This window comes from Aotus nancymaae, unplaced genomic scaffold (genome assembly GCF_030222135.1).
Source record: "Aotus nancymaae isolate 86718 unplaced genomic scaffold, 86718_ANA_hifiasm-v0.15.2.pri h1tg000021l, whole genome shotgun sequence".
Classification (NCBI taxonomy): domain Eukaryota; kingdom Metazoa; phylum Chordata; class Mammalia; order Primates; family Aotidae; genus Aotus; species Aotus nancymaae.
This window is the reverse complement of record NW_026988433.1, coordinates 664,173-785,604: the sequence shown is the minus strand read 5'-3', so window position 1 is coordinate 785,604 and position 121,432 is coordinate 664,173. Positions and strand designations below refer to the sequence as shown.

At 61.7% G+C, this 121,432-nt stretch overlaps 1 protein-coding gene across 1 annotated transcript; it reads right to left on the bottom strand.

Moving 5' to 3' along the window:
- Nucleotides 1–603: 603 nt before the first annotated feature.
- On the bottom strand, nucleotides 604–86,256 carry FBRSL1 (fibrosin like 1). Its single transcript, XM_064379531.1, is given in 20 exon segments — nucleotides 604–648; nucleotides 650–1,367; nucleotides 1,989–2,193; nucleotides 2,399–2,482; nucleotides 2,657–2,734; nucleotides 8,047–8,179; nucleotides 9,955–10,026; nucleotides 10,164–10,193; nucleotides 10,334–10,402; nucleotides 12,194–12,289; nucleotides 12,480–12,536; nucleotides 13,274–13,491; nucleotides 14,188–14,405; nucleotides 14,568–14,901; nucleotides 16,962–17,007; nucleotides 33,147–33,176; nucleotides 53,445–53,480; nucleotides 55,564–55,668; nucleotides 67,721–67,918; nucleotides 85,966–86,256. Coding segments are annotated over 20 exon segments (3,063 nt in total).
- Between the last annotated feature and the right edge of the window lie 35,176 nt (nucleotides 86,257–121,432).

Here is a 121,432-nt window from a genome sequence, read left to right as displayed (position 1 = left end):
GTGACCATGTTCGTTAGATAAACAACCAGAGGGGTTTCTGGAAACCGTTTTTATAAAGTCTATCTGGGTCAAGAATTTAATAACGTCATATATTTGTATCAACAGACTATTTACACGTTTCGTTTGTTTTTTAAAAAACAAACCAAAAAGTTCTTACACTTCTGCATAACAGAATAAGGCAAAAACCACAGTTTTGTACATTATCATTATTATTTTAATATAGATCTGTAACTTCGGTTCCAAGTACCAAGGGGGCCAGGGCTGGCCTGAGTGGGGCCTCACAGTGCGCTGGACGAAGTGACCGGTTTTTCTCCGTAAATAAGACAAAGAAACCCTGGGGATCTGGAGAAGGATCTGAGGCCGTCAAACTGCAAATCCCAACCGAAAACGAAGAAGCCAAAGTTTCTTTTTTGGTTCTTTTAAATGTCTAAAGAGCATAAAATTAAGAAAAATACAAATCCATTAAAAACACTTCTCATCTGTGGGGGGAAAGGTACAAACACGATTTTTTCTGCCAAGAGCCGAATCCCAAACTCGGAAACCGAAGCCTCGCCCCGGGAAGGCCGCGGAGCTGTGCCTGAGGTCCGGGCGGGCGCCCCGGGACTACCGCGCCTCCACCTCCGGGGGGTTGCGGGACGGCGAGTAGTCCGCGCGGCTCGCCCGGCCCGAGGCCCCCCAGCGGCGTAGTCCGGCTCCGCGGCGGCCCGGGGGGCGTGGGGGGCCCGGCCGCGGTCACCAGCGGGGGCGGCGCGCCGAGCGCGGCGGCGGCGGGCGGGGTCCGCGCCAGGAGCCCGTTGTGCAGCGCGGCGGGCGCGAGGCGCGGGAAGTGCAGGGCGCCCAGCGGGGGCAGCAGCGCGGCGTCCAGGGCGGGGTTGGCGGGCGGCGCGCGCAGGCGGTCGGGGCTGAAGTCGTGCGGCTCGCGGTCGCGGTAGGGGCGCTCCGGGGGCTCGAACACGGCGCCGGGGCCCGGGGCGGCGGCGGGGAAGGCGCGGCGGGGCAGCTCCGGGCCGCGGAAGGGCTCGCGCAGCGGGTCCCACGCGAAGCCCGCGCCCAGGCGCTCGCGGCCCAGGCCCAGCTGCAGGGGCGCGGGGTGCGGGGCGCCCCCCGGGGGCTCGGGCGCCTCCTCCTCCCCGCGCTCCTCCTTGACCTTCACGTCGCCGCGGGGCGAGGCGCGCGCGGCCGTCTTGGCGCCGTCCTCCTTGGCGGGCGAGCGGCTCTCCTTGACCCGAGGCTCGGCCTCGCGCTCCGCGGGGACCCCGGCCCGGCACAGCTCGCCCTGGCCGCGGAGCAGGAGGCCGCTGACGGGGTGGCCGGCGGGGGTCGCGGGCGAGGCCCGGCTCAGCAGGCGCGTCTTCTCCAGCAGGTCCCTGGGGCGGCGAGGCGGGACCGAGTCACCCCCGAGACCCGCCACGTGGCGGCGGCCCCTCGGCACCCAGGGCTCCCCAGACCCCCGCGCTGGGGAGACAGAAGCGGGATGAGCCGCCCCGGCCCCTCCCCTGTTCCCCTGGAAGGACGAGGAGCTCCTCCCTCACACTCCGTGCGTGGGACCGCAGCCACCTGGAGGTCCCCTGACGGCAGGTGTGGGCCGCCTGTGGGGGGTCTCTCACCCTCCTCACCCTTCCCCAGGGAGCAGAGCTTTGGCCCTGTCTACCGGGCTCAGCACACAGCTGGACAGGGGGTGGGTGGGGACAGAGCAGGACGAGGTGGGGGAGCGGGAACTGGGGAGGGAACAGGGGATGGGGAGAGGGAACCAGGGAGGGAGAGGGGAGGGGGAGAGGGGATGGGGGGAGAGGGAACTGGGGAGGGGAGGGGGAACTGGGGAGGGGAGGGAATGGGGCAGTGAAGGGTAACTGGGGGGAGAAGGAACTGGGGAGGGAGGGTAACGGGGGGGAGGGAACGGGGCAGGGGAGGGTAATGGGGGAGGGAACTGGGGAGGGAGGGTAACGGGGGGAGGGAACGGGGCAGGGGAGGGTAACGGGGGCACTCACCGTTCCTGCCCCTCCTTGCTGTTGTCCAGCTCTCGGTCATGGTTGGTCAGGGCTGACACCCGCTCGGCATCCACAGACTTGGGCCACGGGGGTGGTGCAGGGAAAGAAGGCGGTGCCCGGTGCAGCCGGTTCCAGGCGTCATGGGGGCTGGGCAGGCCATGCACGGAGGAGCCCTCCTTAGGGGCAAAGATGCTGCCGCCAGGAGCTGGGAACAGAGGCCAGGGAGCATGACGTGAGGTCTATCCCCTCCCCAGAAGAATCCAGTAGGGGTTTCAGGTGGGCTGACACTGAGGAGGGGGTACCCGAAGCAGGCCCAGCCCAGAGAGGAGGGAGGTCAGCCAGGCTCTGGGGTTCCTGCAGAGCACACAGGTGTGGGGGAGGGGGAGGGGGGCACGGGCCAGGTCACTCACCCAGTGCGTGGCTGCCCAGGCCCCCAAAGGCGTGGCTGCTCAGGCTCCCAAGGCCCCCGAAGGTACTTGGTCTGCTGAAAGGGTCTGTGGGGGCAACCGCGGACTCAGGTCTGCAAAGCCTGGGCTGTGGCTTCCGCCTGGCTGGGTGGGGCTGCTGCCCACATGACCTACAGGGTTCCCCAGGGCTCGGGGCCACCTTTCCCCCCACCCCCAGGGCACTGAGGAAGCAGCCAGGCTGCGCTGGCATGAGGCACCCACCTGTCAGGGGGCCAGTGGGCAGGAAGCTGCTGGGATGGGCTGAGGGTCCAAATGGGTTGGAGACAGGATGGGCGGCACCTAGGGGTGGCAGGCAGGTTTGACAGAGGCCAGGAGAGAGCACCAGGGCCTCCCGTCGACAGCTCTGCTCACAGGAGAACCCCAATTTCCTCTGTGAACCTCCACCCCCGCCCCCGTTGTCTCGCATGCCCTGAGGGCTGAAACGTGTCCAGTCAGAGTTAAGAGGTGGAATCTACCCCTACCCCATGACCCGGAGGTTTGACTTGGGGCTGCAGCGGCAGCCATCCTGGGACCTCAAGGGGGTAAGGGAGGGAGGTGCTGAGTGCAGTGCAGCCCTCGGAGCAAAGGAGCCCCAACTTGGGCAGAGACAAAGTCCACAAGTAAGATGCACCTGGATCAGACCACTCCTGAAGCTCTTATCCCAGAGTTTTCACCTGGGAGCTGATAAAGCGTCCTCACTTCTTATTGTGGTGCTGGGCCTCAGGCCCGGATGGACATGACTCCGTCTTGGGTGCTGCACCTGGCAGCCCCTCGTGGCATTCCTGGGCACAGGCCCTGCCCACAGTGCCATGACAACATTGGCCCTGGCCCCCCAACAACCCTCTGAGACCCATGGAACCCAGTGGAGGGCAACCATGTGGGGCCCTGGCCCCGGGAGGAGACAGTGCTGTCGGATCAGGGGCTGCCCTGAACCTGGGGGTGGGCTTCCCACGCTGCAGAGGGCAGGTTTCCGGTAAAGACCACGAGGGCGTCATCTCTAGGTCACTGCAGCTCCCTCCCAGCCCTGATCCTGGGGACCCCACAGCGGGTGTTCACACCTCCCACGTGGGATGCTGCGGGTACGCCCACGGTGCTCACAGTTCCCACGTGGGATGCTGTGGGTACGTCCACGGTGCTCACAGTTCCCACGTGGGATGCTGCGGGTACGCCCACGGTGCTCACAGTTCCCACGTGGGATGCTGCGGGTACGCCCACGGTGCTCACAGCTCCACGTGGGATGCTGCGGGTACATCCACGGTGCTCACAGCTCCACGTGGGATGCTGCGGGTACGTCCACGGTGCTCACAGCTCCACGTGGGATGCTGCGGGTACGTCCACAGCTTTTGGTCACCACTGAGCTCTGGCCTGAAAGCTAATGGCACTCTTCTAAACTAACAGAAGACAACAGCCCGCCACACGCTATGAAAACACAGCTGTGGAAGCGAGTGCAGCAGGCGGTGGAGGAAGTGAATTGTCTCAAATGCCTGCGCTGTGCAAGGCTCAAGAATTAATATTCTCAACCTCCAGATCAAGCTAGAAAAGGCCAGGAAAGTGAGCAGCACACAGGAAAACACACAGAGAGAGGACAAGGCCAAAGCTGCTCCTTTAAAATCCTGGTCAGACTGGCCGGGCGCGGTGGCTCACGCCTGTAACCCCAGCGCTTCGGGAGGCTGAGGTGGATCACAAGGTCAGGAGTTTGAGACCAGCCTGGCCAACATAGTGAAACCCCGTCTCTACTAAAAATACAAAACTTAGCCAGGCATGGTGGCACATGCCTGTTAATCCCAGCTACTCGGGAGGCTGAGGCAGGAGAATGGCTGGAACCCAGGAGGCGGAGGTTGCAGTGAGCTGAGATCACACCACTGCACCTCAGCCTGGGTGACAGAGTGATACTCTATCTCACAAATAAATAAAATGAAATAAAATAACGGTGAAACAGACAAACTGCTGGTGAGATTAGCGACGGGAAAAGAGAGATGGCACAGCCAAGCAATATGAAGAATTACTAGGGCCTGCAGAGTTCGGGCGTGACAGACGGACGCCGACGGCTACGGGGCCGGCCCAGAATCCACTTACTGGCGACACTCGGGTTCCTAACGGACTCAAGAAGCAGCAGAAAGCGTGAGCACCACACCCAGGGGGAAAAGTCAGTACTTTGGACTTGAAATGTGAGCCTGCCAAGCCTTCAAAGCAGTGAGGACAGCATCTCACAAGAGCTCCTCCAGAGAACAGAAGAGGGGAAACTCCCTCACTCAGTGGAGGCTAACACGGCCTCGTGGCAAAACCAGGCACGTGCATCCAGGAAAGGAAACTCATCTGAGCAAAGCGCTAGGGGGCGGCTGCAGCCACGCCCAGGTCTATACAGGGAGCAAATCCACTCCGACACGTGGCTTTCCAACAGAAAGCGTAAAGGAACCGACACATTTCTTTGCATTGGTAAGAATTTAGCAAGACTGCCAGCTACAAAACCAAGCGATGGCACACAAGTGTGCGAAGCAGATACGCCCGTCTATTTTCTAGCAACGGCTTGAGCGACGTGACTTAGAAATTCCAGTCGCAGTATTAGTAAAATATGAAGCATCTGTGAATAACTTACCAAGACCTAAATAAATGAGATGTGGCATGCTCAGGACTAGGAAAATGATACCAGAGAGATACAAACCCTCTCAGGTTCATGTGTATACCTTTAACCCAATTCCAGCAAAAGCTGGAACCTAACAGGCAGACTTAAAGTTTATACAGAAGAGAAAGAAAGCAACCAGGAAGTATCCTGCCGCCCGCCAGCCAGACATCAAGGCCTGCCATGCACACGGAGACAGGTGTAGCACTGGTCTGGAGGCCAGAGGAGGCCCCATCTCGGAGGACGAATGGCAGGACACTGAGGGACAGCCAACAGGGGTCCAGAGGAGGGAAGGGAGGCAGGGAAGGAGCAGGGTCGATGGGGTGGGCAGTGTTGAGGGTCCAAAACTGGGCCCCACACTGAGCAGGTGTCCTCGGGGCTTGAGCCAGACTGCGGACAGCCAGAAACTGCAGCCGGGACCTCTGCTTTCTGAGAAACCCAGACTAGTGGGATGCCACTACTGTCTACACTACTGTGTACACATGGGTGCTGGGGAAGGTTCTGGAAGCAGGACAGGCAGCGCAGAGCCCACGTGCACCTGCGTGTGTGTACGTGTGCGCTGGGGAAGGTTCTGGAAGCAGGACAGGCAGCGCAGAGCCCACGTGCACCTGCGTGTGTGTACGTGTGCGCCGGGGAAGGTTCTGGAAGCAGGACAGGCAGCACAGAGCCCACGTGCACCTGCGTGTGTGTACGTGTGCGCTGGGGAAGGTTCTGGAAGCAGGACAGGCAGCACAGAGCCCACGTGCACCTGCGTGTGTGTATGTGGGTGCATGCAGCTGACCCTTGAACAACACGGGTTTGAACTGTGCGGGTCCCACTCGGACACAGATTTTCCCCCATCCCTGCTGCCCGAGACGGCAAGACCAGCCCTTCCTCCCCCTCAGCCCCCTCAGCCCACTGAGCGTGAGGATGAAGGTCTTTATTGCCTTCCATGCAATGAGTGGCACATCTATTTTCTCTTCCCTGTGATTTTTTTGGTTTTTGAGACAGGGTCTTGCTCTGTTGCCTAGGCTGGAGTGCAGTGGTGCCCTCATGGCCCACTGCAACCTTGGCCTCCTGGGCTCCAGTGACCCTCCCGCCTCACCTCCCGAGTAGCTGGGACCTGGGTGAGCACCACTGCACCTGCTCATGCTGTTCCATGAGGTTCTCTTTTCTGTACTTTGTTGTAAGAATACAGTCCGTTGTACGTGAAGCACACAATCGGTGTTCATCAGCTGCTTATGCCATTGGTAAGGCTTCCCGCCAACAGTAGCCCGAGTTAAGGTGTTGGGGAGTCAGTTATACCTGGATTTTCAGCTGCGTGGTAGGGAGTGCCCCAGCCTCTGTGTGGTTCAAGGTTCAACTGTATATGGATGGGCATGCTTCACATGTGCACACGCATGCACATGTGTGTAACCATGCCTGCATGTGGGTGTATCATGTGTGTGCATATGTATGTAACATGTCTGCGTGTGGATGTGGATGCTTTGTGTGCACACGTGTATGTAGCCACGTCTGCGCGTGGATGTGTATGTGTCGTGTGCACACGTGTATGTAGACATGTCTGCACGTGGATGTGGATGCGTCGTGTGCACATGTGTGTATGTAGCCACGTCTGCACGTGGATGTGGATGCGTCGTGTGCACATGTGTGTATGTAGCCACGTCTGCACGTGGATGTGGATGCGTCGTGTGCACATGTGTGTGTGTAGCCACGTCTGCACGTGGATGTGGATGCGTCGTGTGTATGTAGACACGTCTGCGCGTGGATGTGGATGCCTCGTGTGCACGTGTATGTAGACATGTCTGCGCGTGGATGTGGATGCCTCGTGTGCACAAGTGTGTATGTAGACACGTCTGCACGTGGATGTGGATGTTTCGTGAGCACACGTGTGTATGTAGACATGTCTGCACGTGGATGTGGATGCCTCGTGTGCACACGTGTGTATGTAGACACGTCTGCACGTGGATGTGGATGCCTCGTGTGCACACGTGTGTATGTAGCCACGTCTGCACGTGGATGTGGATGCCTCGTGTGCACACGTGTGTATGTAGCCACGTCTGCACGTGGATGTGGATGCCTCGTGTGCACACGTGTGTATGTAGACATGTCTGCGCGTGGATGTGGATGCCTCGTGTGCACACGTGTGTATGTAGACATGTCTGCGTGTGGATGTGATGCCTCATGTGCACACGTGTGTATGTAGCCATGTCTGTATGTGGATGGGGATACTTCATGTGTGTGCACACGCAGGTGTATATGTAACTGCATCTGTATGTGGATGCTTCATGTGTGCGCACACACGTGTTATGTATGCAGCTGTCAGACGACACTCACGTGTGGTCACGTGTGCTGCTGGGGGGCTGGGGGACTCCGAAGGGCAGGGAAGCCCTCACTGCTCCCCACAGACCCCACCCCGGCCGTGCCACAGAGGACAGCACACGCCAAGTCCTGGGACTCTTCCCAGGAAATCATCGCAGCCGGACCAGTCCTGGGACCCCCGGAGCAGCCGTGCACGTGAGAAAGGCATGCTGGGGGGTGGTCCCGGCCATGGGAGCAGCTTCCTCCTATTCAGCGAGAGGCCAGACTTCTCCTGGGAAAGCTAGGCTGGGAGACGGAAAGGGGCAGCCTGGCGTGGGCCTGGCCCTGCCACCCACTCCTTTGCCTCTGGTGCAGCCAGGGGGTCAGAACAGGGAGCCGCAGAGAGGAGGGGCACCCAGGACCAGCCACCTCAGAGCCATGTGGGGTGGGCTGAAGGCCCACTGGGACACACTGGGCGGGACGTGGTGGGGAGGAGCACCAGCCCCAGGTCCCCGTCCGCTCTGGGGAGGCTGGTGGGGAGGAGAGGTGGGCTAGTTGTCAGGCTCTGACCTGGGATCAGTGGTGAACATCAAAGGCTGGTGCTGAGGTCCAGAGAGCGCCGTCACTCTGGCACAGGAAGGCGGGCTTGGCCGGGCGGCAAAGGGAAGTTTCTGTCCACCCTCCCCTACATGGCTCCCGACTCCAGTCTCACCTGTGCTGGGGAAGAGGGGCCGAGCCAGGTCCTGTGGGTAGTGGAACCCGGCAAACATGCCCGGGGCGGGGGGTCTGCCGAACAGGTCCAGCTTCGCACCCACCTCCAGCTTGTGGGGGTCTAGCTGCATCTGCTGGGAGGAGAGAGTGTGTCAGGGCCGCCTGCCTGGGACCAGCCCTGACCACAGGGCCCAGGCCTGGGTGTGAGCCACAGTCCAGAGGGGAACCAGGTGGGATTCATGTCAAGGGTGTGTTTTGTAACTCAGGCTGACCGAAATGTTACACCTGATCAGCAGAAAGGGTTAATCTCACGCCCTCGCAGTAAGTCTCTGAACACATCTCAACTGGGATGCCGCACTGTCACGGAAAATAACTTCCTTTTTCTCGCCGGGAGTGGTGGCTCACATCTGTAATCCCAGCACTTTGGGAGGCTGAGGCAGGTAGATCACGAGATCAGAGGTTTGAGAACAGCCTGGCCAAGATGGTGAAACTCTGTCTTTACTAAAAATACAAAAATTGGCTGTACTTGGGAGGCTAAGGCAGGAGAATTGCTTGAACCTGGAAGGTGGAGGCTGCAGTGAGCAGAGATAATGCCATTGTGTACTCCAGCCTGGGAGACAGAGTCATCGAAAGAAAAAAAGCTGCAGAAGCGTACTCACATACCCAAGTTGTCCAAATACGCTTAAGAGTTCCTCAGTGACAGAATTTGGTTTCAGTTTTCAAAGTTAAATTTGTTAAAATTACATAAAACTAAAATGTGTGCCCCTCACTTGCACTGGCCACACCTCAGGGGCCCTGTGGCTACCAGGCCATGGCCACTGCACTGGCCAGGGCAGCTCCGTCAGCTGTGAGAGGCAGGGCCAGGCTTGGGGGCAGACCGGGGACACCTGTGCCCTCCTCTGGGAGCAGAGGGGCCCAGAGCCAGGAGGGGCGTGGCCAAGCGAGACCCCGTTGTGTCCTGGTGCCTCTGACCTGCACTCAGGCCGGCCAGGCCCGGCCCCTCCTGGTCCCTGTGGCATACTCCAGCACTGCAGTGCTTCTGCTGGCCGTGATGATGTTGGGGTGCTCTGGCCCTAGGTTGGGGCAGGACGGAGGGCGGGGCCAGCCGTGTGTGTCCTCTCCCTGGACCTCTCACGGGATCTGACCTCCGCTGAGGAACAACCACGCCCCAAGTTCCCGAGGACACAGCAGATGTGATAAGGTCTCCCAGAAGTGCTCTGGGCAGCCCCCCGGGAGCACCTCAGAGTCCTCCGCTTCGTCCTCCAGAGGGCCCACCCAGACACGCAGTTATAAAGATTCAAGATTCCACTCTGACGTCTCCTGCTCAGGTCTCTCCCAAAAGGCCCTGGGGATGTAACGGTTCTTGAGTTGCGTGCAGAGGTAACGTGAGTCATCAGAACAGTGCAGGGCCCCACGCGGCTGAGGCCACAGTCCCGCTGTCCTGGCCTCCCAAGACCCTCTCCCGCCCTGAAGCTCCCAGGCTGGTGGGGCCTTCACCAAGCTGCCCATGGGGCCACCTCCTTCCTCAGCCTTCCCAGGAGCACAGCAGGCACTCAGTCAGTGTAGGGAGTAGAGGAGGGGGCAGGGCAGAGGACCCCGGTGCACCCCCGTGACGTGGGGAGCTGGTGCGGCATCCCCGTGCCCCTGCTCTGCTCCCCGCAGCCCGGCTGGCACCCCTCGCTAAGGGAAAGGCCTGCGGACCTGGGCACCCACACTGCCCCGTGGCCTCGCTGACTCGTGTAGAGCAGAGTCCAGTGCCCAGAGGAAGGGCCAGGCATCTGGTCACACCCACACACCCGTGTGAACACACACAGCCTCACACCTGGCCTAGGCACCAGCCAGGCTGGCGAGGGGTCCACACACGTCCGCACACGCGACGCACCAGCCAGGAGGTGCCCTCGGGCCTCACCTTCATCTTCTGCTGGTGGCGGTAGATCTGCCAGGCGATCTGCACGTGCGCCGCGCACCACCTCCCGGGCTTCTGCAACAGGACGGCGCGCTCAGAGGGCACGTGCCAGCCCCACCCGCATCTTCCCAGACTCCTGTCCTCACGGGGCCCCGAGGCCATCCCGGAGCACCGGGGTCCTCCCTGCCACAGGCCTTCCCGACCGCACTCACCCTGACCACCGCCCGGTACGGGTCAGACACCTGTGGAGACGGGAGAGGAGTGTTAGGTGCAGACCCCTCGGGAGGCCAAGTCCTGGGGTTGCTGTGGCCACCAGTCCACACAGGGCTGGGCCGGGGCATGACATCACCTGGGGCGGGGGACAGGCGCCACGGACACCTACCCCGGGCGCTTTCTGCAGGAGCGTGTGAACCGCACCAGCCCGGCCGGCCACCTCAATGGGGCTTGAAGTCTGAGGGGAGAGAGAGAGCTTGTGTGCGTGTCAGGCTGCCCGGGCAGGGTGCCTCGGGGACTGCTGGTTCTGGCAGGGCCTGGCCCTGCTTTGCCTTGCTGTGGGGCACCCATGCTGTCACCCAGGACTACCACACCCTCAGGCCGCCAGTTTCCACCACGGTGAGAAGGTGCTCCTGCCAGGGAGAATGGGCAACCTTCCCTGGGAAGCCACTTGCTGCCAGGGGTCGAGTGGGGTCAACCCCATCTCCAGCCCAGGAGGAGCTGCTGTGAGCCTGGACAGGCTAAGGGGACATGAGCCACGTTTCCCACCAGGGACTCCGGGGAAAGGGAGGTCCCACAGCAAAGACTGGCCGCCACACCTCACACCTCTCCTGCTCAGACTGGCTCAGCCGCCCCTTCCCTCCAGGCACCACCTTCCCCAGGAGCAGCTGTGCTGGGGCGCGGCCGGGATGCCCCCCTCCCACACTCAGGGCCTCAGCGTCCCGGCTGCCCGGACTCAGGGTAGTGCCCCTGAGAGCCCCAGTTTGGGGACCCCTGCTTGACACCAGCAGGTGAACCACATGCGTCCCTTCTCCATCCTCTCAATTCCTCAACCACGGTGGCCTGGGGGACCCAGGGGTGCCTGGTCCTCGGAAGCCCTATCTGCCCATCCATGACGTGTGCGTTCCAGGCGAGCCCAGGTGTACGTGCTGGGCTCTTCAGGGCAGCTATGGGCAGTGACTGGGAGGCTGCAGGGTCCTGTGAGGTCAAGGGCTTGGCAGGCACTGGGCAGGCACTGGGGATGGCCCAGGCCCTGTCTTCAGAACCCAAGGCCCACAGGTGAGGAGGCTTCAGGGCTGAGGGCTGTGCACCCCTCCATTGGGGGGGGTTACAACACAAGGCCAGGGACAGTGATGAGGGCCACGTGGTTCCCTCTCTCCTGGTGGAGGTGGTACATGACCTCCTGCTGCTCGGGTTCCCTGCGGTGTGGACGGCCCTGCAACATCCGGGTTGCCTGCAGTGTGGATGGCCCTGTAGGGCCTGGGTCCCCTGCGGTGTGGACGGCCCTGTAAGCCCCGGGTTTCCTGCGGTGTGGACAGCCCTGGGTCTCCTGTACGTGCGAAGCATAAAAGACCCAGGACCGGCTGGGCGCGGGGCGCACGCCTGTAAGCCCAGCACTTTGGGAGACTGATGCGGTCGGATCACGAGGGTCAGGAGATTGAGACCATCCTGGCCAACATGGTGAAACCCTGTCTCTACTAAAAATACAAAAAATTAGCCAGGCTTGGTAGCTCGAGCCTGTGGTCCCAACTACTTGGGAGGCTGAGACGGGAGAATCGTTGGAACCCAGGAGGCAGAGGTTACAGTGAGCTGAGATCACGCCACTGCACTCCAGCCTGGCAACAGAGCAACACTCTGTCTCAAAGGAAAAAAAAAAGAAGATCCAGGACCTTTGCAGTCTGGATGGCCCTGTAAGAACCAGGTCCCTTGCAGTGTGGACGGCTGCTGAGGCTTCTGTCCACGCTGGGGCCTCCTGCCGAGGACTGGTGTCTTCTGCATGGAGGCTGAAGCCCCTCGTGGGCGACTACCACCTCCTGGAGCTGCTTCCAGTCTGGACCCCCTGCCTCTCCCATGGTGGCCACATAGAGAGCAGAGCCCCTCACCCCAGCAGGGGCTACTCACGCCAGCGCTCAGATTACAACGGGCACAGGGAGGGTGGTTGTGGGCAGAGTTTGCTGAGGTGGTCGTGCACTCCCCCAAAATCCCACCCACCTGCTGTGCCCGCCCCACCTGCCAAGGGCAGCGGTACCTTGGGTTGAAAAGCGCCCTGCAGGGACCCGAAGGGGCCGGGGTGTGGGAGCAGGGTGGGCAGTCCCGGGATGGCGGGAGGGAAGGACGGGAAGAACTGGAAGAGAAGGAGAGCAGATGGAGGGGCTGGCCCCATCGCCAGGGTGGCGGCCGGATCCCCGGATCACCCTCTGCCTGTAACCAGGAGGTAGCACCCACGAGGCAGGGACCAGGCCAGGCGAGGAGCAGCCCCACCCTCTGTGGCCAGGGCCTGTGTGCACAGGGACGGACCTCCCCGGGACACTCACACTCACGCTGGAATGTCGGAAGTAGGGGCTGTCCAGCTTGGGTGTGTACTTGTCAAACTGGAAGGGAAGGAGGGGAGGGTGAGGCCCCACACACACGACACCCTCGCTGGGCCCCGGTTCCCGCCCACCTGGCCGGGCTGGGCAGTGACCAGGATGGCATTGTGCTTCCCGAGGCGGCAGCCAGCTGTCCCAAGCTGCTCTAGAGCGCCAGTCCCACAGCTCTGAGCTCGGTCTCAGACCAGGGTCCTCCCCCATTGTAAGGGTCCCCTTGCAGGGGATGGGAGCTTGGCCCACCTGCGTGGGCTGTGCGTGCCCGGCTGAGGCCGGAGGCATGAAGCCTGGGCTGCTGGGTCAGGCTGGGGACACAACGGGTTACTGACAAACCGGCCAGTTTCCAAACAAAACCCAAGAGTGGAGGAGACCTGAACCCACAGCAGCTCCCTCCTGAGACCAGCCTCCAGGGCGGGGGACATGGGAGGCACTCTGACTCCTGGTCCCTGTGCCCCTCAGGCCTGTCTGGGCCGCCAGCGCTGGCACTGGGGACCGAGTACAGGTGTAAGGGTGTCCCACGCATGTGGGCACGGGGTGCCAGGACCACAACCCAGGGTGGGACCTCATGGCACGGCTTGGGGTGGGGACGCCAGAGGGTGTGCTGGGGATCGGACGGACAGAGAGGTGCTGCCGGCCCCTGCCTTCTCCGGGGCTGGTGTGCGTGCGAGCGTGTCTGCGTGTGCCTGCTGCGTGTGCCCGCCCCACACCCACCCCGCCCCCTGCCAGCACGCGGGCCTACGCACCGGCGGGGGTGCGGCGGGCGGCGTCGGGGGCAGCCCCGCGGGGAACGGGGCGAATGTGTGTTGGTGCTGGTGTGTGTGTTGGTGCGTGTGCTGGTGTGTGTGCTGGTGCTGATGGAACTCCGCCCGCAGCAGAGCCCCCGGGCCCAGGGAGGCGCCAGGCCGCTCGGCGCTCTGCACCAGAAACCGCGTGTTCAGCTCTTGCCTGAGCAGCTCGTGATCTACAAGAGAAAAAGAGAGAGAGACAGAGAGGCACGTCGGCCGCGGGCTCCCGGTGGGGCGAGGCGGATAGTCACCTGGCACTCCCGGGGTCGGCAGGCCAAGCCGGGGTGGCCGCTCGCCACGTGCGGGCCCAGGGGTGCAGGTAAGAGAGGAGCCTGTGACCAAGTACCAATCAGAATCCCCGAATGAGGCTGGCAATACATGATTGGCTGGCTGAATGAGACCGACAGGCTGGCATCTAGAGGCAAGAGAGAACACGGTGAGCCCCTCCCCGGGAGCCAGGGTCCAGCCACCCCCAGGCCAGCGTCCTGGTCCCATCCCAGGACACGGGGCTGTCCCCAGCCTGAGGAAGCGCCTGGGGCCGAGGAGGAAGCCTTGGCGGTAGGGGTTCCACTGAGATGGCGCCTGCTTGCCGTGCGCCCCCTCCTCCCCCTCCAGAGGCCACCTGGGCGCGCGTCTCATCGCGAACTCGCGTCTGTCCGTGTGTGCGCACCTGTGTCCTGCCTGACCCTGCCCTCGTACGGTCCGTGGACCAGCGGGGACCCCTGGGGAAAGGCCCACTGGTGGGGCCAGAGAGGCGCCCAGGGTTCGCCGAGCCCGTAGCAGGTGGAGGGCCAAGCTGTGCGCCCCTCCCCAGTGGCCGCGTCCCCGCATCCCCATCTCTGCCCCGGCGAGATCGCGGCCGAGACACCTACCGGCCGGGTGTCCTGGGAGGACCAGGCTGCTGGCCGGCAGCGCCGGGGGCGGGGGCAGTGTCGGGGGCGCGGCGAACATGGCCGCGTGGTGCTGGTGCTGCGCCTGGGACCGGAGCGCCAGGTGTGAGGTAGACAGGTGGGAGCCCGGCCCGTGTGGTGACAGCGACACGTGCTTCCCCAGGCCCAGATGGGCGTTGCTGCCCACGCTGCTGCTCCTGCTGCGGGACACGGGGCTCAGTGCCTGCCGGCCCGACCCTGCAGAGCCCCCCAACCTAAGGCTGCGCGGGCCCCTTCCGCGTAGGCCCCGCCCCCACGAGGACCCCACCCGGGGCTGCGCAGGCCCCTCCCCCGTGGGCCCCGCCTCCCGCGGGGACCCCCACCTGAAGCTGTGCAGGCCGCTGGCAGCCGCCTGGCCGAGGCCGTGGCCGTGGCCCGCGAAGGCGCCCAGGGACGCAGGCACGTGTGTCGGGAGCGGACCTCGGGGCTGCGGGGGCGCGGGCAGCGGCTGCGGGGTGTGGCGGGGCGGGGCGGGGGGCTCCTTCTTCACCAGGGGGCTGGCGCGGGCGCCGGGAGGGGGCCCTGGGCAAGGCGCGGGAGGGGGCGCGGGGCTGGCCGCGGGCAGGAAGCAATCGGCGCTGAGCTCACGGCTGCGCTCCAGGCCCGACACCTTGGGCACCGCCCCGGCCTTGGTCTCCGACTTCTCAAGCGCTGGGGCTGCGGAGAGAGGGCGGCTGCGTTCAGGTCCGCAGGGCCTCGTCCCTGCCCCTCCTGCGGTCCAAAGAGCTCCGGAAGGTGCCCAGGCGATGTCTGGGTTCCTGCTGTGCCCCGACTTACGATGCGGAGGCAGGCACGGAGGCCACACAGCCAGCGGAACCTCACTCGAGGCTCCGGGCCCGCCCAGCAGAAGGAGCTGGCTTGGGAGTCTGGGGAACCGGCAGCCCACCTGCCCGAAGGCACGTCACTTGCAGGGACAGGGACAGGCCCTGCAGGAATCAGTCCCAGGGTAGGCGCTATGACCTCATTTTACAGACAAAACTAAGGTGCATCAAGGACTTGGCATGAGAGAGGAGACAGATTTGAACGCAGGAACCAGAGCCCGTGTGCCTACGCCTCACGTTCATGGCCCCGGATGTGCCCCTGCCCAGGGCGTGTCCGCCCCGCCCAGCAGCAGCGCTCACAGCTGGTGCCCACCTTTTCTTAATGGAACCCCCGATGCAAGGCTTGACCACTTCCTAGAAACCTGGGCAGGGGCTGGGTGGGAGGCTGCCCCCACTGTGACCGCCTGTCACCCACAGCCCTCACCCCTGCTCCCTGGCCACCCTTCTGCCTACCTAGGCACGTCCCCCCAACAGGTCCTGTGGGCCCTTCTGAGCCCCTGGGGCCTGGCTCCCCCAATGTGCGCCCCCAACTCTCCTTTTGAGACCCCTGCAGGCAGGTCTCAGATCGAGTCCTCAGGAGCAAGGAGCAGGCAGTGTCCATGCCAAGGGGCCCTTGTTGCCTGGGGGGCGGGAACTGCCATGGCTAGGGGTCCCAGTTTTCAGGAGGAGCAAAACCAGGTTCCAAGCGCCACACCTCCCGTTCACGTCCCCGGCAGACCCTGCTTCCTTCCTGGGGCCTCAGGATGGCGGCGCCGAGGCCGCAGGGACAGCTGCTGCCGTGCCTGCCCATGTGACCATGGGGCCTGGTCTGCTGGGGCCTCAGGGAGCTCCTCCCAGGCAAAAACGGGCAGCAGGAAGCAGCCCCAGCTTCATGCTTCATCTGGGGCCAGGCCTTCCACAGCAGCCACCACCCAGCGACCGCAGAGGGGCTGCACGGAGGACACAGGAGAGGGAGCAACGGGCATTGTCCCCCCAGCTTTCCCAGCTCCCCGGCTTAGCCCACCAGGACCTCCCTCTCCCCCATCTCCAAGCCAGTCCTGAACACAGTCACAGCAGCGATCAGCATGCAGAGGGGCTCGGGCCACGCAGACCTAGACCAGACCCCACGTGCGGGGCCTCCTGTGCCTTCGAGCACCTGCAGCCCTCACCGGGACCGCGTCTGTGCAGACGCAACAGCAGTGAGCCGAGTATTCAACAGCCCTGAGACACCAGCTGCCACTCCTGCTGGGGCCGTCGCACACGCCCCTTCTGACACCACCCCAGCTGTACCTGCTTTGCTGAGATGCTGATATGAGCAGGCTTCCATCTCGAAGGTAACGGCCACGCCTGCTACAGGGCAGCAGGGCCCATCCCTGCCAGCCTACATGCCAGCAAGGCCTGTCCTGTTCAACCACATTTGTCGGAAGCCACCCCAGCAAAAGGGCAGTTCCAGCTAGAAACCCAGGGAGGCGGGGAGCTGAGGCCCCATGGCTCCTGGCTTGGGAATGCCAGGATCCCAGAGCCAGGAGGCCCTAAGAAGACGCTGGGCTCCCCGATCTGGAGAGGATTGCTGGCCTGTGGACACCCCGCCCCACAGCTCAGACACGGGTCAGGAGCCACAGTGGCGGGCGGCCCTTCAGTGCCAGCTGCTCCTGAGGATGGGACCCCACGAGCCTGGGGAGGGGCCTGAGAACATGCATTCCTAATGGTTCCACTTTGGGAGCCACTGCTTGAGGCGAGCCGAGGCCAGGACTATGGCTCAGCAGTTCCTCTCCTCTTCCCTGCTCCCAGCAGTCACAGCACCCTAGTCCCACCCAGCTCTGCACCCGACTTCAGAGGTACATTCCTGCCACCAAGACCCGAGGCACACCACGTCCTTACAGAGGCCCAGGAATTGAGCTGAGGAGACGCACTTACCTCTATCAGTTTCTGGGGCAAAGAGCTTCTCGGAGCCCACCGATGCCTGGAGAGAGAGAAGGGGGTCAGGGTGGTTCTCGTCCTCATGGCCCCTGCACCTGATGCCCACACACAAGTCTGGGTGTTTCCAGCAGGGCCAGGCGGCATGTGCCCTTCTGGACGCCCCCGTGCACGAGGTGAACACGCTTGGCCCTGAGCTCCGTGCGTGTCTGCACGTGTGCTCACACTGGCGGCACACAGCCCCTCTCTGCTCAGAGCAGCAGGCTTCATAGAGGGATCTGAGTGAAGATGCGGTTTGGGGGATACCGGGAACGAAGGCTGCTGCTGGTATGGCCTAGGGGAGCACCAGCATGTGGCACATCTGCGCTCTTCCAGGCGGGACCAGAACCAGGAGCTGTGGCCCCTGCTGGGCCCCCACCCATCAGGCCAGAGGCAGATGACGGAGAGCCCCAGGACACACCACCTGCTTCTAACCAGGGCCCAGCAGAGGCGCCCTGGCAAAGGGGAGAACCAGGATACCAACTGGGCTGGAGATGTGGCTCCGCAAGGCCACAGGACACCGCACGACGTGCCTAGGGCGGGCCGAGCTCCCAGCGCCCGCAGGACACCGCGCTACATGCCTGGGGCAGGCCGAGCTCCCAGCACCCGCGGGACACCACGCGACGTGCCTGGGGCCAGTCAAGCTCTAGGCCTGGTGTCCAGTGCCCATGGGACACCGTTCCAGGTGCCTGGTGCCCAGTGCTGCTGAGGCAGCTGAGGGTCCCAGGCAGCGTGGGGCATCCTTGGAGGAACTGAGTGTCCAGGCAGCGTGGGGCGCCCTCGGAAGGGCCGAGTGTCCGGGCAGCGTGGGGCGCCCTCGGGGGGACGGGGGGCTGGGCAGCGTGGGGCGCCCTCGGGGGGCCGAGTGTCCGGGCAGCGTGGGGCGCCCTCGGGGGGGCCGAGTGTCCGGGCAGCGTGGGGCGACCTCAGGGGGGCCGAGTGTCCGGGCAGGGTGGGGCGCCCTCGGGGGGCCGAGTGTCCGGGCAGTGTGGGGCGCCCTCGGGGGGCCGAGTGTCCGGGCAGGGTGGGGCGCCCTCGGGGGGCCGAGTGTTCTGGCAGTGTGGGGCGCCCTCGGGGGGCCGAGTGTCCGGGCAGCGTGGGGCGCCCTCGGGGGGCTGATCACAGCAGCTGCACAGCCCCACTCCTGTCTCTTCCAGAGAAACTCACTCAGCGCTCGCGGGGGTGTGAATGGGCAGTGGCCACATGCAGGTGCCCCGGCTGAGAACGTGGCCTGTGGCCACTGATGGGGAGGGGCGGATGGAGGGGCCCATGCTCTGAAGGATTTCACAGCAGTTTACGGCAATGAGCTTGGTAAGAACGACCTTAAATAGGTATTTTCCTCCCAGTTCCTTTTTTGTTTTTGTTAGACAGCTTCATTGAGTTGCGGACTGAACGTTCCTGTCTGCCTGGAATCCACGTTGAAGTCCTTACCCTCAGGTGATGGCATCAGGAGGTGAAGGGTGATGACATCATGAGCAGATGAGCAGGACCAGTGCCTTATAAAGGCCCCAGAGAGCCGCCTCGCCCCTTCCACCATGTGAACCAGGAAGTCCTCACCAGAGAATGTGCCATGCCCTGACCTTGGACCTGTGGCCTCCAGCACCGCGAGCTGTGAATGTCTGCAGTGGACGAGGCACTGTCCGGAGTGGGTACTGGGCCACAGCAACTGCCACGGACTCAGACTTGTAATATAATTCACGTACCACACAACTCACCCACTTAACACAGCTCACGGGTGTTTAGTACATTCGCAGTGATGCATCTACCACCACGATCAATTAGAGAACATTTTCATCACCCCCAACCCTGGGAAACCACAAATCCCTTTGTCTACAGAGCTGTCCCTTCTGAACTTCCCACGAACTGTCGGGCAGCAGGGACCTTCTGTGACTGGCTGCTCTCACGGCACGACTTTTGAGCTTCACCCACACTGCAGTGTGTACCCTGGGGAGACGGAGGCGCCGCGTGGGGGAAGTAACTGCAAGCAGGTATCGTGTGCCTGTGTTTGGGGGCGCACCCTCAGGTACGGGCACTGGGGCACGGGTCCGTGGGTGTGCGCACTCTCAGGTATGTGTATGTGGGCACACGCACTCGGTGTGTGCTTCTGTAGGTGCGCATGTGCCAGCGTCTATGTTGGTTAAAACTTTGGAAAGGTTGGAGGTCACGTGTCCACCAGGAGACGGCAGTCCCCTCAGGGCGGTGAGGCTGGGGACACAGAAGACTTGGCTTAAACTGATATTTTAAGTTCTTAACAAAGGAGACCGAATTCTGGTACTACTTATGTAACTGAAATATAACAATGACAAAAGTAATACAATAAACAGCTTTGCTGTGACCAGGGAGGGATGGGCCAGGCTTGCCTCCAGGAAGCATGGTTGCGACTGGCCAGGGTGTGGGAACACCTGACTCAGAGGCTGGGTGTCTGGGAGACAGGGGCCCTGTGCTTGTGTGTCCCCCTGGTCTGTGACTCTTAGGGTTAAAACAATAAAAAGAGACTTAGGAAGTTGGCTGCTGATAAGCACGCAAGACTCACAGCTCTCTAACCTGCTAAAACCTGGGAGCGGGAGGGCAGAGGCCCTCCAGGGCATGAGCCAGCCTGGAGGGGCACTTGGTGCTGGGAAGAGGCCTGCTGTCCCTGTGCCACAGCAAAGGTTTCCTATCACCTCAGTCAAAATCCCAAGCAGGTGTCTGAACACACACCTTCCTAGGTCCTCCACAGCCCAGACAAGGGGCTGCGTGCTGTCCAGGGCGGGGAGGCGGTGGCTCAGGGTCCACGGGGACCTGGTGTGGGGCTGGGGTCAAGCCAGATCCAGCTGCCCAGAGAGCGGGGATACCTGTGCCAGCAACTGGCAGACGGATCAATGGTGAGCGTGTGACCAGGCAGTGCCCGCCTCGGCCCCACACACAGGAGAAGCTGGCGGCACGCGCTCCTCGAGGCTCGCAAACATCACAGCACAAAGAGCACGCACCCAAGTCACCACGAGCGCGGCTCCAGCCACAGCAGCGGAGGACGGGAGCACGGGGGTTTAGGGGCAGTCATCGTCACGTGTCAGAAAGCAGAATGCACACTTAAAATAGGTGCATTTTACCACGAGTAAATGACAGCACTGGGGAGCGATGAAAAGATGTGACATGACGCGGGACGGAGGGAGACCCAAAGAGTGAAAGGAGGGGCCCAAAGCCCCCACCGTGCCGGGGCGGACGGAGATCCACAGAGCGGAGTAAGGAGCCCCAGACGGTGCAGGCTGTGGGGGCCTGGCGTGGGTAGGCCCTTCAGAGCAAGCTCCTGTTTCACTTCCTGTCTCAAAATAATTCCAGACAGATCGCAGACAGAAAAGCGAAAAACCATCAACGTATCACAGAAGACGGTGTGGATTCCACCACCTTACTGGAACCAGAAGCCCTTCCTAGTCAAGTGGCAGGAACGTGAACCACGAGAAGACCAGTGGCTCTACGCCTGCAAGATGGCAAGAGCTCAGGAGGCCCTGCCACACGCACACGTGACCAAAAGTGCCTGCGAGGGAGGAAGCTGGGCCTTGGGAGGGGTGGCGGTTTGGCCTGCATGTTCTGCCGCTGAAGGGCTGCGGTGCAGCTGGTCCGAGGGGATGCTGAGCTCCCGGCACTGACGCTACACCGGCTGCTCACCCCGTGCGGTTCCTGGGGTGAGTGAGGGGTCCGTCCTCCTGCTGAAGGCTGGTGGGGTATGGGGTCCTGCAGCCCATCCTCCTGCAGGATGAAACATCAACTCTGTCCAGTTCCCAGCCACTAGCCTCCAGGCAGTGAGGCAGGACCTGCTTCTGAGAGGAGGGGCTTCTGCTCAGACCCAGCTAAGCCATGCAGGGGCCGGGTCGCATGGAAGCTGGGAGACTACGGCACCCCAGCACCCCATGCAGGGACCCTCCCAGCCCAGGGCCCCCAGGACCCTCTCCCTCCCCCAGCCTTGCAGCTGCCACCTCTGGAATCCTGGCTTGTTACAAAGAAAGGAGAACAGGAACCCCTCACCCCTGGGAAGCCAGGAGTCTGGGAGGTTGGGGCGTGTGGCTTTCTCCCCTCTGCTCGCCTCAATATCATCCCCCAGAAGTGTCAGCCCGGAGTCAGCCTGAAGTCAGCCTCCACCTCCCTGCCCCGTTCTGCTGTTGCTGGTCACCCAGGCCTCGCAGCGACCGTCCCAGCGTCAGAAACGGGAAGGGTGAAGGGGCCCACTCGGGTGGGCAGGGAGGAGTCCAGCCCAGCCTTTGGGTTTGCTGGGGGCACTGCGGCTCCCCAGAAAAGCCTCAGCACCTCTTTGGCCATGCCTACCTCCTGGCAGTGCCAGCACCAAGCGCTCCCTGGAGCCAGGCCCCCAAATCTAGGCCCCTCACACAGTGAGGACGGTAATGACGCACGGTATGAACCAGGTACTGAGGGGCCCAGTCTGGCACAACTCCCAAAGCAACTGCCACCCTCCATCCTGTCTGCCAGCGCCCACCCAGAACCCCCAGGCCTTCAGGACCTCGTTACCATCACCCTGCCTGGGGCTACGGAAGGCTGGACCTGGGGTCCGGGCTGTGTCCCAGTGCCTTTTCCTGTGTCCCCGTGACTGGGGCTGGCTTGAGCGCTCACAAACAATTGTGCAGATTGGCGGGAGCGTCTCTGACACCAAGGCACACAAGCCACCCCAGCATGCCATCACACCGGCCTCAGCCCCGAGGTCCCCGCTTCCATCCAGGGCTCCTCAGCCCACCATCCCCTCACCTGGGGCCGCGCCATCCTCCTGGGAGGCCTTCCGGACCCTCGTCTAAGGGGCTGCCCCAGCTATGGCACCCACGCGGGCCTTCTTCTCGGTTGGCATCCCGGATGTGAGTGGTCTCTTCACCGGGTAGCCCACCTGTTAGCTGCCCCCTCTGCGGTTCGGGGAGCAGGCCCCACCATGCTGCCAGGACCCTCCAGGGGCCAGGAAGCAGGCAGGTGCTGAGGCTTCCCAGATGGGCAGAGAGAGGAGAACCAGCCTGGCCCATAATTTGACAGCCAACCCAAAAGGCAGACCCCAAACCACAGTCCCCAAAGCTGGCCCACGCCTCTGGAGTAACCACAGGCTGGAGGGCTCTTTCCAGGAAGGGTAACCTGGGCTGCGCCCTGCCCTGTCTGGTACCCGGCTGCCCTCACCTCTAGAGCGCTGGGTTCCGCTCCACTGCCTGGGCTCGAGCACAGGCTCCCAGGGCCACAAGGGGGCGCCCCAGATACCAGCAAAGCCAAAGGGGCTGCAGGGACGTCCTGCTCACAGGTGGGCGGGCGCGCTGCTGCCATGCAGTGCCCATTCTGGTCACGGCACAGCGGCTCCTACCCTTAGCAGACAAGTTTGCTCAGGGACGTTGCAGATGGATGACCGAGGGGCCCTCGGCCCTAGCAGATGCCCCAGAGCGGCGGCTGGCCTCCACCTCACAGTGAGAATCTGGACACCTGGCCAGGTGCGGCTATGCCCATGCGGGAGGACTCGGGGGGAACAGACCAGGGGGTCTCCCCGGGCCTGGCCCAGGCTCCAGCCCCTTCCTAGACCAGACACAGGAGCTGCGCCTTCTGGGGCTCGTTCCCCCACGCGGTCCGCAGCTCTCGCCCTTCTAGGACAGGGCTTCTGGGCGGTCCGGCTGACCTGAACGGGGCGGCAGCCCCAGGGGCACCAGACCCGCGTTAACTTCCCAGCTACGGTCTCCAGGGGCATGACCCCAGCGCGAGCAGCCGCATCCGCCTCCTATCCCGGCGCTGAGCCCGCGTGGGTGGGAGGACCCGGGCCGCAGGCCCCGCGAGAACAATCCCGGCCGCGGGCGGAGGTCAGGGAGCGCTTTGTCTGCGAGGTCCCGACCCGCGTGCAGCCCCGGCCAGTCACGCGGCGCAGCCTGGGCCAACCGCGCCCCGCCCCAGACAAAGAACTCCAACTCCGGGCAGGTGAGCGCGGCGCCGGGAGCCTGGGGGGCCGATTCTGCACCCGGGCGCAGACAAAGGCGCGCGCCCCCCACGACGCTCGGGCCCCAGACCCTCGGCCGCGCCGCGCCCCGCCCTCCGCCACGTGCGCCCCCGGGAGGACGCTACCTCCGCGCTCGGCTCCGAGAGAGACGGGGTGGCCAGAAGGCCCCGGGCCTCTGAGGCGTCCCGCGCTTCTGGGGGGCGGTTTCTCGCCTGCCCCGTATCCCCAACAGTCCCGATTCCCTTTCCGGAGCCCGCAGTGCACACTCACCTCGCCGGCGCCCCAGGTCCCGCGCGCCCCGCAGGCGATCGCCCCCCGTCCTGGGGCCGGAGCCGGGCTGCATGAACGCAGGCGTGGAGCGCGGGCCCCGGCCGGTCCCGGAGACCCCTCTTCCCCCGCGCCCTGCTCAGCCGGAGCTCAGGCTGAGGACGCGCGTGCCCGCCGCGCCGGCTCTGCGCGCTCTGGGTGCGTTTGGGCCCCGGGTGCCGTCCGGCTCGGCGTGAGCCCCGAAGCGGCGGCGGTGGGCGCGGAGCTGGGCGCGCGGGCGGCGGGCGGGGGCGGGGGCGAGGGCGGGGCGCGGGCAGGCCCGACTAATCCAGCCCCGAGGCGCGGATCCGCCCGCCCCGCCGCCGGTCCGGGGTCCGAGCGCGCGGTCTCCGATCGCGGCCACCCTGGCAGGGCCCGCAGCGCCGGCGGCTCTGAGCGCTTTGTGGGCGCCGCTCCTCGGAGCCTCACAGCCACAAGTGACGGACAGCTGCCGCCCCACTCCCAGAAGGGGAAACTGAGTCAGGGCGACCGCGGGGCGATCACTTGAGCCCAGGAGTTCCAGACCAGCCTGGCCAACATAGGGAGACCCCGTCTCTACAAAGTAGAAAAAATTAGCCGCAGGTAGAGCTGCCGCCTGTGGCCCCAGCTACTCGGGAGGCTGAGGTGGGAGGATCAATTGAGCCTGGAAGGTGGAGACTGCAGTGAGCCGAGATGGCGCCACCGCACTCTAGTCTGGCTGACAGAGCAAGACCCCGTCTCCAAAAAAGAGTGACCTCATTGCTACTGTGAACAGCAGGACTTGAAGGGAGGAGGCGTCCCCCCACCCCCAGCTCCTGCCCAGCCGCTGCAAACCCGGCCCTCCCTGGGCCTCGGTTTCTCCCTCTGTGAAACGGGTGCAAAGTCGCAGTCAGCTCTGACTCTGCTGTAGCTGCAAACAGTTGTGTAGTGTGACTCCCAAGACCACCACCCAGAAGCTACCATGATTTTACACGCAGGGGGCAGGGAGGTGCAGCAAGCGCCTGGCTCTCCCTTAGGGTGGGGCGCTTGAATTCGGATCCAGGCCCAAACACAGCCTCACACAAAGCCTGCTTATGGTGCCTCGCCGACCCAGTCACCCAGGTGGGACCTTCCCTCCCAGCCCACTCAGACAGAAAACCAGGACACCAGCGCAGAACTCAGATCTCGACGGTACCGGGAAGAAAACGCCATGAAGAGGGAGGGAGGGCGCAGCTCCAGATCTGGCAGGAGGTATTTAAGGACGGGTCCGTCTAAGCTGCTGCGTGGCTGGGGACACATGGGGAGGCCGGGGCAAGACAAGTCCAGCGCGTTTCGGGACTGAGGCGGGGGCTAGGGCCACGTTTCTGTTTCTGGACTTGAAAGGCCTGGCTGGGCAGGGCCCACCCGGGCAGGTGGCCAGGTCTACTCAGTGTGGAGCCTGCGGCCATTCAAACCCCGGGAGCGGCTCCAAGACCGGGCAGGGTAGAGCCCCCTGCAAGCTGGACCAGCACCTTCTGCTCCCAAAGGTGCTGGCGGGCACAGGACGTCTCCAACGGTACAGAAGCAATCGCCAAGGTCAGCCTCAGCCAGGGAGTCCAAGGTCCTCGGTTCGATTTGAACGATTCACCAAATACACGTACTCCCTTTAGCAACAAGTCACCTGCAAAGTGCTGCTACTTCCTGCCACGAAAACACACCCACCGTCTCCACACAGGCACCTCCAGGCTCACCGCGTGCCGCGGCCACGGCACCGAGGCCTGTGCTCTGAGGGCTTGGACACGCCACCACTCATCTCACTGACGAGGAAACAGACATACTGTTGGTGTGGCTGGTCTGCGGCTGACTGGACTGAACCAGCAGGCTGGCTGTGGGGCCCTTAGCTCAGCAGGAACTCCTCCTCCAGGAGAGTGGCGGGCTGCTCCTGAGATGGGGACGGGGCCACTCCGTTTGATGTGTGGAACCGTCAGGGAGATGTCAGGGTCAGGGTCAGGCCTGCGGTGCTGGTCTGGCAAAGCCAGCCAGGAGGGGCCCCACGCCGAGATCATTTCTGTCCACTGGGGGTTCAGATGGCAAGGCCCACAGAGAGGGAATGGGCAGGGGGCAGGGAGGAGAGAAGACAGACTCAGGCACAACCCGAGCTCAGCCCTTCCTGCTTGCCTGGCCCTGAGCAGCCCCACTCCCTCCCCAGGACCTGCTCTGGGGCCCCTGCACAAGCTGGGCCCATGCATCTTCAGCCCCCTGAGAAGCTGTGCTATCATCCCCGCCTTCTCCGGGTAAGAGTGCAGGGGAGGCAGGCGCAGGAAGCAGGCACCCAAGCAGGCCAGGGTCCTGCCAAGCTGTGCCCACCCTCCCCGCTTACTGGAGACCCCAGGGGGCTGGGAAGTGGGGAGCAGGAAGAAGGAACTGAGAGGCAGCAAGTGGCCAGCTGTGACGGCCACGGCCACAGTCCACACGGCCAGCTCCTCTCTCGGGACCTCACCACTAGAACCACAGGAGAAGCCATCTTCCTCCCACAAACGAGGCTCCAACCTCACTTCCGAGGCCACCTTCAGCACTGACCATACGCCAGCAGGCTGAGATCCTGGCCTGGATTAATGGGGCCCAAGAGCCAGCCCTGAGCCCCGCCCCACAGCCCCGCATCTTGGTTTGGGGTGAAATTAGACTTTGAGAACCTGGGGCAGGTCCAGGCTGAACTGAGTTTAGAATGGAAACTAGCGCTGATGTGAAGGATGTAATGAGGTTAGAAGGCCAGAAGGAAGCGGACTGGGGACAGGCTGTCCGGAGAAAGAGGCGTGTTCCCTGGAGAGCACACTGGTATTAAATGTCAGGCTTCCACTTAGAGGCTTGATGGAGGCGTTCGGAGGCACCTTCATCCAAAGCTGTGGTACAGCAGCCAACGTTATAACCGTGCCTGTCATCATTCCGAAGTGGGGGTGTGGGGAGTGTGTCATCACAGGAAGGTGCTAGAGGCCCCAACCATTAGCAGGGAGGGCAGGGCACACGGGGTCCTCTCAGCCTCGCTGCCCCAACCACCCTGGGACAGCAGACCAGCCTGGGAAGCGCCCTGGGGGGCACCTAACCTCCATTCGCCCATGGTTGGCCAAGTGCCGGGACGGGAGGCGGCGAGCCCAGTTCCCTCAAGGCTGCCACTGTGCGGGCAGTGTGGCCCAGTGACTGCGTGGCTGCAGGTCCGAGGACAGGGAGGGCAGCATGCAGGGCCTGAGAGGAGCTCCCACAGGACAAACACTCAGACGTGCCCAGCACACGCAGGCCTCGTGTCAGGGCATGGGGGTTGGCAGGGCCTGCCCTGCTGCTGCCCGGCCTGTGCAGGCCACGCCATGTGGAGAGTATGGCTTTGCCATGACATCACTCTGAGGTCCTGTGTGTCCCCATCCAGAATGTGGGGAGCACAGCAAAAGCCAGAACCACCTAGAAATGCTCAAAGCGGCTCAGCATCCCTGGAGGCTGCCGGCCTGGAAATACAAATTCAGTGTGAATTTCAGCTCCAAGGGGAAAGTGAAGAAGGCGCTGGAACTTTGAGAAACAGAGAAACCCAGGGAAAGTCTCTGAGGAGAGAGGACCCCAGGGGCTGGGGGAAGAGCCGAGGGACGTGGTGCCGGAGGCCCTGGATGGCAGCGCCTCCCCGAACGCTGAGCCACCACCCCTCTTGCAGCTCGAACGCATGAGTGCCCATGGGGAGAAAGGAGGGGCCGATGCAGACCCCAAGCGCACACCCATCCTGACCCCCAGATGGGCCTCCCAGCCTATCCAGGCAGACCCCAAATCCCAGGAGTGGCGTCATTTTGAGGAGAGGAGACACAAAGATGCACACAGAGGAGGGGCCCCGTGAGGACCGGACGGAGGCAGAGACAGGAGCGATTCAGCCAGCAGCCAGGGATGCTGGGGTCACCAGGAGCGGCAAGAGGCAGGAAGGGTGTTCCTCTGAGGCCTCCAGAGGGAGCGGGAACCCGACACTGTCACACCAGCCTTGTGGGTGCAGCCTCCACGCTCATGCTGGGTGGGGATCCCACACCCCGTGCTGCCCGCTGGAAAAAGCTGTGACCCCTCCAGAGATACACCATGGCTGCACTCCCGCCCCTGGGGAAGAGCTGTGCACGGTGGGGGTTTAACATTCGTTAAATATTAAATCACAGGAAGCGCATACCTCCCCAACGCATTTCACTCAGCCATCCACTGAGCTGCCCAGGCAGGCGCTGGTATACTCTGTTTCACAGGCAAGGAAACGAGGACCCAGAGGTCGTCTGCGGGGAGATCGTCCCCAGCGGGGCAGGATGGGGCTACAGGCCGCACAAGCTTGTCTTCAGAATGTTTGGATTCCAATTTGAAGATATACTTCCAATTGCACGTGTTCCTTTGTTTTTTGGAGACAGAGCCTCCCTTTGTTGCCCGGGCTGGAGTGCTGTGGCGCAATCTCCACTCACTGCAGCCTCCACCTTTCCGGTTGAGGTGATCCTCCCTCCTCAGCCTCCTGAGTGGCTGGGATTACAGGTGTGTGCCACCACACCTGGCTAATTTTGTACTTTTTGTAGAGATGGGGTTTCGTCACATTGGCCAGGCTGGTCTCCTCCTGAGCTCAAGCCATCTGCCCGCCTCAGCCTCCCAAAGTGCTGGGACTACAGGCATGAGCCACCGCACCGGCCCAATTACACGTTTTAGAAAAGTATTAGGATGCATGTTTAACATCAATTAAGTTACACTTATGTGACCATACTCATCAAGAGTTTCTGACACCCTGGTCTGTTCAAAATCCACTCGGGGCCGCAGTGAGGGTCTGAACGGGGGACCCGTGTCGCTGCTCCCTGCCACCACCCAGGGTCCTCTGCTAACTGCTAACCCCTCCCAAGGCTCCAAGGCCCTTCCCGACACTCCAAGGGTCTGACGTCTGCGGCAGTGTGCATGGGACCCCCAGGTGCCCCGTGACGGCCGACGGCTCTGAGCCCCTTCTCTGGACTTCTGGGCTTCCAGTGCATCCTAAATCCTCCTCTGCTGTGACAGGGACACCATGGGGCCCTCAGGATGATCCAGGCTCTGTTCTCGGAGGCCTGTAAGCAAGGACAGGCTGCGGGGTGGAGCAGCTGCCCAGGAACAGCCAAGTGGGGCCTCTCGAGCTGGGAAAGGCAGGAAACAGATTCCCCTGAGGTCAGCACCTTGACTTCAGCCCAGTGAGACCCATCCTGGACCTCCGGCTCCACGACTTCCACCAGCCCCGTGAGACCCATCCTGGACCTCCGGCTCCACGACTTCCACCAGCCCCGTGAGACCCATCCTGGACCTCCTGCTCCGTGACTTCCACCAGCCCGGTGAGACGCATCCTGGACCTCCGGCTCCACGACTTCCACCAGCCCCGTGAGATGCATCCTGGACCTCCAGCTCCGTAACTTCCACCAGCCCGGTGAGACGCATCCTGGACCTCCTGCTCCACAACTTCCACCAGCCCCGTGAGACCCATCCTGGACCTCCTGCTCCGTGACTTCCACCAGCCCGGTGAGACGCATCCTGGACCTCCTGCTCCACAACTTCCACCAGCCCCGTGAGACCCATCCTGGACTTCCTGCTCCGTGACTTCCACCAGCCCGGTGAGACGCATCCTGGACCTCCGGCTCCGTAACTTCCACCAGCCCAGTGAGACGCATCCTGGACCTCCTGCTCCACAACTTCCACCAGCCCCGTGAGACGCATCCTGGACCTCCTGCTCCACGACTTCCACCAGCCCAGTGAGACGCATCCTGGACCTCCGGCTCCACGATTTCCACCAGCCCCGAGAGACGCATCCTGGACCTCCTGCTCCACGACTTCCACCAGCCCCGTGAGACGCATCCTGGACCTCCTGCTCCACGACTTCCACCAGCCCGGTGAGACGCATCCTGGACCTCCTGCTCCACGACTTCCACCAGCCCCGTGAGACGCATCCTGGACCTCCGGCTCCACGACTTCCACCAGCCCGGTGAGACGCATCCTGGACCTCCTGCTCCACGACTTCCACCAGCCCCGTGAGACGCATCCTGGACCTCCGGCTCCACGACTTCCACCAGCCCGGTGAGACGCATCCTGGACCTCTGGCTCCACGACTTCCACCAGCCTGATGAGGACTGTGCTCTGGGTGGTGGGCAGCTCTCCCCTCTGCCCAGGCCCCACTGTGGCACCACTGTGCAGACAGAACACGGAGACCGTGGATGGTGGGCTGCTGGTGAGGTCTGCCCCACATCATAGCTGACCCCATGCCGCCGTCCCTGAGCGCTACCCCTTCCAGGCTGGTGCTCTTGGCCAAGGCTCGGCACCGTGGGTGCTTCCTGGTGGGCTCCTGCAGACAGGCCAGCCAGCTGTCCTGGAGGCAGCCGCAGTGGCCACTGGCGGCAGGAGGAGCGAGGCCGCCACCACCTGGCGGGACCCAACAGGCTGCTTAGGGAGCCCCAGGCCATTCTTCACCCCGAGCTTTTCCAATAAAAAAGCAGTTGGACACAAACCAGAGACTTGCAAAGGGACCGTGTGGCCGCTGCTCCTGAGCCTCCCGCCAGCTGCCAAGGGCCAGGAGGGGCTTTGCGGGGCGGGCAGCCTCTGGGGAGGGGCAGCACTGAGCTACACTGTGAGGGAGGTGGTGGGGAGGTGTCGGCCTGTCCATGTGGAGGAGGGCGGTCCCGGTGTCTGCACCTTGAGCGGCAGCAGAGCCCAGGGTGAGTCCCCAAGGGGCGGCTGGCCTGGTGGGGGCTGGCACCCCAGACGGAGCTCAAACCCAAGACGGGCCCTGCACCCTCCCCACGCCGTGTCCAGGAGGCCCTCCTCCCGTGCCATCCCCACTGTCCATCCCAGAGGCCGTCATCGTGCACCTCCTGTCCCAGACGCCTTTCTCGGGGTTTACTGCCACCTGCCCAGGCATTGCTTCCGTGGGGAGGGCTATGGCCGTTCCTGCACGTCTGCTGGGTCAGCACCCACAGACCCCACCCGGGACGCTGTCTGTGGCTTCTCCATCTCCCGCCCACCAGGAGCGGCCAGGCCACGTGAGCCATCAGCTTCCCAGTTCTAAGTGAGGGTCTCCAAAGATCCCTGTGAACATGGGCACTCGGGGGCCTTCTTTCTGCATCCAGTTCACAGATGGGTTCCGCACAAGTCTGGGGCTGCTGAGGGGCTCAGGGCACTGCTAGCAGCGAAGCGCCCCACGTTCCTGTCTCAGATGCAGGAATCCCTCCTGCCTCCCCAGCTGCTCCCTGGCAGGGGTGCCTGGCTCACACAGCGGTGCCCAGGGACGGAGGTCTGGGTGCCTCTGCTCTCGGTGGGTAGGGCAGAGGGCTGGGGACAAGCAGTGGGCACCAGCCGAGTCCCCACACCTGCTTAAGCCTCTGCGTGCATCTGGATGGGCACCGCGCAGCCTCTACTCACCATCTGAACCCAACACCGATCGCCGCAGACCAGGAGGGACCTGAGGCCTCCTGCCCTCCTGACTCTCCCAAACTCAGGAAGCAAACTTCCGAGCCCAGGGTGTGAGCGCCACAGAGAAGCAGTGAGGCCTAGACGAAGGCGTCCTGCGGGGCACCGTCACATGTGCCCAGACGGAAATGGAAACTCCTGCCTTGGCCCTGGGCTCCTCCCTCTCACTGCCACCTGGGATGTGCTGCCGGCTCCCAGAACACACCGGGGTTGTCCCCACCTCTGGCTTCCATCTCAGTCAGCCTGGGACACACAGCCCAGAGCCCACCCCAGGGTCACACAGTGGACAGGCTGATGGGCCAAGAGGAGAGGCCCTCTTGGTTTTCCTGGCCCACCCCACCCCAGGGGGCTTTTTAAAGCATGGCTCCTCTGCCCAGCCCGGGAGCTTCCCCCAACAGCAGCAGATGGGGCAGCAGGCGGGGCCTGCTCACTCTGCCAGCAGCTGCCCTCGTGCGCCGGCCCTCAGACTTTGCCACGGCCAGAAGGAGCCACCGGGTCTGGAGGAGCTGCCTTCCCCACCCCACCCGACTAGGCCCCTCTGCTCTCCCGAATGACCGTGGCCTGAAATGCTGCCCGGGACATAGGCTAGCAGCCCCTCTCCCCTGCCCCTGCCGTCCTCCTCAGGCCCCATGGCCACCACGGCCCGGAGAAGCCCCAGCACCACTGGCACTGCATGCTGGCCTTGTCCTGCCAGGACCTTCGCGTGCACAGCCCTGGTCTGGACCCCGGCCTCCCGGACTCAGAGCTGGTCCTCTCCCCTCAGATGCTGGGTGTCTGAGACAAACGCCCCAGTGTGCAGATGCCACCGGACCCCACCCTAGAACCATCTTTCAGCCCACGCTCTCCCATGGACCCCTCGTCCTCCAGCCGAGGCAGGGGTCCAATTACCGGCACAGCCCGCAGGCACCGGTGGGGGCCCGGAGACTGGCGTTGCCCTCGGCTGCTGGACGTGGGGGTGTGCGGCTATGGGGGCAGCTGTCAGCTTCTCCACCAGCAGCACCTCCTCCACCTGGACCTGCCCTCATCTCTGTAAAGCTGGTGGGGAGAGTAGAGGGAGCCCCCAGCAGCCCGCAGGCTCCGGAATCCCCTTCCTGCCCCTTGCGGGGCAGCCCTTGGCTGAGGAGAGCGTCTTCCCCGAAAACTGCTTTTAAATGGAAGAGGTGGGGGGTGGGGTGAGTGCTCAGCTGTTTCCCAGGTGCCCGCCACGTCATTTCTTTGCTGAGATCAGGATGAATGTCACTCCTGTGAAATGCTGGGCCTGTCAGAGTTGGGCGCAGGAGCTGTGGGCTGGGGCTGAGGATAAATCAAGGCCACGCGAGGTCCAGGTGAGGCCACTCCTGTGGGCTTAGTGACCCTCCCCGGACAGGCGAGAGGCACGTCGAGCAGGGACACTGTGGCTGGAAGCAGCCCAGGAAGCCAGATCCCAGACACGGCTGAGCCCAGCACTGCGGCCCACACGGTGCCTTCGCCAGGCCCCAGACCGTGGCCACGCCTTACCTTGACTTCCTGGAGCATCACAACCAAACAGCCCAGCTCCTCCTCCCCTGGCCACTGCCACACTGGCTCCAACATCTGGACCCCCACCAGGCCCTCAGCTGTGAGACCCCACAGCCCAGACAGCTCCTGCCAGGACATGGGCCACCAGGGTGCCCCCAACCCCTGCGCAGACCCCCTGTGGAGCCGTTCCATTCATTAAAAGCTGCCTGGAAGACTGGGGCAGCGTCGCCCGGCCCCAGGGCAGAGAATCATTGCACACACGTGGTCCGACGTGGATCTCTGCAGGGCCGTCCCCGAGGCTGGGCTGTCCATTCCCTGGCACACCTGGCAGGGCCCTCGCCCCCATCCAGGTGCCCCCGGGGGACCCTTGGCAGTCACAAGAGACACTGAGGTGAGTGGTCACGGGCCAGGGCCTTGTGCCGTCTGCCCGGCCTCCTCACCCTCCCCAGCCTGGGCTCCTTGGCCATAGCAGGTGACAGCTGTGGGACAAGTGGGAGGGCCTGGACCCGGAGCTGCCTGGGACAGGAGAGCCCCATGAAGGCTGCCTCTAGGCTCTGAGAGGACACGGCCTGGGGCTGCTCCAGGCTTCCTTCCCTGCTCCTGAATGCTGAGGGGGACCGTGGCATGGTAATGGGCCGGGCATCCACCTCATGGTTCTGGAGGCTACCGGGTTCAGGGTGGTGGCTAGGCTCTGCCCACGTTCCCTCACGGCGGATGGGGCCAGTCTCGGGGCACAGGCCCAGCTGCCCTCTGCTCCCCAGGAGCTGGAGTGCCCGATCCCACAGCGGCCCTGCCCAGGGCACCTCCCAGCTGGGGCAGCACTGACGACCTGGGCCTGCGTCCCGCCAGCCATGGTACCGGCCCCAGCCCTGGGCAGGCTCTTCCACAGCCGGGAGAGGCCCCTGCACCCCACCGGGTGGGAGAATCCCGCCAGTGCCTGGTCTCCAGGGCCCACCTAGCAGAGCCAAAGTCAGCAGTGGAGGGCAGGATGCTGGGCTTACCTTATCATCCGGGCCGCTCTCGCTGTCGCACTGCAAGGACAGAGAGAGAGAAGTGAGTCAGGGCCCCACACCCACCAGTGTCACCTGCCCAGGGCACGGTGTCAGCCAGGCTGCAGGGGCATGGGAGGGGCAGCCCTGGCTGCTGTGGGAGAGGGAGGTGCCAGCAGGTCCAGGTGGCCAGGGCAGTTAGGAGGAAACTGGGCCTGGGCCCGGGGCTGCACCAGGTGGCGGGGGATGGACAAAGGGGCACTGGCAGGCCAACTCCCCAGCGGCAGGAGCGAGACCGGCCCTGTAGCCAAAGAGGAGGCCTCACCGGCCAGACCCTCAGAGCAGACATGGGGTCCCAGGGCGACCACGAAGACCCCCACCGCAGGCCAGCCAGATCCTTCCCTGCACCAGGAAGGAGGCCAGTCTCCTACCCAGGACAGCCCCGCTGTCCTGTGACCCTTAGGGGATCGATGGCACCACATGGGCTGAGAGACCCGGGACCCCCAGTGCCTCATGGTGGGTGGAGCATGGGAGCCCCTGGGGTCAGAACAGCCTGGGGGCCGGCAGCACAGGGAGGGCCGTAGCCGCTCGGGGTTAGACACGTGAGGCCAGCACCCTTGGTCAGCTCAGCTGGTTAGGGTGGGGGTGTGATAATCCCAAAACAAATTCCTGTTTTCCACGTTCAGTAAGCAGAGCTTTACTGAGGACACAAGGCTATAGGAACCACCGCAATCTCCCCTAAGAAAATAAAAAAGGGAAAAAATCCCTTCCTGGCAACTGCAATTACGATGCATTCACGTCGAATGAATGGCACGGCGGGAAATACCCGCCCAGTGCAGAGGAGGGCTGAGCTCCAGTCGGACACGCGTGTGGCGCCGTCCTGCGTGCATCCACTCCAACGCACGGCCACCCACCATGCCCGGCGCAGCTGCAGTTTTTCAGTGACAGCGTTCTGGCACGGCGTGAAACGCTTTAGCTGCAGACACCCCCCAGGAGTGGAGAGTCATGCTCCAGGTCCTGGCCTGGGACCCCTGGGGGAGCCGGACAGCTGGGGTGGGCCCCTGGTGTGGGGTCCTGAGGCTGACAGGCTCCCCCAGGCTGTCTGTCCCAGCTGTGTGCTGCTCTGCTGGGCCAGGCTGAGACTCCAGGGTGGGCATCCTTTCCCACACAGGAGGAAGGCGGGAGCCTCTTCTGGCTGCACAGCCATGGCTAAGCCCTTTCTGAGGGTCCCTCCAGTCTGGCCTTTAGGGTGACAGGCAGAGGAGAAGAGCCTCAGCCCCGCCCACACCCACCCAGCCAAGCCCACCACACAGGCACTGAGGACTCTGAGTCAGAAGTCAGCCCGGCCCACCCCGCCCCGGAGGCCAGAGGTGTGGAGCTCACCAAGGGCTGGGCCACAAGACCCCAACATGCAGACCAGGCTTACTGGCAGCCCTGGGCCCCTGGAGGCCTCCATCTCCCTGCTGTGATATGGGAGGGCCTGGGGGTTTAGAGAGGAAGTATGGAACGGAACTGCCTAGGCTCAGCCAGGAGCGAAGGAAGCAAAGACCAGGATGTGGGGCAGGGGAGGGCCCAGACTAAGCATGCAGGTGCCTGCAGGGAACGCAGAGGAGGGGAGGAACATGCCAGAACAGGCTGGAACACACTGCAACACGCCAGGACTGAGAGGAACACCAGGGCTGGAAGAGGGCAAGGCAGGAGCTGTGACTGAGCTGAGGGTACCCTCCGCGCACGGGGAGCCTGGCAGGGCAGAGCGGGGGCGCACCCTGGAGGCAGGAGAGGAGGCGGCCTTGCCAGCACCCGGAGGCCTGCAGGGACGTCAGGTGCCAGTCTGACCTCATCGTGGGACTTCTGGGGACCCCCAGTAAAGCCTCTTCCTGCTTAATTTGCACTGCAGAGCCGTCAGGTTGGAAACTGCAATCCCACCAGACTATCAGGGTATCGGCCAATCAGGCCTCGAGAGTGGCTTGTCACATGGGGCCACCTGGGTGCACTGGTGACCTGGGGGCACCTGACCAGCTCAGCGTCTGCTGCTGTCCCTGCACCCAGATCCCTGCTTGAGCCTAGGTTAGCCGCAAGACCCATGGGCCACGGCCAGCAGCTCCCACAAGCCTGGACCTGGTTACAAATCTCCCCACAGCTTTCAAGTCTTTGGCTGGACCCAGCCAGGCAGGTTGCACAGGCGAAGGTTTAATGTATCCAACAGCAAGGAGGCAATGAGGGCTGCTGTCCAGCAAGAGGATGCTGCATGGATCCTCTAATTAACCAAACAGCACGGCACCGTCAGCCAGGCGCAGGCAGGGGCGTGAATGAATTCACGTTATTAAGTCCTACTGAACTGTTTAACTGCAGTGGAGTCGGCATTGAATGAGGTAATTAATCAGGGTGAGGAGGAAAAGGAGGGACACGTCTGCCCCTCGGGAGCTGCCTGAGTGAGGCAACCTTCCCGGGGCCGGGGCTGGGCTCGGTGGCCAGGGAATGCCACCCTGGTGTGGGTATGGGATAGGCAGGGATGCCTGGGAGCAAGGACAGACCCCAGGCCCCAAAGGGACACGCTGGGCACGGCCGGGAGGAAGACCCAGGCTCCAAAGAAGATGCCCGTCCCGTGCTGCACCGCACCTACACCGCGCAAGTCCCTTGACCTCTGCGTCTCAGTTTACGCTTCTGTAAACAGGAATAACTCCCAGGGTTGCCCCTGAGAGCTCATGGGATTCTTGTGTGGCTTAAATGAGTGAGTGTGTGCAGAGCACTAGAGCAATGCTCGATGCAGGTATTACACACACACGACGGTGCCACCCCCCCCAGCGCCCTCATCGCCATCCTCGTCACCCTCCTCAACGGCGCTATCATCACAGCCATCTTCATCATCATCATGATCAACATCAGTCCATCACCGTATCATCCTCACCGTCACCATCACGTCACCTTCATCTTCACCACCATCATCATCACCATCATGAATGTCTGCCCACAAAGCCCAGAATGAGGAGACACCATCTAGCCTGGAGCAGGTGGCCCCCTCGCCCGGGAGTTTTAGAGGTGTGTCCGTGGAGCAGGTGGCCCCCTCGTCTGGGAGTTTTAGAGGTGTGTCCGTGGAGCAGGTGGCCCCCTCGCCCGGGAGTTTTAGAGGTGTCTCCGTGGAGCAGGTGGCCCCCTCGCCTGGGAGCTTTAGAGGTGTGTCCGTGGAGCAGGTGGCCCCCTCGCCTGGGAGCTTTAGAGGTGTGTCCGTGGAGCAGGTGGCCCCCTCGCCCGGGAGTTTTAGAGGTGTGTCCGTGGAGCAGGTGGCCCCCTCGCCCGGGAGTTTTAGAGGTGTCTCCGTGGAGCAGGTGGCCCCCTCGCCCGGGTGTTTTAGAGGTGTCTCCGTGGAGCAGGTGGCCCCCTCGTCTGGGAGCTTTAGAGGTGTCTCCGTGGAGTAGGTGACTCCCTCGCCTGGGAGTTTTAGAGGTGTGTCCGTGGAGCAGGTGGCCCCCTCGCCCGGGAGTTTTAGAGGTGTGTCCGTGGAGCAGGTGGCCCCCTCGTCTGGGAGCTTTAGAGGTGTCTCCGTGGAGCAGGTGGCCCCCTTGTCTGGGAGCTTTAGAGGTGTCTCCGTGGAGTAGGTGACTCCCTCGCCTGGGAGTTTTAGAGGTGTGTCCGTGGAGCAGGTGGCCCCCTCGCCCGGGAGTTTTAGAGGTGTGTCCGTGGAGCAGGTGGCCCCCTCGTCTGGGAGCTTTAGAGGTGTCTCCGTGGAGCAGGTGACTCCCTCGCCTGGGAGTTTTAGAGGTGTGTCCGTGGAGCAGGTGGCCCCCTCGTCTGGGAGTTTTAGAGGTGTGTCCGTGGAGCAGGTGGCCCCCTCGTCTGGGAGTTTTAGAGGTGTCTCCGTGGAGCAGGTGGCCCCCTCGCCCGGGAGTTTTAGAGGTGTCTCCGTGGAGCAGGTGGCCCCCTCGCCCGGGAGTTTTAGAGGTGTGTCCGTGGAGCAGGTGGCCCCCTCGCCCGGGAGTTTTAGAGGTGTCTCCGTGGAGCAGGTGGCCCCCTCGCCCGGGAGTTTTAGAGGTGTCTCCGTGGAGCAGGTGGCCCCCTCGCCTGGGAGTTTTAGAGGTGTGTCCGTGGAGCAGGTGGCCCCCTCGTCTGGGAGTTTTAGAGGTGTCTCCGTGGAGCAGGTGGCCCCCTCGCCCGGGAGTTTTAGAGGTGTCTCCGTGGAGCAGGTGGCCCCCTCGCCCGGGAGTTTTAGAGGTGTCTCCGTGGAGCAGGTGGCCCCCTCGTCTGGGAGTTTTAGAGGTGTCTCCGTGGAGCAGGTGGCCCCCTCGCCTGGGAGTTTTAGAGGTGTGTCCGTGGAGCAGGTGGCCCCCTCGTCTGGGAGTTTTAGAGGTGTCTCCATGGAGCAGGTGGCCCCCTCGCCCGGGAGTTTTAGAGGTGTCTCCATGGAGCAGGTGGCCCCCTCGCCCGGGAGTTTTAGAGGTGTCTCCGTGGAGCAGGTGGCCCCCTCGTCTGGGAGCTTTAGAGGTGTCTCCGTGGAGCAGGTGGCCCCCTCGTCTGGGAGTTTTAGAGGTGTCTCCGTGGAGCAGGTGGCCCCCTCGCCCGGGAGTTTTAGAGGTATCTCTTAGCCCTCGAAGTGCCCACTCTTGTCTATGACCCTGACAGCCAAGGCTAGAAAGGCGAGCCCTCCTGCAGCCCCAGTGAGACCCTGACATCGTCTTCCCTCTGCCTGTCCTGAACTCCAGTGGCAGCCAGGAGGCAGCACCCCCTGTACTGTGCTCTGCTGGCCTAGGGCCACTCTGTCTGGCCCAGAGCCCAATACTGGCCCGAGACCCCCCGTCTCAGCGCCCGTTCTCCCCACCCATGCCCTCAGTCAGTCCAGGTCACAACGGGTGGGGTTTAGGCCGCATGGAGGCTCAGGACCCCTAGCCCACTTAACCTGAATGCCTGGGGTGGGGAGTGGCAGCCAGATGACTCTGACGGCTGGCCATGGGACGAGGTCCTGCCCGCAAACCACTGGGCTCGGTTCCTCCCTCCTGCCCAGGACCCCAGCCCTCACTTCTAAGGTGTGGGGTAGCTAGATGCAGGAACCTGCCAGGAGTTCCAGACCACTGAGCAGCCAGAGTCAGAGGCCAGACGTGAGCCAGGGCTCCCCACCGCAAGCTCCACAGCTCAGCTCCCCCAGGCCCTGGGCAGCTCTGTCTCATGCTGCCACACCTCCATCCCGGGCCAAGTGTGAACGCCATGGTGGGGCTTGGGAGCACACGCTCTGTCTCTGTGCACCTTAGCTTCTTCCTCCGTGACAGTGGGTTCCCTGACCACCCCAGGGTCACTGTGTGCCGCTGTGTTCACAGATGTGGCTGTGCAGTGGGGACACTGCCCACCTCCAGGCTCCATCAGCGGCCTTCCCGGACCCTCATCCGTGGGCGAACGATGGCCTCAAGACTCAGCTTTTAAAGCCACAAGCTGGGCGGGGAGCGCTTGGGCTTGGTTTGGCCTAATTTATTTATTTTGAGACAGAGTCTTGCCGTCACCAGGCTGGAGTGCAGTGGAACAATCTCATCTCACTGCAGCCTCCACCTCCCAGGTTCAAATGATTCTCCTGCCTCAGCCTCCCAAGTAGCTGGGATTATAGGCACGTGCCACCAAGCCCAGCTAATTTTTTGTATTTTTAGTAGAGACGGGGTTTCACCATGTTGGCCAGGCTGGTCTTGAACTCCTGACCTCAGGTGATCCTCCCACCTCCACCTCCCAAAGTGCTGAGATTACAGGTGTGAGCCACTGCACCCGGCCCTAATTTATTTTTTAAAAATTGGCCACCAACATTTAAACACCTGAGACGTCTCAGGAGCACCCATGGCGGCCTCCTGCTGAGAACAGGAAACTCAACCCCACGTGGCAGCTGCCTTCTGGCTCAGGCCATTTGCCCCAGTTCTGGGCCCTGGCCCTGAGGCCTGTCACATGCTGGGCACAGCCCAGAGCTAACGTGCACCCTGGAGCCCGGTCTGGGCTGACCCTGGCTCCACTGCTTCCAGGGACACCGTGCGCAGCGGTCACTTCACTTCTCTGAGCCTCAGTTTCCTCATCTGCAGAGAGAGCAGTGCCTTCATGTGGCTTCTGAGTTGGAGGGGGCCATGTGCGTGGCGTGAGCGAGACGGCAGCTGCCGCCGGCCAGGCTCCCTATGTGGGAGCTGCCACCAGTGTCATCTTCACTGTCAGCACCACTACCACCTGCCCCTGCTGCCCCCATCCCTGCCAGCTGGCAGTGCACTCTTCCTCCCTGAGGTGCCCAGGGGAGCTTGGTCCCCATCACCCAGGACTCCCTGTACCTGTTCCAGATCTTGGGTTGCTTCGGGCTGGGGTGGGGGCAGCCTGTCAGTCCCACACACGGTGTGGGGGGAGAGACACTAATCAGCACAGCTATTAAGCAGCAAAGAACATACACCTTCCCTTCTGCGAGCATTAATTACAGCTTTGCCGCATTCAGGGGCCGCCTGCTCCCACTGCTCAAACAAAGGCATGAAAAATTCATGAGCAGGGACCCTGCATTGAGGTCACCGCTCTCATCTGCTCCCTCAGGGTCTGGGCCCCGACCAGGCAGGGTCGGGGGGCAGGAGACAGAGGGGCCAAGGGGCTGTCCTGGGGAGGGTGTGGGCTCAACACTGGAGGAAGGTGCTGGAAACACTACCGGCCTCTGCTTCCACCTCCCCAGCTTCCCACTCAGGTGAGCTGCCTGGATCCAGCAGGTGGGAGAGTGGAGAGGGCTGAGGCAGGGCCAGTGAGGGCTGGGTTCCCCCACAAGTAGCCAATGAGCTGCAGAGCTGCCCAGGAAGGTTCCCGAGCAAAACTACCTGGGGTCAGGGCTGCCTCCTCGACAGGAGAAAAAACGCCCCGACAACATGGGTGCTGAAGCAGCTCGAACGGTGGCAGGGTGTGGGCCGGACGGAGTGGAAAGGCCCGGCCAGAGCATCGGGTGGGCGGAAGCCCCACCCTGGCTGAACGCGTGTGGCCTGAGTAGGTTGTGTCCTGCATGGGCCCTGCTGTGCCTGGTGTGAACCAGGTGGGAGGAGCTCTGGGCAGCATTCCCGAGGCCATGAGTCTGCATGTGCACACTTGCCGTGGCATGTCCCTGGAGTGCCCGTTCCTGGCCCTCCCTGTGCCATCTGGGCCCTCAGTGGCTTCTACCCTCAGGGTCCTGCCACACGGTACCTAAGGACCTGCCATGGAGCCACATGCCGCCGGGGGGAAAAGGGCCACCTGTGCTAAGCCCCTGGCCTCTCTTGGCCCTCGTGGGGCAGACAGCAGCTCAGTTGCTAGACTGCTTCTGTCTGAACCTGCAGCCCAGAACCTCCAGCTCCCCAATGGCTCGGGGCAGTACAGTAAGCAGCTCTGGAAGGGATGGGGCATTGCAGGCCCCGTGCCCCGCCCTGCAGGACCCCATCTTCGCAGACGGCAGTGCCAAGGGGCCCGCCTTCACGTGGGCTGCACGCTCGGCGGGATACAGAATGCATTCCAATCGAGCGATGTGGCTGAAGGCTGAAGGAAGACCAAGGGCTGACGTGGCGCCAAAGACCCCGAAGGCTGAGAGCAGCTGGGGAGGTTTCGAGCTGAGCTTCGCACTGTGGGGAACGTCTCGTGATCGGAAAGGTCACTCGCATCCTGCTAACCCACGCACTCCACGGTGCGGGCTCAGCCCAGGCCCCACCTCCCTTCCCCTCCACGGGCAGAACCGAGCTGCCTGGGGGAGGCAAGGTGGGAGCGTATGTGCACTCACCCCATGCAGCCAGGCACTTGGGCAGGGGAGCAGGGGGTTAGGCGTGTGGGTGCCAGAACCACAGAGCCCATGGGTTTGTACCTGACATGCCCTGGGGGTAGGGGTGTGGTGGGAGGCTGCGCCCCCAGGGTTGCAGCAGTATCAGCCCATCTCACAGGGTAGGAAGTAGAGGTTCAGATGGAAAGGACTTTCTTCCACCACGTGGGCACTCGGCAGGGGTCTGGAGCTGAGCCCGGGACTCAGAGCTGGGGATCTAAGCTTGTGGGGCCAGGAACTCTCCTGACACTGGACAAAGCAGGTGCAGTGGCCAATGGGCTTGCCCTGAGCCTGGTTCCAGGGGCTGAGGTAGTGAGCCCAGAGCAGGCTCCACATACACCACAGAGGCAGCTCGGAAGCCCACCAGACAGCCAATAGGTACAGGGTGTGGTGTGCGGGTCGGGACGTGTGGAGCCCACTGAGAGGGGACGTCTGGCCTCCGTTCTGACAGGGCTGGGTGCGGGAGATGGTGTCAGCTGGGCTCTGCTGCTGCACCAGGCGGGATGGAGGTGTGCCAGGGGCCAGGGTAGGTAGGTGAGTGGGGCCAGCTGGACGCAGTCTTGGGGGACCCAAAGGGAATGGGGCCCGAGGCTGGCGAAGGGGGGGGGGGGGCGGCGGCACCTGGTGGGAGGAGCCTGGGTCAACTGAGGGCTGGGGAACAGGACTGGGTGGGCACATAGGCCTCGGGGGCAGGACTGGGTGGGTGGCAGCTGGGGGCAGGACTGTGTGGGTGAGGAAATAGGGCTGGGGGCAGAACTGTGGGCGGAGGCTGGAGGCAGGACTGGGTCGGCAGGGGCTGGGCTGGGCTGGGCTGGGTGGGCGGGGGCAAGGGCTGGGGCCTAGGCTGGGGGCAGGACTGGATGGGCAGGGGCGGGGGCTGGGGGCAAGACTGGGTGGGTGGGGGGTGGGGACAGGACTGGGTGGGAGGGGGCAGGGCTGAGGGCAGGGCTGGCTGGGTGGGGGCAGGGCTAGGGCAAGACTGGGTGGGCGGGGGCTGGGCTAGGGGCAAGACTGGGTGGGTGGGGGTGGGGGCTGGGGGAAGGACTGGGTGGGTGGGGGCTGGGGGCAGGACTGGGTGGGCAGGGGCTGGGCTGCTGCCTCCTGGCCCACCTGATGCTCAGCTCCTCCCTTCCTGACCTTGGTCCTGGAGGAGATGCTCCCCGCCCACCCCCCAGGCCTTTCTTTTCTGGAGACTAGAAGAGTGGGTGCCCAAGAGGAGCTGCCATGGAGCCTGAGGGGTGGGGGAGTGCGGTGTGTGGGATGCAGCACACGCCGGGGTCACTCACATGCTGCCACAGACCAACCTGCTGCCTGATGGGGAAACTGAGGCTCAAGTGCATGGGAGCCCACCAGGCACAGCCAGAGGGTGGCTGGGTGGGTTCTGAATCCCGAGTCCAGGCTCTGGAAGCTGTGGCTTGCCCTGGAGGCCACGCTTGCCCTCTAGTCAGGGCCCCACTGCACCGAGGCCCAGCCTCGCCCCACGGGGCCTTGCCCACCTTCCTCTCACTGTCCTGGGAGGGGAGGCACCCTTGTGCCTGGTTAACTACTCGAGATCATCGTGGGGGGTCCTGAAAAGTCCATGACTGTTTACTCAGCAAATTCAGTTTTTATAAGCATTTAGACTTCAAAGCGAAACAAAGCACTAATCACCCAATTAATCAGCAATTAACAAGTAATTAGGTCACTGCAACCAACACCAGGGCCTCTAGGAGCTGCAGGTGAGTGAGGCCCTGAGCAGACACCGAGCTGGAGCCGGACTCGCCCTCGCCCTCGCCCCCTCCCACAGTGCCGAGACCCCGCCGCCCCCCCATGGCGCTGAGACCCCGAAAATCCCTCCCATGGCACCGAGACCCCACAACCCTTCCCACGGCACTAAGACCCTGTCGCCCCCTCCCATGGCCCTGAGACCCCACAACCCTTCGCACGGCGCTGAGGCCCCGCCGCCCCTTGAGCCGCATGCCATGCCTGCATGGGTGCTTCCCAGTGGGGGTGCAAGCCCTCAGGAGAGGCCATGTCATACAGCAGCCCTGTGGCCATCACTGCCAGGGAAAGCTCTGAGCTCGGTGGCGCCCGATGGAGGCCCCAACTCTGCAGCCGGCATAGCCGCACTCGCCTTGGGCAGCCCCTAACCTCCAGGCCAGGCCCCTGAAGACAGCTCTGCAGTGGACAGCAGGCTTTCCAGGGCTGGGGATGGGAAAGGGAAGCCCTGTGCGGCTGGAACCACTGCCTCTGGCCCCAGGACCTAATGAGCATTTCTGAACTTTTCCTGAGAGCTGCCGAGAGAGCCCAACTGAGAGGCCTGGAAAGCCCCGTCGGCGAGAATGTGGGGCTGGATCCCTGGTCAGGAGGAGGAGCAGCTGGAGAATGACCCTCCTAGGCCCCTTCATCTCAGGGCTCCCAGACTCACCCCTCCCAGGCCTCTGGGTCACGGGGCCGCAGCCCAGCACCCAAGCTCAGTCTGACCAGTGATCAGGGTGAGGCTGTTGCCCCAACGCTCTTCCCCAGTCCCAGCCAGCCTGTCTCGCCCCCGGCACTCAGGGCTCTGCAGCCCCTCCCTGGAGCTCTCTGTGCAGCGGCGGCCCCTGCGTCTGTGCACGCGTGTGGCCGGCTCCTGCTCAGGGCCCTGGTCCCGCCCGGAGACGATCTCCCGTCGGCCACTTGTTTGCTATCCAGGGTCTCATCTGCTGAGAACACGGATCCTGCTCCCAAGGGCACACAGGGTTTACTTAGCCCGGGACGTGGCAGGCAAACGCGTGGGCGGCCTGGGCTCCCAAGTCCGCACGGCCCGCAGCCCCAGGCTGTGCAAGTTGGAGGGGACAAAACTGTCCTCATGGGGTTCCCAACTGTCACAACAATTGGGGCACTAGGTGCAGGGGGCAGTCCCCAGGGGAGCACTGCCCTGCCCCAGTGCAATTCCAGAACGTTCCCTCGGACATTCGCAGCACTAGAAACCTGCTTAGCACCACCTGCAACTTGAGCCTAAATGCTCTGAAATGCAGGAAATCACCTTTCATCTTCTCGAGTGTCAACTGCCACAAAGAGCAGGAAACGTCGGGAATGGCATTTTCACCGCAATGCCCAGGGACACCGGCCGGGGGAGCACCTGCTTCAGACAATATCACCCTCCTCACCCGCCTCGCCCTCCTCGCCCGCCTCGCCCGCCTCACCCTCCTCGCCCGCCTCGCCCGCCTCTCCCTCCTCGCCCGCGTCGCCCGCCTCGCCCTCACCCTCCTCGCCCGCCTCGCCCCTCACCCTCCTCGCCCGCCTCGCCCTCCTCGCCCGCCTCGCCCTCACTCTCCTCACCTGCCTCGCCCGCCTCACCCTCCTCGCCCGCCTCGCCCGCCTCGCCCGCCTCGTCCCCCTCGCCCCCCACGTCCCCCTCGCCCCCCTTGCCCCCCACTCCCCCCTCGCCCCTCAGGCCCTCCTCAGCCGCTCTGGGCTCAGCCCAACTCACACACCGGACGGGAACCACCTCACTCAGAACAGCTTTCCCTTTTCCGCCCGAGGGCACCTCTTCCAGTCAACTACGCATCCTGGCCACACGCTCCAGTGGCTTCACACCCATAGCAGAGGACACCCGCCACACAACAGACAGCCACGGGCGCATCCCTAACCCTCTGCCCTCACATCCTGTCAAGCGTGGCCACCTGGGGCCCCGAGCTCTCACCCTCCAGCTGTCTCCACAAAGCAAGGAGTTCCTGGTGACAAGAGCCGGCCACCAGCCGCTTCCTCCACACCCCACCCCACGCCAGCCTGCAGATCCCCGAGTGCCCACCAGAGCCCCTGGCCTCACCGGCATCACTGCCACCGTTACCACGGGCACATGCACAACCAGGTCATCTACTCGCACGCAAAGTCCCCGTTACATACACATGTGCACAGCCACATGCATGTTTATGTGCACATGTACACTCAGCCATGTATGCACACGCAGTTGTAGATACGTGCACACGGCAACACACATCACATACACGTGCAGTCATGGACACACATGCACTCACACCACGTACACACACCATCACAGACACACGTGCACTCACAGTCATGGGCACATGTGCACTCATCCACAGCCATGTACACACGTGCACTCACCATCATGTACATACACTCACACCATCACATACACCATCATGGACACACACGGATGGATGCACACAGTCATGAATAGATGTGCACTCACCCACAGCCAGGTACACGTGTGCACTCACCATCATGTACATACACTCACACCATCACATACACACGTGCACTCACCATCACGTACATACATACACACCACGTACACACGTGCACACACCACAGACACGTGCACTCACCATCATGTACACACATACACCATCACATACACACGTGCACACACCATCACGTACACACGTGCACAGTCATGGACACACGTGCACTCACCCACAGCCAGGTACACGTGTGCACTCACCATCATGTACATACACTCACACCATCACATACACACGTGCACACACCATCACATACACACGTGCACACAGTCATGGACACACGTGCACTCACCCACAGCCAGGTACACGTGTGCACTCACCATCGTGGACACACGTGCACACAGTCATGGACACGCACTCACCCAGTCGTACAGATGTGCACTCACCATCATGTACACACATGCACTCACACCATCATGTACACGTGCACACACCATCATGGACACACGTGCACTCACCCAGTCGTACACACGTGCACTCGCCATCATGTACATACACTCACAGCATGACATACACCGTCATGGACACACATGGATAGATGCACACAGTCATGGATAGATGTGCACTCACCCACAGCCAGGTACACACATGCACTCACCATCACTGACACACATGCACTCACACCATCACATACACACGTGCAGTCATAAACACGTGCACTGATCGTCATGTACACACATGCACTCATATCACACACACGTGCACGTGCACAAACACGTGCACTCACCATCATGGACACACGTGCACTTACTGTCACGGACACATGCACTGTCATGTACACACATGCACTCACACTGTCATGGATATGTGCACAGTCAGACACACATGCACTCACCATCGTGGACACACATGCGCAGTCACATACGCACGCACATTATCATGGACACGCACACACAAACACAAGACTCCTAACCCCTGGCCCTTTGAGCCTCCCCTCTGGGTCTCTGCTCAGCTGCTTCTCTGGGGGGTCCTGCACCCTCTGGGCCTAGAGTGCCTGGGGCACCCCCAGCCCAGCCTAACCTCCCTGCGCATTTCCCACTAGCTGATACTGGCTGCATTTCGCTCCTGTTCCTCATCTGTCTGGGAGAGCTGGGGTCTGGCAGCCAGTGCCCATACACCGGTGGGGCAGCTCCGCGGCCTCTTCACACCCGACCCAGCACCTCGGGAACCCCGCACGCCCAGGGCCAGGCTGCAGCCCTGTCCCACCTCAGAGGCCTCTTCAGACCTGTGGATCAGCTCAGCGGCCTCTTCACACCCGACCCAGCACCTCGGGAACCATGCACGCCCAGGGCCAGGCTGCAGCCCCGTTCCGCCTGAGACCCTATGGGGTTTCCTTCCGTCTCTGCCGCTGTCACTGCGTCCGATGGCGTGTGGAGCTCACATCGACTCTCCTTTCTCTCATTAGTGTCCCTCCCAGCACAGCCATGGCTGGGGCCAGAATAATTAATGAGCCTGTGTCAGGGAATGAATAAAGGGTGCCCCCCACCCCGGCCCCAAGCACACGGCTGACCTTTCCCGGAGCCGGTATTAATATATTCTCGTGTTGTCAGGCTCAAAGTGCTAACTGCCTCATGAATTATTTATCGACACAAAAAGTCTTAACCAGAAACAGTGTTAACATTAATTCCTGACCCCAGTGTCACAGTGGCCTGGCCTGTTCCACATAATTGGATTTCAGCTCGACAGGCGGCACGGGCTCCAGCCTCGCCCTCCCCACCAGGGCTGCACGCCAACACCTTCGCCCTGGAGAGCGCCACCCATGCTGCCCTCCTTGGTCAGGCACCTCCCTGCATGTGGGGCTGTCCTGCCTGGTGGCGGCTGCAGCCCCTGGGGTGGAGGGGCCGTCCCTGTCAGCGCTGGAGGGAGCTGTGGGCGGGGTGAGAGGCGGCACAATGACCTCCCCAGGCCAGGGCCCAACCCCTCCCCTGGAACCTTGGCTGGGCTGGGGGGCTTGGACCTACAGAATGTGCTGGCAATGGTGCCTGCCAGCCTGGCTAAGGCTCCGGGAGGGCCAGCCAGTTGCCAGGACCTCAGGCCACCCACGCCCAGCAGCCCAGGCGTGTGAGAGAAGCTACCCTGAACCCTCCACCCAGCCCAGCCGCCAGCCACAGTCCCCGGGAGACCCCAGTGAGCACCGTGCAGCACCGAGGAGCCACCAGGCTGTGTCTTGCTCGATTCTGACCTGCGAAACAGGAGATAACAGAGCGTGTGCCCGCTGCAAGAGTGAGTCCTCTGTGGGCACACGTAAGGCAGGAAGGCGGCGGGGGTGGAAAGGGCGGACAGAGCGGGACCGAATCCGTCGACCCCGTCCGGACCCCACCCTGGCAGAGGATGCGACACGTGCAGCTGACGTCTGGGTCTCAGCTTCCGCACTTGCAGACGGGCCAGGCCTCTTCACTGATGTCACCCGATGGGAACTGCTTCGGCTTCCGCACCCACAGACGGGCCGGGCCTCTTCACTGATGTCGCCCGATGGGAACTGCTTCGGCTTCCGCACCCACAGACGGGCCGGGCCTCTTCACTGATGTCGCCCGATGGGAACTGCTTCGGCTTCCGCACCCGCAGACAGGCCGGGCCTCTTCACTGATGTCACCCGATGGGAACTGCCTCGGCTTCCGCACCCGCAGACGGGCCGGGCCTCTTCACTGATGTCGCCCGATGGGAACAGCCTCGGCTTCCGCACCCGCAGACGGGCCGGGCCTCTTCACTGATGTCACCCAATGGGAACTGCCTCGGCTTCCGCACCCGCAGACGGGCCGGGCCTCTTCACTGATGTCGCTTCTTGGCAATTAAATACCGCAGGTGGAGGAATCGGGTGATTTAAGTGCCATGGAGATGAAGGTGTCCTCACTCAAACACTCCCTTCATGTGAAGCCCGACAGCACACGTGACACGTGACATCCGGCCCCATCCTGCAGCCCACTGATGCCAGGCCGCAAGTGGGGGTGGATGGCAGGACAGCCACCTCCCAGGACCCGAGCCCCTGCTGCCCCTGTGCTGACCTCCCAGGGCTGAGGGGTGCTGCCTGGGCTGCTGGGATGAGCTTGCCCCTCTCAGCACCGAGGCAGGGGGTCCAGCCCGTTTGTCATTTAGCCTGGGGTACACAGCCTCCCGCCTCCAATGGCCGAGCGCCCCCGCGCCCCTCCCTGCTCACCCCTGCACCTCTTCATGGCCCAGCTCCCCCACACCCTCCCTGCTCCCTCACGCAGGGGTGCCCGCCCGCCTCAGGCCCTGAACACACAGGCTTTCCCCTGCTCAGATGCCCTCATCTGGCCCCTTCTGAGATGCTGCCCCAACTCGGGGCCCTGTTTTCCTTCCAACCTGGCAGGTGCTGCTCTCTGCAGTCATGGCCATTTATGGAACATTTCTCTCCCCCCTTGGAACGGCAGCTCCCGGAGGGCAGGGCTCTTGTGTGACATGCCTGGCATAGAGCCCAGCCCAGAGTCAATCAAGCTGAGGCCACTGCCCTCGGGTGCATGATCACTATGGTATGGATGGACGGATGGGCGGGTGGACCATGGGGACAGGCGGTGGGTAAGTGCATGGACATGGGTGGGTGGATGGGCACAGGCCGTGGCCACCACAGGCGAGGACACAACCCAGCCCCCACCCCCGCTGTCCCCACACGGCAGCTGTGCCCCCAGTAGCGAGGCTTAAAGACTCTCCTATGCTCAGTGATTGGGAGGAGACCGCCGCTCTTTGATTCCAGGGAGAGGCTGATGGGTTTTTATTGCTTTTGTACCAATAATGGCTGCCAAGAAGAGGCCCAAGGAGCCGCATAATCAATGTCATAAACCTGCCTGGTAAAGACGGTGCTGGTATCGGCCCTGGCACAGAGGGGTGTGGCGGGATCCCACCTGGCTGGGTCTCTGCCCCCTCCTCCTGCCCACGTCCTGGCTTCCCTGTCCCAGGCCTGCTCCCAAGCATGCAAGCAGGCTCCCTCCTCAGGGGCCTCGGGGCCTCTCACCTGCTCCTCTGTTCAAACCTGTGCCTGATTTGGCCAGCCTGGCATCTCATCCTGCCCACCTCCTGGCCTCCCTGTCCAGGGCCTGCCCCTGCCGCCGACCTGGTCCTACCTCCTGCCCTCCTGCACTGAGCTTAACACCCTGAAGGGAGCAGTGACTCCCGGCTTCCCATCTTCCTCCGCCACGCACCCACCCCAGCTGTGGCCATGCTCAGCACACACCGGCTAGAGGGAAGGCGAGCATTGATTTCTGTACAGCTCAGTGTGTGCAGGGCGGGCGTCACCAGGGTCAGGAAGGACCTGGAGGGCTGCGGCCAAGTTCGCGCTACCAGGGGCAGAGGGCATGTGGGCTTCGCCACACTGGCGGCTCTTCTCAGCGGGGACAAGGGGCTGGTGGCCGCATGGAGGACAATACTGGGCAGGCAAGGCCATGTTGTGAGGGAGGCTGAGGCTCTCAGCTCCCGGTCACTGAGGTGGGCACCCATAGGTGGCCCACTGGCCTCTCTGGGCCTGTGTCCCTGTCCGGAGAATGGGATGATCTGGTAACTAAATGCTGCCATGCAGGGTGAGATGGGTCCCTGAGGTCCAGCCCAACTACAGGCTGTGACCATGACTCTGTCACTCACCCGGCCCCTCACCCCAGCCCCTGCACCACCACCCCTGCTGGCCACGGGGCCTTCCAGAGCACTCTGTGCATGGGTGTGGAAGGGCGGGCTAGGGTCCTATGGCGGCAGGCATAGCTCCAAGCCCAGCAGCCCCTGTGGGTCCTCATTCATCTAATGAGCTCCCCAGCCACCTGCCAAGCTGGAGTCGGTGGCCAGGACATCTGTCTTACAGCGATGACGGTGGCAGAGACGGCCACACCACACACTCGGGACAGAAGCTGCTGAGAATTAGCAAGGGCTGGGGCTTTGCTGGCCACCAACGTGGGCAAAATTAAAGCGCTTTACAGACGGTTCATAAAATCAGAGCAGGTGACGAATGCCCGTGCTGCTCAGCAACACAGGAGGCTGCTGGCCTGGCTGTGGCTGCTCCTGAGGCCAGTCACAGACATGCAGGCAGCGAGGGGTGCACACGTGCAAACATGCAACGCCACGTGGCCACAAGCAGACAGGCAGCAAGCAGGCAGGGTGTCCTGAGAAGCCTGCAGCACACACACAAACACAGGTCTCACACACACACACGTGGGTGCGCAAACACACATAGAAGCCCACAGAGGCACGCGTGACCCTGCTCGACAAGGCAATGCATAGATCCACGCAGCCCACCACAAGGAGTGCCGTGGACACAAGCTGCACACAGGACAGGCACAGATCCGCCTACACGCTCACGCACACTGTGTGCACACACATGCACACACACATGCACACACGCACACGCACACACGCACACGCACACATGCACACACAAACACATGGACACAAATGTACACATGCAGACAAGCACACACACACAAACACGTATGCACACACATGCACACACAAGCATACACACCCACATGCGCACACATGCAAGAACACACATGCACACACACGGCCACACATGCAAACACATGCATACACAAACGCGCACACACACAAGCGCACACACCCACATGCACACACATGCGCCCACACACATGCACAAACGTGCACACGCACATATGCACGAACACACACACATGCACATAAACAGGCACACACAGCAGCCCCACCCTAGGGAGCACCCCGGAAATCTGAGGGCTGTAGGGAAGTGCTGAACCCCAACCAGTGGGCCCCAGACCCCAGCATGATCCAGACCCTCACCCAGGGCCCTCCTGCTCCCAGCCCCTGCCCTGCTCCTGGGCCTGCACCCCGAGGCCGGTTTTGGGTCCTCCACCCCTGGGGGCTCTGACCTCAACCTGACTGCAGCCTGGGGACGTGTTGTGGGAAAAGCACTTCCGAGGAGGCCGGGCGTCTCCCTGCTGCCAGCCTGGAGCCTGGGCTCTCCCCTGCAGCCCCCTACATGCCAGACACAAGTGGCCCTCAGGGCTGACAGCATGGGAGACCGAGGGCCCCGCTGGACCGGGGCCCTGCTCACACACTGGCACACACAGGACCATCTGCAAACCTCGGGGTCCTCCTGGCTCCTGTGGCTTGGAGGGGACCCCATCCCCCATGCAGCAGGCCAGCCCCGCCCACCGGCCACCACCATCTGTCACTTCCGCGGTGGGGGTTAAGCTGCAAGCAGCTGATGAGGTAATGATAGGCTTTCTCAAAAAACACTGAGAGCGCTTTAGGGAGGAGACTTGAATAACGAATGGAGACTCAGAAGCAGAAGGGCGCCTTGGGGCTCAGGGTAGAGACACCCGGGTGCCCTAGGCGCCACAGATCCGCTGGGGTGGCCACAGGAGTTTGACAAGCACATACCTCACCGGCAACAGGGGGCAGAGCCCACTTCCCAGCGCATAAGACCCGGCCCCCATTCTGATCCACAGTGAGCTGGCACTCAGATGCCACGAACACCCTCAGTCTGGCACCTACGCCGGCCACAGCCTCCTCTACCCATGGAGTCTGCATGGGGGGGATGGGCTCACGGGACCCTCACTTGGCCAGGTGGCCTCGGCCCTTTTCCACACTTGGACCTCGAGCACGCGCTGCAGGAGCCAGGCTGTCAGAACGTGGCTGGTGGCCTGCCCAGGACACCACAGGGAGAAGGGCAGGGGAACATCATCATAATCATGACAACGGCTGTCAGGACACCCACAGCCCCTCTGAGGGGCTGCCCCCCATGCACAGATGACAAAGCAAGGCTGCCCAAGGCCCCATGCTGCACAGGAGGAAGGAAAGCCCCCAGGAAGAGGCCCCTCGGGCAGGTGGCTGCTCCAGGAACCCTTGCCCAGAAGTGAGCTCCGGCCACCCCAGGTCAACAGCTCATGGACTCTGGGCGAAACCAGGTGAGAGGCCAAAGGCAGAGCCCACAGTGGCAGAGCCAAGCCCAGGGTGGCAGAGCCCAGGGTGACAGAGCCAAGCCGAGGGTGGCAGAGCCCAGTGTGGCAGAGCCCAGGGTGGCAGAGCCGAGCCCAGGGTGGCAGAGCCCAGGGTGGCAGAGCCTAGGGTGGCAGAGCGAAGCCCAGGGTGGCAGAGCCGAGCCCAGGGTGGTTGAGCAGAGCCCTGGGCTTTAGACAGACCCTCAGGCAAGAGGGCAGCCTCAGGGGAGCTGGGGTGGGGTGTGGAGGGCCCAGCTGAGCCCCTGCTGTGTGACCCAGCCATGTGGCCGATTCCCGCCCTGGACGCCCAAGGGTCCAGGGATCATGGGGTCCACTCCCAGCCTGTGGCCACACCACACGTGGCTCCCTCACCGCCTCCTGCTCTGCCACCAGCAGAAGCCATGGGACGGAGGGAGTGGGGGGCTGTCCCCCTGGGCCTGGCCACATGGGGTCACTAATGGGCCTGTGGTTTAGTGAGGCCTCTCCGGGCCTGGATCCTGCAGGGCTGCAGGGATGACGTGGGCGGAGTCTACCCCCCCAACCCCCACAACGAGCTGAGCAGGCCATCAGTCTGCAGAAATGGCTCTTATGGAGCTCTGGGTTTTATGACATCATTAACGTTCCTCCTAATACTTAAAGGGAAATAAAATCAAGTCGTGAGCAGAGGCAGGGCTGCTGCTCAGGGAACAGTGGTGCTGGGGGCCAGGGAGGTGGGGCTGGGCCTCCAAGTCCGGGACAGGGGTCGGCGCCCAGCCTCCCAGTCCAGGCACACCTGCAAGGAGCCCTCCACCGTGCCACGCGCACCCACATGGAGGCAGGCGCGCCCACGCTCTTCCCCCACCCCCTGCACACGCGAGTCGCGCAGGCTGCACACGGGTCTCCCTGCTGGCCACGGGGTACCAGCTCCCTGGGCATTGCCCTGCAGTGCCCGGCCTGGGCCCAGGCCTCTCTGTCCAGGGTGAGGCATGTACCGGTCAGGGCGCTGGAGGTGGCTGCTCACGCACAGGCACCTCCCACACGAAATGTCCCAGGCCCCCAACAGGACCCCAGGCAGCAGCCCAGCCCTGGCCCCGCGGACCCCAGCACCCGCAGCCTTGACTGGGGTCTGTGCAGGCTGACCACTCTGAGGCTCCAGGCGGGGCCGCAGCCACAGGGCCAGCCTGTTCCCCCAGGGCAGCGTGTCAGCCTCGGGGGCTCCGGCAGACCGTGAGCAGGATGCTCCCCGAATCTTCACTCTGGAACTTGTCCACCCACCACCGGCCCCACGGTGGTTGAGGCCAGAACCAGTCTGGGGCTCCAGAGGGAAGTGGGCATGGGACAAGGCAAGCCAGGTTGTGGAGCCTCGGACAGGTGAGATGGGGGCCCCAGGGGGACAAAGATGGTGGGGGGGTGCTGAGGGACTTACGGAGTAGCCTCTCCCCGAGACCGCCTGCGCAGAGCTCTGCAGAAGGAAGGAAGGACAGTCAGTGACGCTGTGGCTCTGACCCCAACTCCTGGGGACGCACCTGGCCGCCTGCCCTACAGCCCCGCAGCCCACAACCCAGCTGAGTGCTTGGCCCAGGTGGGGACAGGTCCAGACGCCCAGACCCAAGACCGCCAGTGAGACGTCCTCCCAGGCAGGGGCCGCCAGGGCTGAGGCCTTGGGGAGGAGAACAGAGCTGGGCATCATGGGGGGGGTCCTCCCTAGGAGCTGCCATCCTCCTGGCCCAGCCAGTGTGAGGCTCCCCTGCTCTGGGGTCCAAACCCAAGGAGGCTCCCATGGAGACACCCTTGGCCAGTTCCTTGCCCCCAAGAGGGAAGGCCCTGCCAGAAACGCTCCTCAGAGGAGGCAGGAAAACCTGGGGGAGGCCAGCCCAGGGCCCCAGCTTCTGCTGACCTCCCTCCGTGCCCACCCACCAGAGGGTCTGCAATTGCAGGACTTCAGGGAGGGCGTCCTGGAGGAGGTACCAGATGGACCCCTCCAAGAAGGGTTCACCACAGGGGCCTGACCTGACGGGGAACGGGGATGGCAGCTGGGGGCCCCTCAGACATCAGGCACGCTCTGGTCTGGAGGGCTGCTGGAGGACCCCCGATAACCCTTGGTGGGGCTCCCTCTGGTTCGAGTAGGTATTGTGAGGCCTTCAGGACAGAGCTGTGGGTCACATCAGCTACACACCAGGGTCTCCCTCAGCAGGAGGGTAGGGAAGCAGGCTCAGAGCTGCTGTAGTGGATGGGGCAGCTCACTGAGCTGGGCAGGGTGAGGCTGAGGACTTGGGTACCTGGCATGGCTGGGGCACACGGAGAGGGTCCAGAGCAGCCTGGGGAGTGGGGGGCAGATGTAAAGATCCAGCACCCGCTCTGAGGGGCAGGGGCAGAGGAGGGAAATGGAGGCTATGGGGCCAGCTGAGGGAAGCCCCCCATTCCCCCAAATGGATCCGTGACCCCCACTGCAGTCAGAGGGGACATCCCCTCCCCTTCCCCAGACAGACCTGCCTGGGCCAGGTCAGCTTGAGAGGCCCCAGGGTGTCAGAGAACAGAGCCCAAGGCCCTGGGTCCTGATGGGCCCACCCGCCAGCTCCTGGCTGCCAGAGGGCGGGGGGCCTTCGTCGCCCTGAGTTTCAGCCTGAGACCCAGCTGCTGTGTTGTGCTCAGAACGTGACCTCGTTCACCCAAGGCTGGCGATCAGAGGACGAGCCCGGGCAGCGGCGGCCCAGATAATTCTCGGCCTATTTCTTATCTTGTGGTGACAAGCCAGGAAGCTGGGCAGTGAGGCCTCCACTTAAATGATACTGAGACGCCTTGGGTTCCATTCAGGCCCGCAGGAAACCTGCCCACCGCCCCTCACCTGCAGGAGCTGGGGAAGGGGTGCCCAATGGCCTCCTCCTGGCCGGGCGGGCTACTCTGCCTTCACCACAGCCCCAGCCCGATGCTCCCACGGCCACGCTCTCAGGGGACAGCCCCGTTACTGGCCAAATCCTGCCCATGAGCCCACATGTGGGGGTCCCGGACCCCTGGGGACCTGGTGCCCAGGGGCCTCTCTCAGGGACACCGAAGGTGTGTCTTCTTGACCCCGGTCGGCGTGTGCCCCGCCTGGCACAGGCACACCAATAGCCAGGCCGGGATGCTCAGCCCAGACCTGCTCGGGGTGAGAGAAGTGCCTTCCACTAACGTGGAACAAACCCCGGCTCTTGCCGCCTGCCACACTCCGCCCATCTCCTGTCCCAGCCCGTGAGGTGGGTGGGTGTCCCAGGCAGCAGGACAGGAGCCACTGCAGCCCAGGTGACCCCAGTGGCAGCCCCGGGGTGCCTGCCTCGAGGCTCAGCCACCATCTGCCCGCCCTCCGACCCCAGGGCCAGTTCATGACGTTCCTCATTTAAATCACTCCTAACGGGGAAGTCCTAATGAGTAAAAGACCCTGCTTTAATGAAGGCAAAATGCTAACGGCTAAAACACAGCCTTCATGGGAAATCGGGCCCCTGACCGGGGGCTTCTGGACAGGTGGCCCATGCTAAGGCAGCTCCGAGCACGGGCAGCTGGGTACTCACATCGCTGAGCGGGTCTCGGGAGCTGCTCCATCGGGAGCTGGTGGCTTCGAGGACGCTGTCATCGTCACTGTCCCGGTCGCCCCCTTTGGACACGGTGACCTTCATCTGGGACAGAGAGAGACACCGTCTCAGGCAAACCCCCACCCTACCGCATCCGCATTGAGGCCCCTGGGCTACAGCTACACGCCTCCTCCTGGCACACAGCCCCGAGCCCCGACAGCTACTTGGTGCTCTGGGACGTGATGCGTTCGGAGGGTGAGTGGGTCCTGGTCTAGGGGCGGGGGCAGTGGCAGGGCAGAGCTCTGCAGAGCCAGGAAAGCCATCCAGGATGCGGATGACCCGCCCAGGAAGCGCCCCGTGCCTGGAGACCCCCCTTCCGCAAGCCGCTGACTCTGAAGACATCCTGGGGGTGCTGGGGACCACGGGCAGGGCCTCCGCCACAACCTGGCCTCTTCTCAGCCCCAATGGCCAGGCCACTCCCCATCCGGCTGCACAAGGCTTGAGACCTCCAGGCTGCGCCTCGGTGCCACCCCCTGCCGCCGGCTGTGCCCACACCACCTCCTCTGGCGGCACCATCCCAGGGCAAGCAGCAAGGTGGGTGGCGGGACCTGCCCATCCCTGGCTGTGTGAGCCGTGGGCCGCTGGTCGGCATCCCCATGCCTTGGTCTGTTCACCTGCAGAGGAAAGTGGCCACACTCCCTGCCCCCCGCCACCACAGGCGCTGCTGCGTGCCAGGGTCCGGCCCTGGCGCTTTGCACGCGCTCACACACGTTTGCTCACACGGCAGCCCCGAGTAAAACCTGAGGCACAGACAGGTTAAGTGACCAGGCAGGAACGAGACCCAGAGCCTGCACGTATTTCATTTTTTTACTTGGAAATAAATTCAAACCTACACAAAGCTGAGAGAGGTGAGAGGCCAGAGGTCCCACTGACCAGCGCGCAGCAGGGACGCCCCTGCACAGCCGCTTCCAGCCTCCCGTGGAGGCCACCTTGATCTGGAACAATTCTGTACCCTGTAGTGACTTGCCCCAACACGTCTGGGCCCCCAGACCTTGCATCCCGGGGCCCCTGGTGAGCCCCTTCACGTTGAGTCATCCAAGTCAGAGCACGCCCAGCCCCGGGAACCTGTCCAAGTTAGGAGCGTCCCCTGAAAGCACCCCGGCGCTGGGGTGCTCATTGGACTGGCTGCTGTGGCTGGGTGCAGCCATGAGCCTGGGGTCAGCCAGGCCCACCCCTCGCACCCCCGATGCCACAGGCCTCCGAGTCCTGCGTCCCCTTCCCTCTGTGGCTGGCAGGGTGCACACACAAGGCAGACGGTGCTGGTGATAACGAAGGGATGTCACCCAGGCCCCTAGGGTCAAATGCATGTGGCCATGAGGTCAGTCCAGCCTCAAGGAGCAGAAGCCCACACCAGAGAAGGAGGCGGCGGCCCCGGCAGGGCAGGGTGGCAGCCCCCAGGGAGCCTGGGCCTTACCGTGCAGGAGCCAGTGGCAGGACAGTGGGCTAGTGGCCAGCTCAGTGGTGCACTGGCCCTCACAGGCCCCGGCCAGGCTGCCCGGCTCCTCCCAGCAGTGCAGCCTTAGGCACGTGACTGACCCCGCACCCCTGCCTCAGTTTCCACATCTGTAAATGGCCCCTCCTCGCAATGAGGTTCCTGTGGGCTGGGCCCGGGGCCGGCACATTCCAGGCCACCAGGTGTCACTGTTGTCACCGGCTGGACTCTCGCCGCCCCTCCTTCCTCAGCCCCCGATCTGGCACTGCAGTCACAGCCTGGCAGCCATGCCCACTGGGTCCCACACCTGCTGCCCTGCTGGGGCCGTCAAAGGTTCCGTCCACCCCCAAAAGGAGCGAGGGTTCTCGATCCTGAGCCGGTTTCTCCACACAGGGTCCGTCCCCCAGAGCCCGTCAGGAACGAATTTCCAGGCCCGCTCCAGGAACCGTGTGTCACCAGCCCCCTGGGAAGTCCGACCATTGGGAATGGCCCCATGAGCCCTGCACACGCTGCCAGGGGCAGCACCTGCAGTGACGGAAAGGCAGCCACAGGGCCGCCGAGTACAGGGGTGCTGGAAGCTCACTGCCCAAGGACACCAGCTGACGGGAGGAGGCACGGCTAAGATCCGCGCACACAGCTGAACCGTGAAAAGCAGGGCGCCTCTCTACACGTCTCACAAAAGCTACCTCCGGTCAGGGCTGGGTGCAAAGGGAACACCTCACCCCCACGCCACAGAGGGACTCTGTGAGGTGCCCTGTGAGGTGGCCAGGCAGGCCGTGGGGTAGGGTCTCTTCCCCTTCCTTGGGTGGCCAGTTTTAGCTCTGAAAGCCTCCTGTCGAGAAATCCTGCAGAACTGGGTCCTGGACACAACCCACTGTGTACCCAGGCAAGACCCCAGACAGCCAAGGTGGCTGCTCTCAGCCCTGCGCTTCACAGCGGCTTCCCAGTGCTGCCCGCCAGCCAAGCCAGGGGCTGGGGAGGCCACACGTCCACTCCCCGCAGGAGCTCGGAGACAAGATCACAGTCCCTGGACTCCCAAGCCCACGTCTGGGGCCAGAGGGTGCCCCGCATGTCCAGGAGAGTGGGTGGGAGCTACCATATGGGTAGAAGTCTCCTAAGTGCTGCGGCAGGAGACTGAAGCCTCAGCCAGTTCCTGTTTAATAAACAGAAAATAGAGAGAAGAATCTAGTTAGGAATAAGTGTCCTGAGTGATGAGATCACAGTCTTGCTGAATATTAAGCCTTGACTAAAGCCTTCTTGTACTTCACCTCAGGCTTCTGTGGTCAGGGACTGATGAGGGACGCTATGAAACGCGTGGGCATTAACACCTGCCAAGCATCGCAGAGGTGACCCGCTGAACGCCGAAGCCCAGCCCGCTGTCACAGCCACAGCAGCGCTGCTGGAGGGCATCTCGAATCTCTGCGGCAGCGCCAGTGCTGGGGAAGCACCTGAGACTCGGCAGGCCTGGGAAGGGCACGTCCCCTGTCTTTGGGTGAGCTGGGGAACACTCCACTCCCCCAGCAGCCGGAGGGAGGACCGAGACCAGCCAGCCCGACGCAGCTACCCGGGGGCTTCACCGTCTCTGTGGGTGCACCGTGTCTGCTTTCCCTCCCTACTTCTGCACCTGGTTCTTCTCTGGAAGACGGTAAGGAACAGCATAATTCTTGAAGGCTTCGTTTGCACTTGGCAGGTACACTTTAAGGCGTCTCACTGCCCCCTGCTTCGGATACTTGTTCCTTAGACACGTGAGCTGTTTGAAATTCACCCTACTTACCCTGCCCCCATTTTGTACCTAATAAAAGTCAAAGTGTCCAGGCACTCGGGGCCACCGCCAGCCTCTCCGCAAACTGGAGGTAGTGGAACCCTGGGCCCAAACTCTCTCCTCGATCGCGGCGTACCGCGTCTGTATTTCTACGGGCTCTCATCTTCGCACCGTAGAGAACACCCTCTAGACCCGGCAGGGCTGGACCCTGCTCTACCGCACCTGTGCCCCCCGGGCCCTGTGGTTGGTCCACCCATCTGTCCACCCATCCGACCAACGCTTATGAAGGCCCCACGATCTGGGCACCATTCTGAGCAGTGAGCAGAGCAGACCCAAGCCCCTGCCCTTCCAGGGTGACAAAGGAGCGGTCGTTCCCGGTGCACACAGAAGGCGACTCCGTCTGCCAGGCGGCAGGTGCTGGGGAAGGAGCGCACGCCAGAATGCAGTGGCATGATCTCGGCCCACTGCAACCTCCGCCTCCGGGGTTCATGACCTCGACCCACTGCAACCTCCGCCCCCGGGGTTCATGACCTCGGCCCACTGCAACCTCCGCCCCCGGGGTTCATGACCTCGGCCCACTGCAACCTCCGCCCCCGGGGTTCATGACCTCGGCCCACTGCAACCTCCGCCCCCGGGGTTCATGATCTCGGCTCACTGCAACCTCCGCCCCCGGGGTTCATGACCTCGGCCCACTGCAACCTCCGCCCCCGGGGTTCATGACCTCGGCCCACTGCAACCTCCGCCCCCGGGGTTCATGACCTCGACCCACTGCAACCTCCGCCCCCGGGGTTCATGATCTCGGCCCACTGCAACCTCCGCCCCCGGGGTTCATGACCTCGGCCCACTGCAACCTCTGCCCCCGGGGTTCATGACCTCGGCCCACTGCAACCTCCGCCCCCGGGGTTCATGACCTCGGCCCACTGCAACCTCCGCCCCCGGGGTTCATGATCTCGGCCCACTGCAACCTCCGCCCCCGGGGTTCATGACCTCGACCCACTGCAACCTCCGCCCCCGGGGTTCATGACCTCGGCCCACTGCAACCTCCGCCCCCGGGGTTCATGATCTCGGCTCACTGCAACCTCCGCCTCCAGGGTTCAAGCGATTATTGTGCCTCAGCCTCCCAAGTAGCTGGGATTACAGGCATGTGCCACCACGCTCAGCCAATGTTTTGTATTTTTAGTAGAGATGGGGTTTTACCATGTTGGCCAGGCTGGTTTTGAACTCCTGACCTCAAGTGATCCGCCCACCTTGGTGTCCCAAAGTTCTGAGATTACAGGCGTGAGCCACCGCGCCGGCCTGCCTCATTCGTTTCTGTATTTCTGTTCTTGTCTGTACACAGCCTTCCTTTAAGGGCTTACCTCTTTTTTTGTTTGTTTGTTTCTTAAGGTAAAACCTTAGGGTTTCAAGCCTTCTTTTCTAAAACAAGCATTCAAGCTGGTTCTCCTCTAAGCATTGCTTTAGCTGCATCCCATCAACTGTGACATAGGATTCCTTATTTTCTAATGAAATTCAGTTCAGAGGGAGATTTAGGAGGTGGGGCTAAGGACCTGCCTGGCTGGGTGTGCTGGATGGGAGGGGAGGAGAATGACTGTCAACTTCTAGCTCAGTCACCTGGGTGGATGCTAGGTTCAGCCACCAAAATGGGGCAAAGACAGAAACTGCGTGTCTGGTTTGTCCATGCCAAGTGAGTGGGGCATCCTGGGTCCCGGCTGGACACTCTGAGCTGAGGCATGACGGTGCTCGAACCGCAGAGCCAGTGAGGTGGAGGACGAGGAGACGGACAGCAGACGCCGGGAACAGCACGGGCATGGGACAAGAACGCACGAAGGGCCCACTGTTCTGCCCCCCCACCCCCGTCATCAGCCCTGTGCCCACTGGGCGCGTAAGCCAACAGTCTGAACTCAGAAGTGCTGTGAACGTAACGCATCTGCAGCTTTCCTAGACTCGCTACAAAAAATAAAATAAAAAGCATCTCACAGTTTCTATATCGATTGAGCTGCTGAGATACTATTTTCAAAGTACGTGCAGTGAAAGGCACTATTTTATTACGGTGGATTTACATGCAGTGAAATGCAGTATTTTATTAAGATGAATTTACATGCAGTGAAATGCAATATTTTATTAGGATGGATTTACATGCAGTGAAATGCAGTATTTTATTACGATGGATTTACATGCAGTGAAATGCAGTATTTTATTACGATGGATTTACATGCAGTGAAATGCAGTATTTTGTTACGATGGATTTACATGCAGTGAAATGCAGTATTTTGTTACGATGGATTTACATGCAGTGAAATGCAGTATTTTATTAAGATGAATTTTACTTATTTCTTCTTACTTTTTAAATATGCGGCTCACACAATATTTCCACTGAACAGTGCCGGCCTAGGAGAGTCCAGGGCCCTGCCCACCCCTGCTGGATGAGAAGCCACACTCCACCGGGTCCCAGGTGTCTATCCCCAGGGAGCCCTGCAGGGCATGTGCCGGCCCTAGGAGACGCGTCCTGCTGAATCCTCGCACGCAGGCAGACCCTGTGGCTCAGCATGGAAACCGCTCTCCCTGACTCCCCACGGCTTGGCCAACTCCTAAGGATGCCCCTACCACTGCAGCTTCTGGCTGGAGGATGGCCAGTGGCCTCTGCCCAGTCAATGCCAGTCCAGCTCACTCTGGCACTGCAGAACTGGGCCACCTGCAAAGATGCCAGGGCGGCCAGAGAGATCCTGGGTCACGCCACAGCCCTCCTGAGATCCCTCCGAGGCCCCAGGCCTCCCCCTGGACTTCTGGGCAGCCCTGGGTCTCCCCTGGCACGGCCTCCACATGTGCAGTTGCCCCCCACCTGCCCCTTCCTTGTGCCCTTTACAGCTCTGCCACAGTGGCCCAACGTGCTGTCATAGCCTGTCTCCCTACACACGGCAGAGCCAAGCCCTGACGCTAGAACAGAGACGGAGCTCATTGTCCCCAGCGCCCAGACAAGACTCCGGAACAAGCAAACGGGGAAGGCCCAGAGGGCAGGGCCTTCGGGTGGGATCATGGCTATTCACCTGAAGTGAGGGGCCCAGCCAGAGAGACAGGGCCTCGGAGGCGGCTCGGCTGACAGAGGCACACACACCATGCGTGCACGCTGGACCGGCCACTGAGGCCACCCACGTTCACGCTCACACCCCTCCCCGGGGAAGTCACCCACACCACACTCCTCCCCGCCAGGGGCTGCTTATAGACTTGGCCAGACCTGGGAGGCCCTCTAGGGCTCTTAGAGCTCCAAGCCCCTCGTCGGGTTGGCCCTGCTGCCACAGTCTCAGTGTCGTCCCTCTCCCAGGAATCCACCCCGACACCCGCTTCTCCGCCCCTGACAACCAACCATCCGCTGCTTTCATCTGCCACGGCTCCGCAGGAACAGGCCTGGCATCGACCAGAAGGCTCACGCCCTCCCACAGCCCGTTTTGCAGATGGGGGTGGGGGTGGGGGCAGCCTGCCTGTGCCAGCAACAGCAAGGTGGGCAGAGGATCACGCAGAGGTGTCCCGCAGGCTGATGGTCACTAGGGCACTGCGCCCTGGCCCCAGTCTCCAGAAGGGCCCCCAGGCAGCAACAGGGTCTCTGTGGTCAGGCAATGGGCAGCCTCTCCCAGATCCCTACTGTCACCCCTACTGTCACCCCCCCCCCCCACTGTCACTCCATCCTCAACCTTCAGGCTGGGCTGTACCCACCCTCCCTACAGCAGCAAGACCCAGGCCCACCGTCCTGGGCAGGCTCGGCTCCATGAGCACCACTCCTCCAGAAACAAGGGAACGAGCATGTCCCCCCCAGGACTCAGGCTCCAATCTGCTGCCTGTGACAGGAGCCAAATCCCATTCACAGGGCCCCACGGGCCCACAGCGGTGTCCTCTGGTCAGTAAAGTGAGTCATTAAAATACTAGAGTTGACCACCAAATTTCAACATTGCCGAGTCCAGAAAAACCAGGATTGCCAGCTCTTCAGAAACATCCAAGATCCGGCCACACAGAATCTGCACTTCCCAAGGCAATGCCTGGCAGCAGCCTGGCAGCAGAAGCCCCAACAGGGTGTGGACCCCAGGACACAAGGCATGTGTCCACCCCACAGCGTCCAGCATCTCTGCCTCCCCACAGCGGCCCCCACCAGGCCATGCGGACACTGGGTTCCAGCGGAGGCTACAGGGTCATGGCCAGGCCTCTTGAGGCCCCTCCAGGTCCTGAGGGTTTCCTCCGCTGTGTCCTCTGCACCCTCAGCTGCTGGCCACGTGGACCCAGGCTGCAGCATCCCCCCTCCTCAGGCCTCCCCGCCAGCCTGGCCTTGCCCATTAAGGGGCAGCCACTGCTCAACTCAAAAGGCTCCAGCACAGACGGCCCCTCCCTACTCCCTCAGGCCACTGAGGTCTGTCCCGGACACAGCTCTGTACTCACAGTGCCCCCTCGGAGACCCCGGTTCGGGGAAAGAGGGGGGCTGAATATGGAAGTGGGGCAGGACCCTATTTACACCATTACTGTCCCCCACGCATGACAACAGAGATGTCTGAAGGCAATTCAGCCAGGTGCTGCAGCCAGGACTCAGCTGCTCGATGCCCTGCCCTCCCATGAGCAGAACACAAGCACCTGACAGCCGTGCGGAGGACTCTGGGCTGACCCACATTCCCTCACGGGTCCCCAGGCCACACAGAAGACGCTGGGCTGACCCACGCTCCCCCGCGGGTCCCCAGGCCACGCAGAGAACCCTGGGCTGACCCACGCTCCCCCACGGGTCCCCAGGCCACGCAGAGAACCCGGGGCTGACCCACGCTCCCCCACGGGTCCCCAGGCCACGCAGAGAACCCGGGGCTGACCCACGCTCCCCCACGGGTCCCCAGGCCACGCAGAGAACCCTGGGCTGACCCACGCTCCCCCACGGGTCCCCAGGCCACGCAGAGAACCCTGGGCTGACCCACGCTCCCCCACGGGTCCCCAGGACACAGAGAGAACCCTGGGCTGACCCACGCTCCCTCACGGGTCCCCAGGCCATGCAGAGAACCCTGGGCTGACCCACACTCCCTCATGGGTCCCCAGGCTGTGCAGAGGACACTGGGCTGAACCACGCAGCCTCACAGGTCCCCAGGCCACACAGAAGACGCTGGGCTGACCCAGGCTCCCTCACGGGTCCCCAGGGTGCCTATCCCAAGGGTGGGTGGCCCCCAAGCATGAGCCGAGAAGGGGGTCTTGACCCCTGCCATGCTGGCCCACACAGTAGCCTTGTGTGGAGGGATCTGGAGGCCAGCACCCCCCATGCTGAGCACAGGCAGGCCCCTCCATCCAGGCCTCAGAAGGGCGCCCAGGTCTCCCCTCTGTCGGGTCAGAGCGCAACAAATCCCGAGCGGAGCCTAGCGCAAGCACCATTTGCAGAATAAATCACCTAAGACACACACGCATCTGTTTAAATTACCGACGCTGATACTGTTATAAAAAATAGTGGCATGGCACTTTTTATTTTTTTTAATCATAAAAATAAACCCTGCGCTTCTGGGATGGAGGCCCCAGGTGAGCACCGGAGGAAGGGGCCTGGCTGGGCGGGGAGTGAGGGGGCCTAGGGACCAGAGCAGATGCTGCACCAGAGCCTGGCCGGGACCCAGGAGGGCCTGTGGGGGAGGCGTCCTCATGAGCAAGTGCGGGGGGCTAGGTCAGCAGCTGCCTGCTGGAAGCCAGGGACACCCACCCACCTTCCTGACACCTGCAGCTACCCAGCTGGGAGTGACCAGGCCTTCAGGACCAGGGCCTCCCGTCACTTGGCGCAGAGGTCTATGGGGCCGACGCTGCTCTCTGGAGGGCCCCTGGCTGCAGCCGCCCAGCTCCCCTGTGGTCTGGAGAAAGTCAGAGCCCCCTCCAAACACCCCTTTCCTTTTGGGCCAGTGGCATGCCTTGGACTCCAGAAGACTCAAGTGGGGCTGCTTCGAGACCAAGGCCAGGGGATGGCAGCCCCTGCCCACAGGTGGGGGCTGTGGAAGGGCGGGGATGGGCCAGTAACAGCCCTGTAGTGTGAGGTCTGCTGACTGCACATAGGTCAACAGCCGGACAGGACGCTGCAGGGGACTCTGGGAAGCTGGGAGAAGGCGCTGCCTCCCCGTGGGCTCCCCCTCGCCTGGAGACCCCGCGAGCACCCCTTCAGTGTGCGCCCACGGGGGTGGGGAAGGCAGAGTCCTGAGAGGTGGGGGTGGGAGCGGGAGCCTCCGGGCCCCCTGCAGCTCCTGACCCATCAGATGGGCCTGTGCGGCCCCTGCAGCTTGGGGCCCTGGAGGTGGACACCAGCTCCACCTGACTGCCGGGGGAGGGGCTGGACTGAAAGCCACATCTTCAGCATTCACCCCAGGGATTCCGCCTGAGGGCGGGGCCTGCATGAAGAGCCTGCAGCCGGCACTCCACGGACCCTCCCGCCCAGCACGCCACTCTCGCAGCCGCTCCTGCACGCACACACCACACTCATGCTCCGCACGGTGGCACACCGGGGACAAGCGTGCAGGCGAGGACAGTACTGGCGTGTACAGGCACAGAAAGACACTGAGGGGCCCCAGCAAGCTCCCGGCCCTCGGGGGCTGTTCCCCTCCCAGGGCACACACCACAGGCAGCACACGCGGGTGGGGGCTCTGTGACACCAGCGGGGGGGACATGGCGGGGCGGCAGGAAGATGCCGGGTTCCTCTCTCCTCCTGGCGTGGCGGGCCTCGGCCTGATCACAGCACTGCAGGGCTCCCACCTCCGGCTGAGCCTCAATTTCCAACGGCAAACAGCCCGGCCCTGTCTGAAGGCCTCGGGCTAGTCCAGCAAAGCATCTCCGGCCCGAAGGGCGAGGCGGCCTTGGCCCCAGGGGCCCTGCCAGGGTGCAGCTCACACTGGGGTGGACTGGAAAATGCATCCGGGGAGGTGCCCACAGGCATCAGGCTCCAGGGCTCACGGATGGGGCCTGACGGGCCACCCCGGGGGCACAGGATCGGGTCCACCGTGACCTCAGGGGCCGGCAGGGATGGCCCAGGGCCAGCAGTGAGAGCCGGGGCTGCCGGGCTGGCAACAGATCCAACAGGGAGCGCCGCGGCTGGCACAGAGGCCCCAGGAGAGGCCGGCAGGGTGGGCCTGGGTGCCCCAGGAGCGGAGGGCGGTCGGGAATGGGGAGCAGCGGCTGGGGCTTGCAGGGCTTGCCGGGGCCCATGAGCGGCCGCAGGGGCTGGCAGGGCTGCTCCGGGCCCATGAGCGGCCGCTTGGGTGGGCAGGGCTGCTCCGGGCCCATGAGCGGCTGCTTCTGCTGCCTCGGCCGTCTGGGGCCCAGGAGTGAAGGCGTGAGTGGGCCGGGCTGCTCTGGGGCTTCCACTAACCGCTGGGGCTGCCTGAGGCGCAGCAGTAACCTCCGTGGGCGGCTGGGCTGGCCCAGCAGAGACCTTCGGGGCTGGCCGTACTGACACGGCACTAGGAAGGCCCGCCGGGGGCAGCAGCACTGTCCTGGTAGGAAGCCGGAGGGCCGGCGGCGAGGTCGAAGGGTGAGGAGCGGCCGCGGGGGCTGGTACCGCTGGCACTGGGCTAGCAGGGACCGCAGGCGCCGGCAGCGGTGCCTTGGGGCCAGGAGGAACCGCAGGCGCCGGCAGTAGAGGCAGGGGACCAGGAGGGACCGTGGGGCCAGCAGGGAGCGCAGGCGCCGGCGGTGGTGGCACGGTACCAGCAGGGAGCGCAGGCGCCGGCAGCACTGCCTGGGGCCTGGCAGTGCCCAATGAGGCCGGCAGGGCTGAGCCAGGCAGGACCGCTGGGGCTGGCAGAGCTGATCTGGGGCTGGAAGGAGCTGCTGGGGCCGGCAGGGCTGCCCGGGGCCCAGAAGTGACCGCCGGGGCTGGCCGGGCTGTTTCGGGCCCAGAAGTGACCGCTGGGGCCAGCTGCGCTGACCCAGGAGTGGCCGCTGGGAGGGCCGGCAGGGCTGCCCGGGGTCCGGGAGTGCCGACAGGGCTGGGAGGGACCCCTGGGGCTGGCTGGGCTGGCTGGGCTGGAGCTGTTGCTGGCGCTGGGCCGGGCCGTTCTGGTCCCAGTGGCTGGCTGGGAGCGGCCCCCCTTCTGGGGAGCACACCTGCATGGAAGAAAGAGCACGTGTCCACCTGGGCAGGTGTGCCCACGTAACCCCCGTCCAGCCCGGGCCCAGGAGGCATGCTGCCCTACTCCAGCAGCCCTATTCCCAAGGGGGCCGAGGGGAGCCTAGGACACCGCGCCGAGCCCACCCCGAAAGGAAGGCGCACACCAGCGGACCCCTGCGGAGGAAGCAGCTGCAGGCTGAGCCGCACCCGGGACAGAGCCCCACGTGCCGGGGAGGCCCCAGGCCAGCACCCACCTGCTCTGACAGCCCCTCCTGGGCAGGAAGGTCCCAGACAGGGCAGGTAGGGCCCTGTTCCCAGCTGGGCCACGCACCTGACCACGGACCACAGTCATGTGCCTGCGGCCACCGCCGGAACCAAGCATTCCCCTCCCCACGCCACACGTGTTAGCGGATGGCGCTACGTGTAGGCAGAACAGCCTCAGCAATGAGTCTGGACCCCTCCTGAGAGACACGCTGGACACCTGTAGTCGGCGGAGCCTGACAGACACGGCAGGGAAACGGGGCCGGCCTACCAGCTTGGCGCCCCAGCCCGGCACGCGCGCCTCACTGCCCCCAGACAGGCACCTCTCCCGCTGTGGCCCTGGGCCAGTCACGGCCCCTCAGTGGCCCGGCCGGCTCCTGCCTCTGCTCGGCCCCAGCGCCGTCCACATGTCCCAAGCCCCAAGCCTGACAATGATGGAGCACTGCCAGGCAGGCCCAGGGGCTACATGGGGGGTGTCCAGGTGCTGGCATGGCCCCGGGGCGGTGAGCACTGACCCAACGCGAAGCTCCCGGTGGGGGAGGGACCTGCTCACCTGCTTGGAGGCCTGCAGCAGGACCTTCCTGGCTCCATCGCAGGCGGGCTCCAGGTCCTGCCCGGGGCTGCCGGCCTCCAGGGGCCGCCTGTTCTCACTGGGCTCTGCAGCGGGGCAGTTTTCCGACTCCCGGGGCTTCTTGACCAGGCGACGTTCCCACTTCTCCTTCCGCTCATGCGGCTTCAGGGCCATATCCTTCTGCAGGGACACGGAGATGCCAGTTAATTGGCCAGACCCCAGGACCCTGGGCCCAGGACAGCACCCCACCTGAGCGGCTCTCAGGGGAAGGAGCTTCCGGCCTGGGGACAGGCACTCAGAGGGGAAGGCAGACAAACAGGTGAGATGGCTGCTGTGGGTCGGAGGACAGGAGAGTTTCTCAGGACTCAGCCAGCAAAGGACCAGACCAAAAGCTCAGCCCAGCAGAGAGTCTCCAGCAAGCTCCACAGAAGGCTGGCCTGGGGCTACCCAGGACTGCACCTCTGAGGCCCATTGAGACCAGGGCTGCCTTTCAACACTGAGAGTACACCCTATAGCAGGGGCCAGGGACCACAGGAGCCTCCCCAGGTGACACCCACGCCCCACAAGAAGAGCTCCCAGAGGCAACACCCCACGGGAAATGCTCCCCCAGGAGACTCCCCACAGGAAATGCTGAACCAGGAGACTCCCCACGGGAAATGCTCCCCAGGAGACTCCAAAAGGGAAATGCTCCCCCAGGAGACTCCTCACGGGAAATGCTCCCCAGGAGACTCCCCACGGGAAATGCTCCCCAGGAGACTCCCCACGGGAAATGCTGAACCAGGAGACTCCCCACGGGAAATGCTCCCCCAGGAGATACCCCACGGGAAATGCTGAACCAGGAGACTCCCCACGGGAAATGCTGAACCAGGAGACTCCCCACGGGAAATGCTGCCCCAGGAGACACCCCACGGGAAATGCTCCCCCAGGAGACACCCCACGGGAAATGCTGAACCAGGAGACTCCCCACGGGAAATGCTCCCCCAGGAGACACCCCACGGGAAATGCCCCCCCAGGAGACTCCCCACGGGAAATGCTCCCCCAGGAGACACCCCACGGGAAATGCCCCCCCAGGAGACTCCCCACGGGAAATGCTCCCCCAGGAGACACCCCACGGGAAACGCTGAACCAGGAGACACCCCACGGGAAACGCCGCCCCAGGAGACTCCCCACGGGAAATGCCCCCCCAAGAGACTCCCCACGGGAAATGCTCCCCCAGGAGACACCCCACGGGAAATGCTGAACCAGGAGACTCCCCACGGGAAATGCTGAACCAGGAGACTCCCCACGGGAAACGCTCCCCCAGGAGACACCCCACGGGAAACACTCCCCCAGGAGACTCCCCACGGGAAACGCTGCCCCAGGAGACTCCCCACGGGAAACGCTCCCCCAGGAGACTCCCCACGGGAAACGCTGCCCCAGGAGACTCCCCACGGGAAATGCTCCCCCAGGAGACACCCCACGGGAAATGCTCCCCCAGGAGACTCCCCACGGGAAACGCTGCCCCAGGAGACTCCCCACGGGAAATGCTCCCCCAGGAGACACCCCACGGGAAATGCTCTCCCAGGAGACTCCTCACGGGAAATGCTCCCCCAGGAGACACCCCACGGGAAACGCTGAACCAGGAGACACCCCACGGGAAATGCTGAACCAGGAGACTCCCCACGGGAAATGCTGAACCAGGAGACTCCCCACGGGAAATGCTCCCCCAGGAGACACCCCACGGGAAATGCTGAACCAGGAGACACCCCACGGGAAATGCTCCCCCAGGAGACACCCCACGGGAAATGCTCTCCCAGGAGACTCCTCACGGGAAATGCTCCCCCAGGAGACACCCCACGGGAAACGCTGAACCAGGAGACACCCCACGGGAAATGCTGAACCAGGAGACACCCCACGGGAAATGCTCCCCGAGGAGACACCCCACGGGAAATGCTGAACCAGGAGACTCCCCACGGGAAATGCTGAACCAGGAGACTCCCCACGGGAAACGCTCCCCCAGGAGACACCCCACGGGAAACGCTCCCCCAGGAGACTCCCCACGGGAAACGCTCCCCCAGGAGACTCCCCACGGGAAACGCTGCCCCAGGAGACTCCCCACGGGAAATGCTCCCCCAGGAGACTCCCCACGGGAAATGCTGCCCCAGGAGACACCCCACGGGAAATGCTGCCCCAGGAGACTCCCCACGGGAAATGCTCCCCCAGGAGACACCCCACGGGAAATGCTCCCCCAGGAGACACCCCACGGTAAATGCTCCCCCAGGAGACACCCCACGGGAAATGCTGAACCAGGAGACTCCCCACGGGAAATGCTGAACCAGGAGACACCCCACGGGAAATGCTCCCCCAGGAGACTCCCCACGGGAAATGCTACCCCAGGAGACTCCCCACGGGAAATGCTCCCCCAGGAGACTCCCCACGGGAAATGCTCCCCCAGGAGACACCCCACGGGAAATGCTCCCCCAGGAGACACCCCACGGGAAACGCTGCCCCAGGAGACACCCCACGGGAAACGCTCCCCCAGGAGACTCCCCACGGGAAACGCTCCCCCAGGAGACTCCCCACGGGAAACGCTGCCCCAGGAGACTCCCCACGGGAAACGCTCCCCCAGGAGACTCCCCACGGGAAATGCTGCCCCAGGAGACACCCCACGGGAAATGCTCCCCCAGGAGACACCCCACGGGAAATGCTCCCCCAGGAGACACCCCACGGGAAATGCTGCCCCAGGAGACTCCCCACGGGAAATGCTGAACCAGGAGACACCCCACGGGAAATGCTGAACCAGGAGACACCCCACGGGAAATGCTCCCCCAGGAGACACCCCACGGGAAATGCTGAACCAGGAGACTCCCCACGGGAAATGCTCCCCCAGGAGACTCCCCACGGGAAATGCTCCCCCAGGAGACTCCCCACGGGAAATGCTCCCCCAGGAGACTCCCTACCGGAAATGCTGAACCAGGAGACTCCCCACGGGAAATGCTGCCCCAGGAGACACCCCACGGGAAATGTTCCCCCAGGAGACTCCCCACGGGAAATGCTCCCCCAGGAGACTCCCCACGGGAAATGCTCCCCCATGAGACACCCCACGGGAAATGCTGAACCAGGAGACACCCCACGGGAAATGCTGAACCAGGAGACTCCCCACGGGAAATGCTGAACCAGGAGACTCCCCACGGGAAATGCTGCCCCAGGAGACTCCCCACGGGAAATGCTCCCCCAGGAGACACCCCACGGGAAATGCTGAACCAGGAGACACCCCACGGGAAATGCTCAACCAGGAGACTCCCCACGGGAAATGCTCCCCCAGGAGACTCCCCACGGGAAGTGCTGAACCAGGCAACGCTGTATTCCAGAGGGCCTGAGGGGATCCAGCCAGTGCTCCAGGATAGGCCTGTGGATTTGGGCCAGAGATGCTTCCTTGTGCTCACTTTTGGGCTACCAGACCCTGGGTACACCCCCAGGCCCTCCGTAAACCTGCTGGCCTCCCCTGGTTCCCCATTCAGCCTCTCATCCCATCTCCACTCCTTCAGAGCACCAGACTGTCGAGCCTCCAGGCAGCCCCCAGGACATTCCAGGCCCCTGCCCTGCCGGTGAGCATCGGGCAGCCCCAGCTTCTGGGGTCCCTACCTCTGCACTCAATAAACTAGTAATAAGCACCTTCTGTATGCTGGCTTGGCTCCTGGCACCAGAGCTGGCACAGACAGATATAGCACATCAAGTTTAGGGTCCAGAGGAGCCAGCTGGCTAGACAGAAGTATCCATGAAAGGACAGAATCCTCTTGGGGAGGGCGCAGCTGTGAGGAAAACAGCAGCAAAGCCCAGGGACAGGACCCATGTCAGAGCTGCTGGCAAGGACCAGGGGTAGCCACTAGGGAGGACCTGCACCGGCACAGGGCCATGGGTATCCCTGGGGAGGAGGACCCGACCCCACGTAGAGACACAGGCATCCCTGGGGAGGATGACCCGCCCCCACGTAGAGACACAGGCTCCCTGGGGAGGAGGACCCGACCCCACGTAGAGACACAGGCATCCCTGGGGAGGATGACCCGCCCCCACGTAGAGACACAGGCTCCCTGGGGAGGATGACCCGCCCCCACGTAGAGACACAGGCATCCCTGGGGAGGATGACCCGCCCCCACGTAGAGACACAGGCTCCCTGGGGAGGATGACCCGCCCCCACGTAGAGACACAGGCATCCCTGGGGAGGATGACCCGCCCCCACGTAGAGACACAGGCATCCCTGGGGAGGATGACCCGCCCCCACGTAGAGACACAGGCGTCCCTGGGGAGGATGACCCACCCCCATGTAGAGACACAGGCGTCCCTGGGGAGGAGGACCTGCCCCCGTGTAGTCACAGGTGTCCCCAGCGATGACCCACCCCCACGTAGAGACACAGGCTCCCTGGGGAGGATGACCCACCCCCACGTAGAGACACAGGCGTCCCTGGGGAGGAGGACCTGCCCCCGTGTAGAGTCACAGGTGTCCCCGGGGAGAAGGACCCACCCCAACGTAGAGACACAGGCGTCCCCGGGGAGGAGGACACACCACTGCGTAAGGCCATGGGTGTCCCTGGGGAGGAGGGCCTTGGCTGATCCTCCAGTAAGGACAGAGGACAGTGACAAGGACCATGGTGGTGCCGGCCACCCCCTCCCCACCCACACCCTCCCCTGCTGCGTGCCCTCTCCGTGACCCAAGTGCCATCCCCACCAGTCAGAGCTGGAGGCCCTGAGAGGCCCAGCAGCGTTCCCAGTCCCTGCCCATGACACCCGGGCCCTGCCCACGACACCCGGTCCTGGTGCTCCAGCTCTTTGCCATTGCCAGCTCCAGGCAGCCTCCTTGCCTTCCTGAGGGCCAGCTCCCTCCATGTGCTCTGCGCAGAGCCGCCACTCAAGGCCCAGGGTCCTGCTACAAGCAGCCTGTTCCGAGAGCGCAAGGCTGCCAGAGCGCCTGCTCGCCCACCCGGGGTCTCTCAGGGTCTCCTGTCCCAGGCGCTGTGCACCCAATCTGCTGAAGTCATAGAAACAGTTCCCAGTCCTGCTGGGCTCTGAGGGTCTTAGCCTGGACGAATCAACGGCTGCGGCTGAGAGAACAGCTGTTTGCAGCACTGGATCAAAAGTAGGAACAAATCAAGGAGTTACCTCCCACAGCAACTATGAAACGTGCAAGGGCGGTGTGCCACCTGACCACGAAGCTGGAATCTGTCTTTTTAGTCGGGGGAGAGTCAGAGGGGATGGGTGGAGGGCGGATCTGAGGGGCCACACCAGCAACCTCAGTGCCAGGCACTTTGCTAAGAGGTGGGTCAGGCCCCGCTTATCTCTCTCTCTTTTTTTTTTTTTTTTTTTTTTTTGAGATAGAGTCTCACTGTGGTTCCCAGGTTGGAGTGCACTGGCATGATCTTGGCTTACTGCAACCTCCACCTCCCAGGTTCAAGCAATTCTCCTGCCTCAGCCTCCCGAGTAACTGGGATTACAGGCACACACCACCATACCCAGCTAATTTTTGTATTTTTAGTAGAGACAGGGATTCACCACGTTGGCCAGGCTGGTCTTGAACTCCTGACTTCAGGTGATCCACCCACCTCGACCTCCCAAGTGCTGGGATTACAGGCATGAGCCGCCGTTCCCGGCCTGGGCCCTGTTTATCTGATCCACACACACAGGACCGCACAAGTTGGTCGCAGAGACCACCCCGGTGTCGAATGACACACAGAAACGGAGAGGTTTCAAAAGGCTCCAGGAGCTGTGTCCCCAGCACCACCCACCACCCAGCTCAGCCCTTGGGCACCAGCCAGAGCCTCCTCAGGCCAGTGCCCCAACTGCAGGAAGCCCGCCGGGCTGAGGTAGTGGAGGCCTTGAACCCCCCGACAGGTCTTCGGTGCACGCCTGGGTCAGCACACATGGCACCAAGCCTGCACACTCAGGGGCCCTCCCTGAAGGCGCCTCTACCCCGCAGCGGCACCAGCACCCCCAGGAGTGGCCAGGCCCGCAGACCTCCCCAATCCCCTCCCGGGAGGACCACCAGGGCTGGGAGCAGGTTGTCATGACATGGCTGGTTAGACAGATGTTCCTGAATCACTTTTATGAGCCTGCTTTTGGCTCTCAATGTCATGACTACACAGCAACGATAACGTTTCTAATTGCACTACAGAAAAGCAGCCTCGGAGAGACAAAGTGATTCCACCTCAGCACACAGAGCCCTGCTGCCCCAGCCCCTGCAGCCAGGGGCTGCCTCCTGCTCCTGGAACCACACCTGGGGCCTCTCCTCTCCCTATCCCCAGGCAGGAGTCTCTGGAGAACCGCTCACCCAAGACCTCACCCCTGGCAGGCCCCTCTGCTTCCTTCCCCCGATTGATGACCACATCCCCTGGGCAAAGCCAGGCCTGGAGTCCGCCCCCAAGGGGTTTTCTGGGATAGGACAATAGCCGCTCTCCTTCGAGGGAGAAGGCCGTGGGAGCTCACGGGGGTCTTCTGGGATGGGACGGAAGCCACTCTCCATCGGGGGGAGGAGGCCGTGGGTCACCCCCAGGATCTTCTGGGATGAGACGGAAGCCACTCTCCATTAGGGGAGGAGGCCGTGGGTCCCCCCCAAGGGTCTTCTGGGATGGGATGGAAGCTGCTCTCCATTGAGGGGAGAAGGCTGTAGGGGCCTCCCCAAGGGTCTTCTGGGATGGGATGGAAGCCACTCTCCATCAGGGGAGGAGGCTGTGGGGGGCCCCCCCAAGGGTCTTCTGGGATGGGATGGAAGCTACTCTCCATCAGGGGGAGGAGGCCGTGGGTCCCCCCCAGGATCTTCTGGGATGGGATGGAAGCCGCTTTCCATCGGGGGAGGAGGCTGTGGGGGCCCCCCAAGGGTCTTCTGGGATGGGATGGAAACCGCTCTCCATCGGGGGAGGAGGCCGTGGGTCCCCCCCAAGGGTCTTCTGGGATGGGATGGAAGCCGCTCTCCATCGGGGGAGGAGGCTGTGGGGGCTGCAGCTGCTCGGCTCCCAGAACCTTGCTGGCTCCACCTTCATTAGGACTGTCTCTGCCATTCCAAGAGCTCAGGCCCAAACCCCAGAGCCTCTGCCTCTCAACCGTGTCCAGTCTGGGTGCAAACCCCACAGCTGTCCCTGCAGAGCACCTGAGCGTCCAGCACCCAGCTGGGACGGCTGCCTCCCATACCTGGGGCCCACAGTGGCCTGTACCCCGCCATCCCCTCTGCCGTGGGTTAAAAGCTGAACAGAAGCCGGTGCATGAGACCCTAGAGGCAGCCCCACCGACGGCTCCGTGTGGGGACTGCGTCTATTTGCCCCTCCAGCTGAGAAGGTGGGAAGGGGCTTCTCCCATCATGACCCGTCTCCCCCTTGGCTCACACCCACCTGGTGAGCGACAGCCTTACCCAGGGCATCCCACGTCCAATGCCACCTTGGCCAGTTTTTTCTCATGGGGACCCCACATCACGCGCCTGAGCGACGGCCCTGGCAGGCCTTGCCGACACCTCGCTTGTTCCAGAGGCCTCAGGACCCTGCCTGGCTGCTCCCATGGCCTCCAGGCAGGATGTGGTCCCACAGGTTTTCGGGATGTGGTCCTGCAGTGACCGGGAGCCGGGCTGCCCCTGCAGGGCCCCCAACGGCGCGATGGCTGCCACCGCCTCTCAGTACCGGCTGAGACTGCCGAGCACCCGGTGACAGCTCGCGGCTCTAGAGGCAGGGAGGCAGGGTCAGGGCCCCGGGGGTGGGGTGGGAGGCAGGGCAGCGTGAAGCCCGGCTTGGCAGTTCCTGCCGCACCCCACCCCGGGGAGCTGTGGAGGCTGTGGCCTGGCCCTGTGAGGTGGGGGGAGACAAGTCGGAGACCCAGGCCATTGGTGACAGTGCCACAGAGAACAGCAGTGCTGCTCAGGAAGAAGCGGTGACAGGACGGGCGTGAATGCAGGGGGCGAGGCAGGTGGACAGGAGGGGGCAGGCGGGAGCAGCAGGGTCCTGCACGCCGAGCCCCACAGGGCCCTGTTGCGTGGCCAGCGCTGCTGGGACAAGGAGCCCACTGCTGAGCCACCCTCTCCAGAGCCTCCCTCTCCAGAGGCCCGGCCCCGCCCTCCTCTCACTGGCCCCTGCACAGAGATGAGCCAGAGTCTCTTCACCCACGTCCAAGGCCTTGGGCCCCAAGTGGAAGGCAGGCTCGGGCCTCAATTCCTTGCCCCACTCTAGCCTGTGAACTCACGACGACGGGGAGGGCGCCCAGCGCACCAATCACCGGGACTGGGCTTTGTCAGCCCATGTTGGCCTCGAAGGCTCCCAGCCCTGGGAGCCCCTCCCCAGTCACCCACTCCGGCTGACAGCTGCCATGGGCGATCCCACGCAGCGCCTGCGACACACAGAGCCTCTTCCGCAGCCATGGGGAGGGCGGCCCTGGGAGGCTCCACACCAGCCAGGTGTCACTAAAGCCACAGGCCTGGGGCTCAAGGACCACAGTGGCAGTCGGCCCCGACCCACTTCTGACCTTGGGACCTCAGGGAGGAGAGTCGCGAGGGGACCAAGGCAGCCCTGCCCAGTCCAGCCCGGTCCACATCGGAGGGCCCAGTCCCCGTAACGGTCCCCCCTCCCTGGGAAGTCACTGCAGGCTCCCTGCGCTCCTTCCCCGCCCAGCTCCCGGCCACGTGGTCCCTGGGTAGAGGCACGCAGTCATGCTGGCCACAGGACGGGGTGCAGGGCAGGCAACGGGGGCATGGGATGAGGGTCGGGCCGAGGACAGCTAGAGGCCTGCGGGGGTATGAGCAGCAGCACTGGGGCTGGGGCCGGGGCTGGGGAGGACACTGTGCTTGTAGCAGGGCCTAGGCTCCCTGTGAGGGCATGAACAGGCTGTCCCAGTGGACGGAGGGGCCAGGACTCCCCGGAGGCCAGTCCGGAAGCACAGCAGGACCAGGTGGCCCTACAGCGGACAGAGGACAGGGAGCAGAGAGGCCAGCCCCAGGGGCCCAGGACGGAGAGGGGGAACCCCAGCCCCCAGCCCGTGCCTGAGTTCTGACCCTGCTGAGTCACTCGCCAGGAGTGTAGACGTGAGAAGAGCCTGCACGGCTCTGCGCCTCGGGTCCCTCCTCTGTAGCACGGGGACAGCGCAGCACCCGCAGGTGCCGACAGGAAGAGCGGACACAACGCACAGAAGCCAAGCCTGGGTCTGGAGCCGCACACAAAGCCCTGGAGCTGAGCCCGGGCCTGGAGCAGGGGCATCTCGGCCCTTTCTGTCCCTGTCCTGGCCGCTCAGCAGCAAGGCTTAGGGGTGAGGCTGGGGCTCCTGGAGGCAGTTGCCGGTGGGTCATGAGTAAGCCTGGGACACGCTCGGCTGCTCTGCTTCCTACAGCTTCCAAGCCAGGACCAAGTTCTCCCAGAGGGAACCCGGCTGTCATAGACCAGGCAGGCGCCCCTCTGGCCTCGGTGGGGCAGGGTCACGGCGTGCAGCTCCCAGCCCCAGACACTTGATGGCGTCCTGCAGAGTCCAGGGGGCAGTGCCTGCCGCTCCTGAGCCAGACACCATGGATTCCGGCCAGGGGGCTCCAGGCGCGTGCACATGGTACACACGTGGGCTGGGAAGACGGGCATGGAGACTGCAGCCGGCCCAGCAGCCTAGCCAGCCTCCTCCCTGATGCCAGCGCCATCCGCCCTTGCCCCACAGGCCAGCTTTCTACAGAAACCAGATAAGCACAGCTCTGCTGCACCAACGGAGCTGGGGCTCAGCGGTCGTCCTACTCCTCACCCTCCTCAGGGCACCTGCTGCCCAGGGCTCGGCGGTCGTCCTGTTCCTCACCCTCCCCTGCTGCCCTTCGCAGGCTCGTGGAACCAAGTGCTCCATATTTGCCCTGAGTTCCCAAAGCACCTGATCTCATGGAGTTCAGGCCCTGCTCAGTGCCCCACACCCCAGCCCTGCAGCCCCCAGCCATAGCCCCCATCTGTCTCCAGACAGACCCCAACCCGGCACCCAAACCCACAAGACCTGCTCCACGTGGCCTTCCCTGACGGGCTCTCGGGAACCGCCACGCCACCGTGCTGCCCCGCTCAGAGCCTGCACTCTTCCCCAGAAGCCCTCCTGGCCTCCTCCGTGACCCCTCGCCTCCGACGACAGCCCCTTTACTGCTGTCACAACACTCGCTGGCAACATGTCCCGTGCGTGCATCTTGGGGGCTGGCCCGGGGCCTGGCACACAGCCAGTGCTCGATAAATACTTATAGAAGCTCAGAGCCCTTCCCTGCTGGCCAGTAGCACACCCAGCTTCTCCCAGGGGCCTGGCACCACCCCTGCCCAGCCAGCCCCAGAGAGGTGTGGCTGCTAAGGCCCCATGAGGCTCCCCCCCAGTCCCAGGAACCAGTCTGAACACCCAGGTCCCTAGAGGCCTCACAGAGTTCTGCCCCAGGGGACAGTAAAGGTGGCAGGTACCCTCGGTCACGTACACAGGCAGGAGGGGCCCAGCCTACCAGGGTGGGGTGGAGGAAGCCCTCCGAGCCGAGGGGAGCGTGGGCAGGTGGCTGGGGTCCCCAGCCTCTCTGCCCAGCCCTCAGTGGGGTGAGCACCTCAGCCAAGCCTCCGATTCCAGCTATCACGGAGGGCAGCCACAGCTGCGCCTCCAGCTGTCTCAGCCCATGGGGACACCAGCACCTGATGGTTCTTCAGCCTCCACCTCCCTCCTCCAGAGCAGCCCACCCAGCTCTGCAAGGCCCGCCCTGCTGACCAGGATGGGGGGCCCTATGGAGTTGCACCTCCAGTGGCCCTGGCACCTCCCACAGCTCCCAGGGGACCTGGGTGTTCCAGGCTGTAGAGCAGGAGACCCCAGACTTCCACGAGCCACATCCCCATATGGGCGCGGTGGGGGCAGCCCAGGACATGTGTGTGGGGACAGCCCATCCTCCCCCTTCCCCTGGAGGGTCTGTGGATGAGAGTGGAGGGCTAGGGGCCAGGAGGGGTGGCAGCACCACACCCACTCTGCTCCGGCCCTCAACAGTCTGCAGGCTCTGGAGCGGGGACCTCCAGAGAGTAGCAAAAAGGTGTTTGACAGGCAGGTAGGTACTGCGGCACCTGTGTGAGGGTGGCTGGGGGCCTGTGGGTGGGGGTCGTGCAGGCGGCCACTGTCGTGCCTCTGTGAAGGTGGCTGGGGGCCTATGAGCAGGGGTCCCGTGGGGGGTCCTATGGGTGGGGGTTGTGCAGGCGGCCACTGTGTCGCCTGTGTGAAGGTGGCTGTGGAGCCTGTAGGCCTCCCCACTGGAACATTCCGACAGCCATCACATCCCAACACGGCCCCCGACCCCATGTCCCCTGCACAGGCCTCACCGTGAGGCCTGACAGATATGTGCAGCCGGCTCTCCCCCACGCTACCTCCCCAGGTTCCCAGAGAAACAGTAGGCACCCTCCCCGAGGCCTGCAGGCCAGCTCTCCCCAGCCGCTGCCACACAACCCCCTCAGATGTCACATGCTCCTGGGGTGGGGCCAGGGGGGATATCAGGCTCGAGGGGTCTCTGGGGGAGGCAGAGGCGTGGCACGAACACGCACATCGCACACCACAAGCCCTGGCCCTCCCTCAGGGACCCGGGGGCTGCCTACATGCTGGCCTTTGTTTAGGAACAAATGACTCTGTCATGGGCCACAGAGGAGGAGTCAGGGCCTGATACTGGGCCGCTGAGAAGGGTGAGATCCCCAGGCCAGGGCTGCCTCAGCAGGTGGGAGGCGCCCTAGGGGTCCCAAGGGCTAGAGCCTGGATTCTAGTCTGGGGCCACCCACTGAGCTCACCTTGGCAAGAGGAGGAGGCCTGGGGGCACTGAAGGGTGCTCAGGCTGGGGGCTCCTGAAATAATACAGGAACTGAGACCAGAGGAGGTCCTGGCACCATCTGGGTAGAGGAGCATGGAGGGGGATCCCGGAGGGAGGGGGCAGCCTGGAACTTCTGGGGACTCGGGTAGGCTGGGCTCCTCCTGCGGCTGCCTCTGACTCAGGGCAGCCGGGCTGGGTCTGCCCCAGGACCTTGGCTCAGCTCCATGGTCCTCCTCCTCAGAGGCCCTCCTGACCTGGCCAGACCACCCCGGGCCACTCTCCTCCAGCCTCCACTTGTAGCCATGGCCCCTCCCTCATGACCCATGTCCCCACCCCAAACCATGCTGACCCGTGGTCTCTAACTGGTCACCAGTAAACGGGCTGGAGCGCCGGGACCTGAGCGTTCTGTCCACGTGCTGAGAAAGCGGGTAATTCCCATGCCGTTTTGATGTTTCAGAAAAAGATGGAGAAGTTCCCAACCAAAGTGCGGCAGAACCGGCAGAAGAAAAACGACCAAACTTTACCAGAAATACGGCGGCGAAAACCCCGACCATCGGCGAAGCAACCCGAAACGAAGACCCCACTGACACGGCCAAGCCAGGCCGGCTCCCGGAGCATAAGACAGCCCGCCAGCAACAGCAGGGCCACCGCGGGCCCGGGAAGGAAACGCAGGGCGGCGGCACACGCTGGGTGAGAGGGCTGCCGTACCTGACGCCAGACCAGAAACGCGTCCCGCGCAGCACAGGGCGTCTGTGTGAAACCCCGCGCCCACCAGAGTGTGGGGAAACAGGAAAGGAGGGAGGGACACAGATGGCCACAAGCAGCGCCACCCATCCTCACGCTCCGGACGTGCTCACAGCGCTGTGGGGCGCGGGAAGAGTGCCACCACACAGCAGCAGGGAAGCGGCCACGCCACGGCCACGTACAGATGCCAGCAGCACCGACAGGAACCCCGCGTCCACTGGAAACAGTGCGCAGGTCGAGGCATCAGGTGCGGAGACGGGGACGGCTTTCTCAGACACACAGCACCCAGCCAGGACACACAGCGCAACGAGGGTTCCAGAGGAACAAAACACAGCGGGGTAAACACGTAACACGGCCCTGTGGCCCTGTGGCCAGAACAGACCCTCACGACCATCAGGATCCTTAACCTGCCACCCACAGACAGCAAGGCCAGTTCCAGGGATTTCTCTTTCTCTACAGAAGCAACCACAGGAAGGCGGGAGAGGGGATCCCCGTGCTCGGAGATGGGGAGTCGTCTGCAGAGAGACCTCCTGTGAGGACAGCTGGGGCGTGAGAGCCTAGAAGGAGTGAGAGGGTGGGGCCGGGCTGCGGGGGTCTGGTGCGGGTCTGGCTCCCTGCCGCAGGACTTCACAGTGAGTCACAGGGACCCCTGGGGAGACTCCTCCAGGCAGAGGACCAGCCAGCACCGAGGCTGCAGCTCGAAGTGCAGGCAGGCGGCGTAGCCACAGCAAGGACAGTAAGGCCTTGGAAACCTGAGCCCAGATGCGACAGCCCCAAGCAGCCGGGAGAGGGAGAGGATGGGGAAGAGGGCGGGTGCCGGTCCTGCTGTGACAGTCCCAACCCCAAGGCCAGCAAACCACCAGGCAGGGCAGGGGCCGTGTGGGGCAGCCCCACAGGTGGAGGATGCAGAGCCCTTCCCAGTGCCAAAGCGGCCCAGATGCAGGCCCCGACCCAGCCACAGCACAGGGCAGGGCCCCAGGAGCTGCTGGCCCCAGACAGGGCCTGGACAGGTGGGCGGGCACCCACGTGGACTAAGAGGGGCTAATGACTGCTCTCACAGCTTCTGCGTCCACCTTCCCTGAGGGAGCAGCCCCCGCCCTCCACCGTGGGACCCTCTGGGAGGAATCCGCATCCCGCAGCTTCCAGGCAGCCCCACGCTGTCACAGGGTGGCCTCTGGCTCAGCTCCACACCCCTGCCCCATGACTGTGCGTAAAGCACTTCCCCTCTCTGGGTCTCAGTTTCCCCACCTGGAGACCAGGAAGCAGTCACAAAGAGTCCTCTGGGCTGAAGCCTCCCCTCTCCCTGGCTCTTTTCACTGAGCCCGAATGTCTGCGGTCTCAGTCCCTGTCCCCATTTGTCTGAGAGATGGGCCAGGCATAGACACACAAACTATGTGTCCCCGGCACAAACTCAGCCCCCACTGGCACCACCAAGAGTGTGGCCTCAGCGGCCCCCAGAGGTCCAAATGACACTGTCGGGCCCTACACGCAGTGCTCAGTGGGTAGGACCCACCCCATATGGCCAGGTCAGACTTACAGCCCAGATCCGAGGCCTGGGGGCCCTTGCTCCTGGAACCCTGGCCATGCTGCAAAGCCCACCAGGCCCACTAGGGGCTCACAGAGAGACCGCCACCTGGCTCAGCCTCCAGGATGCAGTGCAGGGCAGCCCCTCACACCCTCCCATTCCCCACTGAGGGCCGTGTCCAAAACCCTGTACTCTCCCCTTGGCCAAGGCCCACCAGCGTTCTGGGCCATTTCCAGCAGGGGTCACAGCTCGCCCCTGGACAGCCCTGGAAGGTCTGCACACCCCAGTAGCCTGGGGTTCCTGAAGCACGGCCCTCTGCAGGACAGGTCAGGCTGGGTTTGCGTGCACGTCCTGTGCTTTATGCTGAGCAGGGAATGTGGCAGCACAGGCGATGGAGGAGGCCGCTGGACACGGAACCAGGATGCTGGGTGCTTCCTTCCGAAGCCTGTATTCCCGGAACACACGTGGACCTTCTGAGGGGCCCGTGTGCCGGTCAGGGCACAGCTCAAGCTTCGGCACACACCTCATGAAGCTTGAGGTGTGAACCAGGTGAAAGCGATTTGCTGTTTGAAAAATGCAAATTAACCAAAAATTACAGACACCAAACCAGAATGGTGGTGTCCGCCTGGAGCTGGTGGCCGATGTGCTCCCGGGTACCCTGCCACCTCCCTGCGGCCCAGGCTAGAGCACAGTGGCCAGCGTTGCGGGGGGTCACGGGGCCAGCACGTCGAAGGGGTGGTACAGCCCACTGGGCGGAGCAGGCCTGGACTAACTCGTGGGATATACAGGGACCGGCACAACCTGTTCTGTGGCCTGAGGTCAGGTAAGGATGGCCTGTGCTATCTGGGAAGATGAGGTCTGACATGGTCCTGGACAGGCCTCTCAGACCTCAGCCTTCTTGGGAGGACCCCAGGCAGAGAACAGCAGCACAGACAGGAAGGTATGGCCACAGAACCGCCCCAAGGGCAGATGGCTTTCCATGTCTTCTGATCAGTACAACCAGGGGACAGAGCCGTCACAGGAAACAAGAGGGACAGCAAGAGCCACATTCCCAATCACCCAGCGTCCCCAGTCAGAGCAAGAGCAGGGGAGAGGCCAGCGGGGCTTCCTCAGGTCCCCTGTCCCCACAAACCACTGCCCCTAGCTAGAGATCAGAAAGTCAAGAGGGCTGGCTCGGACCTGCCACGCCACCCCACCCACCTCAGCACACCTGGTCCAGAACGCCCCTTTGCGGGTCCTCAGCCCTGCCACAGGGCTCCCATCTCCATCTGCGGTTAATCACTGACGCCGTCTCCACGGCTGTAGGCACACCCTGAGCCAGGCCAACCCCTGGGCCTCCTCGGCCAATAACCACCACCGACAACATTTAGGGAGTGCCTGCTGTGTTCACAGCACACACAGACAAAGACACAGACACAGGACAAGCAGGGACTCCTCTTCCCCACAGGAACACGTACAGATGTGCAGGTGCAGGGGGCCCGTCCTGGGCACAGAACAGCCTGTGTGTCCCACCCAGGGCACAGAAAGGGGGTGGGGACCTGCCTGGTGCACGGACGAGGCACAGGGTGAGGGGGGCCTGCTGGGGCACAGAGGGTGAAAAAGGCCTGTTGGGATGGGTGGACAGGGTGGCCTGCCTGGGGCAGAAAGGGCTGTGAGTGGGGGGCCTGCCCCAGGGGATGGGGCAGGGGCTGGGCATCGGTCTGGCACACGTGGGGTCTTGGGGGGCTTCCTCAGACACCCTCAGGACTGGGTAACAGGACCCCAGCAGACAGCTACACCTCCCTGGCAAGTCTATACCTGTGTTTGGCTGTTTACACCACTGCGGTGTCCCGAGGGCATGAGCCAGCCTCGGGGGTTAGAGGGGCTTCCTCTGACTCCTGAGTGTCCCGTCCTCCAGCATCCCAGAGTAGGAGGAGTCCCCAAGACTCGGGTAGGGGCGGAGGGACTGTGAGCGAAGGCGGCAGAGTCGAGGGCAGGCTGTGCCTCTGGGTGGGTCCTGGTGGCCACATCTCCCTCGGTGTCCCGTGTGGGAGGCCTTGCAGGGCAGCACCCGCTCACTCCAAGGCCGGACAGGGGTGGCGATCAGTGCTCGTTACTGTGCCTCATCATCCCCATCTGTGGAATGGGGGCATCCAGCCCTCCTGAGGGGTCATTTGAGGAACCAGAACACTACCAGGTGGAATGAACGCTCACTCGCTCAGTCACTGCTCCTGGTATGACTACGAATTACCTGAACTTTGGGGAAAAACCACGACGCTTGAGCAAAACATGTGGCCAACCAAGAAACGCACTGGGACGATCGTGAGGCTGCCGCGTGTGCAGAAGCCCCGTACTTTCCCAGGCAAGCTCCAAAGGGCAAAGGAAGGTACGCGAAACCCCCGCCGGGGACCGTGGTTGTGTGAACACCACACAGAAGCAGGCTCATCTCACTGTGACTGGAGGGCCGGCTGGGGGCCGTGACCCTGCTGGTGGAGGTGGACAGCCAGTCGGAGCCACCGCAGGCAAAGCCCGGGGGTCCACACAGGCTTGGATCAGCGCATGCTGTAACCCAGGCCCAAGACCTGGCTTTCCTGAACATAGTTCCTCTCCTCACTCACTCAGTCATTCCTGACAGGCGTGTCTGGAGCACTTCTACACACCAAGCTCTCCCAGCACCGGACGCTGTAGAAGACACACAGCACGGTGGCTGCTGTCCCCCAGTTTACAAGTTCTTGTGAGAGAGATGAAAATGGAGAGCAAAGACATCCTCAAACAGCTTTGAAGAGTGGGGATGACAGCAAGGAGGGTGACTCGCATCGACCGGGTGGGTCGCAGGTGACATTTTTGCTGGGACACTAAGGCACCAAACATCAACAAAGCAGAAAACGGCAGGCTACCAGAGCTGACCCGCTCGGAGCAGCGAGGAGGCTGCAGTTAGGGACCCAGGAGGCGCCGGTGAGGTGGTGACAGCTCGGGAAGGTGGGCATCCTCACGGGTCTCGAAGCTGCGGTGCAGGAGCCGGGCGAAGGGCCTGGCTTGCACCCAGCTTGCGGTTAGTGCTCAGGAAACACGCAGTCCATGTCATCGTCCCCTGGGGCCATCCTGTCCCAGCACAGAGCAAAGGCGTGTGCCAGCCCTGGAGCCATCCCATGTGCACAGCAGAGGATGGCCAGGCTGTGTGGTAAGCCAGGCCACCACCCCCACGTCCTGGGCCCGCGGCAGCCCCAGCTCTGTCCATGCACTCCACACCCACAGTGGTGCACCTGTTCTGAGGCCGCCGGCCCTAACCCGAGGCTCTCCCAGCAGTGCCCAGAGTTTGGAGGCATCTTCCCTCTCCCCAAAGCTCAGCTTCTCAGACTGGGGTATCCCAGGCCATGGGCTCCCAAGCCTCAGGAAAAGTGAGAGGGGCTGGAAATGGAGTGATCCTTGGCAGTCAAGGTCCAGCAGATGAGGGTCCCCCAAAGTAACTGCTGCAGGGGCACACCTCGCTGGGGGTCTCTGCCCTGTGGAGGGCGCCTGGCTGGCACTCCTGCCCACACCAGTCCTGGGGAGACAGTGCCTGCCCCAACTCTCCGACAGCAGTTAATTTCCTTCTCTCTTCAGCTGGGTTCAGGCAAGAGGGGAGGTATTTGCTCAGCAAATATTGCCTGTCAGCCAGACAAGCATTTTTTGCCAACCTATTAACCATGCAGCAGACAGCGGTCACCAAGAGGGGTCTTGGGATTAACCCTCCTTCTCCCCTTCTGAGCAGAGCCCTCGAGTAGACGGGGAAAGGGCTGGCCCGCAGAGTATCCATTTTATCGCCACCTCCCTAAGATCCAGCAGTGCCCAGCTCCCTAGCACGTCCTGAACCAAACAGAGCGATATTTTGGCAACAGAAACACAACTGATAAAAGGCCAGCGGTGCTTCCAGACAGCCCCCGATTTCCAAGGGTGGATTTTTTTTTGCCCCTGCAGCTCAAATCGTCCCTAAACCCATCCGACACTGCTGGGCCTTCCGGACGCGACGGTTTGGGCGCGCGGGGGCACCCAGCGTCCCTAGGACAGGGCCCATGGGGCCCGGGCTTCCCTCAGGGGTGCCCACGCACGGGCGGCCCCTCCAGGAAGCCGTGGGAGGTCGCAAGTCCAGGAGTCCCGGGCCCCCCCCCCCCACGGCGAGTCACTCCGGGCCGCGTCCTCGCCCCAACGCTGGCGAAGCCGTGCCCGTCCACCTACCTCCAGGGCCTCCAGGGTGCTGAAGCTGGCGATGGCGAAGCCGTCGATGACCTCCTCCTCCTGCGAGCTGGACTCGCGGCGGCGGCGGCGCGGGGGGCGCGCGGCGCGGGGCGCGGGGGCGGTGCCTCGGGGGGGCGCGCCGCGGAGGCCCGCGTTCTCCTTGCCGGGGCTGGACTCGGGCTCGTCACCCGACGACGGGCTCTGGGCGCGGGCGTCGCGGGAGGCCTCCCGGCGCCGGCCACGGTCCCGCTGCGCGCGCGAGCGCCGGCTCGGGCGGACCTTGGCCTCCATGACGGTACGTGCGCCCCGTCGGGCCGGTGACCTTGACGCCCCGCGCCTGGCTTGCGGCGGCCGGGCTCCCTTGGCTACGCGGCGCCGCCGGGCTGAGTATGCGCCGCGCGGGCTCGGGCCCTGGGCGGCGGCGGCGGCGGGCGGCGGGCCGGGCCGGGCATGCCGGGCGCAGGGGGCGGCTCAGCCCCGGGCCCGGCGCGGCCTGGGACCCCCGGCGCGGGCGGCTGGGATCATCGGCGGGGGCGGGCCCGGCGCTCAGCGGCCCTCGGCCGCTCCCCCGGGGGCGCACCCCATGCGCGCGGCGCGGCGATCGGGCCGGACGAGCGGGGCGGGCGGCGGGCGGCGGGCGGCGGGCGAGCTCCTAGGCACCGGGCTCGTGAGGCGGCGGCGGCGGCGCCCCGAACAGATAACAACTGACGCACTTCCGCCCGGCTGCGCTCTCCAGAGGAAGTGCGCTCCGCCGCGGGCGCCCGCGCGCCCCGCCCCGCCCCGCCCCCTCGCATAGGCCCCGCCCCCAAACCGCCCCGCTCATGTGGGCCCCGCCCCCGCCGGCCGCCTTCGCTCCCTCAGGCCCCGCCCCGCCCGCAGGTGCCCGCCCTTCGGCCCCCACCCCTCGGCCGCGCCCCGCCCCGCACCCCGGATCCCCCTTGCGGCCCGCGGTGCTCGGCGCGGCCCCTTCGGCGGAGAGCGCTGGGAGGCCGCGCCCCCTCCTGCCCCTTCGCGGGCACGTGCGGGCGGCGCTCTCCACGTGGGAGGCGAGGGCAGCGCCGCCCTCCTTTGCGGGGCGGGGAAGCCACCGGCGGCTTCCGGGGAGGACGAGCGGGCTCCGTCCTGAGGAACCGAAGTCCCACCCTCGGCGAGCAAGGAAGCGGCGGGGAAGGGGCGCGGTGGGGCCGGGTGTCCTTGGCCGGGCGGTGCCCCCAGGTCCCACGAGAGGGCCGCTCCTGCCACTGAGACCCCGGGGACGCGCCCGGCGGGGCGGGGCTGCTGCCTGGCGCGGAGCGCGGCGCGGCCGGAAGCGGACGGGGGCGGCTGCGGTTGCGAGCCAGGCGCGGGGCGGGCTTCCTCCTTCCCCACGGCGGGGCTTCCTGAGGCCCGGGGCCCCACGCGCGTGGGCACTGCGGTCACCGGCTCGTGCAGCGCGGGTTCGCCGCATGCCTCCCGCGTCCGGGCGGTCGGTGATGCCGCAGCGGCTGAGACTCAAGAGCCTCTTAGGACTGGGAGACCCTGGACGCAGGGCCACAGAGTCACAGCGGAGAACACTGGACGGGGCGGTCCGGAGGGCCCCACGCAGTCATGGGACCCCGCTTCGGGTTGGGGCCACAGCCTGCACAGGCCCTGGGGGGACGGTCGCGCTTTGCTGGAGGGCGGAGGGGAGGGTGCAGGGGACAGTGCTGGGACCCTGCCCGGGGCTGCCCAGTGGGTCGGGTTCCCGTCTGTCTCTGCGGGGTCCACATTACCCTGCTTCTGGGAGAGCCCACTGGCGGCCTCCAGGGCAGGACAGGAAAGGTGTGGTCGGGGCACCAGGGGCTGTTGGCTGGGCTGAGGCCTTTGGGAAAGTGGCTCCTTGGGGTGCGGGGACTACCTGCTTGCTCAGCCTCCTCCCGAACGCTCTGGTTCCCCGTCAAAGCCTCCCCTGTGGGGGCAAGCCGGGGCGAGGGCGGGGACCCCTCCTCCCTTCCCATTCCGGGTTTTGTTACCACGCTTTCACTAGTTACGCCGCACTTTCACCTCTAGCATCCTCCCTCTGGATTTTAAAAGCCTCATTAGGAAGACAAACGGAGCGGGAGTTCTCCGCGCACGCCCGCTCCCGAATTCCTCTCCGAGGACCGAAGGCCAGGAAGCCTGGGCGAGGGTCACAAGGCTGGCATTTCAGGCCCCTTACCCGCTCCCGACGCCCCCAGAGGCTGCCCCACCCCAGGCTGGGCCCAGAGGTCAGTCAGACTGCAGGAGACATCCTGTGGGCATCCCGCTACTCCAAGGACAATTGCTTGGGAAGGTCTGAATTTCTGGTTTTGAACTTTGTTTTTCTTTTCTTTCTTTCCTTTTTTTGATACAGGGTCTCACTCTGTCGCCTAGACTGCAGTTCCGTGGCATGATCTTGGCTCATTGCAACCTCCGCCTTCTGGGTTCAAACGATTCTCCTGCCTCAGCCTCCCGAGTACCTGGGACTACAGGCCCGCGCCACCACACCTGGCTATTTTTTTTTTTTTTTTTTTTTTTTTTTGTATTTTTAGTAGAAACGGGGTTTCACCATGTTAACCAGCCTGGTGTTGAAGTCCTGACCTCAGATGATCCGTCCACCTTGGCCTCCCACAGTGCTGGGATTACAGGTGCCTGCCACTCTGCGTGGCCTAATTTTTGTACTTTTAGTACAGATGGGTTTCACCATGTTGGCCAGGCTGGTCTCAAACTCCTGACCTCAGGTGATCCACCGTCTCAGCCTCCCAAAGTGCTGGGATGACCAGTGTGAGCCACTGTGCCCAGCCTGAAGTTTCTGTATATAGGAATACACTGTTTCATCAAAATCTGGTCTCAGAAGACGCTCAGACGTGTGACCCCAGTGAAGGGCAGGGGCTCTGCAGACCCCTCAGGGGCTGCTTATTTTTGGGCTCCCACCTGGTTTCCCTGGCTGTCCTGGAGGAGGCGTCCCCTGGTGCCTTCTCTCCTTTGATCCATGTCCAGGTGGCCAACCAGGGACCAGCCGGCATCTCTGGAGTTCTGGGCTCAGGAGGGCTTGCTTTGGGAACCTTCTCTTCCAGGAGAAGCAGCTGGGCGGGTGTGCTGGATGGGAAGCCCTTGGGAGGGAGGCTGGTGGCGGGGCAGGGGTGGGTTCCTGATAGATGCATATTTGCCAGCCTGCGGACCCGGCTGTGTGTCTCCAGGAGCACGCATCGTAGTGACCGCACGCCCCACCCAGGGCTCTGAACCTCCCCGGGGCCTGCCAGGGCCCTGCCAGAGCTTGCACCACGAACCCCCCGCGCTCGCCCTGACTTCTCCGTGCAGTGCAGGGCAGACCTCCTGGACTGTTTGGTTATTCCATTCGTGTGCTCACTCAGCTGCCCTCCCCTGCCCCAGGGAGGATGGGGTGCTTTGGAAGGTGGAGACCTCGGGGCCAGGAGACTCCAGGCCAGCGGCCTACAGAGCTCAGAAGTGGAGGGAACGGCCGGACTGTCTGGACAGTGGCCGCCAGCCACAGGAGGCTCTAGCCTTTGCAATGTGGCCAGTGCAACAGCAGAGCTGGATTGTATACTTGATGTACAGACTTTAGAACATAACAGCCCCATGGGGTGAGTGGTTTCCACACTGGACGGGGAGGTTCTAGAGCTGGCTTACCGGGCCCTGGCCTCAGCGCTGCCACCCACTCGATACCTCGGGCAAATGATTTACCATCTGTGTGCTTCAGTCGTCCGTCTATAAAGCGGGATTGGACTGGGACAAGGTGTCCCGCTTCAGGGGGTCTGAAGGCCCCTGGGCCAGTGCGAGTGAGTCAGTGGAGGCCTGGGACCCAAGGCAGGAGGGATGTATGAATACACAAAGCCGAGTCCACCCCAGGGTTCCCCGCCCCTCACGTCTGAGGTTCTCTGAGGCTACGGGTCTGGGACTGCACTTTGGGAACCATGGATGGTTTAAGCATAGGTTTAAGTGCGCCATAGGGCCACAGGTGAGTGCCAGGCAGGCCCCTGCCACACCATCACCCATCAAGGCCTCCAGCCTCCTCCCCAGCTCTTGCCAGCAAAGCCCCTTCTCTCTGCCTCTGCTGGAGGCCCACAGCTCCAGCCCGGCCCTTGGGGCACCCCAGGTCCCTTTCCTGCTCACGTCACACCCCTTGGCACTCATCCTTCCAGCCACCCAGGAAGAAGGGGGTTCATCTTCCACACACAGGGACCGGCAGGCAGGGGGTCTGCAGAGCACAGCTGCGTGTCCCACCCCAGCCCGCCAGGAAGCACAGGCTCACTGTAGTACAGCCTATAGCCCAGAGCCTCACTCAGCCACGGCCCCAGCCCCCAGCCTGGGCCCTCACCCAGCCACAGCCAAGGCCCTTAGCCTGGGCCCTCACCCACCCACGGCCAAGGCCCTTAGCCTGGGCCCTCACCCACCCACGGCCAAGGCCCTTAGCCTGGGCCCTCACCCACCCACGGCCAAGGCCCTTAGCCTGGGCCCTCACCCACCCACGGCCAAGGCCCTTAGCCTGGGCCCTCACCCACCCACGGCCAAGGCCCTTAGCCTGGGCCCTCACCCACCCACGGCCAAGGCCCTTAGCCTGGGCCCTCACCCACCCACGGCCAAGGCCCTTAGCCTGGGCCCTCACCCACCCACGGCCAAGGCCCTTAGCCTGGGCCCTCACCCACCCACGGCCAAGGCCCTTAGCCTGGGCCCTCACCCACCCACGGCCAAGGCCCTTAGCCTGGGCCCTCACCCAGCCACGGCCACGGCCCCCAGCCCGGACCCTCACCCCAGCCCAGGCTTCACCTGGCCACGGCCACAGCCCCCAGCCCGGACCCTCACCCCAGCCCAGGCTCTCGCCCATCCGTGGCCCCTGCTCCCTGGCAGAACGTCCTCTGACAGGGCCCCAAGTGGTGCCATGAGCATCGGTGGGCTCTGGGATGGCGCGTCAGCTCCTCCGCCTTGGCCACTGGTCTTTGCTTTAGAGAGTCCTTCACTGCGCTCTGTAAGGCTCTGTGCAAAGTTAATTGACATGAACTTGTATTCAAAATTCAGTTTGCTCCGAGAGATCCAAATTAGGCTCTATAAATCAGCTAAGCCATTTTTTCTTTGGGGTTCAAACTTGCTTGTGGGGCAACGGCCAGAAAGTAGGTTCCGTTTCTCACAGCCCCCAGCTCCAACACCCCATCTGTGAGCCGGCTGTCGGCTCCCAGCTAAGCCATTTTTTCTTTGGGGTTCAAACTTGCTTGTGGGGCAACGGCCAGAAAGTAGGTTCCGTTTCTCACAGCCCCCAGCTCCAACACCCCATCTGTGAGCCGGCTGTCGGCTCCAGCCCTCGGCATCTGCCCTCTTCCTTCCCATAATGGCACCTCAGTGTATTTTGGATACAGAGCTTGCTCTCGTGGGTGCCGTCTGGTGAGACAGCAGGTCCCAAGGCCCCACATTTCCCTAGAAAAGGAACGAAGGGGCCGGGCGCGGTGGCTCAAGCCTGTAATCCCAGCACTTTGGGAGGCCGAGGCGGGTGGATCACGAGGTCAAGAGATCAAGACCATCCTGGTCAACATGGTGAAACCCCGTCTCTACTAATACAAAAAATTAGCTGGGCATGGTGGCGCGTGCCTGTAATCCCAGCTACTCGGGAGGCTGAGGCAGGAGAATTGCCTGAACCCAGGAGGCGGAGCTTGCGGTGAGCCGAGATCGCGCCATTGCACTCCAGCCTGGGTAACAAGAGCGAAACTCCGTCTCAAAAAAAAAAAAAAAAAAGAAAAGGAACGAAGGAACGTCAGTCAGCTCCTGCTTCGAGAATGCTGTGTAACAAACAGCCCTGGCTCTCAGTGACAATGCCTTGCTCAGAGGGCTGCAGGGTGACAAGAGGGCCTTTGCTGCTTCATTACGACTTTGGTCCAGCCCAGCTGTAATCCACGGGTGTCTTTCTGTGGGACGCAGGTGTTCGTTCTCCCTCCATGGCTCAGGAGGCCGAGCAGAACCACACGAGACTAGCAGAAGTCCATGCTTCAAGCCTCTTATTGTGTCTGCCAGGAAGTCGAGGTTGGGACCAGCCTCCATGGGCAGAGGAGCCCCTCCCGCTTTGGTGGGGCTTGGTGGCCCAGTTCGTCACGCAGGTGACCCGGGTGACACCAATCAGGTGGCCTCTTCCTGAAATTGCAGTTAGAATGTGCCTTGAACCAAGGTCAAGGCAATTGAGAATTTGGAGTCTCCAGTGTGCCCCCTTCCAGTCCTCCCCGCTCCTGAAGATGTGCTATTGCCTGGTTCTGAGCCTGCTGCCACCCCTCAGGCCGCCTACTCCCTGTTCACCCAGCGGAGCGGGCGTGTTCCTCGGGGGCTTGAGACCTGCAGTCCCTTCCCCACCAACCCTCCCTCTCCCCCAAGCCCTAACTCAACGCCACTCCTTCCTGAGGCAGATGGGTGGCTTTGCCCGAGGTGGGCCCTGCTGAGCAGCAAGGAATTTCTTAGAATTCCCCTCACCAGACAGCTCTGGGTTAGAGCTGATCACAGAAAACCAGCAGGCAGGTTGGAAGCAGGAGTGGAACGCATAGGGCAAAGGGGGCCACACGGAGCGGCCGGCCCTGGCACCCCAGGCCTGCAGCAGCGTGGGCTTCAGCCACCACCTGCCACTGCCCCTCCCAGTCTGGTCAGGAGCGCAGAGCCTCCCTGAGGAAGTCGGTTCCACAGGATGTGGGGTCACCACCAATCTCCGTGAGTTCCCACACGTCTGGCTCTCCCCATTGGCACACCCACCTTTCTCCCCCGCCGAGTCCTGCCTCGCACCCTCCCTGGCTCTCCTCCGAGAGTGTTTCAGCTGGCCACGCCCCGTGTGCAGTGTGAGAGTGTGCACAGCTTGCGCAAGCCTCACACCAGAAAGGGTCGTCGCAGGTGGGGAGGAGGGTCCCCGTGCCAGGCCCTGGCCCCTGAGTCTGCCCCTTGGGGTGGGGCACCTGGCCTGGTGTGGGGTCAGGAGGGAAGAGAGGCCAGGGACAAGCAGCTGGCATCAGCTCGGGCTCTTTCCCTCCAAGGAGGCAGAAATGCAAACCCAGGCCTGCCCCCCGGGCTCCGGGCGGGGCTGGATTCCGGGACTGGGGTTCTGGTGGCCTCAACTTTGGTGGTGAGTTAAAGGGTTCAAGGTTGACAGGAAAGAGAGTTTTATCAACGCTCTGACCCTCGGCCTCTCTGATCTGAATGGGCTCATCTCAGGCCACTGAGCCAGGGGCTGGGGCTGTGACGCTGTGGCTGGCAGGCCTGGGTCTACCCAGACCAGAGAGACTGAGGAGGCAGAGGCAGGTGCTAACACTAACCGGGAACGGACACTGTAGGGGTTCAGGTCCCCACCCAGGCCCACCTGCCTCACTGGACCAGCACTGGGGCTCCAGCCTGCACCCCCACCTGCCCACCTTCCCCGCAGGAGTCCCGGCTGCCCTGCACAGGCTGAGCCAGGCGGGGCAGGAAGACCAGACAGCAGAACCAGGAAAGGGCTGCCGGGACCAGCTGCCTCCAGACGTCTCGTCTGAGAAGTAGCTCGTCTGTACCGCTTGAGCGGCGCTTAGCTGGATGTTCCGTTACCTGCATCCTGTGGATTTGGCCTCTGGTGCCATCTGACAGCGTCGGTTTGGGAAACCACGTCTGTATTCAGGCCGAGAGGCATTTTACGTGGGGCTCAGACGCAGAAATGTGGGAAGGGCTGTGCGGCTGTCCTGGACGTAAGGGCCTGTGAGGCTCTGGGTGCCGGCAGGACTGGATGAGCAGCTCCTGGGACCTGCAGAGTGTCTGCGCAGGAGTTTCCAGAGGAGACTGCAGCGTGCATCGAGGTGAAGACAGTCTGCCCTCAGTGTGGCCGGGTCCTGGAGAAAACAGAAACAGAAAAGGGGGTGTGTCTCTCCCTGCGGCCGCTGGATGCACACACGCCTCCTCTCCTGCCCTTGGGGAGAACTCCAGGCACCAGCCTTTGGGCTCCAGGACCTGTGCCGGCAGCTCCCAGGTGTCAAGGCTGTGGCCTTGGGCTGAGATGCACCATCAGCTTCCCCGGTTCTGATGCCTTCTGATGTGGACTGAGCCACGCTCCTGGCCTCCAGAGTCCTCCAGCCTGCGGACAGCCGTGAGACTCCCAGCCTCAATCATCCAGTTCCCCTAGCGGACCCCGCTCGCATCTCTCGCTGTATCCGCATAGCTCTGTCTCTCTGGAGATCCCTGACTTAGATGCACTGGAGGTGAAGGAAGTGAGGAGGCTGTGTTATGAGTTACCTTGTGCCCTCAGTACCACTCACTGAAGTCCTCACTCATGGCAGGCTTGCTTTCTCCCCTCCCATTCCTCCCGACCCCTCCCCTCCCTGTCCTGTTCCCCTCCCCTTCCCCCGCCTCTTCCCCTCTCTTCTCCTCCCCTCCCCTCCTGTGGAATAAGATTCCTGTGTGTGTGTGTGTGTGTGTGTGTGTGTGCATGGCCTGTGTATGTACGTGTGTGTGTGTGCATGGCCTCCGTGTACCTGTATGTATGCATGGCCTGTGTGTGTGCATGGCCTGTGTGTGTACGTGTGTGTGTGCATGGCCTGTGTGTGTACCTGTGTGGATGTATGCATGGCCTGTGTGTGTGTGTGCATGGCCTGTGTGTACGTGTGTGTGTGTGTGGCCTGTGTGTGTATCTGTGTGTATGTATGCATGGCCTGTGTGTGTGTGTGCATGGCCTGTGTGTACGTGTGCATGGCCTGTGTGTACGTGTGTGTGTGGCCTGTGTGTGTACCTGTGTGTATGTATGCATGGCCTGTGTGTGTGTGTGCATGGCCTGTGTGTGTACCTGTGTGTATGTATGCATGGCCTGTGTGTGTGTGTGCATGGCCTGTGTGTACGTGTGTATGTATGCATGGCCTGTGTGTGTGTGTGTGTGGCCTGTGTGTGCATGCGTGTGTGTATTTCTCACATATTTTCATCCATGCATCTGCTGAGGCACACGTGGGTTGATCCCGCATCCTGGTTGCTGGGACGGTGCCATGATGGACACGAGGGTGTGCTCACCTCTTCCACACGCTCATTTCAACCCAGTGGATAAACACCCAGCAGTGGGATTCCTGGATCATCTGGGAGGAGCCCCCCCGCTGTCTTCCATGGCGGCTGTCCTAATGACATTCCCAGGAACAGACTGCAACAGCCCCCTTTCCTCCACGCCCTCGCCGGCAACAGCCCCCTTTCCTCCAGGTCCTCGCCAACACTCGCTCTCTTTTGCGTTTTGATGACAGTCATCCTAACGGTGCCCGCTGATACCTCATGTGGTTTTGATTTTCCTGAGGATTAGTGATGCTGGACATTATTTCATACACACATCGGCCACTTACGTGTTTGCCTTTGAGACACGCAGATTCAGATCCCTTGCATATTTTTAAATGGAGTTGTTTTCTTGTTACTGAGTTGTTTGAGTTCCTTCTACAATTTGCAAATTAACTCCTCGTTAGATACATGGTTTGTAAGTACTGCCCCTCACGGTGGGTTGCCTTTTTGCCCCGCGGATGTTTTCCCGTCTCCCCCGCGTGTTGCCTTTTCCCTCCATGGATGTTCCCCCCCCGTGTTGCCGTTTCACCCCGCGGATGTTCCCCCCCCGTGTTGCCTTTTCCCTCCATGGATGTTCCCCCCACCGTGTTGCCGTTTCATCCCGCGGATGTTCCCCCCCCGTGTTGCCGTTTCACCCCGCGGATGTCCCCCCACTGTGTTGCCGTTTCATCCCGCGGATGTTCCCCCCCCCGTGTTGCCGTTTCACCCCGCGGATGTCCCCCCCCGTGTTGCCGTTCCCCCCCGCGGATGTTCCCCCCCCCCGTGTTGCCGTTTCACCCCGCGGATGTTCCCCCACCGTGTTGCCGTTCCCCCCCGCGGATGTTCCCCCCCCCGTGTTGCCGTTTCACCCCGCGGATGTCCCCCCCCCGTGTTGCCGTTTCATCCCGCGGATGTTCCCCCCCCCCCGTGTTGCCGTTTCACCCCGCGGATGTCCCCCCCCGTGTTGCCGTTTCACCCCGCGGATGTCCCCCCCCGTGTTGCCGTTTCACCCCGCGGATGTTCCCCCACCGTGTTGCCGTTCCCCCCCGCGGATGTTCCCCCCCCCCCGTGTTGCCGTTTCACCCCGCGGATGTTCCCCCACCGTGTTGCCGTTCCCCCCCGCGGATGTTCCCCCCCCCCCCCGTGTTGCCGTTTCACCCCGCGGATGTTCCCCCCCGTGTTGCCGTTTCACCCCGCGGATGTTCCCCCCCCCCCGTGTTGCCGTTTCACCCCGTGGTTGTTCCCCCCCGCGGATGTTCCCCCACCGTGTTGCCGTTTCACCCCGCGGATGTTCCCCCACCGTGTTGCCGTTTCACCCCGTGGATGTTCCCCCCCGCGGATGTTCCCCCCCCGTGTTGCCGTTTCACCCCGTGGATGATCCCCCCCGCGGATGTTCCCTCCACCGTGCAGAAGCTTCCTGGTGTGCTGCACTCTCACCTGTTTCTGCTTTTGTTGCCTGTGCTTTTGGGGTCATATTTTATTTTTTTAATTTTTATTTTTTTAAAGATGGGGTTTCACCATGTTGGCCAGGCTGGTCTTGAACTCCTGACCTCATGATCCTCCCGCCTCGGCCTCCTGAAGTGCTGGGATTACAGGCGTGAGCCACCGCGCCCGGCCATGGACATTTTAAATGTTCTTGTGTCTGTTTTCCTCGCTGTGCTGCACACTCCTGGGAGCAGGAGTCTGTCTTATTCTTTGATGCTGGGTCCCTTGTGTCTGGGACGGTGTACGCACACAGCAGGTGCATAATTGGTGCTGACTGGAAGGGTGAGGGAGTCCACACACACAGCAGGCACCGGGCTATGTGTCTGAGAAGCACAACTCATTTGATCTTTTTCTTAACAACCCCACTGAGATATAATTTACATACCATGAGGTTCACTTATGGATTGAAAGTGTGCAGTTTTGTGGCTTTTAGAATATTTACAGAGTTGTGTAACCATCACCTCCATCTAATTTTAATCATTTTCATCCTCCCATAAAGAAACGTCAGACCCTCAGACCCACTAGCCGTCCCTCCCCCCTACTCCTCCCACCAAGCCCCGCCCCAGCCCCGCCCCGGCCGCTCACCTGTGTCTCTGTGTCTCTGCCTGATGTGGACATTTCACACACCTGCGTGACGTCTTCTGTGCCTGCCTCTTCCACTCAGTGTGATGTTTGAGTTCACCCATGTTGTCATCTATACCAGTACTTCATTTTTATTTTTATTTTTATTTTTGAGACGGAGTCTTGCTTCAATTGTCACCCAGGCTGGAGTGCAGTGGCACGATCTCGGCTCACTGCAACCTCTGCCTCCCAGATTCAAGCAATTCTCCTGCCTCAGCCTCCAGAGTAGCTGGGACTACAGGTTTGTGCTATCATGCCTGGCTTTTTTTTTTTTTTTTTTTTTTTTTTTGTATTTTTAGTAGAGACGGAGTTTTGCCATGTTGGCCAGGCTGGTCTTGAACTCCTGACCTCAGACAATCCACCTGCCTCGACCTCCCAAAGTGCTGGGATCTTGAGCTACTGCGCCCAGCCATTATTCCTTTTCATTGCCGGATAATAGTCTGTTGTATGAATACGCCGCTAAAAAGCCCATTCATCAGTTGATGGTCATTTGGGTTGCTTCTGCTCTTTGGTTGTTATGAATAATGCTGGATAAACGTTCCTGCACACTCTTGAGCATGTGCCAAGGAGCGGAATTGCTGGGTCACATGATGACTTTACATTTAACGTGCTGAGGAGCCACCAAGCTGTTGAACACAGTGACTGCGCCGTGTCACATTCTTGCCAGCAATGTGCAAGAATTCCGACTTCTCCACGTCCTCACCAACATTTCCTGCAGAACAGCCATCCAAGTGGGTGTGGAGGGGCTCGCCCTCTCTCTCCCTCTGGTTTCGGTTTGCGTTGCTTTTATGGCTAACGATGTCTGTCTCTCCACGTGCTCATGGCTGTTCGTGTATCGACTTTGGGAGATGCTGATTCCAGTCCTTGCCCATATTTGGCTGGGTTGGTTGTCTTTTTATTTCATTTACAAGATGACAGCCCCTGTGTGGAAGGATTTGTTTTGTAATCGCATTACCCAGAGGTGAGAATGAATTGCCAGCTGCTCAAGCCTTGCAGCTCTTAGGGAGGGGCCTGGGCCTGGAGCTGCTCTGGGCTCTGGCAAAGCTCCAATCCCAGCCTCAGTCCTGGGGCCTGGTCCCCGCCCAGCTTGCTCCTTCCACTGTGCCATGGAGGAAGCCCCAACCTTCCTGCATGGCTGGCCTGGAGGTGCTCACGACTGAGTCAGGTAGATGTCCCCAGAACAGGTGTCCCTGATCCCAGGTGTCCCCAGGCACAGGCAGCCCCAGGAAACTGATGCAGGGAGCAGAGAGGAACAGAGACACAAAGAAAATAGTGTGAGAGACAGAAGAGATGGGAAAGAGAAATAAATGGTTGCAGAAAAGCATCAGGTGGCGATGGGGAGAGAGGAAGAGGAGGAGGCCGGGTGGGCGGCAGGGACCCAGGGAGGCTGCGGGACCTGGACTCTCCCTCACCGCACTTTCCCTTCTGTCCTTCCCGGGGAGACTCCAGGAGGGGTAGGCCAGATGAGGGGACGATGAGGACACAGAGGCCCCAGGGGACAGAGGGCGGAGTGGGCGCCTGGAGGGGCTGTGGTGAGCTCAAAGCCTCCGGAGTTGGGGACAAGTTCTCTGACCTCCGACCTCCCTCTCCTTGGCTCCAGGCTCCCCACACAGCCGTCCATGACTAGATCCCACAGGAAGCTGGAGGGTGACCCTCGAGGGTCTGTGAGTCACCGCCAGGGCACAGAACGGAGGTTGGCATGGGGAGGAAAGACCCTGGGCGGCCCTCTGCCTCCGCCCTGCACACCAGGCCCGTGGTGGGGGTGTCAGTGCCCTTCACTCCCTGGCATCTGATCCAAGCTGACGCCTGGCAGGGTCTCTCCTCCTGGCTCAGCTCCAAGAAGGGTCCCACTAGTGAAGGGAGGGCTCAGGCTCTATGCACACAGGGGTGCCCCTGCCAGGGAGGGAACAGCTCTCCCATACGACGGAACATGCATCATCTCCTGAGCACAGATGACTTCAACGGGGCAGCAAGCACCCCAGGGGATGGGCCCTTGCCCTGGTCTCCCCTGCAAGGCAACTCCCGCCCCAGGGCCCTGCCCCTGGGAGCCAGGTGTGCAGGCTCTTCCTGTGGGCTCCCTCTCCCTGGCCTGTCCCCAGAACAGCCTGCATTGTCCCTCCCCCACCCGCACCCAGACATGGATGCTCACCACCCCTACTCCCGAGGCACTCAGGTCCACACTGGGGCTGGGCCCCTCAGGCTGCACAGGGAGCGGGCTGCCTCAGCGCCTCTTCTGTGAGCTTTGGCTACACACACAGCCTGCTTCTGTGAGCACCTGCAGGGGCTGCTGCTCTGGGCTCCCTGGAGATGCAGCCCGGGCCTGCCTGCCTGTTCTTCACTAAGCCCATTCAGTGGAGGTCTCTGCAGGAAACGGGCACAGGCTGTGAAGGGGCTCATGAGGCCTGACTTCCCCAGGGCAGGCAGGACAGGAGCCCATGAGTGTGCACTGTGGGAAGCCACCACCACCCAGAAGCCAGGAAGGGCAGGGGAGAGGTCAGTGGTGCCAGAACGTGGCTAAGAGAGGCAGCCACGGAAAGGGATGCAGATAGAAAGTGGAGAGGAAGGCGATTCTCCAGGGAGAGGGGGCTACAGGGGCCCTAGAACCTACTGTGGGGCTTCTGCTGCTGAGCCCAGCTGGGAACAGGGTGCAGGATAATGGTGACGCTGGTGATGATGGCGATGATGAAGATAATTATGACGGTGATGATGCTGGTGGTAGCAGTGGGGTGGGTGATAGACATGGTGATGGTGATGATGATGGTGGTGATGATGGTGATGGTGATGATGGTGATGGTGATGGTGGTGATGGTGATGGTGGTGATGGTGATGATGATGGTGGTGATGATGGTGATGGTGACGGTGGTGATGGTGACGGTGGTGGTGATGGTGACGGTGGTGGTGATGGTGGTGATGGTGATGATGATGGTGGTGATGGTGATGGTGATGATGGTGATGATGGTGATGATGGTGATGGTGGTGATGGTGGTGATCGTGGTGATTATGATGGTGATGCTGATGCTGATGATGATGGTGATAATGGTGTTATTTAATCCAGTTCAAATTCCTAGTTAAGCTCCCCTCTTTCTTCCCAGGCACACTGTGGGTCACGGGCTGGTATTTATGGGTGCTCAGAATGCCCATGTCCAATCTCTGTTGTATTCCCTTTCTCAAAGAGAACTCACCCATGCTTTCACAAGCAGGGCGCTGTGGGAGGAAGAGTCCCTCAGGAGAGAAAACTGGATGAGCTGGCACCAGGAAAGGACCTCGTCCTTACCATTCCCAGGCAGCATCCCCATCCACAGCTGGGCTCACCTTCTGGTGCTTGGCCAGAGGGCCTTCTGCATCTTAGCCTCCCCAGAAAAAGACTAAGGCTGAGAGACATCTGGAGTGGAGTTTCTGTCCAGCAATAGCAAGTTCTCTGCTGAAGCTGGAGATGGAGAAGGCATGGCTCCCATCCAGGCATCACGTCCGCATTCCAGAACCCTGTGCAGAGAGGCAAGCAAACAGCGGTGCAGCAGCCAGGAGCTCCCACCTGGCTTCTCAAATCTCAGTGACCAGAAGAGTGTCTCATGGCATTGCTTGTTGCGAAGGAGGCTGGGGAAGTGGAAATCAGGCAAGCGGGACGGATTTACTGTGACCATCTCAACCCAGATAGAATCCATCACAAGGCTGGGGGATGGAGCCTATTTCTCCTGAGACCAAGAGGTTTCTGCCTCTTGTTGGAACAAAACAGGTTCTCCGGGCAGGACAGAGGAGGCACGGGTGGCTCTGCGGTGGGCAGTAGCACTGTGACCATGCCCTGTCGTTGGCAGCAGTGCCCCGGTTTTCCTCCAGGAAACGCTGCTCTCCTATGCTCAGTCCCTGAAGTTGGGGAGGTTCGACTCCATCTCGGCTTCAGGTGTGAGTGTGTCACTCAGGCGTTGCCGGCAGGAGCACCCTGTTCCTCTTCGCCCCGTGATCGGCCCAGTCTGGGGGCATGACCCAGGACTCGGACAGCAGTCGGCAGAATAAAGCTCCCTCCGTCTCACAGGTCTTGGGGCAGGAGGCGTAGGCCTGGGTTTCTGGATGCTCACACGGAGGATAGTGAGGAAGGACACAGAGAGACGGCCACCGAGGACGCCGGTAGCCTCTGGATGCAGCCACACTGAAGCTGGCGCTGCCCACGGACTTCACAGCTGCGTGGTTCTTTGCACTCCCTTGCTGCGTAAGGTGAGTTTTCCACCGCAGGCCACGTCTTACTGGAAGAATGCTGTCTGGAATGCCGCCATCACCTACCAGAAGCCCCAGGGAGCCACAGAAGGGGGGTACGGCCCAATTCTCCAGCTCCTCCGCCTTATGCTCCCTCCCCAGGCTCTCGGCTGCCCCTCAGTCAGGGCTGAGGCCACGAACTGCCTGCTCAGGGCAGGAGACGGACCTGGGGGGTCTGGCACCCACAGCTGTCAGGAACCAAGCTGTCCTTTTCTTTGCTTATATTTTAAACGTTTCGTGAGCTGCCCTGAACTCAGAATGTGTCTCAGGTTGTGGAGAATCCGCAGGTGAGCGAGCTTCGAGGCACCCATGTCTCTGAATCTTCCTTTTTCTTTCTTCTTTTTTGGTGTTGATGCAAATGGCAGACACCCAACTTTAACTTCAACTGGCTTTGGCAGAAAAAGGGCCACACTGCAAGGACCCCGGAGGTTGTCCAGTCGGAGGAAGACTGAACAAAGGATTCCTCGGGAGGTCAGGTGTGGGTGGGCCTCAGGAGCAGCTGGTAGCGGGGTGCAAACGTGCTCCATGTGGTTAGGACTCGTTTCTTTCTTTTTTTTTTTTTTTTTGAAACAGTCTCACTCTGTCGCCCAGGCTGGAGTGCAGAGGCGTGATCTCAGCTCACTGAAGCCTCCGCCTCACGGGTTCAAGCGATTCTCCTGCCTCGGCCTCCCAAGTAGCTGGGACTACAGGTGTGCGCCGCCACGCCCGGCTAATTTTTGTACTTTTAGTAGAGACGGGGTTTCAGCATGTTAGCCAGGCTGGTCTTGAACTCCCGACCTCAGGTGATCCACCTGCCTTGGCCTCTGGAAGTGCTGGGATTACAGGTGTGAGCCACCGCGCCCGGCCCCCAGGAGCCGAGCCAAAGGAGGCTGCTGGAAGGCAAAACATGGACCCGTACACGCAGCCAGGAGGAGGTTTCGGGCCTTGGGAGGCAGTGGCTGGACCTCCTGGAGACGTCGACAGGAGGCACAGCTGAGCCCCAGGGAGCTGCTGGGAGGTAGAACCTGGCCCTAGAGGGGCCCACGCAATGACGTATTGCACCCGCGTTGGGGGGGGCCACCGGGAGGGTAAAAACTGCACCTGCAGAGGTGGACTTCAGGACCCAATGCTTGGGCCTCCCACGGCCAGCGGGACTGGGCCTCCGGGCCCAACTCGGGACTCCCCACAGCCTCCCCAGCACCAGCTGCTGCCTGCTGGCAGCTTCCCCTTGTCAAGATCCTGCCTGGCTGCCTGGCTGCATCCCAGCTGCGTCCACAGGCCCAGCACCTCCCTCACACTGGCCCGTTTGGGCCCAGCTCATGCCTGTGGCAAACACCCCGGGCCCAGCTCTCGCCTTGCGCCGGCCTTGAGCCTAGGCCCAGGTCCTCCCTCGCAGTGGCCTTCCTCAGCCCAGCTCACTTATCACAGTCTCTCCCGGGCCAGCTCCTGCCCGGGAGTATATATGTTATCATAAGCAGAGGGTATCCATAATTATGAGTATTTAACATGTATTCATTTTCTGGAGTGTTTGTCCCTTGAAATACTCAAATTCACAGAAATGAACCGTTAAAGCACTACCTGATGGGTAGAAAACACATTTTATTATTGATTCTGCGAAAGGCAAACATGTTTTTGTTAAAATTTGGCATCCAGGCCAGGTGCAGTGGCTCATGCCTGTAATTCCAGCGGTTTGAGAGGCCGAGGCGGGTGGATCACGAGGTCAGAAGTTCAAGACCAGCCTGGCCAAAATGGCGAAACCCCGTCTCCACTAAAAATACAAAAATTAGCTGTGTGCGGTGGCAGGCACCTATAATCCCAGTTACTGGCAAGGCTGAGGCAGGAGATTCTCTTGGACCCAGGGGGCAGAGGTTGCAGTGAGCTGAGATCATGCCATTGCAGTCCAGCCTGGGTGACAGAGTGAGACTCCGTCTCAAAAATAAAATAACTGACATCTAATGTATTGTTAAGGACTAAAAGGGTCTCTTTTTAGACCAGCAGGGCTGCTCATCGGGACACTGATGCAATGTGTCACCACCAATGTGAGTGATGGGGTCTCTGCAGCTGAGCCACAGGACTCAGATCATTTAGCCTGCGTGGATACAAATTTTCCATTATCCTGGAGCAAAAGTAGGGACAGGCATGCCCACTCTATGCTTTTCTATTATAGTTTAGTTATTGCAAGAAGAAAAAGATGACATTTATAGAAAAGATGACTCAGCAAAAATATGAAATGTTTTTCTAACAAGCTTTGACTTTTTCATTAGCCATAAGAAGGGCACACATATCAGCTATCTTAAGAATTTCATGCACAGAAGTTAAAATTAATTGCTACTAAGAGTGCTTAAAACTAGTAAACATGATCTATGCAAATAACTTCACATTATACATAGAGATGGTTATTTTCATTTTCCAGAAACTCTGAAAAATCACAATAAAAATGTCAAACTGTGGTAGGAAAAGTTGGTATTTGGGAAGCTGGGAGAGGGTGTTTATGCTTAAATTCACTAACTTATGTACCTGTTTATTGTCTAAGTTACTTTGCTTACAGGCTTTCATATTCTAATTTACCTCCCCAGACTGTAAATCATTTCCTTGTGCTCATATCAGCTTCTTCGTGTCTAATGGAGTTCCATTCTTAGCTTCATTCACCAACGTGCTTTGCGGCGATGGAGGATTGGTAACAAGAATTCCTCCCGATCCATTAGCAGCCACCCAAAGACCTCCTTCTCCAGTCAGTTGTTCCTCACTGTTCCATCACAAAGGGAGTCCTCCTTAGAACTGCTGTGAACACGGATCATTACACTTGGCTTTATTCATGCGGTGTAGGATAGAACAGAACTCTCAAACCGAACACTCACAACCTCTTCCCAACACATCCACATTAGAGAGGAGCCCACACCCCGCAATTTGTGCAATGCTGTCCTGGTTTGAGAGTCCACCTGATGCTGAAACAATGATGAATATCAACACTAGCAAAGATGCTGAAATAGATGTGACTTTCTTTCAAAGCAGTCAGTTGTTTACACGTACTATGTACCCATGAAAATTAAAAATACAACATTTGTAAAAAGCAACCACTTGGATTATTCTAAATGCCTAGGAATATACTTACAAAAGGAGAAGCCTAAGAGTGGAAGATGCATTCAAACTAACTACTAAACTAAGAATGTAAAAGAGAGCATTACGTGATACCATTTTATGCCCACCAGGTGGGGACACTGAGCAGGAGAGATTAACTCCAAGAGTTGGTAAGGATGTAACATAATGGGATCCCTGCCACTGCTGGGGGCAAAATAAATCTGGCTTAGCCACTCTAAAGAGCAAATTAGTGGAATCACATTAAATTGTGACTATATAGATATATATGTCCTTTCTCTGCAGTCCTGTGTGTGGTAAATAACCCAGGGTCATTCTCATGCTGGGCTGTGGGTAAGTAACCGTGCGTGTTAGCGGGAAGACGGAAGCAACTGAATTTTCCATCAATCAGGAGCGGGTGTGGACATGACCATAGGTGCTTACCGTGGAATGCCACGTAGCCACTAGAAGTAACAAACATAATACACATGTGACCACATAGATGCGTTTTAAAAATAAATGCTGGGAAATCCAAGGTAAACTTTAAAGTACCGAGAAGACTAGGGATTGGAGACAATCGCATTTCTTTCTCTTTTCCTCTAGCAGTAAACCAACATCTTTGATAATTTTTGAATCAGGGGTGTGCATTTCTACCACATTAAAAAAATTAGAATCAGAGTAATTTCCATTTTCTCAATAATATACTGGAAGTTCCAAAATAGTAGATCAGCGCATTAAAATTCAAATGAAGATTGATGGCCGGTTTAGCATTTGAACATATGGGATGTTTAATCAAATATGGGGTAGGAATAAAGACATTTTCAGACATGAAAATCTAAGAAAGAAATGTCACATACCCAATCCCCAGCATAAAGCTCAGAACGCACTTCACCAAACAGAGAAAAAGAAGGACTCTGCAGACGGGAAACAGGGGATCCAGCCCTGGAGAGGAAGGGGGCTGCCGGGAAGATGGTGAAGGGTGAGCCTGGGGCAGTGGCGCTCAGGCCTTAGGCACCCAGCCAGGCTGGGGCAGCTCAGCAGAGCAGGAGGCTCCTTCAGGAAGCAAACACAGACAGAGTAACAGATTGTTCTGACCATGTGAGCGTAAGCACCGATATCTAAGCAAATAAAAGCATAACACTTATTAGCTCAAGGGAAAGCAGAAAAAGTCAAGGAAGCAAAAGGTGTTTCAGCTTAGGGCTTGTATGTTCGTAAAAATTAGCAGAATACTGATAGAGAAAAATGTGTGTTAGAAGGACGCATGGCAAAACTACCAATTGACCCAACAATCCCATTATTGGGTATATGCCCAAAGGCTGTAAATCATTCTACCATAAAAACACATACACGCATATGTTCACCGCAGCACTATTCACAATAACGAAAACATGGAATTAAAGTCGATGTCCATCAACGGTAGACTGGATGAGGAAAACGTGGTACATATACCCCATGGAATATGACAGGGACATAAAAAGCAAATGAGGGCATGTCCTTTGCAGTGACATGGATGGAGCTGGAAGCCATTATCCTAAACAAACTAACCCAGGAACAGAAAACTCAGTGCCACATGTTCTCACTCATAAGTGGGAGCAAGACATTGAACACACATGGACACGAAGAAGGGAACAGTAGACACTCGGGCCTAACTGAGGGTGAAGGGAGGACGGTGAGGATGGAAATCTCTCCCTCTCGGGTACTAGGCTTATCACCTGGGGGATGAAATAATCTGTACACAGGGCCCCGTCACATGCAACTTACCTACATAACAAGCCTGCACATGGACCCCTGAACCTAAAATACAAGTTAAAGAAATGTATGTTAGAAAGATTGTGGGAATGAGGGACAGGAGGGGCTCACACAGGGAAGACGGACGTGAAAGAAAGCTTAAGGCACATCAGCAATATTAGGGATATGACACATGATTTTAGTAAATAGAAACAGAAATAAGATAAACATGCCATTTGACGATAAATACTAAAACTCAGCTAAATGTGTTGGAAACATCTCTGAAAAGAATAATAGGAGGAGTGGATGAGCAGAATTTGCTCCTTTTTGTGATATGTTTTACACATCTGTGGACCTGTTGATTCTTAAAATGTGAAAAGTAACAATGCAAAACAAATTTAAAAATAAGAACAGTGGCAAATAGTTAAATCTGTGGCTTGGAACACACACACACACCCCCATGCATGCACACGCCAACATGGCGACTTTATAAGGATATTTGTCCTGTTCAAGCTACAGCCAACACCTGTGCCTTAGAAGACGGCAGGAGGAAGAATCTCGGATGGGGGAGGAAAAGGAAACACATTAATAGCGCAGATTCCTACGGATCACAGGAGAGATTGCACCAATAGACGAGAAGTGTGATTAAGTATTTGCACCTGAGCCAGCCCAACTCTCTCCCCCAGATAAAAGGCAGAAAGGAAAAGATAGCCAGCAAGATAGAAATAAAACTTACATACACTGTAGAAAGCAGCAGAGCTTCCGGGAAATGCTGGAGTGTCCTCCCACGCCCCAGCAGATTCTGCTTTGAGAAACCCTGGCCTACAAGGTAGCAGCAGGGATTTATTCTTTATTTACTTAGGCTGGAGTGCCGTGGTGTGATCTCAGCTCACTGCAACCTCTGCCTCCCAGGTTCAAGTGATTCACCTGCCTCAGCCTCCTGAGTAGCTGGGATTACAGGTGCCGGCCACCACTCCTGGCTAATTTTTGTACTTTTAGTAGAGACAGAGTTTCACCATGTTGGTCAGGCTGGTCTCAAACTCCTGACTTCAGGTGATCTGCCCGCCTCGGCCTCCCAAAGTGCTGGGATCACAGGCGTGAGCCACCGCGTCCAGCCCCGCCACAGGGATTTAAACTGGAATTTGAAACCTTGACCTGTTGCACATTGTCAGGTGACACTGGACGTCTGTTGGAGCCTCCGTTTGCTCATCTGTAAATAAGACCCATCTCCCGGGATTGCCTTAAGAGTTAAATGAGACAACACAGTAACTGGGCCTTGGGGACATTATGCTAAGGGAAAGAAGTCAGTCACAAAAAGACAGGTACTGCAGGATTCCACATAGAAGGTAGCTATGCAATCACATTCACAGACAGAGAGGAGAAGGTGCTTGCCCGGAGGTGGGCAGACTCGTGAAAATGAGACGTCGCTGTTAGCGTCATGGGTACAGAATTTCAGTTTTGCAAGGTGACAAAGTTCTGAAAATTTGTTGCCCAGCAATGTGAATGTTGCCACCATGGAGCTGTAGACTTCAAAATGGTTACGACGGTAAATTTTATACTTACATATAACAGGAATGTGGCACCCGAATGACAGCGGGATCACCCACCACCACACCACCGCCTCCCATCTGCCCGCCAGCCACATGCCAGCCATCTGCCAGCCACTCCAGGCAGCAAAGGCCACCTGGCGAGGGGGGGCACTGTCTGTGGTGGTTCACAGCCCCTTCCCTAACACCGTCACCTGCCTGCGTGGCCCCGACAGCACTCGGCCGCCGGCTGAGCAGGGCTGGGAGCAGGTCGGACCCAGCCAAGCACTCCCAGCTGTGATGGAGAGGGCTCACCCGGCATGGACTTGGGCGGCTGCCCGGACACCCACGTGGGCCCTGCCCAAATTCTGGGAAACGAAGAAGGGTCCGATGGAGGGCACCGCAGAGTGACCTGTTTCCGCCAAGGGTCCCACCACACCTGCCACCGGCCCCATCTGCTCACGTCCCGTTCCCCGGAACCCACAGCTGCGTTCCCCACAGGGCAAAACTGGCACCACAGGCGAGACTGGCTGAGGATGTAGCGGGGGTCGCCCTGGATGACTCCGGGCCGGGAAATCACAGGCTCCTCACAGGATGGAGGCAGGAGGGGCAGCGGGAGCGGTGGCCACAGCAGCAGAGGTTGGGGGACAAGCAAGGGCCGCGCCAGAGCCCAGGAGCGCAGCGGACTCCGGAGGCCGGAGAAGGCGGCAGAGTCTTCCCGGAGGCCCCATTGGCGCCCGGCACCCACACCTCCGCGCAAGCCCAGGGAGGCCATGTGGACCCCCGGCCTCCAGACCGTGGGCAGATGACGCTGCAGCGCTGGGAGCTCCGTGCCTGCATCTTTGCCACGCGGCGAGGAGGCTCACACACCATCCTGCCCGGCCCTGCGGCCTCCGTGTCTTCGGGATGGAAGCGGCTTGCGAAGAATCCCAGCCCGTCCCCGAAGCGTGGTGTGGGAGCACAGGCCTGGAGAGCGCCCCGGCCCGTGGTGGCAGGACTCAGACCACAAGCCCACGGAGGCCGGTGCTGCAGGGGACGGACCCCAGGGGGCGGCAGCGCATTGGGGTCTTCCGAGCTCTTCGAAGGGGACCGTGGAGAGACGTGGCTCTGAGGACAAAGGAGCGGCGGAGGCTCCACGAAGCACCGTCCCCAGCATGGGTCCCACACGGAGACGCCGGGACCCAAGGCGTTGGGAGGGCAGCAGGGCCCCAGGGGCCTCCTGAAGGTGTCCGGCCCAGCACCCCCAAGACAGGCGCTGCCATGAGCTCCTGCAGCCGCCGCAGCAAGTGACCGTAAACCAGTGGCTGAGAACCACGTGGCTTCACCACGGTCCAGCGGCCAGGAGTCCAAGATGCTGTCCCGGGCAGGTGTGGGCAGGCGGGGCCCCGGGAGACTCAGAGGACCCGCTCCCCACTTTCCGGCTCCCAAAGGCCCCTGCTCCACCCTGGAGCCGACGGAGCGTTCCGGCCTCTGCCTTGCTCTTCAGCCTCTGACTCCGGCCTGCCGCCTGCTCTCGTAAGGACACCGGCCACCAGACCGAGGGCCTACCCTGAACGCAGGATGATCTCCGCTGGGGCCCTTAACTAATCACACCTGCAAACCCTAGTGCCAAACAAGGTCCGCTCGCCGGTGCTGCGGGTCACACAGGCACATGGCTTCCTGAGGGACACATGTCAGCCAAGTGAACCCACCCCCGTGAAGGCTGTGGGATGAGGGGTCCCCGCTGGCGCCCTGCACCCTCAAGACACCAACAAAGTTGCTGGAGAACATCTGGGAAGACCAGCGGGGACAGAGGTGTTTCGGGGCTACTGAGTCACACCTGCGGGGAGGGTGCTGAGGGAGGAGGGCCCAGGGCCTCTGTGTGGGTGTGGGGGTGTGTGTGGTGTGTGCATGTGTGCAGTGTATGTGGTGTGTGTAGTGGTGTATGGTGTGTGTAGTGTATGTGTGGTGGTGTGTGCATGTGCTGTGTGTAGTGTGCATGTAGTGGTGTGTGTGGTGTGCGTGTGTGCTGTGTGTAGTGGTGTGTGGTGTGGGTGTGTGTCCTGTGTGTAGTGGTGTGTGAATAGCGATGTGTGTATAGTGGTGTGTGCCGGTGTGTGTATAGTAGTGTGTGTATAGTGTGTGTATAGTGGTGTGTAGTGGTGTGTGTTGTGGGTGTGTGTGCTGTGTGTAGTGTAGGAATGTGTGTGTATAGTGTGTGATGGTGTGTGTGTAGTTGTATGAGTGGTGTGGGTGTGTGTCCTGTGTGTAGTGGTGTGTGTATAGTGGTGTGTGTATAGTGGTGTGTGGTGGTGTGTGTGTAGTGGTGTGTGGTGGTGTGTGTAGTGGTGTGTGTAGTGGTGTGTAGTGGTGTGTGTAGTGGTGTGTATAGTGGTGTGTGTGTGTAGTGGTGTGTGTGTAGTGGTGTGTATAGTGGTGTGTAGTGGTGTGTGTGTAGTGTGTGTGTAGTGGTGTGTAGTGGTGTGTGTGTAGTGGTGTGTATAGTGTGTGTAGTAGTGTGTGTAGTGGTGTGTGTATAGTGGTGTGTGGTGGTGTGTGTATAGTGGTGTGTGTGTATAGTGGTGTGTGTGCATAGTGATGTGTGTGTATAGTGGTGTTTGTATAGTGGTGTGTGTGTAGTGGTGTGTGTGTAGTGATGTGTGTGTAGTGGTGTGTGTATAGTGGTGTGTGTATAGTGGTGTGTGTGTATAGTGATGTGTGTGTATAGTGGTGTGTGTATAGTGGTGTGTGTATAGTGATGTGTGTGTATAGTGGTGTGTGTATAGTGGTGTGTGGTGGTGTGTATAGTGGTGTGTGGTGGTGTGTGTGTAGTGGTGTGTATAGTGGTGTGTGTAGTGGTGTGTGTATAGTGGTATGTGTGTAGTGGTGTGTGTATAGTGTGTGTGTATAGTGTGTGTGGAGTGGTGTGTGTGGAGTGGTGTGTGTAGTGGTGTGTATAGTGGTGTGTGTGTAGTGGTGTGTGTGTAGTGGTGTGTGTGTAGTGGTGTGTGTGTAGTGGTGTGTGTAGTGTGTGTATAGTGGTGTGTGTGGGTGTGTGTAGTGGTGTGTGTATAGTGTGTGTATAGTGGTGTGTGTGTAGTGGTGTGTGGTGGTGTGTATAGTGGTGTGTGGTGGTGTGTGTGTAGTGGTGTGTATAGTGGTGTGTGTAGTGGTGTGTGTATAGTGGTATGCGTGTAGTGGTGTGTGTATAGTGTGTGTGTATAGTGTGTGTGGAGTGGTGTGTGTGGAGTGGTGTGTGGAGTGGTGTGTGTGGAGTGGTGTGTATAGTGGTGTGTGTAGTGGTGTGTGTGTATAGTGTGTGTGTAGTGGTGTGTGTAGTGGTGTGTGTGTAGTGGTGTGTATAGCGTATGTGTAGTGGTGTGTGTGTAGTGGTGTGTGTATAGTGGTGTGTACAGTGGTGTGTGGTGGTGTGTGTATAGCAGTGTGTGTGTATAGCGGTGTGTGTGTATAGTGGTGTGTGTGTATAGTGATGTGTGTGTATAGTGGTGTGTTTGTATAGTGGTGTGTGTGTATTAGTGGTGTGTGTGTAGTGGTGTGTGTATAGTGGTGTGTGTATAGTGGTGTGTGTGTATAGTGATGTGTGTGTATAGTGGTGTGTTGGATAGTGGTGTGTGTGTATAGTGGCGTGTGTGTATAGTGGTGTGTGTGTATAGTGATGTGTTGGATAGTGGTGTGTGTGTATAGTGGCGTGTGTGTATAGTGGTGTGTGTGTATAGTGTGTGTGTAGTGGTGTGTGTAGTGGTGTGTGTGTAGTGGTGTGTATAGCGTGTGTGTAGTGGTGTGTGTGTAGTGGTGTGTGTATAGTGGTGTGTACAGTGGTGTGTGGTGGTGTGTGTATAGCAGTGTGTGTGTATAGTGGTGTGTGTGTATAGTGGTGTGTGTGTATAGTGATGTGTGTGTATAGTGGTGTGTTTGTATAGTGGTGTGTGTGTATTAGTGGTGTGTGTGTAGTGGTGTGTGTATAGTGGTGTGTGTGTATAGTGATGTGTGTGTATAGTGGTGTGTTGGATAGTGGTGTGTGTGTATAGTGGCGTGTGTGTATAGTGGTGTGTGTGTATAGTGTGTGTGTAGTGGTGTGTGTAGTGGTGTGTGTGTAGTGGTGTGTATAGCGTGTGTGTAGTGGTGTGTGTGTAGTGGTGTGTGTATAGTGGTGTGTACAGTGGTGTGTGGTGGTGTGTGTATAGCAGTGTGTGTGTATAGTGGTGTGTGTGTATAGTGGTGTGTGTGTATAGTGATGTGTGTGTATAGTGGTGTGTTTGTATAGTGGTGTGTGTGTATTAGTGGTGTGTGTGTAGTGGTGTGTGTATAGTGGTGTGTGTATAGTGGTGTGTGTGTATAGTGATGTGTGTGTATAGTGGTGTGTTGGATAGTGGTGTGTGTGTATAGTGGCGTGTGTGTATAGTGGTGTGTGTGTATAGTGTGTGTGTAGTGGTGTGTGTAGTGGTGTGTGTGTAGTGGTGTGTATAGCGTGTGTGTAGTGGTGTGTGTGTAGTGGTGTGTGTATAGTGGTGTGTACAGTGGTATGTGGTGGTGTGTGTATAGCAGTGTGTGTGTATAGTGGTGTGTGTGTATAGTGGTGTGTGTGTATAGTGATGTGTGTGTATAGTGGTGTGTTTGTATAGTGGTGTGTGTGTATTAGTGGTGTGTGTGTAGTGGTGTGTGTATAGTGGTGTGTGTATAGTGGTGTGTGTGTATAGTGATGTGTGTGTATAGTGGTGTGTTGGATAGTGGTGTGTGTGTATAGTGGCGTGTGTGTATAGTGGTGTGTGTGTATAGTGATGTGTGTAGCGGTGTGCGTGTAGTGATGTGTAGTAGGGGTGTGTGTGTGTGTGTTGTAGTGGTGCGTGGTAGGCTCCCACAACGCGAGCCCCCATGCCCAACTCCACCTCCTGCCAGCTGGAGCGGAGGCGAGCCGCCCCCATGAAGTCCACGCTGGACTCAGCCACATCGGCACTGCTGCAGCTCCACACCCGAGCGTCTCGAAGCCATTTCTGAGCGGCCACAGCCCCTGGCAGAATACTCTATAGATGGGACAACTGAGGCACGGGGTCGTGCCACCCTCCCGGCCAGGAGTGGAGCCCACGCTGTTGGGGACTGGCATGGCCTTCACCATGGGCTGCTGGCCCCAGTGCAGAGACCCAGGCACCCCAGGAAGGGACACGCTCCTCACCGTCAGCAGAATCACTTAGGCTGGAGCCTTTGCCAGAGCTCCCAGCACACCCGACGCTCGGGAACACGCGGGCTGATGGGCGGTTCTCCACAGCTGACTCCTTAATGCCAGTTAACTGTTCCAGCGCCCCTCATCACCGACGCGCTCCCACAGCTCCCAGGCAGCCTGGTGTCTTCAGTGTCCGGCAGCGCATTCAGCTCCCGGAGAGAGAGCCGACGTGGGGGGGCGGCGGGGAGACAGAGCGGGGGAAGGACACGGAGGGAGAGCCGGCGTCGGCGGGGGGTGGGGAAGGACAGGGGGAGGGAGAGCCAGCGTCGGTGGTGGGGGAAGGACACGGGGAGGGAGAGTCAGTGGAGGTCAGGGGACGGGGTGGGGAGAGGGAGCAGAGGAAGGACAGGGGAGGGAGAGCTGGCGTGGGGGGAGAGGGAGGAGGGGAAGGACGGGGGAGGAGAGCAGAGTGGTGGCGGGGAGAGGGAGCGGGGGAAGGACCGGGGGAGGCCCCATTGTGAGGCGTGTTCCCTGTTCGTTCGCGGTGAGGACGTGGAAGGCGCCGGGCACACTCAGGTGCCAGCTGGGGATGGGCCTCATAGGTGATTGAAGAGGCCCCAGGAATTTCTCTGACTCTGGAACTGAAGGTGCCTCAGTGCGTCTGCACCACTGGGGGAGAACACCCGAAGCAGGTGACTTCTAAGCAGCAGCAGCGTCTCTCTCCAGCTCTGCGGGCTGCGAAGTCCAGGATGAACGCACCAGCCTCCAGCGATGGCCTCCGGGCCGTGCCCTCCCTGGCAGGAGACCCAAGGCCGGAGAGCAGCCGGCTCCGTGCCACGTGAAGAAGCCGCTTTTATGAAGGCCTGAATCCCATTACCAAGGACAGCGCCCTCGTGGACGATGCGCCCCTAACCCCGCCTGGCGGGCAGCTGATCTGCAAGGGCCTGAGCTCCTGCACAGCCCAGGGGACCCCTGTGCTCTCAGGGCGGGCACCGTCGTCAGGGAAGGGGAACCCGGGGCCGGGAAGGAGGCCCAGGCCCGGCTCACGCGGGTACACACGGAGCGGAGGACCAAGCGTGGGCACGTGGAGGTGCCAGACACAGAGCCCCTCTGACGACAGTGGCCAAGCCCGGCTAACGGGATAGAGCCGGCCGGACGCGCGTGGAGCCAGGTCCTCTGCACACCCAGTCCCGCAGGGAGGGACGCAGCCTTCTGAGTGCTCTGGCCTGTCCTCCCGCGGAGGAGAAACGGAATGCGTCAGCTCAGGGTGCTCGCGGCCCAGGCCTGCATGTGCACTCTGAGGCCAGACGGTGTCGGGGAGGGAGGGGGCGTTAGAGTCAGGCTAGGCCTGGAGGCTTGGTGTGGGATTTAATCTGGGGAGGGGAAAACGAGGCCACACCCAAGCTGGGGGACAGAGGGAGGTGGCACTGAGGTCCTCGGCCCAGGGCCAACACTGTGGGGGGCGCCAGCTGCAGAAGCAGAAGCAAGAGTGACCCCATCACCCCAGGGACCACCCAAAGTAAATGGGAGGACACACTTGGGCTGGTCCTCACCCAGCACCGAAAAAAGAAAAAAAGACACCGGGCGCAGTGGCTCACGCCTGTAATCCCAGCACTTTGGGAGGCCGAGGTGGGCGAATCACGAGGTCAGGAGTTCAAGACCAGCCTGGGCAATATGGAGAAACTCTGTCTCTACTAAAAATACAAAAATTAGCCAGATGTGGTGGCAGACGCCTGCAGTCCCAGCTACTCAGGAGGCTGAGGGAGGAGAATCGCCGGAACCTGGGGGGTGGAGGTTGCAGGGAGCCGCGATCGCACCACCGCACTCCAGCCTGGGAGCCAGAGAGAGACTCCGTCTCAAGGAAGAAAAAATGGTGAACATAACGAGCTTTGCCTGGTTTCTAAACCTCGCGTACCCGATGCTGCCAACGGGGGACTCGTCCTTGCATTTAAAATGTTTCTGTTTATCCGGAATTGTCTGAAGTGGTTTTTAAAAAAACCCAAACTTGAGGCAGGAGACAGTGGTGTCCCGGTGCAGTGGCACGTTCGTGGCGCCGGCAGACGGGGACGTCAGGCTCGGTCAGCAGCAGGCGAGGTGGCTGGGCCGGGTTCTGTTTGGACACGGCGAAGGGAGGGCGGCAGGAGATGCCGAGGAGGAAGCCACCGCCCGCTCTGCCCGGCCACACCTCAGAGGCCACCGCAGGGCCTGTCACCCACTTTGCAGACTGTCGCGATGAGAAGACTGAAGCTCGGAAGGAATGAACAGTTTACACGTTATAGAAAAAAGAAGGTACACGCCAAAGCTTGGAACCGAGGCTCACGCCTAACAGGAAGGGGCTGTCTGCGGAGAGCCCGCTACTCACAGCTTCTCCACGCGCGGGGCTTTCATGTCAACATTGATCTTAAGGTTCACGCTGCTTTGTAATTTAAAAATGATAAATAAAGCAGAAGCCCTGTTTTAATTAGGGAAAAGCAGTTATTTATGCAGAGGAAAATCACTATTTCTCTCCCTCACGCAAGGGAGCCTGGCGGGGAGGTCGGCAGGGTGCTGCCCCAGGGCGACGGGACTGGAAGTGGCCGGGCCCCCACCTCCGGGCTCCTGCCCGCTGGGCGCATGGGAACCTCTGGCCTCTGGGGCCCCATCCTGACACGCTGCTAACATGCACTGTGGGCACCCTGCAGGACCCTCTGCCACGGCCTCTACTGGAACCCAGCAGTCCCCGACCCCAGCCCAGACCGGAGGGAGGAGAAGGTGCAGGGAGACGGGGAGGCGCTGGGCAGAGGGCACGGTGGGGCAAAGGCCCGGGCCAGGACTGCTGTTTGTTTGACAAAAGCTGCGAACGGAAGGCCTGGAGCAGAGTGGGGGAGGGTGACACAGGGCACTACAGGGGCAAGGTGGCACGGCCAGGGAGGACCCACCACACCGACCTCACGACAGCCCAGCCTTCCTCAGCAGTGACAGCAGGGCCCCAGCCCGGACCCGCTGTTCTCAGCCAGGTGCGGGGTCCCTCAGCTGCCAGTCTGAGCTCTGACCAGCAGGGCAGGAGCCTCCTGCCCTGAGCACCGGCCTGGCTCCTCCAGGCTACTCAGCTCCCAACAGCCAAGTACACGAGGCGGCCAGGCCGTGCCACAGCCTCCCCATGCCCCGGAGCCCCCACACACCGGCTCCTGCTCAGCAGGCCTGGCTTCCGTGGCCCCAGGCCAGCCCACGTCACTCCTGTCACCTGCCTGGCTTCTACAGAGATCTGGTGGGGCATCGGGCATCCAGCCTCCAGCCAGCCTCCGCATCTGCCGGTTTCCATCCACCCTTGGCGAGCTCTGCCCCAGCAGGGAGGCCCCGCAGAGCCAGGCTGACACTTCCACCCACAAGAGCAGGACTCTCGGTGCAACATCGGAGCTGAGGGGCAGAGACCCAGCTGTGCCTGAAGTTACCTGCGACCCCCAAATGGAGTCCCTTCCCCTGAAGCCATGTGACTCGTATCATCCCTGCCAGAACACACCCTGGGAGGGCCCGAGAGCCTGGAGGAGGGGACGTCACCGCTGGGGTGCAGACGGTCGGGGTGACAGTCCAGGAGCCTCAGCCAGTTCATCCGTCAGCTCAGGCTGCCGTCAGTCACCAAGGAGTGCAGACCAGGCATCCCGAAAGTGGACATGGTGCCCCGCTCTAGAGGCTGAGGTCCCAGGTTCAGAGAAGGTTCCTCCCGGCTCTCCCTCCTGGGCCTGTCAGGCCCCCTGGCTGTGTGGAGCCCACCAAGCTGCATCAGAGCCTTGATGACCTCTGTGACGATCCCATCTGCAGATGACAGCACGTCTGACAGGCCTGGGCACTAGGGTAGCAGAGCATCTGCCGGGGTCCAGCTGAGCACACAGCAGAGGGGCCTGGAGGGTCCGCCTGCAGCGAGGCGCTTTCCCTCCCGCAGCCAGGTCTCCCCCTGGCCTCGGCCGTCACCCGAGATCGGCCCAAGCCCAGCACAAACCCTCCGTGGTGTCAGCAAGGAGGCCCTGGCTGGGTCCCAGAGTGGGAGTGGCGGCAGGGCCTGGCGAGGTGAAGCTGGTGGGGCAGCGCCTCCCATGGGCTCAGGGCAGGGCTGCAGCGGCCTCCGGTGGCTGTGCGAGCTCAGGACGCCAGCGCCTTCGGCCCAGCCCTGGCCCAGGACTCAGGAGTGGGGGACAGCACTCTGGAGGTACCAGGCGTGGCGGCCTGCCCAGGGCACAAGGCCGGGCTCTGTCTGCCCTGCTGCAGTCTGAGAGCCAAGGGGCCACGGGTGGGACAGGCTGTGCACAGTGGAGGGTGCGACTCGGGGGAGGGAGGGGGGCCTGTGCTCGCCCACACACAGGGTTCCAGGGAAGGCCTCCCCTCGCCGGCGGCGCTCAAACCAGGGCAAGCAGGGAAAAGCGACAGAGGCCACGGCTGTGGCTGGCACTAAGTCCCCAGGGCAGTGGCCGCTTCACCTGAGAAGCCCACTGGGGGGAAGGGCAGCAGCCATGGGGAGGCTGGGAGCAGGGGCACCTGTCCTCTCAACACTGCTCCCAAAACCCCTGCTGGGCACAGGCAGGGTCCCAGACCAATGCTGGGCCAGGAGGGTGGCTCCCCCAAGCAGGGCCCAGACGCTCCCTGCCCTCCCCAGCCACACCCACACGCACCAAGCTCCGTTCCAGTGCCCCGCCTTCTGTACTCAAATAAGCAGACTGCGAAAAGGAAACTGGGCATCTCGGATAGACAGAAAACCTGGTTTGGTATAAACTGAGTTCCCTAAAAGTAAGCACCTCAATAGCAAGACTGTGCCTACAACTGTACCAGGGCCTCCCACAGCGGGGAAGACTCCAGAGGGGGCCAGACGCTGCCTGGCTGCTACCCAGCATCCACCCGGGCCCTCACACTCCCAGAACAAAGGGGATCAGCAGGACACAGCCAAGGTTGGGCACAGACACAGGAACCCCCTTAACTCACGCCAAACCCCCACCCACTCCAATAGCCCCACTCTCACCAACACCACCTCACACGAACTCCCCATTTACACCAAACCCCCCCACACCAACACCCCCACTCACACCAACACCTCCCACTCACACCAACACCCCCACTTACACCAACACCTCCCACTCTCACCAACACCCCCACTCACACCAACACCCCCACACGCACCAACACCTCCCACTCTCACCAACACCTCCCACCCTCACCAACACCTCCCACGCTCACCAACACCCCCCACTCACACCAACACCCCCACACGCACCAACACCTCCACTCTCACCAACACCCCCACTCACACCAACACCTCCCACGCTCAACAACACCCCCACACGCACCAACACCCCCACACACACCAACACCCCCCACTCACACCAACACCTCCCACTCTCACCAACGCCCCCACTCACACCAACACCCCACTCACACCAACACCCCCACACGCACCAACACCCCCACTCACACCAACACCCCCCACTCACACCAACACCCCCACTCACACCAACACCCCCACACACACCAACACCCCCCACTCACACCAACACCTCCCACTCTCACCAACGCCCCCACTCACACCAACACCCCACTCACACCAACACCCCCACACACACCAACACCCCCACTCACACCAACACCCCCCCACTCACACCAACACCCCCACACGCACCAACACCCCCACACACACCAACACCCCCACACGCACCAACACCCCCACACGCACCAACACCCCCACTCACACCAACACCCCCCACTCACACCAACACCCCCACACGCACCAACACCCCCACACACACCAACACCCCCACACGCACCAACACCTCCCACTCTCACCAACACCCCCACACGCACCAACACCTCCCACCCTCACCAACACCCCCACAGGCACCAACACCTCCCACTCTCACCAACACCCCCACACGCTCCAACACCCCCACTCATGCCAACACCCCCCACTCACACCAACACCCCCCACTCACACCAACACCCCCACACGCACCAACACCTCCACTCTCACCAACACCCCCACTCACACCAACACCTCCCACTCTCACCAACACCCCCACTCTCACCAACACCTCCCACTCACACCAACACCCCCACTCACACCAACACCCCCACACGCACCAACACCCCCACACGCACCAACACCTCCCACTCACACCAACACCCCCACACGCACCAACACCCCCCCACTCTCACCAACACCCCCACTCACGCCAACACCCCCACACACACCAACACCCCCACTCACACCAACACCTCCCACCCTCACCAACATCCCCACACGCACCAACACCTCCCACTCTCACCAACACCCCCACTCACGCCAACACCTCCCACTCTCACCAACACCCCCACTCACACCAACACTCCCTCACACCAATCCCCCACTTGTGGGTAACCCCCCCATAGGCACCGAGGAATGAGAGCTAAGCAGAACCCGGACACAGTTAGGGCTTAAATATCTCACTTTATAGCGTTACTACTCAGCTATTTCCTTTTATATAATTCTTTATATAATCATATATTAGTTTATAGAATTAGGGCTTGAAGAATCTCTTTATAATCATTAATAGTTGATCGCACGAGTGCCTAAAGAATATTTCCCTACATATATATAATTATATCTTAGCTCACAGTCGGAGGAATGCCTGGAGCAGACACAGTGCAGAGCATGATTTAAGGGAAAACAGTTACACCAGGACAAGAATTACGGCCCAGGCGGCAGCGTTCAGTATCGTAAAGATACCTGCTGCACGGCAGGCTTGGGGCGAGAGCCACTCCTCCTGATAAAGGTGGTGGTAACCCTGACAGCTCTGTCACTGCTGTGTGACTTAAAGCATCCTCTTATAAATCTTCTTAGAAGTAGTTTGCCCATAGATAGAGGTATTGCACACTGCACCCTCTTCACTGCACACGGCCCACCTTCAAGCCTCGGTGACCTAATGGGGTGGACCCCTCACTGCACACGGCCCTTGCCTTCATGAGAACGGGCCCCTTGCTGCGCACTGTCCACCTCCCGGCCTAGGTGACCTAATGGGGGTGGACCCGTTGTTTTATTGCTCCCGACCCCATCACTATCCTTAAAGATGATTTCACTCACTGCCCTGCCCCCTAACCTATACACAATAAATACTCACGCTTCTGGACATTCAGGGCCTCGCCTGACTCCGCTCATAGGTGGCGTGGCCCCCCGAGCCCAGCTGCGTTTTCCTTGTACTTCTGTGTCCTGTCTCTTTCTTCCTTGGATCCTGCGCCTCAGCACAGCATAAGGGACACCCCACGACCCTGTGGGGCCCTCAGCCCTACAGCTTCTCCCCTCCTACGTCCGCTGCGTCAGCCGGGATGGGAGAACAGGCGCCCTCCCTCTGCATGAGGCTGCGTTGGGCTTCCTCACAGCATGGTGGCCTGGATCTCCCAGGGCAGCTGGGTTCCCCAGAGGGTGCTTTCCTGAAGACCAGGGCTCCTTACTGCCCCGCCTGGGCCATCAGTCTCGCTGGCCCCCCCCCACCTTCCGTGTTCTGTCAGCATCACGGGCTGCTCTGTGGGCCTCCCTCCCAAACTTGTGAGCTCAAGTCCTGACCTGAACCCCAGAGTGTGAGCTTATTTAGAAATAGGGTCATCAGTCCAGCCACGGTGGCTCACGCCTGTAATCCCAGCACTTTGGGAGGCCAAGGCAGGTGGATCACAAGGTCAGGACTTCGAGACCAGCCTGACCAACATGGCAAAACCCCGTCTCTACTAAAAGTACACAAATTAGCCAGTCATGGTGGTGGGCGCCTATAATCTCAGCTACTTGAGACTGTGAGGTGGGAGAATCACTTGAACTGGGGAGGCGAAGGTTGTAGTGAGCCGAGATCACACCAATGCACTCCAGCCTGGGCGACAGAGGGAGACTTTGTCTAAAAAAGAAAGAAAGAAATAGGGTCACAGGGGTGAGCTTATTTGAAATAGGGCATCGCAGATGTGATGAGCAAAGATGAGACCATGCTGGACCCACGGTGTCCACACTGATGACGGGTCCTTCCAAAAGGGGAGATCCCAGCTCAATCCTCAAGCCAAGGAGCTTTCGGAAGCCAGAGAGAGGCTCGTGTAAGTCGCCTAGTTTGGGATTCAGTCGGTAGCCTGGGGCCAATCCAGCCTGTGCTTCAGCGCAAGGGCGGCCACTCCCACCCTGATGACTCTCAGCCCCACCTGAAAACACACTCAGCCGTCCGCAGGCCTCCGGCTCTCATCCTGCTGTGTCCTCGGGCCCCAGCGTGGAGTCCCTGATCACGTCAGAACGAGGGCTGGGAGGAGGTCGCGGTGTCTCACCCACATCTCCACCCGCAGCTCCTCTCTCTCCATCTGAGGAACTGAACTAAGAAGCCACATTATCTGGGGCCCTAGACCCCATGTGTAATGACAAGGCAGGGGAGGGACGATCACCGTAGACACCCCACCTCCGCCCTGTTCAGACGCAGGGACAGGAGGAGCGGGACAGTGTCACCACAGACCCCCACCTGCAGACAGCAGGGACAGGAGGGGCAGGCGCAGTCCTCAGAAGCTGAGGTCCGGCCAGGTCCACACCAGCAGCTTCGAGGTGAGCACCATCTGCTCCCGGGAGCTGACACTTTGTGGCCCCAGGCTCTGTCTCCTGGGCTCTTGGCTCTGGTCAGAGTTAAGGTCCCTCTTCGGCAAGAGG